General features: G+C 39.5%; 1 protein-coding gene across 1 annotated transcript; it reads left to right on the top strand.

The window, feature by feature from the left end:
• Positions 1 to 33,444: 33,444 nt before the first annotated feature.
• On the top strand, positions 33,445 to 133,093 carry LOC120789765 (protein unc-13 homolog C). Its single transcript, XM_040126743.1, has 35 exons — positions 33,445 to 36,064; positions 36,221 to 37,541; positions 40,329 to 40,458; positions 43,026 to 43,167; positions 46,614 to 46,636; positions 47,283 to 47,329; positions 48,401 to 48,479; positions 50,931 to 50,936; positions 51,126 to 51,197; positions 55,276 to 55,495; positions 56,751 to 56,978; positions 60,498 to 60,639; positions 62,460 to 62,629; positions 64,858 to 64,973; positions 65,285 to 65,448; positions 71,249 to 71,405; positions 71,891 to 71,959; positions 80,969 to 81,058; positions 82,162 to 82,290; positions 88,123 to 88,256; positions 90,624 to 90,709; positions 106,640 to 106,766; positions 108,255 to 108,351; positions 109,324 to 109,467; positions 109,702 to 109,779; positions 111,944 to 112,021; positions 115,983 to 116,071; positions 116,400 to 116,537; positions 118,073 to 118,196; positions 118,754 to 118,810; positions 120,967 to 121,047; positions 124,477 to 124,624; positions 128,255 to 128,347; positions 130,309 to 130,468; positions 131,423 to 133,093. The coding sequence occupies exons 1-35, from the start codon at positions 33,445 to 33,447 to the stop codon at positions 131,706 to 131,708; spliced, it is 7,845 nt and encodes a 2,614-aa protein (XP_039982677.1). The 3' UTR covers positions 131,709 to 133,093.
• Positions 133,094 to 144,179: the final 11,086 nt, after the last annotated feature.

Below are 144,179 nucleotides of genomic sequence, written 5' to 3'. Positions count from 1 at the left end.
AAAGTGCAGAGGCAACAGGAAACCAGAGCAATGATCTTCAAACCATTAATTCACGTTGTCCGATTGGAATATCCTTCCTGAAACAGAAGCACTATGCTTTGCCATCAGGGATTTAGAAGAAGCGTTTAGGAGGGTGAGGAGATGGGAAGTGGGGAAAAAAAAAAGAGGGAAGAGAATAGGGAGCCATAGTAGAGACTATCAGATTCTGAGGAGTGTGCTATCAGAGAAATTTTATCGCCCTCATGTTTTTGTCTTCTGTAAACAGTGTTTCTTATCTATATTCACCTTCTTCTCTACATCTGGAAAAAAGAGGTGCTTTTTTGCATTTTTATGAGCTGCATTATAAACCATAGTACATCCCTTTACGCGGCAGCTGTGTTACCTTTAACTGGATTATGCTGCTTTGTCGATCCATTGTTTTAAATTTATAGCAAAACTGAATCTCCCTTCTGTTTGTGTGACTCTGTTCTCTGTTTGTGTCTCTTTCTCTTTCCATTGCAATTTGTTTTGTTTCCTAAGTCTTTCTGCTGTGTCTTTGTGTCTTTGTGTGTGTGTGTGTGTCTTTGTGTGTGTGTGTGTGTGTGTGTGTGTGTCTTTGTGTGTGTGTGTGTGTGTGTGTGTGTGTGTTTGTGTGTGTGTGTGTGTGTGAGTGAGAGAGAGAGAGTGAGAGAGGCACCATGCGAATGTTGATGCTATAGAGTTGGGGAAACAAGATGTGGGCGAGTGTCAGCCAAGATTACATTTACTCAGGCACCCACACACCAGGAACTTCTGATGTAATCTAAATAGTCATATGGCCTAAGGATGAAGACTATAGTCATCTTCATCATTTTAATGATTTTATGATCATAATCTTCCCACCTCGATGCTGTGGCCCCTTCAGGTCTCTTCAGCAGTATGTAGTGACTCTTGACTGAAAAAAGTAGGTTTTGTTGACAGGCAAGAGCACCACTGAAATTTAATATCACATTTATGTGATATTAAATTTCGCTGTGCTGTGTCCTTGGCAAGCATTCCATGCCTCATTTGAAACTACAAATCTATTTAAATTTATGACATAAACACGGGGGGGGGCGGAGGTGAGCGATTCTCGACATCAGAGTGAAATCTAACATTAGTATCTCTGACTGTGTCTGTCCAGGCCAAACATCCTGTTTCACGTGGGAACATCAAACCATAGCATGAATCTAGTCATCTGACACCCTTTCATGAAAGCTTTTCATGAAATGATGTGTGTTAGTTAGAAGATTGGGATGTGTGGCTCACACACACAAATATGCCTATGCAAATGCATACATGCAGTTGTGTACATGCATATCCACCATGCACAGGTTGATAATAGATTTAACCGCCCACTGAGGAAAAAAACAAAACAAAAAATAATTGGTTAACAGAGCTAGCAGTGGCATTTATCTCCATGGAGGGTTTAAGCAAAGGTGAGAAAATACATTAGTATTGATTGCTATTCTAAAGAGTCAAAGCCACTTTAACTGCAGTCGTCTTTGTTTAATTCCAGTCTGTCCCTTTTCAGCAGTATGTGCTCTTTGTTGTGACCTCTAATAGGTGATGTCATCAGCCATCACAGCTAGTGATGGGAGGGCACTCCTCTGGGACAGCCCCTTCTCATTATTTGCAGTAAGAGAGGAACTAGGAATGTCCTCTCCCAGGGCCCTGATTACCCAGCTTCCTGCATTTGCAGAAGTAGCCAAGCCCAGGAGCAATGTAGCATCTCTATGTCTGTGTCTGTCTCTCTCTCACACAAACACACATCTACACAAACATTGTTATGTAAACCAACCACATGAATATCTTTGCTATCATGTCACATAAACATCCACTGCCCTGCTGAATCCACACACACACACAAAAACATTCTCATGCACACATGCATATTTGTCTCTGCGTATGCCTCTCTCACCACACACACAATCTGCCACTCGCATCCAAAACAAATTGACAAATGGTGTGCTTCAGCAGACAGCGTTTGCGCTTAGAAACAGAGTGAACCCCCTGCTGTCACCCACACAAACAAACAACACACACTCAGTGTGATTTGCTCAGCATTCAACACAGGAGGGGCAGCGCGCAGACAAATTGCCGTTTTTGCTAAAATATGTTGGTAGAGAGGGTGCTGAATATTAAAATTTGAGGTAAGAAATCACAAATGACTGATCAGTTGTGGTTTGGTAGCCCGTGATTTTCAGTCTGCAGCAGATCCGCTTGCAGATATGTTACGTTGTTTGACCTCAGTGAATGAGTTGCAATCCATCATTTGTTTAGATGACATCTGACTGCACTCACTCCCAGAGGGGACAAACGCAATAAATAACAGAATATATTGTTTTGTGCATTTACCAAGACATCAACAAGTCTGGAGTGGAAATTACTCCTTGGTTTATTTCACTTTCATAAGTGAATTCATTGGTTTGTTGTGAGTATCCAGGCATGCCAGAATTTCAAAGCAGACGAGGATAGGTTTTGCCCGTGGAGTTGTTGTCACAATGAGAATAACTGCATCGTGACCAGTATGACATGCAGTTCAGTCAAGGAACAAACGTATTAAAATTCACAAGGTTCGATGGTCAGTGCTGGTCTCGCAGACAACATGCTCAATGATGCTGAAGAAGCATCAACAAACGTGACAGTCAGTGGGCAAAGCTGAGCCACTGAACAAGAGCACTGCGTGTTTTATCACTTAGTACCACAAAGGAGGACTGAATGAATGGTTTGAATTCTTGGACTGTCTGGATGATTGTCTCAACAACTTCCAGTTAAATTCATCCTCTGTGAAAATAAAGTGCATTAAGCTTTTGCATTAACTAAATTGTTAGGCTAAAGATTTTTGTAATTTTTTTTTATAAAACTGTAGTACGGCTAATATTTTGCTTTCTACCAGTTTCTGACTTTTTCAGTTTGAAAAAAGCTGATAAGTCGTCCATAGAAACTATCACAACTGCTTTGTCAACAGTTCTCTTTAATGCCAAAAAAAAATAATCATTTGTAGAGTATGATGTCGGATGATGTATAAAGTATACATTTTGTCTCATCTGATCATATGTCATTATTTTCTCAATATACTGCACAAATGGCTGCTTGAGCTTCGTGTTACTTTCATTACAGCTTTTTATTCATAAATAATTGATTGAAATCATTTACAAAAAAGGTCATATTGTCTCTTGATATGTCTGATGTTGTATTATTGCAGTATTTTTGTGAATGAATGCACATTGTCAATGCATAGTAGCTCAACCATGCATAACACATATAAACCTGCTAACACTAATTTTTTCATGGGTCCAACAGTTACACATAGTTTCTCAAAGAAATAATATACGAACCTTGTATTTCCCGTTGGAAAAAGAATTGTGTTCTAATGATCCTACCGAGTTCATTCTCCACCTCATTATCTCTGTTTCTGGCTAATGAGTCTCTTTAATAAATGCAACATCAACTGTCTTCTTCCTTTTCACTGGGTTATGATAGCCACTAATGTTCTGATTGGGAAACGTAATGGTGTTGTTTATAATGTTTAAATTCATAAAATTACAATTCATGGTCTAACTAGGTCAGCCATATACAGTATGTCTCCATTTAGAAGAAAGGAATGCATGATTTAAAAATACAGCTATTTTACATACCCAAGGAGAAGGAAACAAGACCAAAAAAAAAAGAGACTGTGGAAACTTTTTCAGTCTGGGCAATTTATTTATTCAGTATCCCCATCTAATTCACACAAACAGATGGAGAACAAATTCTTGACGTGTGTCTTGGATTCAGCTAGTTTGGCTTGACACTTAGTACTGTGGGAGGCTTACTGACATTGCTTAGTTTGAATGCTGATTCTTTTCATCGAAACTAGACTCATATGTCAGACACTCTTTAACCCAGTCACTCTTCCGCCTCTTTTAAAACCTCTACAGGCCTTGTCTGCTCTAATTAAGAATCAACAAGCTTTCTGCAAGAGAGAATCCTTATGCTTATGTATGTGCCTGCATGCACGTTTATCAGATTGCAGAGTTTACAAGAGGTCTTAAGGCTATGTAAGGCAGACAGTAGCGGGTTACTGGTGGATGGCATTGGAAAATAAGGGCTGCCAGAACCTGAAACCAGCAGTAAAATGCCCCAGATGGAGTAATCTGTACAAATGCTAAAGCATGGATTATCCCCTCATATCTGAGACCCAGCGACCTTGCAAATATACAGTTACGGGGCTTACAAGATAGGATTTTAATATAATTCTTAAGACAACATGGCATTTGAGCCACCATACCTACAAATTGATTTAAACTATGCAAGCAAAGCACAAAAATTAGTACAATAAGAACAACATATGAAAAGTAAATCTTATTTTTAATTGTTATTTACTGTATAATTATAAAGGTTATAATTGCATTTATGGTCTTATAAAATCAATACTGTATCTCTTCTACATAAAGGAATAGCCTTAGTGCATTACTGAAACATTGACTGGAGAAACTTTGATATGGCAATCTAATGTACATGATCATACATCATCATCATACAAATATTTTACATATATGGAAAAGTATAACCCTTTTAAAAAAAAAAAACCTCATCTTCCTTGGTTATGATTCACATCTCTACTATTATAAAACTTATTATATTTAATGTTAATCCATCAGGTCACAACAAATGTTTAAATATTGTTTCATTATTTTGGTAACTAATATTTGACAAATAACCATTTTAGTGAAATTTGCTTAACAACTACATGACCCATGGCTATTCTTCAGGGCTGATAACTGGGAATATTTGGGGAGTTGACCTGAATTATCGGGTCAAAATGGCCAAAAATCATTAGATGCAAACACTGGAAAGAAAATAATGAGTGTCCAGTGGAGTGAGATTTCTAAATAAAGAGACCAGTATACAGACGGGTGACAAATTAAAGAACAAAACGAATGCAGATGCTTCCACACAGGTGCACTGCATGGTACAATTAAGAAATTAACATCCATTCATGCTTCGGGGCATGTATAAAAAAGCTGAGAAGGCCCTGTTGATTTTGATTTTGTATCAAGATGGCAAGAGGAAAAGATCGAAGTGACTTTGAAACAGGGTTCGTTATTGGGGCATGGATGGCAGGAGCTTCAGTCACAAAGACTGCTCAACTGGCTTGTGTTTCAGTGGGAACAGTGACTAAGTGACATCTGAGTTTAGATCTATAATAATATGGTCAGAAATTGTGGTCGACAGCACACATTTGATGACAGTGATGGTTTTGCATTAGTGCGATGTGAAAGGAAAAACAGAAGAGCAACTTTTCCTTAGGAGACTGAGGGCGACAGTGCAGGACGTGATCATCATGAATGCACATTTGAGAGTTCAGTGGCGCAAAAACCACAGACACTGGTCTATAGGAATGTGGAAAAAAGTGATATGGTCAGTCATCCTTCACCATATTCTCGACGAGAAGCACAGGTAGATAGAGGGTGTAAGGTGTAGTTTGGAAAAAGGGCCAGAGAGTGTGTGACATTGAGGCTGGTGACTGGAGCAGAGAGTTAGAATTTAGCAGCATAGCTGTGAATGTAGCAGTGCAATGTATGTGCAGTTTAGGCTATTTGTTAGTAATTTGTTAGTAACGTCAGTGCAGGACATGATCAGACTGTGTGAGCAAGAAAAGTCAGTTGACAATTACATAGAGAGGGACATTATAGTACGGCTGCAGTGCATAAACCCTTCATTACAAAGATGAATGCACACTTGAGAGTTCAGTAGCACAAAAACCAAAGGCACTGGTCTACAGGGATGTGGAAAAAAGTGATATGGTCAGTCATCCTTAACCATATTCTCGACGAGTGGGTGAGTGCATTTGTGGCGTACACCAAGAGAACGGTACAGGCCTGAATGCTTGACCCCGACAGTGAGGGGATCTGGTGGCTCCGTTATGCTGCATTTTGCTGGCATGGTTTGGGTCCACTCGTCCCCTTAGAGAGAAGAGTCACTACTAATCAATACAAAGTTGTTCTGAGTGATCACCTTTATCCTATGATGAAACGTTTTTATCCTGATGGGAGTGGTCTCCTCCAGGATGACAATGCCACCCATCCATAGGGAAAGAGGGTGATGTATGATGAGTATGAAAAAGATGTGAATCGTATGCTATTGCCTTTGCAGTTACCAAATCTCAACCCAATTAAACACCTATGGGAGATTTTGGTTCGGCATGTTAGACAGCGCTCTCCACTACCATCATTAAAACACCAAATGAGGGAACATCTTTTGGAAGAATGGTGTTTATCCCTCCAGTAGAGTTCAGAGACTTGGAGAGTCAATGCCAAGGAGCACTGAAGCTGTTCTGGGAGCACGTGGTGGCCCAACACCTTACTAAGACACTTGATGTTGGCTTTTACTTTAATTTGTCACCCACATTTATCTGTATGTTTCATAATGTCACTGACTTGCATGATTCTTCTCATGTCAGGCCAATTAAAATGAAAATATGAAGAGAGACCTTCAGCTAAAACAGCCTGCGGGAAAAAAGTAACACACGGTTTTGGCTGGATCATCTATTTATGGTACCAGTTAATATACTGTAGCTTTGTGGACATTCTCTCCCCTGGACTTAATGATAGCTGAGCTAATACAACCACCTCTAGAGCTGATCAGGGACATTGTGTCAGTGCAGAGCATTTTCAATCCACATTGAGCAAATTTGTATTAACATTAATGTCCACATATGGGGCAGCACTGATATTGTCTTGTCAAAAGCTGATGTTAATCAAAGTTAAGTTGAATCAGTCACTGACAAGTATAGAGGATTTATTTTTTAGTGAACCTGATGCACTGGTACAGTAAAGAGGTGGAAACTTCATAACACTGTCACTGACTGTCCAAGGTTCTCAATCAAATACCTTAATACCAGGGTATCAAGGAACTAGGCATTAAGGAATTTGATTGAGCACAGGTTCAAGGTCAGTGTACAGACAACAGTGCACACACGTTCATCGTATTCATATGATTTAGCATAGCATTTACCATATTAGACAGTGCAGAAAACATTTATCAGCTGGGTCTATTAGCCAAGGGCCATAGGAATGGATTCAATCAAGTTCTGATTAATAATACCAATTTTTGATTTTGCTTGATAATAAAGGCCAGTGTGATGATTGGAGGTAGGCTGCCATCTCCTGAATTCCTAAAGCAGTGGTCTAGAGTGTCTACACACACTAATCAAATGTCTTGGTATATCTGTTGACTCTATTCGCTGCAGTTGTCAAAGTGGTAGAGATTTTGAAAGATGGTCTGTGACCTTTGTTGTAGTCTTATATTTGACACCGCGGAGAACGAGGCAAACAGAAGCAACAAACAAACTTGGACTGAATAAAATGAAACAAAAAGTATCATGGACAGCAGAATGTAAGAGTACAATCCTTTTTTTTCTTCCAAATTGTGATTGAAGTACGTGTGACAAATTAAAACAAATTTCTTACCACCCACCTCGGGGATGATAGTTATGTACTTTATGCGTTGGTAAGTAGTTTAAAAGTTTTTTGTCGGAAAAATTTCAGGGGCAATTTGTCTGTTTTTTAGATAATGATTACAATTTTCTTTGTGTGAAAACAAGTTTGGTTGTGTCCTCATGTACTACTGGTTTTAATGAAAATGCAAAGAAGATCTCAAATGATTGATCATAATTTAGAGTGTCCCCTTTAGCTTTGCTCCTTCATAAAGTCTCAACAAGAGTGTGTTTGGAGTTAGAGCCTCAGCAGGTACCGTTTTTGTGATCTTACAACGTCAATGACATAAAGCGTCTTATTTTGTTCTGTTTCTGCAACAATACAAATAGTTTTAAGACAAGACTTACAATAAATATATGTTAACACATTCAATGACCTAGCTAATTGCTTTTTCCTCTTATGAGAAATGCTTTAGATCTCTGTTTATGTTCTCTGGCAAATAAAAGAGCTGCTCAATGGCATAATGATGAGAAGTGAACACATCTGACTTGTTAAAACCAGTCACCTTTAGCTAATGGTGAGTTAGAAAGGTGAAGGTAATGGGTAGGATGGAAAATTGGCTACTGTCAAGTTTAATCTAGAATAATTGGAAAAAATTTTAAGAGGTAAAATACTTTCTTCACTTAGTATTTCTACAGTAATTTTTCACTTGTAATTGGAATAATAAGCAAAAACAATTTTAGAAGGTAATGAAGGATCAGCAGAGCAATGCCCCTGGGGCTAGTGGACATTCACCAAACAGGAAGCTTAATATCCTGGTCGTCTGTGATTCTCCAACAGGCATTTTAGTACTAGAATACTTGCTGTGATGTGTTTGTGATTGCGTGTTTACAAAGCCTATGGAGGAAGTCCAGGGAAAGGCCATCTGTTACGATCTCACCTCGCCTTTCTCTCCCTTTCAACAACCCCTGTTGTTTACCCTCCCATGGCCTCCTCCTCTTTCTACCTCTAACCAGACTAACAAGAAAAACTGGTCAAATCAAAATCACAAGCTTTCCATATTGACTAACAGGGGATGAGGAGGACAAGATGTGGTCAGATTTCTGATGTGAAAACAAACTTTGGGTAAGACATCTGAACTTTGTAAAGTCTTGTTATATACTCTTTGGTTTGCATTCATGCTAATTCAAAGGCTACTGAATTTGTTGCTGTAGTCTTGAATGTATTTTTGCCAATTAATTTTAGCAGTTTTACAACTGCTCCACTGATCCCGTCCTCAAGACTAAAACAGCAAATCCAGTTGCCTTCGACTTAGAGTAGTTGTAGAAATCCTGTGACAGGGATGTGTATGCAGTGCATATGTTAAAGCTGCCCTGTTGAGAATGCAAAAGTCATGTTTGCATTCAGCGTTTCTTACTAAAACCCAATATGTGCATCCTGGAAATCCAATTTTTGGAATGTTAATATTGTGAGCATGTGTGTACTGGTATAATACAAACATACTGGGGACCTACTTGTAAAAACATTGCTCTGTAGCGCTACTGGTGGTCAAAACACTAAGTATCAGTTTATCCTTGACATAGCACAGTGATTTTCTGTACTTTCATACTATATGATACTGCATGCTAAAAATCTAAAAACTTAATAGATGCCTACACATCCTTTCACCTCCTAATCACCATACTAACAGGCTTCTGCTTCTCGAATGGTAGTGGCAAACTTCAACACTTCATGGATTACATCACATTTCCCATCATCACTGATACAGCAGTTTTTTGTCTTTCTTCTTCAGGTAAGAAGTTATATATATGCAAATATACATACAATAATTTCCTCTTAATGTAAATATGTGATTGACTGTGACAGTGTGCTAAGGCACTCCACTGGTTCTCAACCCACTGGTTCTCAAAGTACACACACACACACACACACACACACACACACACACACACACACACACACACACACACACACACACACACACACACACACACACACACACACACACACATAACGACCCACCCACACCCACACACTGTCCACCCCACCTTCCCAAATAACAAGCTAACTCACACTTCGTGCGTCTGGGATTCTATACATCAACTTATTTGTGCCTGTAATTACAGCCTGCAGTAAAACCTACCGGCCGAGAACTGTTCTGTAAATAACCACAGAAAATGCTGTATTGTCACAGCAGTGTCAGTGAAGAGATTAATAACAAAAGTACATACTCTAGAACTTCATTGTAATTGCTCTCAGGGGGGATTCGGCTTGGTGTACGTATGTGCATAAGTGTGTTTGTGAGAGAGAGATGGGAAAGACAGGCTATGAATACAGTGAGAGCAGCTGCAAGTAAATCAAAGCAGAGCCACATTGAGGCTCAAATGTGATTTGCCTGTTGTAGCAAGGGCCGGAATATTCTCCACCAACAGACATATGCACAGACCTTTACAGTTTCATTCTACCCGGGAACGATCCAGGAGGTTATACTATTAAACAACACATCATCTACAGTATGCTAGGTGTACTTGTACATGTTTGTTATGTGAGGTACAGTACAGTATGTGTCTCCATGTGCACTTCTGCATGCTTGCCTCACTGTGTGTCCTGACATGACTTCTACGCTTATACTTTACCGAAGAAATTTTTGCAAAGTCAGGTCATTTTGGGTTTAGATTGGGGCAAGTATTGCACATTGAGCATATGGTACAGATGTATAAGGTTAAAGTTACAGCACAGGCATGGATATCAGTGGAGGGATCTCACAATGACAAAAGTACAACTACTGTACAATATGTGTGTATTTAAGTTTGCACTCACTCCTAATGAATCCGGTCCAATGGGAGCAGCGATGTTTCCCAATGGCGGCTTCTCGCAGTGTGGATAGTACAGGTTAGAACGGCCTCTCTGCTGCAGATCTACAGCTCTCTGAAAACTGCTGCTGAACTCCTATGGAGGAATCACCAGAGAGCCCATCTAGCACAAACTGTAATTTTTGAGGAATGGTTGGGACCTTTTAAAACTGAATAGATGTCTCAGCTTTAAACTTGGTCTGCAGTGCAGCTGCAGTCACATTCATTTAAGCCATGTCCACACTAAAGTGGATATATATGATACTGCTGTTTGTTTGTTCATAGCTTTGTGTGTTCATAGGTTCCAGCATTTTTTACATGTTTGCCATCAACAATTAAATGCTAAAACAATGATACAAAGTTTACAAACATGGGTATGTCACTTGAGTTAGAATCTTTGCACTGTTTATACCAAGACTTAGGCTACTAATTTTTAGCCATGCTAGCCTATGGCACTAGGGATGGTGGTTCCATCACTTTGGTCCAGACTGAAATATCTCTACAACTAATTGATGGATTGTCATTAAATTTTGTAAAGATATTCATGGTCCCCAAAGACTCATTTGTAATAACTTTGACCCCCTGGCCTTCATCTTCAAAATATCAGTTTGTCCAGTACTTTGGCGTATCACCTATACCTGCAAAACTAATGACATTCCCATCAACCTTAGCTGTACATTCTCCTTAGTTATTGTCAGCAAACTCACATGCAAAACTAACGGCATGTCTATGCAAAAAGCATTTCAGCTGCGCTTTCCAGTCATCTGTCCTATACACATCTGACTGTACAGATATGCCTCTATTTTAAACCAGTCCAGCTGTCTACACAGGTCGCATGCCAGCTAGCGTTTCAATCATGCTATATGCTCATAACTGTGGCCTGAAGGGTATTTTTACACTTAAAGTCCATTTTATTCTGTTTTAGATATGTAACTGCAGTGATAGTGTATTGGGCTCTGATTGCTGCCATAACACAGGTCACCTACATCTCAGTGCTGGACCTGAACACATCCTGTGTAGAAACGTGGAGTACTGAAATTGCTGCTACTGCTCTGCTAATGTATTATTTAGAAGTCTTGTGCAGTTGAGCACGCTTCCCTACAGATTTGAGTCTGCTAGTTATACAATAATCAGCATGTTAGCATTGTCATTGTGAGAATGTTCTGATGCTCATGTCAGGGTTTAGCTCAAAGCACTGCTCTGCGGCTTCACCGACTCACAGGCATAGCTGTAGACTTGTTAATTAATGCTTGTTTGGTGTTTACAAAGAAAGTGAAAGGAACAGACTGCACTAGTAAGTCAAGATTCTCAAAAACTGATGATAAATCATGCATCAGTGTTTTTACATTTTTAGTTATTATTAAAAGATGTTACTATGTATATGGATCATCAACACTGACTTCCAGCTCCAGTGGTGTTTGAAGAGGTTTTTGGGTGAACAGTGTAGGAATTGTAGCCCTCCTGCTATTTTAGTACAATGATCCTAAACATACAGACAAGGAAACCAGGGAGTTTTGAAGCCACCTGACATCAGTCTGACTGAGCTTGTGTGTCACTTGCCGGCACTGACTACAGGCAAAAAGCTAAAAAACCAGCATTAAGTGAAGATGGTAGCAATACAGACCAGTCAGGGCATTGCCATCGACAGCATAGGCTTTGGGTAGTCATTGACTGTAAAAACTTTGAAATCCTGAAACTGGAAATAGGGGACTGTGGAGACAGAATTTCACCCTCAAATTCAAACTGAGAGTCAGAGCTTCTTATAGTAACTGTTTCATTTCAAATCCAATGTGCTGGAGTACAGAACCAAAACAATGAAACATGTCTAACTGTCCTAATACCTCTTGGCTGCACATTGTTTATAAGTATATACACTATAAAGTCAAGAGGAAGAGGACATTTCTTTTATTTTCTTTCCTTTGTGTATATCTAATTTTGAAATATCTCTGCATACATAATCCTTCAGTTTCTCTATCAAACTATATCAAATACATTTTCATGGCATTCATGACCTCCAAAAAAGGAAACAGGTGTGTTTCTCAAGGCTAGAACAAACCAAATTGATAGTAAGGGTCAATTTAAGCACTTGCCCCCAGTATTTTAGCTGATTTACTTGTGTTTCAAATCTGTGGTTTGCTATTTAATGAGTCCACCTCTCTAACCTTGCACCTGCTGTTATCCTTCACATCTTTTGGTTTCAGGCAAAACTCCTTATCATGGAAATGCTTTTCAACCACAAAAACATGTGAACGCCATTTGCTTACCAGCCAAATGTGATATGAGATGCCAAGTCTAAAACTACCATAGTTTTTGCGTTTTGTAAATGTTTAACCAAACTATATGTTGACTGCATCACAAACCCACACATCTCTCTTTGTTTCCCACTTTCTCCATCATCCCCTCTTTCTCTCCCGAGCAGGGTTGTTTAAGGGAGTACCATTCTAGCCAGTAATACTGACTGATGCCACATCAGGCAACGACAGGCGCTACGGGGGCCCCAGAACATTTTGTGGTGCTTTTATCTCCCAGCATGCTTTGTGCTGTTGGTATCTGGCATCTGCAGCCTGCTGTGGGACTAAACAGTAAACAGGAAGTGTTGTTCTGACACAGCCATGCTGCTAACGCTGTACTATCGAGAGCCTTTGCAACGCTCAGAGCTAATTTTAATGATAATCAGCTATGCTCTCTCATTGTTGAAGCATCAGGCATGCACACCTGAGCAACTCTGTGTTGTGTGTGTGTTTGTGTGAGTGAGTGTGAGAGAGAGAAAATGAGACATAGCTCCTTTTGCTGTCTGAATACTGGTATGTAATTATCTGACTTTTGGTTGCCTTATTGCCAGTGTTTTATGAAATGTCATTCCTGTTGACTTAGGTTTGATGGGTTTTTAACCGTGTGTTATGAGAGAGTGTTGGCATGTGTGTTAGTTACAGTATATTTATTTGTAGTTTCCTTGTTAGTTTCATACGATTCTTGTAGGAGCTAAGCAATTCTTGGTGAAATATTTCACCTTGTGGGTTATGATTGTGCACAGTGTCTGGTGATAATATATATGTGTGTGTGTGTGTGTGTGTGTGTGTGTGTGTGTGTGTGTGTGTGTGTGTGTGTGTGTGTGTGTGTGTGTGTGTCTGTGTGTGTGTGTTGTAGTGACTCAGCTGCAACTAAAAAGTGAGACAGGAATATAAAATCAACAGGTTGTCACCTCTGGGCTACTCTATGTTCTCTGATAATTGTGTTTATGTGAGTGTGAGACAGAAACACACATGGACAGAGAGAGGGGGAAAGAGAGAGATGGGCAGCCCCCTAGCTCAGGTTGAGGCTGAGTCATTCAGCAACATCACCACCCAGAGGTGAGGCTCAGTCACCCTTGCTGGTCACAGGTTTTCAAATTTTATGTTCTCGTCCCCTAGCCAAAGGGCCTATTCTCAAATTGAGTCTCAGGTCCTCATTTGTTAAGTCACATCAAGTCACACATGGAGCCTTGCCATCAAGTTAAATTTAACTAATGCTGTATTTACTGATGGTGATCTAAAACCCCCACATCAGGTTTACTGGACCTGTAAATACTACACTGCCAAGAAAGCTATCATTTCAATTAATAAATTATAGTATTAAATTGTATTTTTAAAAGCTTAGATATTTAGCCACAGACATCAGCCGGTGGGCTTACCTTAGCACCAGGACAGGACACAGGGAAACCAGGACAGCAGAACCTTTAGCTCTTTGTCACCACTCATCAGCATGATTACATGTCTTAAATGCAAGTAGCAGAGAATTTATATTGGAGAGCTTTCATTTAGAGAGTTTTACATGGTAAAAATATGGGAAACATCTCAACAGTCAAAACATCATACAACAATGTATCTTCATTTTTTTAAATAAGCCAACTGTGCCCATATCACTGCCAGAAGTCAGACTGTGGTAGTCACAGGTATCAAACAGCCCCTCAACCTGCTTCTCTATTTTAACAATTTAGAAAACAACTGCGAAGCCTCATGGAGTTAACATTTTGGATTACAGTCTGACAAATCCCCTCCAACTCCACACTGACGGCTGATTACAGTTAGGGTATAAACAGCTGCAGTAATTGAGACAATTTTGATGTGAGGCCATGTGAGCAGCAAGAATAATTATTGTAATCACAGCTGTGAAATATTCCACTCAAAAAAAAAGCAGGGGTTTCCGAGAAGCAGGACACTTTGTCGTATGCGGCCCGACATGCTGTTTTTCAAGGATAAGCTCTCAGCCCATTAGGGTTTTGAGTGTTGAGCCACGCTCACTGTCTCGAATCATCCTGGTTTACCTGCCAAACTCAACAGCAAAGATGATAATTAGCTTAGTGAAGCAGCACAAAGGTATCGTACTGTTGTTGAGTGGAGACCAATTGCTCCTGTGAATTCTGATGGTATATTCATAATTTAAACAGGAGGCTAGGAATTCTCATTTGCAGCATGTTGGGATTTCATTATCAAATGGCATATTTAACAAACCACATTATTTCATTATAAAACCCAAAGGCTTACATTGTGTTGCATCGTTTCCTTTTCTATAGGGAATGAGTTTATTTTACCAGTGGCATGTTGCACAGCATTACCATCATCATTATTGTTATTACTATCATTTTTAGTAGCTGTAGTAATGGCAGTAGTAGTTCAGTGTTTTCTTATATCCCAGTCACATCAAGGAAACCACATTACCCTGATGCATTTGAGTGTGTGTGTGTGTGTGTGTGTGTGTGTGTGTGTGTGTGTGTGTGTGTGTGTGTGTGTGTGTGTGTGTGTGTGTGTGTCTTAATTTGTGTCCCCCAAAACTGATATCATGTCAGTTTTACTTCAATGCTGTGACTAGCCTATAATCTTACATTTCCTTCAATTTTGTATGGTGTGATCTGATATAAAGTATTGTGGTCTAATGCCACATGTATGTCAAAATAAGGGTTTTGGGGAATGCAAACTCTGTCTGTTCAATGCTAACCCTGCAGTGATATTTACAAGATATACGTAGGATATTTTTTTCAGAATTCTTTATTAGCCATCTGACATTAAAGGTGCTATATGTAAGTTTTTTTGTTTAAAACAATAAAAAATTAAATAATATTATCACCAGAATGTCAAGAAATAACACTTACGATGTAATGTCAAAGATGTCTGTGTATTGTGGTGCAAGTATCTACTAGAGTTAGCATGCCAACCAGCAAGCCCTGGCCCAACTTGTAATACTATTTTGTACCTCAAGAGGTGATATGAGTCACTGTAGCATCCAGTCTGCCCTCAGTTCAGCATGAGGAGATGAAGATGTAGTGGTGCCCAGGGGGTGTATTCTAATCCCTTCTTGTAAAAGCAACAATGGCTGAAGCTTTTGGAAAGCGACCAATATCATCACCTCCACTTGCTCCAAGCAAGAAACCACGTTGGCTGGAAAAGAAAAGAAGTAATAGAAATAGAAGCAAAACAAGTGTTAAAATTGGTAAGTAAACTAGTGAAGTTTGATGCTGAACTTGCAACGCCTCTTCTAGACTGGTAAGTAAACAGCTGTTAATGCTGATGTTGGCTATGTTGCGATAGCAAATACTTACATATTGCCTCTTTAAAGTGCAAATGCAAGTACAGCAGCACATCTTCCTTTCGCAGTATATCAATAAACCATACTTACAAAAAATGAAAAATTTCTCCTTGGTTAACCGTGGTTAGGTGTAAATTCATAGATACAAACTATTTTGGATGTGAGTGTTTTGTACAGTACAACAAATAAGAATTATATTAAGCTCCTTCAGGTATGACCTGAATGCAGGATCAAAGTTAAACAAGTGAGTTGGCAGGACTAAATAAGCTCCAAGCTGACTGCTTTAGTGAAAATTGAATTATTCATTACATGATACTATGTATACAGAGATCATTTATGCCAGGGCTGATGCTTGAAAGTGTTAAGATGTGTTTTAACTTGTTTTTAGCTGCTGTAGGTCTAATGGGCGACATTTTCAACACTGTCAATGTAGAAGAAAAAAACAAACAAGATTGAGAATAACCACAATTATGTGTATATCACATCCCAATCCCAATAACACACAGAGACTCAGTAGTTTCCAATAAAACCAGAGAGAGATTTCTTCCATAAATTCTAGTATGAAAGATTACAGCCAATGTTTTGCAATTCTGATGCTAAACGGAAAGTTAAGTCAAGAGCTAACTCAGCGTTTGTTTTATTTTGTTGGGTGTACTCTGAAATGTAGGTGTGCTGTATTTTTTTACTGTTTCGTATTTAATTTAAAAAAACTGATATACTCTCTACCTGATTTGAGTTTAAGAGGTTAGTTGGTCTCTGATGTGTGTAAAAGGTGTCTGGCAGTGGAGGGTTTTTATCTGCAATGCAGCAGTTGGGTGCATTGAGGAGAGGACTCTGACTCTGCCAGGGATTTAAACACCCTCCGATTGATCTTTAGCATTTCTCTCAACGTCTTGTCATACCAAAGACCACCCTCTCAAACTGTAGGCCGAAATCCAAACACGTTGATGATTATTTGTGATAATGCATGACAAAAAAGAACAAACATGGGAGTGCAAGAAATCCATATTTGTTTCTTAAACTGAAAACTCTATCTTAACACAACTCATTTATCTACTTTGTCTTAACCTTGACACTCCAACACTCACTTGTATTAAAGGCCTATTCACGATATGTGTACTTAGTGATACCATAAACTGTGGTTTTTCACACTTTGAAACCTATTAACACTGAAGTCAGTCTAGAGCATAGTTATTTTTTTTCAGTTGAAATGAATAAATGCTTGCATGTGATTAGATACGAAGAGCGTGGTAAATTACTGTACTTGAGACACTGGGAAGAATATTATAGATAGAAGGCAAAAAGAACCTCTCTTAAATCTTTTGGGTTCTCCCATGAGCATTTTATGTTGTCTCACAAATCCCCTCAAGATATCCAGGGTTCCCCTGGGAAATATTTTTCCTTTGTTCTGCCAGAAGAACCAATAGGACTAAACCCTTCAAAATAAAAGAGCCATCTCTACAAATGTAAACTGACTAAAAACTTACATTTTGGACAAAAGCTGCACAAATTATACATCAAACCAACCCTGCTGGCCTGCACTTCATCCTCACACTATTTTTTAAATCTATTGTTAGGATGTTCTTTTTAACTTAATTCTCCAATCTACTTTTATTTTTCCTCTACATTACACGCTAGTTACCTGATGGGTCAGTGGCAGACATTTTGAGCTACGTCTCTAGTGTGGGACAGCAATGTCAGTCAGTAGATCCACCACTCAACCTGAAATATCTAACAGCTACTTTAACAACTATTTGATGGATTGCCATGGTATTTTGTGGAGACATGGCTCCCAGACAGCATATCCCAATGCTTTGGTTATCACCTTACTTTTATCCTGTGAAATATCTCAACATCAACTGGATGGATTACCACTAAATTTTGTACAGATATTCCTGGTTCCTAGCGGATGAACCCTTCACTACCATTAAGGTTGAACTTTTTCATGACATTTGGCACAGGCATTCATTTCCCCATCACAATGCCTTTAAATACTCTGGTGATCCCTTCCATTTAATACCATCATCAAGTCAAAATTTCAATTTTTCTGGTACTCATGACATAATACCTGCAAAATGAATGTCATTCCCATCAGCCTCAACTGTACTCTGTTTAATGTTATGTAGAAAATGTTAGCATGATAATATACTACACAGAGATGGTGAACAAGGAAAACATACCTGCTAAATTATAATCTACATATTAGTATCGTCTTTGTGAGCATGTTGACGTACTGACATTAACATTTAGCTCAAAGCACTACTGGGTGAAATACAGTACATCCTCACAGTGCCGCAAAGTAAACAAGTCTCTTAGTCTTGTTTTCTTGCTGAGAAATTGTAACAAATTGGAAAACAGTGATGACCATGGTCAACAAAACTGGGATTTTTTTTTTATATATTAAGAATCAAATGGACCTAACAATCTGAGTATCTTCACGTGATAATTTACGAGAGAACAACTTTCAGACTTCATCAGCACTGGACAGGTTACATGAATGGGTGCAAAGACTCTCTCATATCCTCCTCATCCTAATTCACAACCATTTTTCTTTATTGTTCTGTAGGCCCTCAGCAACAATATTAAACTCTCTCAGGTTCACCTGGTGCTAATATGATGAAACTACTTTCCTATAGTGCTGAAGGCAGCGTGAGTTGATGCCAGCTGTGTGTTGACAGCTGAGTGATCTGAATGTACTCCTTTTATGTGCTCTCTCTCTCTTCAACATTAATGAAAAGATATTTTCCTTCAAGCTGATCCTCATGTGCTAGATTTAATGCTACATCAGCCCACGGCTATCTCTTTATGCTTCAATGGCAGGATTTTACCCACTAAAGGGCTATATAAAGGCCATCTGCCTGTCTCATTAGTGCCAACTTTCCTGTGTTTCTGCCTCCAGAGGATAAAGGTCTGTCATGGTAGATGGTTGTGCCATATTTTTTGATTCTTCTGGGTTAAAATGAAAGCTCCGACTTTTGTACCATGACCTTTCTAAAACATACAATTCTTGTATATGCAAGAGTCACAGGCAAACAGCGGCTCAAGCATTTAGCATCACTTCTGCAGGTCAGAAACAGAAAACAAAGCAACACACACACACACACACACACACACACACACACACACACACACACACACACACACACACACACACACACACACACACACAAACACACACACACACAAATGCATACATTGACAAGGGTAACTAACTGGCTCTGTGTTTTCTGTAGAGCAGTGATCTTAGCCAACAGATTAGGAGGGGGTAGGTATCCCTTTATAGAAAAAGATATACAAGGGGCATAATATTCACAGGAGCTCTGCCAACAGAGAAGGGAACAGAAAACAAACAGTGTGACTAGAAAGCAAGTAAGTATGTAAACTGTATCTATGTAATGCATTCTAAACATCAATGCTTTATAGAAAAAGTCAAAAGACATTTCAGGACCATACCAACAACAACAAGTGCAATTCAAGTTGCTTTTCAAAACTTTACACCGATTCGACACCTCTGAGATTTTGATCAAAGCCGTTTCCAAGATAATGAGCAGTGAAGGGAAACACACAGTCACATCCAGCTTTCAGCCTCAACCCTGGAACAGCAAACGGTTCTTGCTCTGAGGACCTCACACTCTCCCAATGTTGAGAAGGCACAACAACTCTTTAAGATATGGAAGGGAAGTAATGTTAAATTCTGAAAACCAAATAATTGTAAAAAGGATTCAGAATGATTGTATTTCAAGGGAAACTATCATACACTGAAAAATCCAGAGTGCAGAGAATCAAAAATTGAGTTTTTAATGTATACCAATGCATAAGGTCTGTGCTGTGGTTCAGAGTAAATTACATTACATTACATTCACAAGGTGACTGCAATGAACTCCAATTATGGGCCATAATTTATTGCACTTATGCAGGGCAGGCTATAGGACACACTATGCATTCTAGCCTGTGAACAAATAGATTACATGTAAATATTTTTTGTGCCCTAAACCATACCAAACAAAACTCAAGGATAACCACATAAAAAAAATTAACAAACACTTGTTACTATGATTGTCTCGTGGATGTCAGTAGAGATGGGATTGGATCACTAATGGCAGATCCAGAGTCAGTTTTCCATAATACATTATTTACATGGTTAGTGTATGATGAATAATCAGACTGGTTTCAAATCAGCTCTGTACCATTTCACCTTTACAGAAATAAGTATGAAACTACGACATGTCAAAATTATTATTATTATTGATCACACAATATACAAAGAGCTAAATTACTGTTTAAAAAAAAAAAAAAAAAAAAACTCTGGAGGAGCCCATGTAATGTCAAAAGTAAAATTTTGAAATAGATCCTACAAGTGATGTGGCGCCAGTGAAGAGAAGCTAAACCTGCTGTAATACATAATGTACATCTTATTTTTAATAATGACTGACTGAAGCAGGTGAACCAAGTGTTAATGGTGTGATAGACGACTTTTTCCAATTCTGGACGGACAAGGAGGCAAGATTGAATCATTTCAACACATGAATCAAACTGTAAATGGGGTCAATTATAATGAATATATAGTGGGTGTAACATTTTTGCCAGTTAAGTTTGTGTGTTGCCAAAGCAGGACGATTATAAAAACGGCGTTCGTTTTGTCTGAGGCCTTCATTCTTTTATCTCACCAAGCCAGTCAGTATGGCTAAATGACAGATACAGTGTAGTTGTGTATCATCAGCATTACAATGATAAGGGAGCTCAAAAGAGCAAATTATGTGCCCTAAGGGGAGCATACACAGAACAAGATTGGACCAAGGATCGTCCCTGAGGTACAGAGGGGGAACTCACAAAGAATCACAATCATTTCTGGAGAGAGATATTTAAACCATGCATGTTCCTTTTATGTCTATATAGAGTACTTTTCAGCCTATCCAAGAGGATCAATACTGTCAAATGCAGCACTGATATTGAGCAGAAGCAGCATGAGGTCTGCCCAGAAAATGTCATGTATGACACAAAGGATGGTAGTTTCTGTTGAGTTAAATTTTGCAGAAACTGGATAGGAATTCATCAAAAATATTGCTTTTCCAGAATGTACAGGAACTGCACAGATGCTATTTTATCTACAATTTTTGGACAGGAATGGTAGTATGGACGTAGGTCTATAATGCTGAGGGACTGCGGGATCTAATTTTTTTTTTTCAATAAAAAAGGTGCATAATATACATATGTGCTCAAATGTATATGCTTGCTCAAAACAGTTGGAGCTCTTCACATGTAGGCTGGGGCTGATTGTGTCAGTAACTCCAAACAGATGGCAGTACAATGTAAAACTGGCTAGAAGATGTATTCACATGTGAAATATCTAAAATGTGAGTTGAATTAACAATTTTCCTGCACAATAGGAAAATATGCTTCCTGAATGTAGGTTACACAGTGGCAGTTTTTTTTTTTATATTGGAAGCCAGCGATTTTATTTTAATGTTAAAAAATACTATGGTCATGGATTGATTGATGCCTAAAAGCCTATTAGATTTTTGAAGAAGAATCCAGGATTATTTTGGTCATTTGCAATAAGTACACAGAAATAAGCAGGCCACACATCCTTAACTTTATGGTTGTACAAAGCCAGGAGCTATTTGAGAAACAACAGATGCACCTCTAGTTTGTTTTTCCTCTATCAGCACTTGGCATGTCTGAATTTGTGTTTGAAACTGTGCTGTGGTATTTTCATGGAGAAGGATTGACAACTGGAACAGACCTCGTTTTTAACGGCACACTGGAGTTTTAAGACTGAGAAGCAATGCTCATTAAATCTGCTTACCAGGTCATTAGGGTGTACAGAGGTTGTTGTGGGTTGCTGTTTGCCAAATCAGAATATTTTGCTCAAAAGTTCTGGGTAGATTCACTATAAATGAGAGTCAATATTCAGTTTATTTCCCTGTTGCCAGTTGAATCAACAGTAAAGACAAAACAAAACTACAAATTCTGAGTGATCATGGTCAGAGACAGAACCAGAGAGAGAAATGGATGATATTTGTTGCACAAGCTTGGGAAGGCGAGGGGCTGGAGAGAGGAGAGTGTTGGATGGAGGTGGAGAGGACCACATGAGTCTTGGCTAACTGTCCCGAGGCAGCTGAAGGTACACAAAGCATGGGTCTCTGTTTCCAGAAAGGGCAAAAAGTGGGAGGATTAAATACAAAAGAGAGAGAAGGGATGGTGTATGGAAGTGCATTGGGGAGATGGTGGAATGGGAAAGGGGTGAATCAAACAATGTGGTATTATGCACTGTTGTTTTTTTGTTTTTTGTTGTTGTTTTTTTTTAACATTACATTGCCATTTTTGTTGTTACGCATTAACTGTGAAAGACAGCACTAGGCTAGATGTTACATAATTTAAATACTCCATAATATTTTCCAGACACATTGGGCTCACTGGGCTCATTTGCCCCAGTCTTCGATCACATCGGACTTGAATTGAACCATGTCAAATGCTAAAATAAATCAGCAATTGTTCTGCCATCTTTGGCTGAACACACGTGTACTGCAGTAATTGGAGGAGTTCATTTGGGTCGGATTGGCTCAGAAACAGCTGAAGTTCCAGGGTGCAGTTACTCTTATCACCAGCAGGGGGCGAGCAGGAGCCATACACAGCTTCCTCCAACCCCTTCCCCTCCTCCTCCAGCCCCCACTGCCTTCGCACGCGCTTGCGCACACAACCACACACACCTCTCTACATCTTCCTACCTTTCTCTCATGTGAGGGGGGGGGGTGATTCCGCTAGAAGGCCAGACAATTAGTGGCTGTTGGAGGAAAGCATGACACACATCTCAGCTGAGCGAGGAGAGCAAGACTGACAGAGGGAGGCAGACTCACGCACACGGGAGCAGAGCTGAGAGATGGAGATAGTGAGAGATGGGTCTTATTTAAATGCTTAATCATCACCAGGGCTGGGGGAGTCGTTGAAATGATGTGGACTATCATGTGACACTCTACCTCGAATGCTTTCACTTCAATGTGTCCGTCTTCATTTGTCCCTGTCAACCGGAAATTAAAGTCTCAATTAGCGAAATGTCACACAAAGACAAATTAAAGCAACTGGCTAAAATTGCCTCGCCTCCATTGCCTTACTATTTTGACATGGGGTTATGTGTATGTATGTGTAAGTGTGTATATTTATATATATATATATATATATATATATATATATATATATATATATATATATATATATATATATATATATATATATATATATATATATAGTGTGTGTGTGTGTGTGTGTGTGTGTGTGTGTGTGTGTGTTCCAAATAACTAATTTTTTTCACAGCTGTGAAATTCAGCCACGTGCATTTTTCACGACGCCGATGGTGTTTTAATGCACAAGAGTACATCAATGACTAATCTGCGCGAATGAGCATTCACGTATGACGAAATTCCCGGTGAGAGACGTAATTTGATGATGTGTGAGTGTGTGTGGAGCTCTGTTGTGTGTGATACAGATGGGAATGGTCCTATGTAGAGACAGGAGGTTGGCTCGCACCATAAAGTGTGCGAGTCGTGTGTGCTTGACAGAAAGATGACAGTGCGCTGCTCGTGCCCCTCAGGCATGCCCATAAACCCGTGCGCGCGCGCGCTACTGCTTCTGTCCGCGCTTGCACGTGCATATGCACGACCCCTGACGAAAATTTAAAGCAATACGACTGTAGCCTTACATTTTAACTTCGGCGTGTCTGTGGTTTCCAAGGTTTATTGACCTATTACTTCACCGTGTTTCCATTGGAATGTGTAGTTTCTGTAGATCGTACAGTTATATGGCCAGCAGAATCCACACACACTAACACACACACACACACACATTATTTTATCCATTTCAACCTTTCCCCCTTTCCTCCTTGCTTCCCTCTCTCTAAACGCATCTCGCGCAAGCCTCTGTGTGTGTGTGTGTATGTGTGTCTGTGGGCTCAATTCTCTCAGGCCGGCTCAGTGAGTGTGTGTAGAGAGAGAGAGAGAGAGAGAGAGAGAGAGAGAGAGACTTTTGCACAGAGGAGGGACAGACATTCTCCAGCCGGGTAGCAGAGTCTCCGTCTGGGCAGTCAGGAACAGCCGCAGCGCTGTCTGCCCATCAGCACCACTACCACCACCACCCGTCTGCAGCCCATTTTGGACTAGACACCCCGTGCTGTCACACTGTCTACGAGAAGGGGGTGTGTGGCCGTGTGTGTGTGTGTGTGAGTGTGCCAGTTGTGGAGCAAATAAAACCCAGCTTGCGGCATTAAAAGGCAGCATCTTCGGTTCCCCCATAACGCGAACAGGGGAGCGCAGCAGAGGACCGAGCGAGAGGGGTACAGAAGGTGGCATGGAGGAGAGGTGTGTGCGTGTCTCTTCGTGGAGAAATGGCTGTGGGATCTGGTGTCTGACGGACGCGGAGAGATGCTCTGAGCTGTGGCATTAGCAGGCAGCTGCACACCGAGCCGCTCTCTCCCCTCCCTCCCCTCCCCAGCATCGCTGGTCTCCCCGCACCGACCATTCGCTGAAACCGGGAAATCGGCTTCACAAGGCTCGCCGAAGTCACTACCGCTGGCGTCTTGCAGGGGGCTTTGACACAACCAGGTATGTGCAGCGGCGTAGCCTCATTTGGGCGCTGGATGCGTGCTTGCATGGTGTGGAGATGTTGACTGACTTCATCCTTAAATCTTCTTGTTGCTCTCCTCCCCTCCCTGCGTGGCCCTCTCAGTGGATTAATGAAACGTTATTTGAGAATGATGCAGATAGATGGCATCAGTTATCGATGTATCTGAGGTGGAAAATACAAAAAATGTGAGGTCTTGATGTTATTTAACCGTTTTGTTGTGGATTCTAATATCCCGATCTGATACAAACACTGTCGATCCCACAATTGTCCCATTGCTCTCATTCTCACCTTTCCGCATGTTGTTGTGCATAACGCACAACACGAACGCGTGCGAGCATTGCTGCTGTTTCGCACTGAGCAATGCCACGAGACGGAGTCTCGTCAGGCCAGCCAAAGAAATGGGAATATTTTTGATTTATGAGGGGAGACAATCTATTGTGATGTTGGCTGGTTTCCTAAGGCTGCAGGCAGATATTTCACTGTTGGGAAATACACAGGTTAGGAGAAGGGAGGCAGAATGTCGCTGAGGATGGGCGTGAGGGCAATATGATCTGAGGATGCACACACCCTCACAGCTCATCCCCCACTGGTGTGTTTCGCTTTTCTCTCAGAGCAGCAAATGCATGCCTAAAAACAACCACGCAAGTAGGCATGCATAGCGCACATGTGTGTGCACGCAGGGCTGCACACACACACACACACACACACACACACACACAGAAGCACGGGCATGCACACACCCACATGTACACTAATCCACACTGGGCAGTAATCCAAAATCATGTGCTCTGGAGACATGACGTAACACATGAGCATCTCTCATCTATATGCATCAGTTCCTGAAGGTTTTGCACAAAATATTCCTGTCTCAGTCAGAATGATGAGAGGATGAACAGCACATCACAGCATGTAGTATAATTACTTGCAGCATAATAACCTCAATTTGGCGTACTTGCGTTTTCATCAGGAGAAAAGATCAGATTGTACTATTGTGAGAAATAGGTTAGCGTGCCTCCAACTGACACTCATTTTCATTTAAGGAGAGTGGCAGAGATTATATGACTTGGAGCATTTTGGAGTGCTCTGCTAATCAGATGCATTAGGAAAAAGGGGTGGAAAAAGGTCCCTGGACATTTAATGCAGGGCCTGGGGTAGCGGTGCCACAGAGCATAGGGAGTGGGTGTGGTTGAGGTGCTCCCCTTTTCTCTGGAGGTTTCTCTAGTGTGACTCACAGAGGAGGGGCTTTATCTCAGGACCACAGGAATCCCCAGGTTTTGTTTTGTCACAGTAGCTGGTAACTAATATCTGGCACCGTTTATTTGACCAAGCATATCGATCAACAAGTTATTTTATAACGTGCTACGCATGTAGCTGGTGAGTAAATTGCACACTAAAGACAGCTCCATTGGTGCACTTGGAGATTCAGTGCCTTGCTCAAAGGTACATAGCCTGTTAATTGTAAAGGGCAGAACAAGCAGCTTATGGGGGCAGGAAAAAAAATCCTACATATTCAAATGCATTTCACAGGCCTATGGAACATAACATTACTTCAACATGTCATGTTTATATCGAAAACCAAATTATCTTATGTACACTACTGGTCTAAAGTTTTAGCATACCTCAATTTTTCCAATTGTTATTTAAATTTACATTATTCGATGTCTCTGTGTTTCTGAAATTAAAGCATAGAACAACTAATCAAGTGGCGATTTTAAAAATACAGGGAAAAGGAATCATTTCTTTTTAACCTAATTTTATCTAAATTTCTGACTCATCCAGCAGCTGAACACACTCATGACAATCTTTCCACAATGGAAATTAAATTTTAGTCAGAAAGTTAGTCGCAACACCTTTGCAGAAATTCCCACGAATGTGTCACGCTGGTAGGTTGCTTTGCTTTCACCTTCCGTCCAGTTCATCCCAAATCGGCTCTATGGGGTTTAAGTCTGGAGTCTGTGCCGGTCTTCCGTCATGTGAAGCCACAGTCCAGTTGTTTTCTTCTAATGTTTTGGGTCATTATCGTGCCGTTGGATGAACCCCCGACCAACCAGTCTGTCTTCCTTTGTTACTTTTCTTGTTCAGACCATTCTGATGGTGACATACAGTTCTACTTCCTGCAGCACAGTATGGTCCTAATAGTGCATCAGAGGGTTTAGTAACACAGTTTGTTCCAAAACTGCCTTTGAACAGACAGAGGGTTTGCAAGTAATCAACAAAAGTTGTGGCACCTGTAGGAACTGTTTGCATTAACTCTCAAGGCTTCGTTTGCTTCCATCGCTGCAGGTAAACTGCAAGTTAACTGATTTCTTCACCCCTGAAAAAGGCCTGTTTTCCATGAAATGTACATGATTTTTCAGTTTTTGGTGGCCTAAATTTTTTTTTTCCCCTTGGGAAGTTTACTGCTGACCTTTGTACCATTTAAGGTTATTCACTGGACATAAACTGCTTCAATTTAAAAAAAATAATAATAATAAAAAGATGGGGGTGTTCTAAAACTGTTGACCATGGTGTACCATGACATATGATGTAATAACACAATAATGGCTACCTACTGAAGGGACTGTATGCTCCAGAGAATGCCTTATTTTACAGTGGGTAGAAGGTGTGTGTATGTGTGAGCACATGCTACTTACAAAAATTAACTGTTTATGACTCATCCTATTATTAAAACCAATAGCTACTGTCCACATATATCTACTTAAGTGCTACAGAATGAGTTCTATTACAATGCTTATATTATGCTACAAGCTGCAGTTAGGGTGAACAATGGCGCAGATACTGTACATCTAGATAACCAAACATGTAATCTCCTTCTCACATGTGCTTTTCATGATAGCTCTGAATAAATGGTACCATTTCATCTGTGGTCAATTTACTGCTGAGTCTGCAAGCAGAGCCATGTCTTTGCAGATTCTGTGGTCAAATTGATAACATGTGCAAGTGGGATATGGTGATTTAGTTATCTGTCATCCTTTTTCTCCTAATTCTTGCATCATTACGCTCTAATGGGATGATACAGGTGGTACCTTGTGGGCATTATCAAGTCATTTCCTTACCAATTGTAGTTTTGGAAGAGGGTGAATGCTTCATTTGTCCAACCTTAACATGCAGATGTCAGGATGCTGCCTCTGTAAAGAGAAAGGCAGCTCCCTAATTGGTAATCAACACTCATTAAACACTAGTACTCTTTTAGTGTGATTTGTTTGGACAGTGTACAGCACAGTGCTTTACACAAGTGACGTTACACTGTGTGCTACAGTAAACAGTGACACACTGTATTCCAGACACCATCAGACATGATTTGGGATATAGCTTAATTTAGTATATTAAGTATGTTACAAAATTGCATCACAAAAGCATTGAAATAATTGGTCAATATTAACCAGCACTCGTTATTAAGTGTATTTTGTGTGGAGCGTTTTATGATAATGGTCAATAACTGAGTCATTCAATTCAAGCTTTAAAAAACATTAATGTTAAATATATTTTCTAAAAATCGAATATCAGTTTTACAAATCGTATATTATGAACTGAAAGGGTAGTATGTAAAATGTTATGCAAAAACTACTTCGCTGAAGCCACATATATTTTCATGCAATGATGAACATAACCATGAATAGAAAAACGAATCTGGATTTATAACTAAGTGGACTATGAACTCTACAGAACTTTGAAAGTCCCCATTTTTGGCACTAGAAGCCTTTTGGGTCTCAAAGTTTTTTGGATTGGCATTTCAAGTAAAATGATTTTTATAAATGCAACACTTGGGCCATGTGCACATTGTGGTTTCAACCCATTACAGTCCTGTCTGAAATTACTGGCACCCCTTTCTTAGTAGAGAATTTAGAATATCTTCAAACATAATGCAAATTAACCAATTTTGTATAATCAGAATATTTAATATGCTTTCATATAGTGAAATAAAAAATGCAGACATAAAATGTATGCATGATAAAATTATTGGCACCCTTTTGATGAATTTAAACTAGTTCCCTCAAACATAATTAAAAAAAAAAAAAAAAAAAAAAAAAAAGAAAAGGAAAAGTCACCTGCTCTAAATTTTCAGTTTTCACATGACTTGAATTAACCAATGAAGGATGTTTTTACTGCATTAGAAAGAAACGGGCTGATTGTTTCCAGTTTCTTTTTCCACAATGACGAAGACAAGTGAGCTGTCGGAGAGCATCAGAAATGCTATTATCAGAAAACATAACAGTTCCAAAGGCTACAAGGCCATAGCCAAAGATCTTGAAATCCCTGTTTCAACAGGGATGTTATCAAGAAGATTCACAGTCCTAAAACTGTTAAGACGCTTCCTGGAGCCGTACCAGCCCGTACCTTACGCTGCACACTAAACCAAGTAGCGCTCCATGGGCCTGAGCCAAGGAGGACACCACTATTGAAAGAAAGGCACAAAAAGGCAAGAATAATGTTTGCAAAAACTTTCATAGATAAGCCGAAGTCTCTCTGGGATAATGTTCTATGGACAGATCAAACCAAATTAGAGCTCTTTGGTCTCTGGCGTACACTTTGTGTTTGTATTATTTCACTATTAAACAAGTTTTGTTTTTTTTATTTATTGTTTATTTTATATTTGTTTTGTTTTTTTTACTGTTGACATTTAATTAAAATATTTTGATTATACAAAATTTGTTAATTTGCATTTATTTCTGAATATTGAGAATATATTCTCAATTTTGTACTTAAAATTCAGGGGTGCCAATAATTTCATCCAGGACTGTACTTCAAAAATGATATTCATAAAAAGTCCAAAATATTCCTCCTGATCAGACAATGTCCTTTGAAGACCGGTTCCACAAAGATCTGCTGTCAACAAACCAAACCAAGTAGACACAATTTTTTAAGTTTTTATTTTTGACTATTAATGATGTAATATGCATCTTTTTCCTTTTTTTAAACTACACCTAAGCTGGGCTCAAAGCCAAAGTTCATTCTGTTTAAGCTGCAGTATGCTGAATCTTTTCCAATATTATGTTAATACTTTTTGCTTCCTTTTTTCATTTTTCCAGCCAATTTCTGTACCTGGAACTTGAAACTCTCTTGAATAGTCTAATAGATCATTTGGTAATGTTACAGTATTGTTGAAAGCCACATCTGGTCAGCTTCCAGCACTCTAACGCTGACAACCACAGAGCAAAATATCTTCAGACTGTACCTACACTCACCCAGAGACAGTGTCCCCATGCATATATTACATGCACGTCTGCAGCCTCTGCAAAAGGCAGCAAAAGTTTGTCATCCAGACAAAAGGAGCAGCCAAATGTGGGGAAGACTCAGCATTGCTGACCCATTGGGCCTGTATCAGAGCCAAGCAAGAACTGCTATCATTTCAATAGCCATGACAAACCAGCTCCCTGGTTCAGAACAACGTTACAATGTCTTACAAAAAGGTCAACGCCAAACTCTAAGCTCCATATAATATTGAACAAGACGGTAGAGTTTTTTGCCAAACTTGATCTTAGTCTTTTTTGTAGCCAAAAGGAGCAAATGATTATCATCCACCATAGTACACCAACATTTTCGCAACCAACTGATTTAGTTTCTATAATCTGCTATTGGTGTCACCCAACTCATTTATAATTTAGTCACATCTTACTTATATTACTATTTCAGTTAGATTTTGCTAATTTTAATTCATTATATCCACATCAAAAATTTCATCTAGCACTTATTTAATGCCCACATTTCATTCTGCTCCTTATATTGTGTTATTCAACGGGTTAAACAAAAAAAAAAAAAATTATATTAACTTAATAAGCAGATGTTTTTGTTATTACTTTTTACAAGCTACTGTATAAGAAATCACCGAATAGGAAAAGAACTCACTAATTTCAGATTGACTGATAATACGTAAAGACTTGTTTTCCAATTATAAAATGGTGCCTCTCACAATTGTATAATATTATTTTCCCTGCACTAGATATTTTTGAATAACTCATCATGCCAAAACAACATATAGTCACAGCGCTTATCAATCAGCAAAGCAATGAGCCTGACAAATTGTTGCTCTTTTAATTAAACCAGCATAACAGCATGACTTGTGTTTCCTGAAAAAAGGTGTTTTTTGACTTTGCTCTCCTCTGGTATAAAGCATCGTCAACAGTATTAAAATCCAGGACTCTTACATCTGATTTAACTGCCAACAGTGACCCTGCTAGGTCATTTGTTTCTTAATTCATTCTTATGGCCCAAGACAACTGTAGTCCACTCACACAGGTGTTTTCACCAGTATACTGCCTGATTAGACTCTGGCCTACATTCACTTATTTAACAGCATAGCTCCATCCGACTTCTCCCTGAGCAGAGGTCTAATCAGGCAGAGTGACTGGAGACACTTGTGTGAGGACCTTTAATTTGTCCCTCCTTAAAAAAAACAAAAGCTATACCTCACAGAAAGCTTATTCCATCTTCAAGGGCAGTAGTTGTTTTATAGTAGGAGTCCACCAGGCAGCCCATATTTCAGCAGTGTTTTTTTGTGACATCCATACTATTGGAGACTTTCTGAGCTTGCATTACCCATGAGCACTGGCTCAATCAGCATGGTTCAAAACCCATACTTGAACCTTATGGTATCCAATATTCTCTGCAAATCATAGGAGTGGCAGCAGTACTTCATTAGCAGAGAAGCTGTTATCAGTATTTTTCTTTTATACCAGTGATGTTTTCCTCAAAGTCAGAACCTTTCTCAAAATGAATAAATGAGTGTGTTTCCATCCACCAGTGTTCCAGTAACGCTGGAAACTAAAAAAATAAATACAATTGAAATATCTCCAAGAAGTTTTTACTTCCTGCTCCACTGAATAGATAATACAGAATATAGAAAAGAGGCAGCAGACATTAAACTAAAGATATGTGTGGACCAATGAAGAGACTGTATCGTTCCTCAAATTAATACATGAAAAAAAACAAATGCAATATTTCCATCCTGTTTTTCCACATGGTTTTCCATTGTTTGATGTTTAACTGCCATTCGTTGAATTACATCATCTTGTTGCACACTCTTCTTCTGCAATGGCTGAATGGCACGCAACTGGAGAATGAATGTCACTAGCCGTTTATCTTGGTGTGGCCAACTCCTAATATTATACTTTAATACTGAAAATATTGGTAGAATGTAACTTTTAGAATAAGAATGGTAAGAGTGTAAGTTTCCCCAACACCATGCACCAACAGATGCAACAAAGCTAACACAAGGGTGAGGGAGATTTCAATTACAGTCTGTCCATGCCCACAAAAATGGTTTAAAACAACAACATAAGTGAAAACACCTGTGTGGGAGTGTAGGGGCTTTATACATTTAACTGAATTGCAAGCTAAATCAGGATTTTTTCATGTATTGTGATACCATACTATATCATTGACAAAAAAAAGCTGCAGCTCATCTTTTCAGATTTGTACTTTTGCGAAAAGACCTTTAACTATTACATACAGTAAAAAAGTGTTTTCTTTGAACAAACATTCCAGCCTCTGGCCTCCCTCGAACCTTATCCTGTGAAGTTAACAAATAGTCAAACTGGTGGATTCATTCCATCACATGGTGCTGGCAGTAACAAATCTATGCTGGCAACCTACTCTTAAACTGTGTTTGCTAATGTCTGGTCCTTCTTCAAAACCCAGCAATAAAAGCTAACTGATGCTGTGTTTCACAGCTCATTTGAAATGAGCATGTCTCTGTGGTCATGAGACTGTAGACACATCAAGCTCTAAACCCCAGAACTAATGTGGAGCAGCTGTCAGATCCTCTGCACAACAAACATCTCTTTGAGACTCAGTTGGTCAGTTCCACTCTATAGAAAACACACACTTCTCAGAAACACTTCAAGCTTTTGAAGGTTTAATATACACAGCATGACTTAAGAGGTCCCTGGCCTGTTTTCCATAGGCCTAAGGTGGCTTTTTTGTCCTCTTTATAAATATATAGTCTGCTGCACATGTGCACATATGACACCTGAATGGTTCCTGCAGCAATGGTACTAAAGCATTGCAATTAATCAAATTGGGACATTAAATGTAAGACAACATAGGTAATTAACGTCGTCATTTTAATTAGTGAAAACATCCGCATCATTCTATTTATAATCAATATATGGAAAATGTAAACAAAAAACAAAAACAAACACAAACAAAAAACAGATTGTCCGATTATGATTTTAGAAAATGCATGTGTTGAAAATTAAATATTGTCCTACTGTATTAAGACAAAATATCAGGTTATTTAGCTTCAGCATTTATCATTAAGCTAGATTTTATCTATTATAAAAACCCTGTTGAAGTACGATCATCTTTTAGTTTTGCACTCCCTGTTTCCCATATGCACTCTGACAAGAGTATTGTAGAACTGAGACAATTAGAAGAATTGGCTATCTCCTGCTGTAGAAGCTGGATACATCAATGTAGCTAGTGGGTCTTTTGACCTTGACTTACACATACACATACACAAATGCACACACAGTCATATATACATGCAAATGATTATACACTTTAAGCACCCCCACATCCCCCAATGCATGCAGATCACTGTTAATGATACATAAAATTAAATAATAAAACTGAAAAATTGTTATGTGTTTGAATGTTCAGATGGAGATCTGTTTTTTCACCATGTGAATCGTCAGTTTCTTTTGTGTTTCATTTATGCATGTTAAAGATTTAAAAGATTGCATTTACTGAGACAGTGGGCAAAGTAATATATCAGTATAGGTTCTTCCTGCTTGTGTTTAAGTGTGATCTGACAATCTGTAACAAAATCAATATTCTTTTTTGTCTTTCAGAGAGATGTTTCTTTTCTGGAGGAAGGCCATTGGATTTAAAAGTATTCGTGACTCTCTACATGGACTGTGGTTTTAGTGATTGTGAACTGAGCTCCACTATCAGCAAAGGTTGATTTTGCTCAGCTCACCACTGCTGTGTTCTCAGCCAATTTCTTCTTTTTTTCACTCGATGAGAAAAAACATTCCACAGGATTGCCATCCATGGTTTCTGCCCTAATCAAGACTATATCATCCTACATTGAAAAGATTTGCAAAGGAATGTTTACAAAGAAATTGGCAAACCCAATAAAGAAGAAAGAGAGAAGCGAAAATAAAGAGCCTAAATTGACCACTGATTTGCAAGCACACAATCTAACTCTCTCTACTACACTGAAGACTACAGTGAAAAAGATTTCCAAATGCTCTTCGGCACGTAACATATCGCTTGAAGAAGACGACGGAAAGAACGACTGCTCATCTCTTTCACCCACTTTCAGTTATCGTGTAGCTATAGCAAATGGACTCCCAAAAAACTCTCTTTTTTTGAATAATAATGAAACCATCTTTCCTGAGGTTCTTTCGATTGATAGTAGTTATTCTGACTCCTTAAGTGAGACAAAACCTGTCCGGAGACTGGATGAGCATAAATCACACACTATGCCAGTAAGACGGAACAGGAAGAGCCTCATCAGTTTGGCTCCTTCTGATGGCAGTTCTGAGGGTGAGCGAGTGGAACGCTCCAGTCTACATACACTTAGACTGGGTGCTCTACGCAAATTAAGAAAATGGAAAAAGAGTCAGGAGTGTGTCTCCTCAGACTCTGAGGTGAGCAACTGGAGGAAAACCCTGGGCATCCGAAGCAAGTCCTTGGATCGTGCTGGACGGCAGCAAAAGAGTTCAACCCTGGAGCCTGGCTCCTCCTCCACAGGTTGCATCAGTCAGACCCAGGATGTCATGGAGATGATCTTTAAGGAGCTTCAAGGGATCAGCCAGATAGAGACCGAACTGTCTGAGCTACGCGGCCATGTAAATGCCCTAAAAAGCTCCATTGATGAGATCTCCAGTAGTGTGGAAGTCGTTCAGAGTGAGATTGAGCAGCTTCGCTCAGGATTTGTCCAGTCTAGAAGGGAAACACGTGATATCCATGACTACATAAAACAAATTAGCCAACAGGCCAATAATTCAACCTTGCGGTTCCTTAATGTACCTGAAGAAAGGTCAGAGAAAACAGAGGGTCTAATATATAAAATACTAAAAGACAAAATGGGTTTCCTTGATGCCCATAAAACAATAAAAATTGAGCTTGCTCATAGGTTAGGTCAACAAAGAGAATGTTCTAATGCAAAACCCCGCCCTATTATTGTCATTTTTGCAACAACCCAAGATCGGGATTTAGTTCTGAAAAAATGCTATAAACTTAAAGGAACTGGAATTACAGTCTCTACTGACAGCTTAACTCATGATGGAAAGGAGAGAAAAGACAAAACAATGTCTTCCTCACAAACCTATGAAAGCATGGATCTAAAGGTCTCAGGAAAAGATAAAGTAGTGGAGAGTGATGACTGGGACTCAATGGACAGTGATAAAGAATTAGATGAATTAAGCAGAAATAAATATGCAATGGTGATCTCAAAGCCTGTTCACAAGAGTAAATCAGAGAAGAGGCGATCCCATGATCATAGCCGGTCAGGAGAAGAAGCAAGCTACTCAGGTGCAGTTCACTATGCTGATGACTCCTACTATGACCCAGACAAGCATGCCAAGGCTTACTACTCTGATTTGACCCCTGGTTGGTTGTCCCAGAGTGACTATTCCACCCCTAAACTCAGCCGCTCTGAGTCTGACTGCTCAAAGCTTTGCCAGTCATACTCAGAAGACTTTTCAGAGAGCCAGTACTTTACACGGGCTAATGGCTGCTCCCTGTTGTCCTCCTCAGATCAGGAACTGTGGCAGAGAAAACAAGAAGACATGGCCTCCTCCTGGTATGCTAGCCCTAGTCACCCACTCAGCCATGAAAATCAAACCTATGAACACAACGAGGTTGAGACAACAGAAACTATTGACAGTGGGGTCAGCAATGGACTTGTCTGCATGTCTGGGGACAGAAGCCACTACAGTGGCTCCCAGCTCTCTCTGCAAGGTGATCTATCACCCTGGAAAGACTGGCATCATTTGGAGCAGGGTGCTGACTCTGGCTTGGATGCCTCCATAGAGGTCAGCAGTCCATTTGACCCATCGACCATTCCTGGTTTTCCAGAGAACATCACTAAATGTCAGGAGGTTGATTTACAATTTGAAGGAGATGAAGAATTCATGATGCTTGACAGAGAATCTTCTCTACCACCTATAACCACCCACATCATTCCTCTAATCACAGAGCGGGAGTCTGGTATTAAGACATCTGCTCGGCAGTCTAAAGAGGGATGTAAAGTGATCACAAAAGAAAGCACAAAAGTATCATCTAAAGATGCCCCTAAAATTCCTGCTAAAGTGACACATAAACAAACTAAATTGGCTCCTAAAGAAGAAACCACCAAAATACTGCCAAAAGAAAGTCCCAAGTTAACTGCTAAGGTTTCACCTAAAGTGACCTCTAAAGCAGCTCCTAAAGAGTCATCTAAAGAGATTCAGAAATCAGCAGCTAAAGAATCTTCTCAAGCCCTCCCTAAAGACAGTCCTAAACTAACACCTAAAGATGTCACAAAGCCCACCGTTAAAGAGGTATCTAAAGTGACATCTAAGGTAACTTCTAGTGAGGCTGCCAAAGTCACTCCTAAAGTGGCCCCAAAAGATAGCCCGATAACGACTCCTAAGGAAAGTCCCAAAGAGTCCCCTAAAGACGGTCCTAAAATAACCCCAATTGAAATCCCTGTCTCAACCCCTAAAGAGTCCCCCAAAGATTCCCCTAAAGAATCCCCTAAATTTATTGCTAAAGAGCCCCTACCAGTTGCATCTAAAGAAGGTCTGAAAGTTGCTGCTAAAGAGGTTACCAAAGAAGCTGCAAAACTACCCCCAAAAGAAGCCCCAAAAGAGATGACAAAAGTTGCATCTAAGGACACTGGTAAAATACCCACTAAAGAGGTATCTAACATTCCACCTAAAGAAGCCCCGAAGGTAGCTCCTAAAGAGAGTCCTAAGGTGCCCCCAAAAGACACCCCTAAAGCAACCCCAACAGAAGCTGCTAAAGTAGCACCAAAAGTAGCCTCTAAAGATGCTCCTAAGGAAACCCCCAAAGCAGTTCCTAAAGACAAATTCCCTGAACTGGATGTCAATCATAGTTTTCACCAGACCCAGAATAAGTCTACATCTATGTACCGCAGTCAAAGTGAGATTCGAACGGAAAAGGTTGAGGAGGTTCCCAAGTCTTGGAGTAGTAGGCTCAGCATAGATCTCAGTGAGAAGTCCTTTGGTTTTGGCTTTGGCTCTACACTGCAGAGGGCTAAGTCAGCTCTGGAGGTTGTTTGGAAGTCTGGCTCTCAGACTACCCCTGCTCCTCCTGAGGAGCCAACCAACTCCTCTTCATCATTTATGGGACGATTCCGCACCCTGTCCACCTCCACCGCAAATAACTCTAGTACTACAATAGACTCAGATGTCTACACAGAGCCTGTCTTCTACAAGTCGGAGGAAGAGAAAACAGGTGCAGAAGCAGAAGCTGGTGAACAACCAGTTGACAATGAGACCCACTATGTTGAAGTGATGGAGCAGGTACTAGCTACCTTGGAGAACAGAACTAATGCTAATGATACAGAGGAGACAAATGAGCCTGCACATGAGTGTGAGACTTCTCAGGGCTATGATGTGTCTGATGACATTGAGGCATCTCAAGATAATGTCTCTCAAGATTTTGAGGCTTCAAAAGATTTTGAAGCTAAAGAAGACTATGAGGCAGGTAAAGAGGCACGTGTTCTGGAGTATGATTGCAGTTTGGATGAGCAGTATGATGAAGAGTACAGTGAGGAATATGAAACCCAGCTCACTGAGGACACTGCTGAATATGAAGCAATGGTGGAGTATGTAGATGTAGAAGAACCAGATGAGACTGAGGACAATGATGTGACAGAGGAGATGGAAGAGGGTGATGAGGAATTAGAGGAGGTAGATGAGATAATAGAGGAGGCCAATGAGGTGTCTGAAAAAGTGGAACGTCAGCAGGAGGATGAAAACAAAAATGTTCCAGAGGAGAAGCCCACAGAGGCCCCACCGAAGAAGCGTGTTCGACCCACATTCAAGGAAGCAGCACTCAGGGCCTATAGGAAACAGATGGCTGAACTGGAGCAGCAGATCCTGGCAGGGGGTATGACTCTGCACTCCTTTTTGTTTGTCATTGTGTCATTTTGATTTCATACTGTTTTATAAAGCGTTACATTGTCAATAAATGACAAGAAATACCTGTGTTTTTCAATAGCATACATAAATAACAGTAAATACTCTGAACAAAGCACCTGTGACCTAAAGATTTATATAATCAGTTTTGTGTTACAACACTTTAACTAAAAATTGTGAATACTTTACAAAAATAGCCAACATCTCTGCAACAAATCATTTGAAAACTCCATGTTGGTGCATTCAAATTTGCTCTCTGAGATTTGTCAGAGGAGACAAACAAGTAAAAACGGACATCAGGGAAAGGGCAATCTGAATTTACAATGTCATGCGTTGCACTAAGAAGGTACAGCAGTCAACTCTTCACAGTTGACTGCTGTACTTAAAGTTGACAGGAGCATCCTTGAACACAGCGACAAAGAATCTGCTAAATTGCTGCAGCTGTACTACCACACATGATAAGCAACATTGGCAAAAAAATAAAAAGATAATAGTAATAAATCAATAACAAGAAAAAGAAGAAGGAAAATGTTGAGTGTGGTCAATTTCCTATGCTTAATAGATTTCATGTTTTCTGAGTTGACTTTCATGCCATACTGAAATAAATATTAACCGAAGGCTGCCTATAAGGACAAAAATTAAATCCATAACTTTACAGTGTGATTTTGAAAATGGTGAAAGTAATGTAGAGAATACATAATTTTTAGTTAATGACCTAAAACATACAAAAATATTGGTATGGTTTGTTAATTTTAAACATTCAGTAGATCGTTGGTGTTGTTAGTGGAAGTCTGAAACTTAGTGTAAAATTTTCATTTATGTGGCAGAGACAAGCCCAAGACTTGAAACTTGGTGGTTTAATATTGTTGGATTTATGGGAACTTCACATTTTGATCCACTGGAAGGATGACTCTTTGAGTGAATGATTTATCTTTCGTTGAAAAACTGAAGGTGGATAGCAGTGTTGTTGTTTTGTGGCATTGCCCTTGTATTTGTATTCCTATGGTACAGCTTTAGATTCTTTGTAGCAGATTGTGGCTCAAGGGGTAAGACTGTCAAACATGTTTTCCAGAGGTTTGTCATTTATCATCAAAATTTAATACACCTAAAAAGCTACAGTGTGTCTAGATTCCAAAACTACTATCAGTTCTTCGCAATGAATATAAACATGACTACAGTCTATTATTCGGTGTCATTGCAGTGTCAGACAGCTAAAGCAAGTGTGAACATGAAGTCTGTACATACTGACTTTCCACCCAGAATGTTTTGTATGTCAAGGATTTTTATTAGCATGTTTTAAGTTTGAGATATTTTATTGTAGCAAACTATTAGGCTGTGCTCTCATTTGTTTTTTTGTATCATACTTTTCCTTCACTGCAGAAATTTTTTGAATTAAAATACTGTATTAGGGATGGCTCAAGGCTTACTTAAAAAAAGGATGAGATTTAAAAACAAATGGTTGAGACTGATTCATTGAAGGAAAAGTAGTCTTTCAACCGGAATGAAAAGATAGACTAGGGAATTTCCACTTTTACTTAAAATGAAAAAGCTGTTGACCTACATATGTAGCTGCAACTGTGGTACTCATGGTGAGGTAGGCACTGTAGTTCGGGGAACACAGGCTACACCCGAAGACTTTAAGTCTGTGAGACAGATGATCAGGTACAATATTTGGGCCGATATTTTTTTTTTTTTTTTTAACATTACACATAACAAGCATGGTTATTAAAGAATTGCAAAAGATATGAACTCAGCAGGACATTTTACAGTTGAAAAACACAAAACATGTCAGCACTCTCTTTTGGATAATTTACATGATGGCAACATAAATCTAAATCATCTAAAGCACATCTTTGGCATTTCTGAACTTCATTTTACTGCTATTAACCATGACAAAGCTTTTGTTGGACTACCAGCCGAGAAGAGTCAAGAATTGATCGGACTGACCAATTGACTGATTCACTTACTTCTCGTTGAATTGTGTATGTGCCAAGTGAGGCATGGAGTAGACTTTGGGCATATGACTCCAATTGGAAATGTGTGATCAATTGTCCTTACTGAAATGGCTTTTGGATCTTTTCTTCTTCGTTCTACATGTCAGTTAGTGGCTTTGTTTACAGTATTTCCTGGTTTTCTGATCATCTATGTCTGAGTTCAAATGTCATAGCAACTGATAGCCTTCACTTTAGCCAACAGTGCAAAGACATTTTGAGACGGGTGAAACAGCTTGAGATGAGTAGAAGAAATGTGAGGGAGGAGCAAAAGCTAATGTTTGTTTACATAATCTGGTATTTAGTAATTTTGTTTCTGTCTATAACTAACTATCCCTTTCTTATTTATTGTACAAATAAAATGATATATCTGGCTGTTGTAATTAATTTTCAAAGTTTGTGCCAGTGTTGGTGATAAGAGTCCATTGTACATATTGGAGCTAACCATGACGTTTCCACTGTTTCCACTGTCATCTAAAATACTCTTGATGGTCAATTCTATGTGGCATCAAAGAACAGTCAGCCCAGTTTTAAGTAATCCTCGAAATTTGCATTACTGTCACCCACATAAACATTTATGCAGTCTCTTTCACTTGCTCGAGTTGATGGCAACACATCCAGTATGCATTTTCGTGACATTGGGGGCTTTTGTTTAAAATTCATTGTACCACTGATGGAGAAATAGTCAAAGATGGAAGCACACACATGCATACTCTACACTCCCCTTCATTAGCTTTATGCCTTCATCTGTTGTAGCTGATGTGTGCTCACCATGCGCGTGCTCTGAAGCATGCTGGTTGGTCTGGGTGGGAGCTGTGAAGGGAGTCTCAGCAGTACTGCCACTCCTGCCAGGCCTGTCTTCAACTGGCTACAGCAGCGTCTGTATTCAGATGCTAATTCACACTCCCAAGGGCATTCTGTAACCAGGTCAGCCTTGCTTGGAATATTTATAGAGGTCTGCTGCTAGTGAAGTTTGCTGCTTGCTCCTGGGGGAGCAAAGGAGGTAGACCCTCTTTATTCTTAGTGCACCATTTCCAGAGAAAGTGTGGATATGAAAAATGCAGATGCAGGGAATGAGAAGTCTCTGTTGTTGTTTTTGGTGACACCATCCAATTCAAAACATGGACTGAATCAACATCACTGTTTTCATCTGACTGTTGTAAACAGGGAAATCCATTTGTCCACAGTTTACGCTCACAACTTGGAGTAGCTATGACTCTAGTTTGCAATACATTACTACTGGGTTTCAGATTGGACACTTAAAGACTGTACTCCTTCTCTGATTACAGTGCTGTCAAACTATTCTCACCATCATTATCATCATGCTTGTACTTTTCCCCGTAAACTTGCACTAGAATAATTCCTTAATAGGCCACAGTTTTGCCTTTATCTGCACGATTCAAATCTTAGTGTAAAAAAACAAAACAAGCATATTTCTTTGATTAGATGAGGTCAAATAACCCCTTTTACCCCAATACTGTATTCCTGGTTCATGCCTACAGGGATTCTATTTTTTCCCTTAAATTTAACTCAATAAACTCTCTGATATCAGCCTGCCAAAGCCTCAAACTTTTGTCATAGTTGAAAAAATAGGAGTCGAGGGGAACTGTGAGAGCTATTATTGCACATCAACTGTAGTTGATGTGTTTTTGTTCATCAGTGAACAGATTGGTAGCACAGGCACTCGGGATGTTCATATCTCTCTCAGAGCTTCCACATTTCATTAAGTCGAAGCCTGGAGGGCTGCAACCTCTCACTACGCACATTTCCCTTTTCTCTTATATTTTTTTCTGTCCCAAATTTGTTTTCCTGAGAGTAATCTGTGATATTATTAAAGATGCCGCTTTTAATTGGCTAACATATGATAACATGAAATGTTTTGGTTTGACCTCCATCTGTATATTTCCTTGCACCCTAATGTGAGTGGAACTTTATGTTGTAAAACACAAAAGGAAATATCCTGATTCCACTGCCATCTGGCATGTATCAAGTTGTGCAAATTTTGTAAATCCTAACAATACTTATAAAACAGGTGCAAGCTATGAATACCCTCCAGAATTATAATTAACCAGACCTGGTCAAAACCTAGTATATGGCTGGACTGCAAAATTGAAGACGTTGAAAACTGTTCTGGAACCGCTCTAAACAATTAATTCCAATGGAAAGTAGCTAAAGCCTGCTTGAAAAGTCGCTGAATGTTGCTACATGACGTAAAATGCTAATTAGCATATTAATGATGTCATTGCATCTTATTTGCATTCTGCCTAGTGTCAGCTGGCTTCAGCCCGTCATCTGTTTGCTTCTCTCCAATCTCTGTGCTCACATATACAGTAATTTAATAAAGCTGAATTCCAAATAAAGCTGTTCTTATTTACATTTTTATCTGTTTCTGTGTCAGACCGTGGAACAAGCATGAAACAGTGACGGAAACGCTGCCCCATTAAGACCGTATGTTAACCAGTAGTCACTTCCAAGCCATTTCCAAGCTGCTGCAATCCTGATTTTATAACCACAACTTCATCTGACAAAAATCACCATAGACTTAAGTTCAAGACAACGGCTGTGCTGTGATTTCAGCTGTATTAACTTGTAAAATGATCACTCAGAGAGAAAGTTAGAAGCTCATTCATTTCTGTGTCAGCTGTCGTGTGGTCATTTGAATGAGACGCATAGAGAAGTGTGCCTGCAGAGGGGAAAGCCCAACCTTGCACTCGCAAGGCAATACTGGCGATGCTCATCTACAGAAAGTTGCTAAGGTTTATTCAAAAAGTCGGTAGATTTTCTGGTAGGTGATTTAAAAAAAAAAAAAAAAAAGTCACTTAAGGGGTCTGAAAAGTTGGTAAATCTAGTGACAAAAGGTGCTAAGTTGGCAACACAGCATGTAAACTCCTCTCTGATGACATATTAGAAACTGTATGTGACAATTTGAGAGCGCAACGGCCAATGGGGAAAATCCAATGCCAAACAATGGTGTAACTTTATCAGTCAATAAGTCAGTTTGTTGATGTTTGTAAATTTGGCCTAGCCTTCGCAGTTTAGCGAAAAAAAATAATAAATAAAAATAATGGTGCATGCTCTGAAAATCAAGCAGAGCAAATAAATAAATAAATACACAAACAAGTATATGAACACATAATTATAGGAAATAATTTCCAGTTGTTCAGAGGACGAACCAAACAACACATGACAATATAGTGAACAGAAACACATATTGTTTATCAGTCTCAAGCACTGTTGAATTAGACCAAAAATTATAAGTCAATACATAATAGAATAATACAAATAAAAGGCATAGCTTTTGAGAAATGTTCCTTGTGGATGTTAAATTTTGTCCATGTCTTCCACACAGACTGTAGCTGATTCACAGTGTGTCACCCGTTTTCAGAATAGTGTAAAGTTAAGGAAGTACCGTACAGTTAGGATGCGGACTTTATCAAACATTTCAGGAGGTGGGCTTGTTTGCTGTCTGATCTCCCCCAGAGTTAGGTGGAGGCTCTCGAGCACGGACATACCCCTGAAATCTCTCTGCGTCCAACGGAGTCACTGGGCCGAAACAGGCTAGCTTGCCGCAGGCAGGTGGTTTGCTTCTGCCAACGAAGGGGAACAGACCGTCCGGTAGCTAAAAGAGGTTGTGTTTTTTAACATGTTATGTGGTCATAGCAGCCCGTATTGGTAGCAGGTCACGTGGGTATTACCTGGGTTTTGTTTAGCGCCCGAGGGCGTGCGAGCCCGGCTGCTTCGCTGTGAGGAGGGGACTGAACTGGGTTAGCCGTCGACAGTCGAAGAATAGCTGGGCTGTAGTTTATGGACTCGCGGCTCCTTAAACCACTCTTGTTTGAAAAAAAAAAAAAAAAAATGTCTACACAAGTTAAACACCGAAGATGACAAGTGTGGATATGGACAGTTTTTAAGAGGCAACTTCGGCGGAGCGGGGCTAACGACAAGTATCGTAACTAACGATAATGAGTTATACGTCTTTCTCACGGTAGACATTTTGTCTTGAAAAGCAAAGGTGTAACTCATCACATCAATGATGTGTCTGTCCTATTTGTGTGTATCAGAAGGCTTAGACATTGAGCCAGCGTGCACAATATCATATTCCTGGGTCTGAAGTAGCTAAAAGGAGTCCAGCTGTTTAAAAACACTATGAATTGTGACCCGTGCTTTTTCTGCCATGGCATGTCAAAATGCCTGCTATGAAAAAAAAAAGTGATTCTGTGATTTCTGTGAATGAGTACAGAGTCATTTGTTACATAATCGGGTATTTGATTACATTATGAAGTAGCAAGGATCTGCCCAAGGTGCAATGAAGACACATCAGCCCAGAAATTACTTTTTGTCAAGTTTGGGCAAACAAAATAATTTCTTTGAGGTCAGGAAACTACTGTTCTCAAATAAACCAATAGTAGTTGTTGTTGGAAGTAGAAGAAGCCCTGGCTCCAGTTAGAAGTGTTGGATCCCAGTTGTACAGCACCACATGAACTCAAATTTCTGTCCTGACACCAAATGGAAATATGGGCCATTTGTACTGTTCTAACACACCCAAATTAATCTGGTTAAGGAAGTCTTCTTTCTTCCTGCCCACGCAAAACTAGAAATATGAAATACTGTATGTCATTAAAAACATTAGCATATTATTGTTCAACTCAAGAAATGAAGTAAACCGTGACTCCACTTAGACTTGAAACTTGGTGTAAGAGTTGAGACTTGAGGTTTTTTCTGTTCCTGTGATCTTTGATATAGTTCTAGTGTGGCTTGTATGGTAAGATTGACTTGCAAAGTTGAGACGGTCTCTCTTGTGGTGGCCAGCAGTTGGCTTGTCAGTGCAACTTTTTTGTATCTGGATGGGTTCACTGTAAGGTCTGCAGCCTATGCTTGGTCTTGACCCTGTGGTCTCTCTCCACTTTCATGCTGCAATAGTTAGTGATTCCACTTCTACACATGCCTGGTCCTCTCTCCTGAATAAACTTTGTGCCCGATGGGTGGAACTTGTGCTAGCAAAACTAATTAAGCTGTGTTCTGAGTTGTGTTCTGGTCTGGTGTGTCCTATTAGAAAAATTGCAGTGAAAATAAAAAACCTAAAGCTGTGACTAAAGCTATATACAGTATGTTACTACTGTATACAGACTCAGGTTTCAAGCCCATACTGAAATGACAATATTTGACGTGGGCAATACGGACATACTGCAATTACAATCATTGCCCAACTCTTCTCCAGTATACAGTGCTTTAAGGTTAGGGTGACACATAACTGATGAAGTCCAGATAGTAGAAGATATTTGGGAATAAAACATGGTATATTGGAGAAAAGTTGTGCAATGTGTTTAATTTTGATGGACTTGTATTGAAACTCTGGTCTGCCCCTCGGTCTACTCTACGTGTATATGTGTATGTTTGTAGGTCTCTGTGAAAATGTGCGCTCGGCTGTGTCCGCATAAGAACACATGCTCGCTTGTGTGTTGGAGCTGGGGCCAGTTCTAGTTTTACTATCAGCCACGTGCAGGCTTTTCTGCTCCAATGAGCTCTGATCTATGTACAGTGTAACCATGTGTGTCGGCACTGAAATTCAGGATTTACTGCTGCCGTTGCCACCTCAACACTTTTGCCCGCACACACGCAGAGGTTTTCTACCAATCAATTATATTTTTGTTCCAGAGACTTAAGGCACCTGTGAAATAAGGTTTATATCAGTACCCTGTAGCTTATCTTTGTTTTCTTTATGTAGTGACTTGCTGGTGGAGGAGATGGCTCTATCTTTTATGGCCGTACTGAAAGTAGCTTAGCTTATTGCTGTCCATGGTACCCACTCGGAGCTTAGCTCCTCTTTGATTGCAGTGTCTCTGCGTGTGTGCAGCTTTTAATGTCACCTCATCCAGCGACAATATACTGTCACAGTTGTATCAAAAATGTAGTGTCTTTACAAACATTTACTTTTTAAAGAATTTATACAATCTAATTGTCTGGGGTATTCTCAGTCGTCCAGGTTATGGTATTTCTAAGTGCTATACAAAGACAAATGGTCTGGCTTAAGATTCTTGAAGACGTTTCACCTCTCATCCGGAGGCTTCTTCCGTTCTAACATACTGGTGGGGAGTCCCAGGCATTTAGAACTGAAGAAGCCTTTTGGATGAAAGATATACAACCTAATTGTTTTCATGTTGAATAGAATGCACTTTTAATGTTTTGGATATATCAGTGCTTCCACAATGACCACTCGTCATGAAAAGATATGCACTTGTGGTGAACTGTAATGGCTGTATAAACCACTCTGGGTAATAGCATCCACCAAATAGTCTGTACTGTGTTCTCAATCAATATGCAGGTTCAGAGTTATTTCTTTTGGTCAACTTTAAACTAAACAGACAAAACAAAGTTGAATGGATTCTGGCAAAATTAAAGAAAGAACCAATTTACACTGCCTTATGCTTCAATAGTGTTAAAATGACTGCATGTCACCAATAAACAGTGTATCGTGTCGTTTTAATCAAATTAGCAATTTGAACTTTCTCTTGTGAACAGCTGTTTTCTGTTTGTAAAACATTAGCTCATGATAATGCTGCCATTTATCACCCATGGATCAATAGCACAGTAATTACACCTCCACAGTCTTGCCTATTTAAAGGGCTTGCCATCTCGTAGTTCATCTCTAAAATGGCAATATGATACCGACCACTTATGTTTACCTGATGTCCTATCTCTCCATAGCTTTGAGTGTTAACACAGGTAATGTTATCGATCAAAGGCATAATTTTTTTAATTTGTGCTGCATCGATTTAAAATATTCTATGTTCATGGAATGATCTTCATATTTAAAACTTTAGCTAAGAGCCTTTTGTTGCATACATATCTTTCTATGGTTTTATTGTATACGGTATTCCTCTGTTTGTAGCCATTCTCCCTGAGGCACATGTTGACTCTGTCTCCATTTCTGGAGTAAATTATTTGGAAAAACCAAATTGTGTCATCAGGCAGTAATAGTAGATTAGTGCCCTATATGTCCTAACTAAGTTTGTTTATTTTCTAGTGAGCAGCTCATTTTTAACTCTCCACCCTCCTGTCACTTTCTCCTTCCAGACACCAATGCTTTGGATACTCAGGTTTTAAGCCATTGTTTACCAGTTAGACACTTGTGATTTCATTTCATTGCATGTGCATGTGACTGTGCGTGTGTTTGTTTATGGGTCTTTGTGTTTCTGTGGTATGTGGTGTGATGGTGTGTTTGTGTTGCATCTACCTGTGTGTATCTGTGAGTGTTTGTATGTTTTTCTGTAGATAAATTGAAGTAATATCTGTAGGTAAGAAAGAGAATGCAGCATGTGCCTTTGAGCCATCTTGCTGTCACTTTGTGTGGGTTATCCCTTTATTTCTCTCTTTTCGGAAAGTGATTTGTGTTTCAAACTGGACATTTTGGTCGGTGAGGAGGGAGTATTACACAATAGGCAAATCTAGCCTGAAGCACCAAGAGCAGTAAAACTCTGTCTTGAGCCCACAAATTACACTGATGTGGAATAATTCGGTCTTTTGCCTGTGGTGCTTCCCTCCCTTCTCCCTGTGCTGTACTCCTCCTTGTCTATTATTTATGATATCCTCAATCGACCTCCAAATGTACTGTTTTTTCCCAAGTACATTTCGTTATATTATATATTTCCTTTGTTTTAATGTAAGGGCTGAGTACTTTGTGTTTAGTTGTGTGCGCTTACCTTGTATTTCTTGTCTTAAATTTTGTGTCTTTTCTCTCTGCAGCCTTGCAGTGTTTTGGATCCTAAAGTGCTCGGCTTGCAGTCTGGAGGGTGAGTGGTGGCTCGCATCCTGATCTGATCAGTTCACAATGACACAAATCTGAGCCTCTGTGCTGTTTTGTAATCCCAGCCCATGCTGAGGCACATGTAGCAGAAATGCTACAAACTGATTCTCTGGCATGCAGCCCCAGTTAAGGTATCAAGCTCCCTATTTTGTGACAAACCATAGAGAAAAGATGGATATACAATGTGCCTGATGCATTCACAACATCTGTAAAGTAATGTATCCCCTTGTCTTCACATATCTGATTGATTTCTTATTAAGAAATAGTCATGAATGCTTAATTATGAAATTGTACGAGAAAGATGAGTGATCTGAAAACAGTGATGAAGCCAACTGTTCTCATATGGCATGAGAGAACTCATATTTACCCCAGCTCATGCCATGTCTGTGCAGCCATCTGCAGCATGCATTGTGCATAGAGGCTGCAAGAGGCAGGGGCCGTGGGGTGAGGCAAGGGCCTGCGCAGCGCGTCACATTGTGTATCTGTAGGGTCATACCACTGATGTCGCTGAGAGGGCTGACAGAAGAGCTTGAGGAGCTTTATCTGTGTAGAGGCATTGGGGCCTTGATGTCATGTTGAGGTCATTAGGGAGGCTTTGAGTGACATCTGAGGTGATGCCACTGAGAGCCTCACGGGAAAGGAGCAAGACTGATGGAGAAGGCAGTGAAGAAGCTTATGGAGTGTGCCAATGGAGTTGGAAGATGGAGAGAGCAAGAGAGCCAGAACTGCATTGTTGTGGAGACTGAAAAAAAATTCATCTATAATATGTATCAGTGATAGCATGTCTGCAGCAATACCCTGTACAAATTGAGGTAACATGGAAGAGGGGGAGTCTATGGGAAAAACAGAGGGTGAGAGGGATTACAAGGAGCTCCAGTGTAGATGGTCAGCACAATGCGAGGTGAAGAGGAAGGGTTGAGACAGGTTAGGTGGGAGGCATGATCCATGGTGTTTGCCAGCTGTGTAAATCAAGACTCCCCCATTCACTGTAGTAGTGTCTCCTCCAGCATGGCATTATTATGATATTTATACACCTTAAATCTGTCTGCTTCTCCAGGGCTGGCAGTATTCTTTATGGTATTGACAGCATGCCAGATTTACGCCGCAAGAGGACAGTGCCTCTTGTCCGAGACCTGGTGAGTCATCTGCGTCAACAAGGTTATGTGTGATTTATGTCAAATCTATCGGAGTGACCCCACATTATGCCACACTGGTGGAATCCTGTCCTGTGAGTATGTACCCCTGCTGAAGACAATAATAACTTAACTAGCAACGTGATAATGTAATAGTGCCTTAGAATGTTAGTTTTTTCTCATTATAATATCCTTAGGACTTAAAAAGTAACCTTAATATTCCTCGAGCTTAAGTGTCTGTGACAATACTAGTTATTAAAACACAACTTGGTGTGGGGGTTTTTGAATTTAGTTACAGGTTTGTTAAAGCACATGATGGGGATGATTGAATATACTTACCTCACATATGTAGACCTGCTATGCAAAATTAACTAGATTTTAAAAAGTCACATAAACTTTAATTGTGATTTTTCAAAAAAAGCCAGTAAGGCGTTGATTGGTGATAAAAGCAACCACTTAAAACTAGCAGTTTAGTGTAGAGTACTGCCTTGTGGGAATGTTAAATGTAACCTTAGCCATAACTCTATGGCTTGATTAATTAGCCTAGAGAGGGTGTTTAAGACATTGCATCATAGTGATGTTCCCCCATTTGTTTTTATTGCAACATAATGCGTAATAACATATCCCACAGAGAGGCCTGTTGCAGTGCAGTCCACTTAAGCACTGTGCCACATGGTTAGTCTTTCTGAAAGACAACAGGCTGTTGTGATGCCAGTAGTGTTCATGTCTGGTTACAACTGTCCATTATGCTCTGCGTAGTATCTGTCTGTCTTGTGTATGTTCGTTTCTCATCTTCATGTATTTTAGCCAAAACAATGGAAATATTAATCACACTCCTATTAAAATAACTCTTTTAAAATCAACCTGTTTAATACATTTTACCCTTTAAAGATGTAGAATTTCTTGTGAAATAATACAAATAGCATTTTATCCAAGTGATAATACAGCTTGATGTCATACACATAGATGCTGATGAATGTTTATATCACAGTGAACAACATGAGTTGATGCTGTATTTGTCCATATCTCTCATGAAATTAATAACCAACAATGTCTTGGTAAGTATGGGTTGTCGTTTTTAATTTTTAATTTTTTTGGATTTTGCGTGTATATTTGCCATTCCTACATAGACCCATAACAGCTATGGGTGATATTTTTCAGTGAGTTGTCAGATTTCACCCTTGCCGATGCTTTGCCATTTTTCTTCCTTTTTTCTGTTGCACGGCAGGTGTCGAAAAAAAATTTATTTAACTTGAAATGTTGACAACTCAACCCAAAAATATATTCAAGAGACTTCATTGACTTCTGATTTAACTGTGTGAGGCTTTTAAATCATGTAAAAGTGACACTGATCTAGCCTTTTACACTTGGGATGAAGTCACTAGTCAGCAAACTAATTGGTCCCCTTTCATGCCTCTCCTTTGTCAATGTCCCACATTTGCTGTGTGATTGCTTCAGGGCAGCAACAGCGTTTGATTGGACCGGACAGCAGGATTCCCCCATATTATGGCGGGATGCAAAAACATAAACAAAAACAAAAAAAAAGAAAGTTGAAAATCAATTCACAAAGCACTGAACGCTATATTGTAGCTGAAGAGATAACATCTAGACAGAGGGTCATATTGTATTGCCTGCAGCAACCTCAGCAGTGCTGGTGCATGTTGATAAACTTACATCAACACTCACAGTTCATGTAGAGGTCACGTTCCCTCCTACATTCTCCATGGCTTCCATGGATCTTTACCATAGCTGGGCTGTAAAGACAAGAGGGTCGTGGTAAAGACTGATCCAATATTGTCAGCTGTCCATGTCTGCATTTCTCTGTTACGTAACTTCCTCCAGTATGGGATACATGTTTATCAATTTCTGGTCACCCAAACTTAATGGATATTATTATAAGAGCTAATTTATATGTGTTACCTGTTTGTGTTTGTGAGAGTGCCTTGTGTGGGTGTGCACTACTTAGTGTTTGAGCAGGTTTGTGAATGTCTGAGCAGATGCGTGTGTTTTTTAACTGTGTGTGTGTGAGTGCAAGTTAGTGTTGTGTAGTACAGCTGGCTTCAACCATACATGAGTGTGTGTGTCGTGTGTTTCTTTGTGTCAAAATAATGTGCAGAGCAGACAGCAGAAAATATGATCAAAGCTTCATCCAACAGAGAAGTGAATATAAATGCCAAGCATGACTGCAGTTTAGAATCTTACAGTGCATGAGTGGATAAAGAATCATGCAACGGCTGTATAACCTCTCTTGATGAATAGTTGAATCTTTCTAGAGCTCTGTGCCCTTACCGGCAGTCCTGCATGGCAGTTTAGACACCTATGTGCTCAGTATGGATAATAAATACCACAAATGCCTCTGCTGTTTGTGCTTTCAGCATTCACCCTCCCGCTCCTTGTCTAATTCAGTTTCTTTATTTCTTTCATTCTCTATTCATGGCCTCCTGGAAATCACAGGCTTTGGTAAGCTGACTTTCTATGTGCACATTGATCAGCCATTCACAAGCCACTGAATTCCATATACAGTGGATGTGTCTTCTCTCTGCCTCTATGTTTAAATTAATTGAGATACTGCGTTAAATTGCAAAAAGGTAAAACGGGTAGGTGAATTTATCCCTTTTCATCATCCCTCTTTTCTTCTTCTTCTCTCAGACCCTCACTGCTCGAAAGGCAGGCATCTCGTTCGCTCTGGTGAACCGGTCCACCCTGAATAATGAGGACCTGGTGAGTACTAACATGCCCACATTGCCTGCATGAAAATCAGTTACTGGCTATTGTGGAGTCTTAGTGGGTAATGAAGGGTTCTTCAGGGACATGGGATGCTGGACCCATGCTCTCATTATTTTTTAGGGCGGTGTTTGGAAAAGAGGGGGCTGGAACTCTGACAGATTTTTATAGCTGTGCTTTTTGCTGCAGCCATTGTACTTCAGGGCCCGGGATCACATTGCCAGGAACCACGGGTTCCAAAATGAAAATGAGATGGACTGCATTAGTTACTGGCCTTATTTCTTTTGATGTACATAGAGCATGCCATCACCTGTCTTTCTGCCTGTCTCTCTGTCCATAATACATACTGCAGTTTATTGAAATGGTCTCTGTGGCCAGCTATTCACTCTTTCTGCTGTGGTCCTCCTGTTAGATAATTTGGCTTGATTTCAGAAATGAAGAGATGGTCCCATCATTTCATTTAGACAATGTCCTGCGGTTAATGATATGCACTATGCCTTGAGAGAGGCAGAACTACAGAGAAAAGGCAGAATGTTTTAGTCGATGGTGAGAGACACTTTTGTGTTGACCTCCAAAGCTGGCTCTGCATTAATTGATTGCAATTCTTCCCTCCCAGAAGGAAAACAGCGGAGGAGGCAAACAGTAGGTGAAAGCAGTTTCTCATCAAGACAAACAAGCAGACGATTTCCCATCCATTTAACATGGGGCTGCCTAGGCCTACAAGATTACTGGATTCAAATGTGCTCTGTGCATCATGCACAAATATTTCATCTTTTCAAACAAGAGACGTGGCCTTCAATTTGTGCACACTGATTTGTGTGCGTGTGCATATCACGCATCTATTTCAAACACTTGACTAGGTCCTCATGGTACACATGCCCAGTTGCCCTAAAGTGAGAGGGTTTTCATTGCTTACTAATAGCAATGGGTTTGATTAAAGGGGCTTTAGGGGATGAACAGCTCATGTCCCAGATGAGGGAGAAATGACATGATAGATGCAGTGTGTTAACTGGTGAATAAAGGGAGCTGATTCTTAGGTTGCAGTGGTAAGTGAGGCTTGAATTTTAGGGTTAGATGTTCTGAAGTTCTGATTAGGAGTAAAGAAGGTAGAGTTTAATAATTGGTGGCTGCGGGGAGCTGAGTTCTGAGCAAATGTAGATAGTGCAGTCTTTGTAAGTAGGACGAGCAGATGTCAGAGTTTTATCTGCTACATTAAGTCCAGGAGAGTGATTCCCTGTGAGGCCTGTGAGAGTACTCAGTAAATGACCATATGCAGTTTAAGAGTGTAGAGGAATCAAGGGAAGAGGAAAGGAGTGTGAGAAAAGGAGGGAACTGAGCAACGAATAAGAGAAAATTAGAGGAGAGAGTGACTTGTCACCATGACCTTCTGGCCCTAATGTCACTGATCAGGCAGCCATGTTGAACAATCCCCCCTCTGGTCTATGGAGAGATGTTTGAATCTATTAAGAGTGCTTCCTTCTTGCATCCTCTTTCTGTCTCATCTCTGCCCCACCTTAGCTTCCATCAGCACTCATCTGTTTTTTTCCCTCTTTCAACTTAATACTTTTTTAATTTGATTAAAATGTCGTACTCTGTCATTGCTGATGTATAGACCTCTTTCTCAGTGGTATTCTCTTTCTGCGTCAATGTATCTGCTTTTTAGAGCAGAAAGGAACATTATGTATGGGCTGGCTCACGACCCGTGTGTCCACTCAGTGATCTGAGCTGCATGTGATCTGAGCCCCAGAGACTTTCAACTGTGACTGTCAACATAAACTGGGGCCATGCTTACCTGCTGAGACACAGGCAGGGACTAACTTGTCCAAAGGAAGAAGGAAGCCACGATCTGACATAGGTCAAGAAGTATCTGGAAGTAAAATTTGATTTGTTGCTATAAGTCACTTCAGATATCATCAGGCTTGATATCAGCAGCTTGCCTATGATTTCCATCTAAGTAATTTTGGATAGTATTTTGAATCTTGCAAGACAGAACAGCATATTAGATTGAGTTTAAAATACTTGCGATTTTCTAAATTTGACACCTGGGTCATGTGGTTTGAAAAAAAAAAAACACATGGATTCTTTGTTATGGCTGAAACTGAACAGTAGTTCATGGAAAAGCTCAGAGGGTTAGAAGGTTAGAACAGGATGAGGAGGCTGGAAATGTCAATGCAGTGGCTGACAAGGACAATAGGTGGTGAGACTGGAAAGGAGGAGGAGAGATTAGATTCTTCTCTGTCGTGTTGCTCTCAGGCAGAGGCTGCGGCTGTCAATCAATTCCAGCAGTGTCTTGCACAAAATCACCAGGGTTACCTCACAGTGTAACACATGAGACTCACACATGCAGCACCCTTCCCAGATCTGCTGCACAGTGTTCAAGCGGTGTCAGGATTGAGAGTGAGGAGACAGAGAGAGGGAGGGAAATTTCAAAAGACAGAAATAGACTATGGCAGTGAAATGAGTAGTAAAATACTACTCATGCAACACTTAAAATTAGTTCTACACTTAACATGCTTAGTACCATTTAAATTGTTTAATTGGCTGGTAAAAGAAAAGCTAGAAAAATAGATATTTACCAGTCAAATCAATTTAATGATAAAAGCAGAGACTGAGAGGGTCTCTGCAATTTCCCACATTACTGACATTTTGGCTCACTCATCTCCTGCAGGCTGTGTCAGAATTAGGTGGTCCAGTATTAATTTTGGTGAGGGGAAGGTTTCTGCTTGTGGCCCTGGTCAAGCTCTTGGGTAAGTTATGGATAAATCTCAGGGATCTGCTTTATCTCTTCGTCCTCAGATTAAAAGGGAAAACTCTCTGTCTCCCTCTGTGTTTCATTAAAGGTCCTCCCAGGTTTAGCAGCCTCTCTGTTGCGTCAGCGAAGTCTCACAATGTTAGATAGCCTTGTTGTCCTGTCATCTGATGTCATTCAATCATCCCTGCAAGTGTGTGTATTTGTGTCTTTATGTGTGTCTGAGTGGGCAGTACTGAAGTCTTGGTAAAAGTGTGGCGTCACTGTTCAGGTGTTAAAGCTCATTGTCAACACACTGGGGGCTGACAGCAGGAGGAAGGGTGGAGGAGAAGGGACAAGTAGTGAAGCGCAGTTGAAGTGGAGTGCAAGTACCTCTTGAAGATTTATTTAGCCGCCATACATCTCCTTCTCTTTCTCTGTCACTTTCTCTCGCTTGCGCGCTCTCTCTCTCTCTCTCTCTCTCTCTCAATCTGGATAATGCTCACTTTAAGAAACCTTATTTACAGCATCCATTGATTCTGCCTTCAAGAATTGGCAAGTCCTGGCCCTTTTTCCAGTCCTTCTGGAGGGAAGGGCTGCTGAAGTAAAGCATTCAATTTGAAGAGGCTTATGTTACACAGCAATCAGTCTAGACAGGCCTCTAGTAGAATTCAGTATTTCGTATGAATGAGGTTTTGTCAGTAAGCTACTCACTGTGAACAAAGCCAGGGGGCTAAGGATGTGTTAATCTAAGCTTAATGAGATGTAAGTCTGATTTACTCTCATACAGCTGACCTCTACATTGATGATAAGGTAGTCAGAAAAGGATCAGCAAAGCCTCGAACATGTTATCTCTTGGAATCTGCAATCTGTTAGATCCCTTTCTCTATGAAAAGAAGCTTGAAAAATGCTCCAGTAGTGATGAATGATAGGTGCAGTTTAGCAAAGTTATGTAATTGCCAAGATTTAGGCAGAAGTTTATCATAAGTAGCATCCAGCTCACATTGCAGATCATTTAAATTAAGCCTACTGAGGCCATGTTTCTGTGAAACTTCTAAACTTTACCTAAGAGTTTGTTATTATATCTGGCCATAGTGGTCCCTCAGCAAGTGGAAAAGTATTCCTGTTTTCTCAGTACTGATGTCAACATGCAACCTACTGAATATTTCTGAAAAGCAATTTAAGGACAAAGTTCTTTTGTTTTATTAACTTGTGATGTTGTTATGAAATCTAATTCTCTCCAGTTCATGTTACCATGGGAGTTTAACATCAGCCGTACCTTCTTTTCCATCATTGTCTTTATACCCCAGTAATCACAGTTTCTCAATGCTTTCTTTTTCTTTTCAGAAACTACATGTCTTCAAGAAGACTCTCCAGGCTTTGATCTACCCGATTTCATCCACAACACCCCATAACTTCGAGGTGTGGACAGCGACTGCACCCACCTACTGCCATGAGTGTGAGGGGCTGCTGTGGGGTATTGCCCGTCAGGGCATGCGCTGCTCAGAGTGTGGCGTTAAATGCCATGAGAAGTGCCAGGACCTGCTCAATGCAGATTGTTTACAAAGTAAGGATGTAGATTAATTTGTACATTAACATACTGACAGACACTAGCTTAGCTGCCTTTTTTTTTTTTTTTTAATTTTTTTTTTTATACACCCTGTAGTGATGTATTGTTCACAAACACTTGAAACTCAAATGTATGTGCTCACAAACATGCGTGGTGTGTGTGTGTGTGTGTGTGTGTGTGTGTGTGTGTGTGTGTGTGTGTGTGTGTGTGTGTGTGTGTGAGATAGCAAGTATGATTTGTGGCATAAACAACATTTTATAGAAAAATAATTCAAAATAAGCTAAATTGATTTTTGTATTAATTTTCATGATTTCACAGTCTGATGTTATGATTAATTATTTTTAAATAATTACTTGATAAATACGGTTTGTCTGGGAATCTGTTAGGTACACACAGTGCTAGTGTGGTACTTCAAATGTAATATTTTTGGTGTAGTTTTTTCTTCCTTGAAGAACACTATGCTGTACTATACTGTACAGCCTACAGTACACATGAATGCTGTTATGAGGATGTGCGTGATACAGTTTACATATCCAATTATACTCATTGCTACAAGTGACACGGTGCATTTACTCTGCTCAGTCAAACACTTGCACTCATTACAGTCTCCAATCAGCTTTTTCAATCATGCACACCCCTGTTGTTGCAGTGTAGGATAATAGGAACAATGTGACATGCAGGCTTCAGGATGATACTCACGGCAATCCTCACAAACGTTAAGGGGATTAGCTACACCCTGGATGTTACAAAAGTCAGCGTTTTATAACAGTGTTTAAAGTTCAAACTGCGATTCATCTTTATCGCGTTTAAATCTCCACACTTAAAAGCACTGCAGATACATGATACTGATACAGATATAGAGAATTAACCTTCACATACGCCTCTTTTGTCTTACAGATACGGTCACATAAATAAAGACACACATACATACCAACATTATTGTATGATTTCTCATCTTACAAACACAGTCATAGTATGTAGAGTCATAATGACACACATTAGATCTGATTAGATGCTGGATGCTTTAACACTGTATTGTACACACTTCACCCACAAGCGGAGGTGAAGTATTTAAGAAAAAATAAAGTGAGCTAACTTTAGTTATTTAAAAAAATTAAATTATAAAAATTTGATTAATACATATGATGGATTCCCTGGCACTGGGATGTATCACCACTTTTATTCAGATCCCTGAGTATTAAACATGCAGACTGGAGAGCCTCAACACTCTGTCACCCTTTGCTTGTCTCAGGGGCTGTGGAGAAGAGCTCCAAGCACGGGGCGGAGGACAAGACCCAGAATATCATCATGGCTATGAAGGAGCGCATGAAGATAAGGGAAAAGAACTGTCCTGAAGTGTTCGAAGTGATCCAGGAGATGTTCCACATCTCCAAAGAGGACTTCACCAGCCACCTGAAGACAGCCAAGCAGGCTGTGCTCGATGGGACCTCCAAGTGGTCTGCCAAAATCAGCATCACAGGTTAGCCTGGTCCCTTTGATTATATCAGAAAGTTTCTTCAACCCATTTTAATTAAGAATCATGCCATTGTAGAATCAGTCAATTATGTTATGACTTTGTTTTTATTAGCTTTAGTCACACATTAATCAGCAAGCCAAACAGTGAAAAATGCTTTGCAACCAGTAATGCCCTGAACCTCAGGTGAACCTTGACCTTTGGACCGAGACCTTTAACCCTTTACTCAATCCTCCAACGCCAAATCAACAAAACTATCATTAGAAGTCAAGCCCATCTCAAATGACAAACACTGTTATTTTAATTAGTATTTACTTATTAACCTCAAGATCTTGGTCATTAACCTCTGATATGGAACCACAAACAGCAATGCACATTTAATTAGAAATAGAAATACAAATAGATTAGTTAGTTTGGGCAGAAGTAATTTGTTGGCAATGCAGTGAAAGTTACTACTGCATCGCTTTTCTGCTGGCAGTAATTGATGATTTTTTTGGTTGTCATATAGAGTTTTAAATCAGGACACAAATTATTACACTCATTTACAATCTACTCGACTCATACAACAAGGCAATAACCTATCTTTACAAACACATGAATTTTAAATAGGAGCTCAGTCTGTGACATGTGGTTGTAATAAAAAACATCATACAAGTTGAGCAGTGGGACAGCTTATCAGGTTGCAACAATGCTTGCTAGATGTTAAATGGTGGCCCAGTAAATTCAGAGCTTTTGAGAGGCTACAATAAAGAGGCTATGATGACTTATTATTATAGTTGAAGAGTACTTGCTCCAGCTGACAGAGATCTTTATGTCTTTTTTACAGCTCACAAGCATGCTAGTCGGTCATGCAGATCCGCTGATAAAACTTTGTACAGTCTAGTTTGGAAGTGAACCTGCCAGAGCTGAACCTTAAGTTCTCTCTGTGACGCTAATCAAAATGTCATACCCCTGAGTGCGGTTTGACAGTACAGTATTTCACAGCACAATCACAAGGAAAGTGATTTGTTTTTTTATTAAAACATGTTCTGATTATGCTTATATTTTGCTTTTTTTTAGGGGAACTATTAGTTCTTTTGGTTACATAGTGGTTAAGTGCATTTAACAACTCAGGCTAAACATTTTCGCTTTTCAGTGTCCTAAAAGGAAAATCAATAAGAATCAATGTTCTTCCTTTTCTTCCGTAACATCTTAGTGAAAGGGAATAAAATTGAATGTACATATTTAAGTCTATTTTTTGTTTTATTTTTCATACCCTCTATGATTACATAACCTCTGTTTTTTATTTCTATTCCTGTTTTATTTTTCTTGCTGCCACACAAACTTATTTTCTATTGTTCACATTAGTATCATCAGCATGTATTAGAAAACCATTAACATAAAAATCAATATTTTATATTAGAAAACCAGTAACCTTAGGAAAAAAAAAAATATATATACCTTATATATGTGTGTGTGAGTGCGTGTGTGTATGTTCTATCATATCACGTAATCAAGAATTTATAGTTTTGTTCCATTTTATAGTTAACTGGCTACTCAAACGCAGTCAGAAACTTATATCTGTGACCTCAAACATGGACTCCAATCCATCTCTGTGGTAACAGCTCATTTATTGCCCACTATTTCTTGCAGTGTCAATACACCATAGAGAAACAGAAAAAGAGACCGGGAGAGGAAAAGAGTGAAAGAAGAAAAAGTAGAAAGAGATGAACACAGGAGTAAGAGAGATGGGAGAAAGAACCAGGGTTGCTTTGGTAAATTTCCCAGGGTCTTATTGAACACCCCATTTTAGACTGTAGTTACTGAGTTGTTATTTATATGTCATTCATTAGATAAACATCAACTGACATTAGCTCTGACAGAGACCAGGTGATGTTGCATATCTGATGAATGCGCACACTACAATGCCTGGCAGTAAATATGAACCTTCAGATCAGACAAACTATATTCAGCTATTTTAAAATCTCTGCTAATCACTAATTCTGCCTGGATAAAATCCACCCTGATGCCAGTGTACTAATTGGGAAAGCGTGCATACAGCCTCATCTGTTCAGTGACCATTCTTCACACTATGACAATACCTCATCTGTCTATGCTTCTGGGTTTGCCCTCTTTGTTACTTTGCTCTTCACTAATCAAAACAAATTTTTCACTTTTCTCCAATTACATTCAATAAAGGATCAAATGGATTTGAATTTGATTGGTAGATTAAGCACTGGGTTAAAACCCCCAAACCCCCAACTCTGCTCCCACTTTACTTAAAGTGGGGGTATGCTCAACACTAACCCATACTTTAAGATGAGGCGAAAATCCAGCCTTCATACAGAGTGGTAAGAGGTGATAATTGCTCAAATAGGGATAATGTCTCACACTTTTCAATCTTCCCTCAAAGGGATTAATGGTAATGCTCGTTTGTACACAGGAAATTTGACAGAGGTAGTTATTGGAAGAATGAACAAACAGCATGAGAGAGAAGTTTAGACCCTGCTTACTTTCTCACCACTGCGCACATAGCCAATTACTGCAAGAAGTAGATATGACTGATGGAGTATTCGTTTTGGAAAGTTAGAAAAAAAATGTTGGATGCAGAATACCTGGTTTCTGCATTAAAAGGTGTGGGGGAAGGCGCTTCAGACACTGCTGGATGATCAGACAAGCACTTAGTTTGAAGCATAGTGACCCCTTTTTACATATGTCTCAGACCCCTCCTTTACTACAGGAGGCATTTGAATTTTAGTACTCCTGGAGCAAGCAGGCCACGGCTCCTGAAACCTCTATATCCTGCCTACCAACTCCTGTCAGCATTGAGCTGAGGGATATATATGTACCCTGAATTATTTACACTGTCACTTATGCATATTTAATGCCCCAGTGTCCTTTTTCCCTTTTATGGCGCTGTGAAATACTAATGTCTCTCCTTCATTGCACCTTCCTCTCTGCGTGTGGAAGTAAGATTCTGAATCATTGATCTTTCTTTGAGGCCAAGTCTTAGCTCAGCATGGACATTTTGTAGCTGTGGGCACAGACACAGGATTGGAATCTACCTATGGCCTGGATGTAGGAATAGATACATCATAGATATACTGGGCACATACAAAAAAAGATGAATAATGGCTGTTGTCATTGAACCAAAGAGCTGCTTTATTGCCTCAGCTTTTGGCAAGTTTACAAAGTTGTTGTAGGCAATGGAGGCAGTGACAGGGCCTTGATTTTTAAATTGGCACCAAAGAATCAAATAAATAAAATTCGGGCAACTGACGCCCTAAAATAAAATATAGAGGTAGATTCATGACTGGGATTGAGAGACTTCTGTAAAACCTCAGCCACAAGCCCAGTGCTTCTGGTTTTTGACTTTCAAAATAATATACCCTTGAGAACTGAGTGTTTTAGATCAGTTATGTTATAATTAAGTTTGGAACAAGTAACCTTACATATATGATATCAAATTTTCTAAACCTTGTCAGATATGTTGCTTGTGGTGCTCATATGACTTGTCATTCTTTTCCAACCCTGTCTTGTCTCCAGTCATGAGCGCACAGGGCTTACAGGCCAAGGATAAAACTGGTTCCAGCGACCCTTACGTCACTGTCCAGGTGGGCAAGACCAAACGAAGGACGAAGACCATCTTTGGCAACCTCAATCCAGTCTGGGATGAGAAGTTCTACTTGTGAGTGCTTTTTATTGATTTATTTGACCTTTATCTGACCAGATTATCCCAACCAAAATTAAGAATGATCTGTTTAAGGGAATCTTAAAGCATTAGTAAATACATTCCGTTTTATTTTTTATTTATTTTTTTTTTTGTAATTGCAGACTCAATAGCTTGTGAAATCAATATCAATTATGACATGTTACACACCAGCTGCACTGCAGAGATTTTGGAGATCCAGACTCTGCTAAACACAGCTGTACGATGGCATTCATCAGTGTGGACAACACAGGTCTTAACCCCGTTGTTTCATCAACAAAATAAATCCCTCAGTGTTTTAGTGCTTTAGAGGCACTTGTCATTCTATATGACTTCATTGTGTTGACCAGGGTTCTGTCTCTTTGTTTTTTAGCACAGGTTATTCTCCCTGTTCAGTATAAGTATGCAATTACCATAGGATTTTCGCCACTCAGTCTACTGGTTACTTCTCTGCCTCTGCCTAATTTTTTTGTTTATGTTCTTAATTTTTACCCCACACAGGGGCATATAAAACTGTTGGGCACTTATGAATCAGTTGGTAGATTATGCAAATCTGCAAATCTAACAGGAAGCAGATTGTAAAGAGTGATTGTAAGCCAGTTTCTAGAAAATTAAAGAAAATTTCTTTTCTTTTAAACTGTAATTCTCTGTCTGTAAATGGGGGAAGGATCAGGGAGGGTTGGTCATGTTGACTTTTAACCAAAGAGAGAGCAGCTAATGGCATTTTTTGATTTATGCAAGCACCAGGTTTTCCAGCATCATTCCTCTGGAGCTTTATGTCTATAGTTCTAACACATATCCATGTAAGAATTTTTTTTATAAAATGTTAAAGTCTTTTTTAAAGTATAAATATTAAAGAGTACTATATTGTATGCATGTGCCTTACTTTACCTTCTCAAAATTTCAGTCTTGAATTTATGTGTCCTTTGCCATTTACAGACAAGGCTCCACACCTGTAATGAGAGGCTAGTGGTGGCTATAATAAAACTCTTTTCAATTACTTCAGGGATGTAGATTAATAGAGTGATACATTACTGTTTGCTTGGCAGAGAGCAAAGTCCCGGACTAGTGTAGCAACAGCAGCCAGTGCTTACCCGGTAGGGGGATTAGTTAAAAAAATACTGCAGATACTGTTTCTCTGGCTGTTGCACCCAAGATGTCATTAGAACAAAATGTAATCTGTTGGTTTTAATTCCAGAGCCGAACAGTCTGACCCCATCTGAAGCTAAGTGCTTTGGCCACCTCTGCTCTATTTAGCAGTGTCATTATTGTGAAATGTCTGCCAGCTGCACTAATGCAAGAAGGACCAAAGAGATGGACATAAAGCTTTCACAAATAAAAAATCCTTGACATGAATGCTAAACAGTCATTCTTGTGAAACATTCAGCTCTTTCCTGATGATCTTAGCATGCATTGGGAGAAAATAAAAACATAAAGATGCACAGTAAAGATCATGCAATGTCTTGGGGTAATTCTTCCTTCCAGGCAGAGAGCCCTTCTCCACAATCACATTATAGGCATGCACGCTCACTCATACCCATCCATGTGTGGACACAAATACAAATACATTCTCTCACTGGAATCCAGGCCAGAAATGTTCTCCGTATGTTACTTAGAAAAGGGTCAGGAAATGTTTTTCTCTGAAATCATATATATGCTTGAGCTGTGCATTTGATTGTCCATACTGCTCCACTGAGTACCTCAACCCGATTAGCTGTCAATGAATATGCTGCTGTTTGTGTTGCTGTTCATGATGTTGGGATTGTTTTGACCTAGCATAATCATCTTGAAACTTACAGTGAATGTCACAACGCCACTGACCGCATCAAGGTGCGTGTGTGGGACGAAGACGATGACATCAAATCACGGGTGAAGCAGCACTTCAAGCGCGAGTCAGATGATTTCCTAGGCCAGACCATCATCGAGGTTCGCACTCTCAGTGGAGAGATGGATGTTTGGTACAATCTAGGTATGTTACCCATTTTAGCTCAGTGTCTTTTTAAAAAAAATGATGAAATGATGGTGGTAGGTATTATGTCACTTATTCAGATTAAATGATGACTCTTGGTTAAAAAAAAAAAAAAAAAAAAAGCTTTTGAAATAAGAAGCCTTGCAACCTATCTGTTATTATCAGTGCTAGTGATGGTTTGAAATTTTTTGATACTAATGCCTATATAATCAACGATAGATATGTTTGCTACTGCTACAAAACAAAAAAAAGGTTTAATACCTTACTTTGAGGAATATAAAAACATGTTTCTACAAACAATGTTTTTAAATAAAAACTGTCTAAGATGGGAAAATTATAATTTGTAGTAGATTATTAAAGGAGCGCTCCACGAATTTTACAAATGAAGGTTTTATTTACTTATAATTCTTTTAGTCATCATTCACTTAGCCGATGAAAACAGTTGTGTAATCACTTCCATGCCTCTGGAGCAGCTTTGTCAAGTCTGAGAAAATAAACATGATTATGTCATAGTGATGTCATAAGGGTTATCTCAGCAGGGGATAGCAGACTTTAAATTTGTGACAGAAATCCTACGTTACAAACCTGGTTGTGGAGTTTGAAAGTTGTGGATGTTTACCAGGCTATTGAGTTGCATAATGGCAAATATAGGATCCTACATTTTCTAAGATTGACTCATAGTGACCAGACATTAAAGTCCAACTTACAGTACAACAGTTATTGATAGTCAGCGTTCTAGACCCATTTAAGGTCAGTACAAAAAAATATTGCAAAATATTTAAAAAGGAGTGTATCAAATATTGAGCTTCATGAACATATACACTTTCCCTTAAACTATTGTTTTGTCCTCCTCTACACATTTCCATTACACTTTCACCAGTGACAGGATATGAGGATGAATGCTTGGTCATATTAAGTGTGGTCCAGAGACCTGTGGTTTAGTTTGGGTACTGATTCTGTTGATGCAGTCTTTCACTGCTTCCAGTGTCATATATCACTGGTTTCACCATGCTGCATGAGGTTGAATGGCAGCATAATGGGAACTTCCACTTCTGTTGAAGTATAATGACTGGCGGGTGCTGTCTTTGTTTGCCTCTTTAGCTAAAAGGAAGCAATTTGTGGTAATAGTGACCCCTGCCCACTGCTGCTGCTCTGTGCCTTTTTAAATGTCCACAATGAATGTCTAAACACGCCCTTGCTGGTATGAGTGTCCACCCCTCCAGCTGCTCTCCTCTCTAAGCCTCTTCAGCTCCTCTTCATTCTGGGCTTTTGCGTTTACAGCGCTAGTCTCTGTCGCTTTGTCACGTTATTATTTTTCACTTGTCTGTTTCTTGACCAACTGACAGTAGAGGAACATTTCGCTCATTGGACACAGAAGAGATTAACTGTATATGAGAGCATAGAGGGGGGCCATTTAAAGTCTGTAACAAACCCTTGCAGCTGTGAAGTCATTAGCTCTGAGACCTGTCAGCAGTGTGTATACCTGCATCTGTGTGTTTGTGTCTTTGTGGCTGTATGTCTATGTGTACATACGTGTGTTGATATTTGCATACAGAGAACAAACTCCCCAAACCACATCTAGTGATATTGTTATTGCAATTTTCTTCTTGCACATTGAGAAACTGCATGGTTGTGATGTGCATAGATATGATGTCATGCCATTAATGTTTTGTCTTTCAGATGATGTCATTGATGTCTTTTGTTTTTAATCTTTTAGTGTTTTATATGTCATGCTGTTATGCTGTGGTCAAGGACAGATTTATATTGAGGTGGAAAATATTGTTTTTTATTGAATTGTACATACTTTCACTGAGTGGGGTCACTTCTTATGTGCTTGAGCTTTTCATTTTTACTGAATGTTGTAAAACGTTTAGAAAATCCTTTACTTGTTCCACCCTCTGCTATCAGCTATATGAACATTTTGAACTCCAACCTAGTGAGGCACAATTTAGAAAGCTGCACAGAGAAATAACTAGAAATCTAGTCTAGTCTTCCTACTGCATAGTAACTGTACTGCATCATCCAGGATAAAAAGAAATCAGAAGTGCCAATCTATGTTTTGGAAACAGGATTTTAGAGTTTGAAAATTGATTAAATAATGTTACTTTAACATTGTATTATTATTTTGTGGATTTAACGTTAGCCAGCATGTGCCTACCGAAGACACCGAAGATATGGCTTAAAACAATTTCCAGTTATGACTATTTCAGCTTGGTTGTGTTTTACAGATAAGAGGACAGACAAATCTGCTGTATCTGGTGCCATTAGACTCAAGATCAGCGTGGAGATGAAAGGGGAGGAGAACGTGGTTCCTCCTCACGGCCAGTACACCTGTTTACATGAGGTAACCATCACAAGATGATTCACAGCTAAGCAAAATTAGTTCTCACTTAACTCCAGCCATCACCGTTGGGGACATAAGCATTAAGTTTGCAAAGACAGTTACTGAAGAAATCATAAATTGTTGTGATTACACAGGGAAGCAAACTAACAGGATGATAGATACTGCACTATAAAAACAGATGTCTCCAGCTTTGATAAAGGTCCTCATTTGCTAGCATACATCGCACATAGAAGCTTCTCTCTTATTACTCGTTGTGGCACTGTGCTCCATCACCATAACCTGTTCCATCTTATCTCTCACGCCCCTCACAGAACCTGTTCCACTGCCTGACTGAGGTGAAGAACAGCGGGGTAGTGAAGATCCCGCAGGTGAAAGGGGACGAGGCGTGGAAGGTCTACTTTGACGACGTTTCGCAGGAGATAGTGGATGAGTTCGCCATGAGATATGGAGTGGAGTCCATCTATCAGGCTATGACGTTAGTACCACCCTGATCTATGGCCTTTTACCTCGCCAATCTGTCATTGTCTCATTCGGCAGAGTGGAGGAGAGAAGGAGATGAGAGAAGGAGAGCAGAAGGAGAAGAGGAGTAGTAAAGGTGTCTCCTCAGCAGAATGATAGTTTGGAGGAATATCGAGATCCTAAGTATGATGGATTAATTGCTGGTCTGCTGGAAAAAAACTCCTAACCTGTCTTGGTCACATTGATCATGGACACGCATAAACAGTCTTATTTCCACCATTCTCTTTCTCTCAGAACGTCTGTGACCCTGTCCATCCACAAATGTGTCTCTCTCTTTTCCCCTTGTTTCCCTCACACACATACACATTACCTTGGGGCACCAGAAATACTAGTTGGTTAAACTAATTATTAATATTTTATTAATATATAACGCCAGTTAACTGTTGAATCTACAATTTTACGTAATCGAAGCCCTGGCAGACTGCAGCCCCCCTCACCTCAAGCTAGTGCCCGGATGATGTAAACAAGCAAGGCGGAGAGTGGGACGGAAGCGATCTTGTAAAAATAGCACAGTTTGGCAGTATTTTGATATAGAAAATGAAAATAAGGTTGTATGTAGGTTGTGTCAGAATAAACTGGCATATAACCACTTGAGTGGAATAGTGCATAACCAAGTTCAGCACAGGCATGTGGATTACTGGAAGGTAAGAGGGCTGCTGGTGCTAGCACTGCTGACATTAGCCACACCAGACAAACCAATATGACATGCAGTGTTTCCCATCAATAACCTATATTGTGGTGGTCGACCAGTGTAATTTGTCATGCCACAGTTTCATAATGAACTGAAAATATTTTCACACTTCTCATAATAACATAAAAGATCTTTAATGTTTTTAATGCGTTGTTGCTTCATTGCGTGTGTTGGTTACTACTTTGGCTTTTTTCTTGTCTTTATACACCAGACATTGCCCTCAAATTTACTAAGTCCTGTGCACCTAATTTCAGATAAAGTGTTTCCCATAACTAAGATTTTTTAATGCAGCCCACTTGAATGCATGGAGTTTGGAAAGTGTGATATGATTGGAAAGTCACAATAATGCATTTACAGTATCTGACCATTGCACAAAGAGCATTCAGGAAGTTCCGGCTGGGTGGTCATTTGACTTCAACTTTAAAATGATGTTCACTAAGCTGATGAAGAGCTGTTGTAGCTGCACTCTTGAATAGACATTTTTAAAATGTATTTGGCTGCTGCTACTTGGGAGTCATTAGAGACATCATCCATCTGCTCCGGTCTGAGCTTCCATTGGGGTCACCTCCTTCTCTTTCAGTAGTTTGTCACTGGTTGCAGTGGCTTTTTTATATGCTATATTTTCTAGTGTGCATCTTAGTATGTTGTTATTTTATGCCTTGCAGCAACTACAACTATTTTGGACAGATTCAAAACCAGAAAATTACAGACTTCCATGTTTGGTAATCCTCTCAAGAAGATGCTTGAGATCTTGACAACCCTCTTCTTAACCAGGTATCATCCTATCTGAAAAAGACACATGGGAAGCAAAAAAAGCACCTCCTTTGACAAGCTAGCAGTTTGCCATTTTTGCTGGAGAACCAATCCACGTTAAATGCGCGATAATTTTAACTAGCAGTTTGGTTTATAAGAATTTCTTGCGGCAAGTTGGCATCGAGGCGTTCATTGGCATCCAGTTTTTCTTCGAAGGGCAGACTTTCAATTCAGTATTGTAGAAGATAATTCACTTTGTTCATGGTGAATGCAGCTGCTCTATTCTTAAAGAGAAATATTAACTTCTGGCATCTAGGAGCAAATGATGACGACAGTACTTGGCAAATAGACAATCAAATTGCAATGGGGCAATAAGCAGTCAGTTTCACTTGGCATCAAGTTTGTGCGATCCACTTTCATTGCCAAAGGCTTTGGGCATGTGTATTGTTGTTTTCCCACACTCAGGGCAATTCATATTGCAAGCATGGGGCTATCATCACATAGTGGTCTCTCCGGCCAAGCGCAATTTAAACACCATTTTAAAATTATTGTCTGTTCTATCTGGATTTTTTTCACTAATAATCATTGCCCCCTCCTATGGGAAATTGATAAGCTGACATTAGGGACCATCTCCAAAGTGAATGCAAAATGGCTAAGAGAGCTTTTAATATTTTTGCTATTGGCTTTCTCGTTTTTGTCATATACACCTCAGACTAGCCTTACATTAATCCGGACCTCCACCATTATACAGTATTCAACAAAACTGAGTACACCCCTGGTCAGTATCACCAAAATGTTAAGTAATTACAAATCCTGACCATTTAATATAGTTTTATTTGTTTTTAGCCAAAGCCCAAGAAGAATGAACCAAATTAATCTGAAAAACAGAGATGGTTTGACTAATTAAACTATAATGCCTTCATTAGTAAGAATCTTTCCAGTCTATTTTGATGACAAATTTGAGATACCAGAAATCTGTGGAAAGATGTTCTGCCATTCTTGACAGATGATTCTTTTCAGCTGCTCTTGGCTGTTGCATTAGACACAACCCAGGCCAAATCTGAGAAAGAAGTGGTTCACAGGTCCTTTTATGTCCTTGTTCATGCAATTAGCCTTTGTTGCAATGATAACAGGTAGGAGGTTGTGCTTTCAATATAATCTATTAAATATGAATAAGATCAAATACAGAAGGTTGTATACTGTAAAAACATGCAATATGTTCAAATCAAAAGATACAGATATTCAATTGCATTTCATTAATTCACTGAGTAAGAATGAGTTAATGAGTATCTCTCTTACCATCACTGCATTGTGATTTCAGACTGAGCAGCTGTTTGAAAGTCTCAAAAAATTGTTACAAAAATATAGCAATATAAAATAATCTTGCAGTGTTGTGAGAGCAAACATGTCATTGAGCAATATTAATAGCCATTGTGTCCACATAAGAAAAGGTTACAACTGTTACAATAACAACACAAATATAGCATAAGTGTTGTTGACATCTTTGATCATTTTGGTGCTGCAAACTGGTGTGGAGTTGCCAGGTGACAGACTGTTGTTTCAGTGTGTCAGGGTATGAGGGCAGCATATGAGGGATTGCAGGGTTATTTAAGTGCAGACAGGTGAAGCAGTAAGTGGCCTTATTACCAGCTTTCTCAGGTGGAGTTGCTGCTTCAGGCTTGAACCTTGTTTAAGCTTGGTGTTTCTCATTTCTTCGCTTATTATGCTTCATCAGGAATTTATGAAAGGCCCTACCTTTCCGTTTTCTTCATCATAGAACCTTGACTCCCAGTCACTCCTAACATGATGGCTGCATAAATCAAAGCAGCTGCGAAGGCACATTCACCCTCCTGTGCGCCCCCCCACTCAAAAACAACCCAACATACCCCTCTCTTGTGTTTGTTTTTCTTTTTCTCACTCTATCACCCCCCCCCCCCCCCCCCCCCACACACACACACACACACACACACACACACACACACACACACACACACACACACCTCCCACCCCCCACCCCTCTTTTTCTCTGTCTCTGTTTCTCATCATCGTTTTTCTCATTTCTCACAGCTATCTGAAACCATGAAAGAATATTGGAGTGAGTGCCTATAGTATGTCTCATCCGCTGGTATAAAAACCAAGGCAGAGTAACGATAGGAGAAGCAAAGTCTCCGTCTTCAAAATTGGCTCAGGAGATCCAGCTCTAAAAGCACCATGGGAATTCAGCGGATGCCATCATCACTCTCTTTGCATCACTCTCTTTGCTCGCCTATCCCCAAGTGCTCCTGGGTAATTTGGAGGCTGAAAGCAAAGTAATTAAATAGGCCTCCCAATGAGAGCATGTTTGTGTTTCTATTTGTGTGCGTGAGTGTGTGTGTGTGTGTGTGCGCGCGCCCGCATGGGACTGCACTTAGGAGGGGGAGTAAATCAGTAGTCATTACTCCTCATAACTCCCTTTTTCTAACACTTTGGCTTTATCAAGCAGTGACTCACTGACCATGATGTACTTAGTTTCAAAATCTTTGTACTCCGAGCTTAACATCCAGCTTCATGATACTTGTGGTCACCTGCTACCTTTGATATACAAAAATATTCATGAAAAAACATGTTAATTACATGACTTTTCCCTAGTATTAGATGGATAATTCAAAAACGAATACCAGTTTACATAATATAATAATATTTAATATAAATATCCTTCTTTTTATCTTTTGAAGTGAAACCTAAAGGTAATAGACAACTCATTACATTATAATGAAATCTGTTCTTCCATAGGTTTAAGAATGAGCATTAAACAAATGCTATATTTATAGAGCCCAGCCTACTTTTCTCGCTTTAATATCTCAGGCATCTTTACTATAAAAAGCATCTAGTGCATCCAGATGTTTGGTTGCTATGTGTCATGCCAGAGGCTGAGAAGGAAGCCCTTGTGTATATCACTGTCTGCTGCATTAAAGTAAATATAGAGATTATTGTACATATACAGTTTTTATATGTGGCATACTATCAAGAATAACATGATCCTTTCATGTGCTGTAAGAATGAGGATTGAGTTGGCAGCCTGTCTCAAAGTTCACTATGGGTGCTAGTGAATTATAATTTAGAGGGCATTCAACATGGCTTATGACACAGTGGTATGAGGTGTTACAACGAGCATATGCCTTTCACTCAGGCAGAGTCCCCTGCTTACTCCGGGCCTCTCAGGCTCCAGCACTTAATTACTGCTGGGTAGTGCTGTTCTGTGTGTGTGTGTGTGTGTGTGTGTGTGTGTGTGTGTGTGTGTGTGTGTGTGTGTGTGTGTGTGTGCGTGTGCGTGTGTGTGTGCGCGTGTGTGTGTGTGGAGCGAGAGAGAGAAATCCAAAGTGGCAATGCATATGCCTTTCTCATTGTGTGTAGTTTAAAGTTCAGGGAGGTGAAAAGACGAAAGGAAATAAGATTTCTTTAAACAGAAGACATCAAGTTTGCAACAGTAAAAGACCCCTGCTTCAATCCCTCCTCTGGAAAAGATGACTTGAGTAAATTTAGCACACTTCTGAGTACTGGGATCTTGTTTGTGCTGGGTTGACATGTGGATTCACCTCAGTAGAAAACACTTAACAGTAAATTGGCAAGTGCACATACTGTGTTTGAGTTTGTCTCAGTGGTATTTGTTAAAGAATGAAACAAACAAGTGAGTTAAATGGTACACAGCAAAATTTACATTTCTCTCTTCTGCTCCTCTAGATATGATTATGTTTCAGCTCCCAAAGGGACCCTTGATTTACTGTCAGACTTACTTGCTCCATCTATTACTTTGCAGCCTTATGGTGTTTAATAGTATAGGTTATACAGCTTTGGTTTATGACATCTTTTGCTATAGATACACACTGAAGACACTTTTTTACTACATAAACTACAGTGAACTTCTTATGCACTAACCCTTCCACCAGAAGTAATTGTTTGGAACATTAAAAATATGGTCTCTCGTCAGCAGTCAAAAGGTGCAAATAATGAACAAATACTGCTGTATGTCTGTTCACTTTTTGTTTTTTACTGTTGTGATTACTGCAGTGCAAATTAACGGGTACATATATAGAATATGGCATTCTTTTTTTCAGCACTGTGTAACTTATGGATTTTGATCATTTCTTATTGACTTCCTGATCATTTTCTGTCTATTTCAGTTGTCTAGGTGATGTTGGATCTGTTATTGTCTTAGTTTTTTCATGTATTTTTCTTTTGAAACTTGGTGAAGAAATTATGTTTGTTGCCCCAAAATGGCTACAGCACTGCCCTTTATGCTACATAGAGTAATAGCTATTATTTTTCTCTGCAGGCATTTCTCCTGTCTGTCCGCCAAATACATGTGTCCTGGTGTACCAGCAGTGATGAGCAACCTGCTCGCTAATATCAATGCCTACTTCGCCCACACCACCACCACCACCACAACCACTGCCTCCGCTTCTGACCGATTTGCTGCCTCTAACTTTGGAGTAAGTGCACCTATTCCTGTCTTATAGTCTGACATCCACAGACACTAAAGCGGGGATATATAGTAATACAATGCTAAATAAAAATCCAGGTTACCTATGGTCTCCAGTTAGACTTAAATAACATCTTTTGCTGTCTTACATTCTGTCTAATATATATTTTGACACCAATACTTTTTGCCATCATTCTCAGAGTTATTCGACCAAAACAAGTTGTAAACCTGATATCAACAAAATCTCAGAGGCTGCCAGCACTTTCTGATAGAACTTTTAATAAGCTAATGTTATGAGGCATCAAATAATAGTTCCAGGCAGAAAGCCGAGTCTGGCAGCTAAATAGCTAAATCACAAAAATTTGTTCCAGGAAGTAAAAATGAATCACTGCAGGCAAAGCAATGCTATGGTCCATGCAGTGTCATAAATTTTTAGCCACAATGCTTTGGGTGTGGTGACACTCTGACTGAATTAATGAATTCTTATCCTGACAGAGGGAGAAATTTGTCAAATTACTGGATCAGCTGCATAACTCACTGAGGATTGATCTCTCTAAATATCGGGTATGTATGAACGTTTTGTATGTGGTGTGTTTACTGAGATCATGTTCATGTTTGCTTGTGTGACTTCTGTCGGTTCAAAATAAGGATTTTTTCTACAGCTTTTATTTTAAAGCTTATCTCATTTCCATATTAATATTATCTAATGGGACTGCATTCTCTCTGGACATTAAAATATGTCTCTATTTTACACATTGCAGGGGCAGTTTTTCTTTCTGTGAAAATGCATGTTGCCATTTAGTATGCTCTTTTGATAAAAGTGTTTCCTTTTAAGCCAACTGCCATGTGTTTAATATGATATAGGCTATTAGGTTGATTCAACTCTGTTTACAACACACTGTGTGCTATCTATAGCTGGTGTGGAGCAACAATCCATTTACACTTTGCCGTGACAAATGTGTGTCTGTCGCCCTCCAAACGTGGCTATTGACTAGATCCTCCTCTGTCTTGGATACAGTTAAATATGTATTTTATCGATGTGATGATGTCATACCAAGAATGACACTTGGTAATGTCAAATGTGCTACACTCATGTTAACAACATTAAGTATATGCATACAGTATATGGCTTTGAAGACTATGTGTTTTAAGCTGTGATAATGAAGGAAGAGTTGTGAAAGTACTGTATGTTTAGAAAAAGCTGAAATTACAGATAGATACATATAGTATAAGATAGACACAGAGGCAGAAAGATGTAGTACCATGCGTTGTTTTTCAGCATAAAACAAAAAAATGAATGAATGAAATTTGGTTTAAAAGGAATTGAATAATAAATGACCGAAGTGCTTTTGCAGTCTTCAGAAGACTATAGCCAGTGATGTAGTCATGCACATAAATATTGATAATCAGCCCGCGGTGTCAAAAGGACCATTGGCATCTGAAAAAATAGTGGTCCTCGTGGTCCAATAAGTAGACCCTGTAGTGAGTGTCTAGCACTCTGTCTGCCATGATAGTTCATTGATTCATGGATTTAGGGGTACTGTATACCTTGTAAACATCTATAAACTGGTCTATTTTCCTCCACATTTCTTTATGTAGGCTATAGCATCTATAGAATCATTTGATGTTGGCTATTACTAATATTAAAAACAAAGAACATTTTGTTTTGGAAGAGCTTGTGACAACTATATGTATGTTTTATTTAACTTAAGAGAAACATTTAATAATTTGGTTGTTAAGCTGCTGTATCCAAAGCCAGAGGCTTCATTATTATCATATCACTAACTGCTAGCTACATGTATACTGTACTGCAGCAAAAACCAAGGTATTGTACAGAGCGGAGAGAGGGCGGATGAGGAAAAAACTTCATAAGCTTCTGCTCCATTGAGGAAAAATAGCCAGTAGGAATAGCCAATACGTAATCGATGGGTTACTTATCAATATGCAAAATTTAAAAGATATATATGATATGGTATATGACAATAAATATGCTTAGTTACCTGTATATGTTACAGTCATTTTTGAAGCCTTAGTTAGTGACAGTGTTGAACTGGACCACATTATGAGATAGCATAATGCTTCATGGTCATTTGTTTTGTGATTTCCAGTGGATGGTGAGCATAAGGAAACACTGGCAAGCTTGATTGGGCTGCTGTATATAGAGAATTTTCTGGTTGACCTGTTATAGCCATACTAAGTATGTGTTTGAGGTAAACTGCCAACTGTCACTGTTTGATGCCTTAGTAGGCCACATGCGGTCCGTGTCCATGAATCTCTTTTTGTTGTACCATTTGGCACAGTCTTGCATGACATGTTGTCTTCTGCTTTTTCTTTTTGTCGTCTTTTCGGCGTTAGATACTGTATACTGTACCTGCTTGTTTGGGTGGTAAACTATAATCAAATACTAGAATTATGTTTAGCATAAAATGACATATGGAGCAAACTAAGATAAAATATACCTAAATTAAATTTAAAATTAGAATGAACAAAAGTACATGAATCGTTTTTGTGCCACCCTCACCCCTGCACATCTTGTCAAATAACCCTAATGAAGAGGGAATTGATTTAAAAGTCAAAAAAATTGTTAACCTACCCTCACCCAAAATATATGATAAAATGTGCCAATCAAATAAATGGTTTTAACAACCCCAAAAATGTTAAAATGAAGAAACTGGCATCTTACAGCCAGAAATTCATCCTTTATTGCCAGCAATCTGCCACTCTCAGGCCACTAAGGGTGCGGCTGTATTTTACTCAGGCAGATTGAAATCCTGACACACAGCACATAATCTTCCAGAACAATCCCAAAAGAGGGTAATCCTGTTAGACACCACACACCAGCACACACACTCACACAAACACAGTCACACACTCATTTGCCTGACCCTTTATACACACATGCATTGTACATGCAGGAACATAATACAAACGTGCGCGGAGCTGTGTATATTCAAACTGGCTTTTATCACACCCTCACTCCCTCTTTCTCGCTCACACATACCAATACACACAGAGACACAAACAAAACCACATCTCTCACAAACACTCTCCCACAAGTGCAGACATGCACACTGCTGTTTGGCTGCAACTGCTCACTGACTCACACAGGGATATGCACCTGAGCAGCCAAAGACATACACATCTGCACACTTCTCCCCAGCTGGTGGCTGAAAGATGACCCTCTCACCTTTTTAGTGTCACACAAAAGGTAGCGTGTTGTTGAGTGGGTGATTGCTTTAGTTACTGTCACTGCTTGCCATGTGAGGTCACATGTGATTACAGAGACACACCCTGATTGCAAGCAAATCCTGCTTTCTGCCTACAAAGGAAAAAAATAGAAGATGAGAGAAGGAATAGCAAGTAAATAGTGAGAAAGAGTAAGGACTTGAGGGAGACAGTTGGTGAAGTTGCAAATAGGGGGGATAAAGAGAATTTGAAAAGAGAGGGAGTGAAAGGAGAAGGGATTTGGACAAAAAGGGAGAGAGTTGGGGAAGAAGGGATGGATTTGCAAAGCGAGGAGAGGAAAAACAAATATAAATTGTAGGGAGGCATAGTGGGTGGGCGACAGAGAAGGAGAGAGGGTTAGGTGAGGGAGAGATGGCCTCTTTTATTTTCAGATGGCCTGGCTGTCTGGCGATAACACATTCACTGAGACCAGTCAGAGAATATCACATTGGCTTCACCTGCCAGCACCGCCCTGCTGCTCTCTTGTCAAGCCTGCCACAGACCAGTGCATCATGCACACACGCACACACATATCCTTGTTTTACTATATTTGTGGGGACCCGCCATTGACATAATGCATTCCCTAGCCCCTTACCCTAACCTTAACCATCACAAATAAATGCCTAACCTTAACCCTGACCTAAACTTGATTTCTCACCTTAACCAAGTCAAACCAAGTGTTAATGGCTCAAACAGCCATTTGAAGGTGTGGGGGTCCAGTGGTTTCCGGACCTCTCAAATATAGTAAAACAAGAACACACACACACACACACAGTATATACTCTCATTTTCATTCTCTTACTCTCTGAAGCTGCCCAACAGAGCCTGCCACTCTTAGACAGTAATATGAGTCAGATCCAGCTCCTTCACCATATGGATTTCCATATAATGACATTCTGAGGGAGATTGAGTTTGCTTTAGTAAAACAGAGGGCTTGAATCAGCAGAGAGGGAGCAGGGGTGCATCTGTCACTCACATTTTGCTACATATGCGTTTCTTCCCTTTAAACTTTATACTAACAACCCTGATACACAGTGACACCTTGTATAGACAGTCTGTCCCAGCTAACATTTTCAGCTTTCTCTGGGTCGGACATAAAATCTAAGTATTCAGAGCACACTGCTGGGCAGCTGGCTTAGTTTGATATAAAGTGATTTTTGTTCAGTAAGCACCCCAGGGAATTGTGTGCTATTCTCTTAAAATGAAACTCTGCAAAATTACAGTGGGCATTTAGAGAAAAGGTAACTTAATGCAACAGCTCGTTTGTTGCTTTGTGTGGTACAGAAGATGTTGCTGCCTTTTACACTGAAAAGAACATATAGTGAATTAGTTGTTCCAAACTGTACCTGTTGCTCTCTACAGCAAGTTAGATCACATTGAGCTGTTAATAACGCTAAACAAAACTGTGGTAATGTCCACAAATGTTCTCTATAGCGCAGTCCACTATAGAAAAATACATCCAGCCTCTGTCATCCCCACATGGCAGACAGATATCAATTCTAGTTTCTGGACAAAGAATATGTTTAGAGAACAAAGCTACATCAGCGTTGTTACAAGTGTTTTGGATAAATTGCAAAGCAAAACTTGCATAATCCAGAGCTAACCCTTTGAAATTTTTGACAGGCAATGTGAAAATCCAAGCACAGGAGACAAGCTTGTATCGCCTTTCAAAGAGTGTAGAAGATGAGACATCTCTGTGCCAACTCTGAAGGACAAAAGCAGAAACTGGGGCAAAGCATTCAATGTTACAAATGTGTAGGGCTCTTCTCCTCAACCAACAATAGAGAAGCACTGATATTCATTCTTTATAACCATACACGTACACCGATCAGCAGCAACATTAAAGCTGGTAACTAGCGAGGATAGTGACCTAAGCCTTATGTTTTAGGTTTAGAGGATTTCTTTTCTTTTTCCACACAAACAGACACATAATCTGTGAAATATGCTTTCGCTCAGGATGGTCAGAGTGCAGGTTGACTGGTGCAATGTTCCCATGGCATTTTGAGGTCCAGTGCATGACTGCTTTTAATCTCTTTTAACACATGATTACCTGCACTCGCTCCAATTGTTGCCTGGTGTTTTTAGCCATTATGCAGACTCTGTAATCTGCTCAGAGCATAATAGACAGTTACAACAGTCATCCAAACTGATTTTAGCTTTCAACCCAATGTTACATCACATGAAGAGACATAATACTCTAAGTGTTAAATTTTAAAATACCGCAATAATGATACACTGTAACTTGTTTTGGTTTGGCCGATGGATGATGCCATACACCCACAATGTCATCGTCCATCGCAATGTTTCACTGTATATGCCAATTTGGTAGACAGCACCCAACCCTAACTGTAACTAAAGTGCATACAGAAATTTTTCAGACCCCTTCAAGTTTTTCACATTTTGCTATGTTTCAGACCCATCTTAAAATTGATTCATTCATTTTTTTTTTTTTTTTTTTTCCCCCCCCTCTACTGTGTCAATTTTTTTTCAATTTGACACAGTTTTCCACAGTGACAAAGTAAAAGCAGGATTTTTGTAATGTTTTGTAAATTTATTCAAAACAAAAAACTGAAATATCCCATTTACATACACATTTACATTCACCTTTGACACCAATGACAGCCTGAAGTCTTTATGGGAATAATCCTACAATCTTGGCACACCTTTCGTTAACTCTCACCCAGGTTAGATTTTGAGCGTTGTTGCACATTTTTGTGTCTCTACAGAGATGCTCTATAGGGTTCAGGTCTGGACTATGGCCCCACCGATTCAAGACTTTCACAGAGTTTTCCTGAAGCCACTTATGCGTTTTCTTGGCAGTATGATTCAGGTCGTTGCCTTTTTGAAATGTAAACGTTCTCCTCAACCTGAAATCTTGAGCACTCTGGAAAATATTTTCACTCAGGATTGCTCTATATTTTTTCATCCATCCATTTCTGCATTTATTTATCTCTATCCTGTCTAGTCTCCCAGTCCCTGTCACAGAAAAACATCCCCACAGCATGATGCTGCCAACACTGCGTTTGGCTGTAGGAACGGTATCAATGAGGTGATGCTCAGTGCCTGGATTCCTCGAGAAATGCTTTTGGGAATTGTGACCAAATTGTTCATTCTTCATTTCATCAGACCAGAGGATCTTGCTACTCATGGTCTGAGAGTTGTACGGGTGCCTTTTGGCAATCTCTTAGCAGGCTGTCATGTGCCTTTCCATCTGGCTACTTTACCATAAAGGTCTCATCCGCAGAGTGCTGCATCGATGGTTGTCCTTTCATTAGGTTCTCTCAATCTAATTCATCTCCGCTTTTACGCAGTGTGGCCAGATGGCCATAGCTAAGAAGAATGTTGATGGTTCCAAATGTCTCACATTTTAGAATGATGGAGGCTACCATGCTCTAGGGACACTTTTCAATGCTGCAGACATTTTCTTGTCTCCTTCCCCAAATCTGTGCCTTGACACAATCCTGTCTTGCAGGTCTTGTGGGCAATTCTCTCTACCTCATGGCTTGGTTATTATTCAAAAATACACCATCAACTGTGAAACAAGTTTGCGCCTTGCCTACTTATGTCCAAACAATTCAATTAATAACAAGTAAGAACAAGTAGACTCCAATCAAGTTGTATAAACATCTCAAGGACCACTGATAGAAGTACAGTAGGATGCACCAGAGCTCTTTTGCCATCCTAATTGTAAATGAGATATTTCAGTCTTTTATTTTGAGTAAATTTACAAAACAGTCACTGCTTTGGAGCTTTGCACTCAATGTAGGCAGTGGACCAACAAAATATTCAATGAAGACTACAACAAAGACAAAGAACCAAAAGCTCATCAGCATCACTCACTCTTCATCCCATCTCATAATGGACTTTCTGTCATCTTTGGAAGACAGTGCTTATGTTGTCTCTGCTTTTGGCTCAGAGATGGATGCTTTGTTTTTTTAGTATGCTTGCCTGCTTCCGGGCAGTAAATTCGTTTCATTTTCAGTTGTTTTCTTGCTGATGAAGTTGGAGTTTCTTATTTCTGGTTTTTGTGTATTCAGACATAGTGGCTGTTAGAGCTAGAAACAGCTCTCTACACCATTGTTACTGCCTTTGCTCTCAACTAACCTTGAGAGCAGTGTTTCTACAGAGAAGGAGGTATCTGTGCATTGGTATTAACATCCCCATTTTTTAAGTTAGGCCCTGGATGAATCAGCACTAGAGAGAGGCTGGAATACAGTTCCTTTACCCGTTCACAAGTACATGCTGTTTTTAAACTGTTTAAACATCCCAAAGTTAATAATGAATGCACTGTTGTGAATCCTTACCATCTGCAATCAAAACAGGCTGTCAAATACCAAATTAGATTGGTAGCTGTTCATAACATTTGGTATGTCGACATTTGGTTTTTGTGAGGAAACCACCTACCTCCTTTGCAGCAACCATGAGTGTTAGTGAGCACTTGACTTTACTCCACTTCAATCACCATAATTGGACAGACAGATTAGTTTTTTATGTAAGAGGATCCACTAATTAACAGATTTAAAATGCTACACTGTGAAGTATTTTTTCCATTTAAATGTATGGAATATGATGTAGGTTTATTGTGTTTGCAGTTTGAATGAAACATTTAATTTCAAAACCAAACAATGGATCAGACCTCAACTAACACTGGAAGGAAGACAGGCAGTAGTGGAAATTTGACATTTTTGTGTGTTATTTCAGCTCTTGCTACAGTGCTTTTCTTCTCGGAGATAAAGGTGTCAGTGCTTCTATTAGAAAAGCAAGAAAACTCAGATTAGTTCGGCATTACTTCAGGAATGCAGTCACTTTAGTGGATTAGCCACCTTTATTTTTCAGAATTATTTTTAGCAACAAAATCACATGCAGTCTTAATTGGTTTCAGTCTATAAAATTTGCAATTCTCACTCCCTAAATAAACAGATAGAACACATTTTGAACCTTTTAATAAATGTTCCAACACAGTGATTTCAGGAGGTGTACAGATAGCAACATTCAAGGTTGCAGTGGAAGCTATAATGTCCACATTTCAAAGGGACTGATAGTTTCTCTTGTGTCTGAAGGCTACACATATGTGAGGTTATTGTAAGAGAAATGTCAGTGTTAGCAGAGAGAGAAAGGGTAGTGACTGCTGGCATTTATGGGCTCCCTGCTGTGAATGAGACAGGTGGTGGTACAGTAGCTGCAAGAAAATTCTTTTCTTTCCCTGAAATTGACAGATTTATATTAAAAGGAGTCTGCTAGGGACCGAGAGAGACAGGATTCTCAGGCTTCTTAAATCACATTTTAAAATTTAAACTGAATACAATCTTTCATCTAGAAACAAATGATGAAATACTCAAACAACTATATTGTTCATATAAAAGAAAGTGATGCAAACTTTTTCCTTTTGTCTCAGGCAAAAAAAAAAAAAACCCACTCTGATTGATTTTTCTTTTTTTTTTATCCCATCAGCAGCCAAATATAGTGTAACTGGTCCACTTTTGCGGGCTTCTATAAGATGTGTGTCAAGCTTGTTTGCCTGGAGGATGTTTGGTTTATTTTTATTGGGGACTACACTTTCACCTCTAAACTACACTTTCCTATTAATCATGTCGTGTCTACAGAAATATCTTGTAAGCTCTCAGTAGACAGCTGATTGTGTGTGAGGCATTAGCAGGCCATCCGCATATTTTTCCACTCTGTTGTTTAGCTTTGAGAGCTGGTTACAGGTCTGTGTTGAACAATTATTCTTGAAAATTACAATGTCTGCTAAGTGTTTTTTTGATTCTTCTTTGAAAACGGGTCATCTTGAATCATTTCTCAGGCCAGTAAAAACCTCTATGCAGCTCACATCCAAAAGATGTCAGGCAAGTTTTCCCTCTGCTGACGGGCCTTGATTTCAGATAGACCTCTTCTACACTTGTGCTGTCAAGCCTACAGGTTGCTGTAAAGATCTGGCTTCCCTGAATCTCTGGTTTGCATTTATTTACAAGGTAGAGGATGGATAGAAAACAAGCAAAATTTTATTAGAGCACTGAAAGAGTAGGAGAAGTAGGATAATGTACAGGGCAGTGATGCTTTTCCTCAGGGCTGTCAGGGCTTTATATGCTCCCCGTCACGGTGCTCTGCACTGCCTGATGACTTCATGGCCCTGAAAGAGAGGTTTTCATCAGCAGAGACCTCCCTTGTCCACTAAACGATTAGACAGACAGTCATTTTGTTATGATTGCTGGGCATTGCTCTGTAATCAATTTCAATGTTTTGGCCTAACCAATGTGATCTGGTGGGTGGGTGTTTAATGTTAAAAGGCTGCTTTCAACAAGATGTCCTCTCTCCTCATGTTATTTTCCTATCTCTCTTTTGCTCCAGGATAATTTTCCTGCAGGAAACCCAGAGCGACTCCAAGATCTGAAGTCAACTGTTGATCTGCTGACCAGCATCACCTTCTTCAGGATGAAGGTAGCTTGTGTGTGTGTGTGTTTGTGTGCGTGTGAGGGAGAGAGAGAGTATCTAGGTTGTATGGGCAGGGAAAAATTTGAAGTTCGATAGGGGAACATGACACTCGATTTAAGAGAAATTGGAAGAAACATAAACGTTGCAGTAAATGATGATAGAGCACAACAATAAGTAACCTTTGTAGAGCTCTAAAATAAGTGCCAGTCATAACCTTTTATTGCTGTGCCCTTGACTGAATGACTGAGACACCTTCAGTACATGGTCATGGCTTATAAAATCTGCCAAAATTCAATTATAAACATAAACTCAGATTGATTTTAGACACATTTCATATATGTATAGGTACATAATTCCTGAAAACCTGTCCCTGACCATTCAAAACCAAATGATATATTGTTGCAAAATTTTTTGACTATATGCTTACGCATTGGGGTTGTGTTTGTGTAATGTGTATTGGCCTGCATGCTACAGTAATCCTCTATGTTTTAAAATGCTTCAAGCTCTGTCTTGTTTCTTCTCACTCCCTGAGTATGCCGACTCGTCTCCCGCTACATGAAAAGCTTGATTGTATTCAGCTCTTTTGGCGGGAGTGGGGGTGTTATGCTGGAGCACTGAGGCATAGCTAAGATGGCAGCTGTGAGCAAAGGAATGAAAAACTGTCACTTTGGGTTACCAAAGCTTTCACTCTGTGCCATGGCCATGTTGGGCTTTACTGTGTATACGTACTGCTGCTCACACACAGGAGCTACAGTTAATGTTCAGTATATAATGTATACTGAACATGCACCTACATGCCAGTCTGGCCAAATGTCAAGTATGTTATACATTATAGATAAGTAAATAAGAGAAGTAGGTAGCTCTCTTCTCCACAAGGAAATTATTTCAAACATGTAATATGATATCATTACATCATCATACAACTGATGGTACTATACATAGACATGCATTTAAGATAAAGTAACTGCCATTGATTTGGGTTCCTAACATCATGTACAGTTTTTGAATGATTGTCATATATTATAAACTGCTGTCAGACCTAGGAGAACATCTAACCCTGAAAACATACATTTGAATCATGAATGTACTATATATTTCTGTCTGTCAAGGTACAAGAGCTCCAGAGTCCACCAAGAGCCAGTATGGTGGTGAAGGACTGCGTGAAAGCTTGCCTGGACTCCACGTACAAATACATTTTTGATAACTGTCACGAACTATACAATCAACTCCTCGACCAGGTAAACAGCTTCCACATTCCAGTTGGGTAGTACCTCCTATCAGTTTTTTCAGTTCATAAAAGTTTGACTTGTGTTACTCAGGTAAACATAAAGACTCTACAACACTACGCCAGGCACAAAGCTAACAGCGGCAAAATTCTTTAGATCTCTATATTTTTCACATTACATATTGCAAATGAAGATGTGCATACACTGAACATTGTGCTACTTCAGCATTTACAGGGTTTTTTCATGGGCTTGGGTCAGTCTGCTATCAGCTGCGCCCTGATTATGTGCGTTTCCATTACAGCCTCAGAGCAGGAGTTAGCTGTGCTGCTTTACTGTGGTTTTTTTAGGCAGCAGGGCCTGCAATGGCCAACCCGTGATGTCTCCTCCCTGCCTGTACAGCTATGTGGCTGTGCCAGTGACTAGAGAGAAAGTTTTGTTTTTAAAATTAGTTTATTACTGAGTTAGCATAGCTTCATTCTTCAGTAAAAACAGGTCAACTCAACTAGATATGGACATATTCTGTATTATTTGGTGTGTAGATCAGTTTTAAATATTGCAGGGAAGAATAGTAGAACCAGAAACAGCCACAGTGAGCTAAAAAGGGCTGCAGCTGACAGGGTCCTACTGTAGTTTGTGAGTAGACACCTGCAACACCTTACATTGTGCAGCGGAAAAACTCACACTATACCAGCCATCATTTGTACATCGTACAACAAATCCCATCCATTAGCTATACCACTTATCCTTTGAAGGTCGCAAGGGGGGGGGGCTTCTACAACAAATGTTGCTGAATATTAATGCAAATAGATAAATAATTTTAGAAATGCATTTGTTTGCCCCTGTTTTAGTGGTGTATGGGGTTTGTCTGCCACCTGTTCAGCCTTAGTTTTCCTTTTCTTCTTTCATTATGGATTTTTGTTTTTATGGCTTCCCTGGGCTTGAAAGCCATAACCCAGCCAACTATTGGCCCAACCAGAGCAAGCAAACAGTCAAAAAAATCAAACAAACAAAAATAATGATTAAGACAATTTCTAACAAGAGGATTTGTATTTTTATGGATAATATGCACAGGAAAATGGCAAGCAGACTAAAAAAATCTAGGCTAGTGTGTTAATTGTTACTTTAAAGTTTCTTTGGTGATACTTTCTACATTACTGAATCTTGATTTGATGAGTAAAGACAGTGTGAGCAAGAGCTGCCGAACTTTACTGAGAACAACTCACAACATACCTGCTCTGCAGATTTATGAGATCACATTTTATCTACAAACTAACAACTTAACATTTGGTAATGAGCCAGGCAGATAGGCAGCACAAACTAGATAATTGATGCTAAATGGAGTTTTAATTAACTTACTGTCTGCATCATTGCAAAAAGTAAGCTGTTTTGGTTGGTGATGTAGTTGCTTAAATTCATTTAGAAGAATACCTGAAAATTTGCCTTTTAATTAAAGGCTGTCCTTAATATAGTTATAACTTCAGGGACACTCTTAATTAATTTGTCAGAAACTAAAGGTAAAAATTGACAGAACCTGGAATCCCCTTTCTCCTTTCCTCATGTGTTTATATGGTATCACCTCATAAATCTGACATCATACTTTCTCTTTCAGCTTTAGTGTGCCTTGTGTGGATGTATGACAATGCCAGTAAAAATGTCAACCATGTCTATTGCAAACTTTGCATGAAGGAATTCAACTTTCTGAGAAATAGAGAGCATCATGCAGGATTTACCTGATGCAAATCACCATCCCTGCTGCTTTTTTTTTTGGCTCTCAACTGTCTTGATGGATATTGTATGAGCACAAAAATAAGTTTCAACGTGGATGATATATTTAAACCTTTATCACTAGCATGTCATGAGAAGCTGGAGGCATGTCCTCAAATTTAGAACTCACAGACTCGTTATTATTACTAAGTTCAAGGAACAGAGCATCACCCAGTCCGCAATTCTGGTTTGCTACTTTGAACACATGAAGATTTCCATGTGTTAGTATACTTGCTTTGGCCTTGCCTGAGTAAATAATCAAAAAAGGCAGCTCCACCTGATTATTTCAAGGCTTACTTCCCAAACAGAACGGCCTCCACACCACAGCAGATAATGTCTTTTTAGGCCATAATAGGGTGAAATCCGCTCAAAAGTAAATGAATAATAAGCTTCCTTTGTTTAAACAGCCTGAGGGTTGTAAGCAATTACCAAACCGGAGAGATAGACGCTCTCACTAATTACATTTTCGTCCACCACAGTTTCACAGTAGACAGCCTCTCCATCAGCGTTTCCTCCAAGGCAGAAGAAAAAGACATCAGCTTCACCCCAAAGCAAACTTCACTCTGGATATGAATTATTGTGTTCACATACACTAGGTAGCCTTTGACTCAGAGGATAGAACACATTTCAGACCTCATATCTCTAGTTGCTAACAATGACTGAGTGTGGTGACAGAACAGCTGACAAGATGGCCAGGAAGGCAGTGAAATATTCCAGCCACAGACAAGCATCTTGCATAACATAACAACAAAGCTCTCTGCCTCGGCCTGGGCATAAAATGATTTAGGGGGATGGGTGGGGGGAATCTGGCGTATCAGTTTCTTAAATCCTGGCAGGAGAGGGAGGATTTTGGAAAGAAAGAAGGAGAAAGGGAGAGAGATCAAAGGAATCATCGAAAAGGGCAAAAGGGAAAACAACTGTAGTTTTCTTCTGGCTCATCCAGTGTGAAGGAATGTGGAGTGGCAGTGATAGTGCAGAGGCCAGAAATGCCCAGTAACATGCACATTTATCTATGAAAAAATTTACATATAAAAGCACACATGCATATGCAATATGCAAATATTAATGCATAAGTAGACGCAATCTGGTTTTGAAGAGGGGGGTTGGTAATCGCTGACAGGTAGGAATCCACTGTGCCTGTTTTTTTGAATTGCCACAGAGGAGCTAGAAATCAACTCCACTTGTTCTTGAGCAAGCGATTCTAAGTGTTTTGATAAGTATCTCTCTCGCTGACATTATCTCACATTTACCAACAATACCCAAGTGGTTAATTTAACTGTGTGTGAAGATGTTGTTTTTTCAGATGTGTCTTTTGATTTTTCCATACATGCAATATGTACACATACAACGTATTTTGACTGCACCTTAAAATTTATTGCAGCAGCCTCAGTTCTACCCACAGCTCTTTCTCTTGGGAATTTGATCACATTCTCCGAGAACATCCTTCAATCACAGACTCTGTAATTTGTGTCACATTGTGAGAATTGATGAGGAGCAAGTCGTATGCTAATGCAAATGCTTTCTCCCACACAGGGACTGAAAGTGCCAACCAATAAACATAAACTACTGGCTTCCCTCTAGAGGAGAGATACGGCACTATGAATATTTCTGCCAGTCCCCGCCATCACTCTGTGCACTGGAAGTTGTGGAACAATAGTGTGCTGTTAGTTCAGTACAGTATTCACCTCCTAGTACCACTGAGAGTCAAGCCCATTGGTGTGTTTTTGACTGTAAAAAAAAACAGCAGGCTACTTAATCACCTTTAACAATGTGTTTGCACCTACTTGAGGTGAATGCAGATAAGCAAAGGGAGTCTACACAATGTTTTAGCAAGATGCATACTGCATCCAATTTAGTAGGGATGACACAACCTTCAGTGTCCTTCATATATGCATACAGTTATGCATGCACACACACACACACACACACACACACAAAGATACATGCACAGACAGGTTTTGCATAGCTGACTCACCTCCTGCAGAGACATTTGTTTCATTATTCATGCCTCCAATTTAACAGAAATTTACCTGGCTGCATATCTCCCCCTGATGGCGCAGGCCTCTCATACCAGGCTTTTCTCTTTGAAGTATGCATCACTATTATAATTTGGTAAACTATGAGTTAGGGGCCAAAGTGGATTTCAGGCCTATTTCTTGCAGTATATCTTTCATCCAAACTCATAAATTGCTCATTTTCTTTTCACACATAATCACTTGTTAATCTCTTAATATTATGAATGCCATACTTGATGTACCGAGCAAATCTGTCTTTGGGGTTACTTAACTTAATTTATGATCACGCTGAGCAGTGCTGTTTCACTTCTCAGCCATTCTTCAGCAGTCGTAGTAGCACATACTGTAGATGATTTACTCTTTTGGATACATGGTAACCCAGGTGCAGTCATGCGTCCAGCTTAAACTACCCACTACCCAAGCTCAGACTGCTTCCCTCTTACCTCCATATTGGAACCCAGTTTATCGTGTCTTACTACATAGCAAACATACTGATAATGCAAATTAGAAAAACATGAGCTTTTGATCAATATGATGCCTGAGACAGAACCTCTTTTGGAAGGCATTAAAGATGTACACCATGTCTTGGAAGAGTAGTAATCTTTCCTTCATGGCAATGGCACACAATATGATAGTGTTTTGAAGCCCTTTTGCAAATGATTAAAGTAGTGAACCCAAGGTTGATATGATCAGCTGGTGCAGAATCAGCCATAAGCCCTATCTTTGTTACTTGTTCTTATGAGATTAAATTCTATGGTTCCTCCGTCGGCTGTGTCTGCAGGACATGCATTAGCGTTACATGCTCTGCATTACCAGATATTTAAACCAAGAATCAATATCATCAGACACAAGTTGATTATTATAAAACTTGATTAGATTCTAAGGATTATACTGAGGATAAGTGGAATCATGTTGCATTTTCATTTCCTCAGCACTTCCTACAACATCTCCTCTGTGTGCTGCACCTAAGTTAAATAATTCAACCTGAATTATTCAGCCACTCATTTGACCAAGTTTCGTTTTTAACACAATTTTCTGTTAATCAGAAATACATTTTGCTTCAGTCAGCATTACATACACAAATGAGAAAATGTGTATTACACCTTCCTTTTGGAAGGGTGTCCTAGCAGTCCACAGTCATTATTATTATAATTGTCAATGTCAGTGTGCATAAAAGTGTGGGTGTGTTTGCATGTAATCATGTCTGTGTATGATAAAGATCTGTCAGTATGGCTGAGTTTGTTCCAGTATGTACACTTGCTCGTTCTCTGTGGTACTTGTTCTTGGCAGAGTAAAAGACTGTGACTGTCACTTGCTGACTGGAGATCAGTGTGGTCACACTTAGTGTGGGGTCAACAGATGGTAGAGTCAGTGAGTGGTTTTAGATTCATCACCTTTCGCCCCAGGACAACAGCAGAGACAGCAACACTCGCACAAACACGCATCTACATTAACACATTACTGAATAGTGGTAATGTTTATAAAAAAACTTTGAAGGTTGTAATTCTTAAGATTTCTGTCCTAACTGATTTTGCAACATCTGTCATTACTAGTGGTAAGTGCCATTTAAAACTACAGTCCCAGAAATCTGGGGGCAGCGAACACTCATTGAGCAGCTATGAACATACAGTTACTCTTTTTCCAGTGCAACCAAACAAACTCACATTGTTTTGATAAAAGGTCCATTGATAATCTGCCTTTTCCCATCATTCGATGAGAAACCATGATCTTCACACTTCAAACTGTGAACATGTGCCACTAGTGGAACTTTCGGTTCCTCACTTCTTATTTAGTTCAGTTTTAATAAATTGCAAGTATACTATCAATTGCATAGAAATATCATGCAAGATAAGAATCTTACATGCAATACAGAGCATATAAATGCACTGATAAGTTGTTAAGTGCAACATCCGTCTTTGTTTGGCTTTCTCTTTCCGATCCCAGGCAAATTTTCTTTTTTGCGAAATCTCGTAATTTATTATTTCTTCTCATTGTATAGACTGCCTCACCATCAGCACACTCAAACTTTCCTCTCACTCTGACCATCTTATTTCCTCCTCCGTAGAGCCGGAAGCAGGACATTCCCCGTGAGGAGCAGGGTCCATCGATAAAGAACCTGGACTTCTGGCCAAAACTCATCACTCTCATGGTGTCTGTAATCGATGAGGACCGGACGGCTTACACTCCAGTCATCAACCAGTATGTGCTTGTTTATTATACCGTACATTCTTGTACCAAGAAATCAGATCAAATACATCGAACTGCGCTTAATTAGTTGCTATGCCAACTTGTGTGATAAGCAGTTTAATATTCTCCTTAAAAATACATTGTTGAAAAAAGTGTAAACATTATAATATTTTCATGTAACTCTAATTTGCCAATGTATCTACCGTTTAAATAGTTCAAAGCTAAAAAATAAAGCCCATCCACTAACATAGTGATAGAAGCTAAGTTTTCACTCAGATTTTGGTGAGTGTTTTGGTATGGAAGTATTGTTAAAAAAAAAAAAAAAAGGTAAATAGCTGATACTGTAAGGAACTGTTTGAGGCTTTAATATGCCTCATGCTGATTAAATTATTTACTTAGTTGTTCATTGTTTAGATTTTTTTTTTAAATTGTATTTATTTATTTTTTTATTTGGATTAATAAAGGCCAGTTTGGGCTTCATTATTCATGACACAGGATTAAATAGATCAGGGAGAGAAATCCTTCTTAAATAAACACCTTATATGAATTAATCTTAAGATAATTTTGTTTATCATTTTTTAAGAGATGGTAATGGAGGAAAAAACTAATCCACCAGCTCCTGTAAATTTGAAAATTGGTTTTACTAATTGTGGAGACATGAATGAGCACAGTGTTGCACAGGAAGGCTGTGTGCAGCCAGAGAAGCCAGCTGTGAAAAATACCTTGTTTGTATGGTGATTCATAGTATGGATGGATAAAAGGAGAACACAGTGTTGCTGAATTACATAATAGATGAGATTTGTTTGTAGAAAAAAAGGGATAGGGGGCTGGTTGTGGTGGTGGTGCTGAAAAAGGTACAAAGTGTTTGCTTATGTGTCCGTCAGATGAGCTGGTAAATCAAATCAAATAAATCATAAAACATGAAGAAAATAAAGTGGAGCTTGCCTTAGAAGAAATAAGATGAAGCCCATTTTTCTTTCTGTCTCACTCATACATATCCTCTCACATCTTTGCCTCCCCCTTTTTTCTTTTCTCTTTCCTCTTGCAATGCTTAATAAGACTCTGTTTATGCCCTTAGCCTTCTCTCCTACACTGTCTAATGATAGATTTGCAATATTCATGTCCATTTCCTCCACATTCCCCTGGTCAAGTTCCAAAGTGACAACAACTCCAATGCTTTTTCACAATAAACCCAGGAATGGACTTGTTGCCTTTTAAATAATGGGAGCTTTTGGCAGAGGAAAAAAAAATGTGAGTCTGTTGCTCTGTGCTGACAATAGTCACATGGGAGTCTAGCCCAGAAATTTTCAAGCCAACAGACTGATCTAGAGAATTTTATTTTATGATTGGAAATATAAAATTGGATGCTGCAGTTGTTTTTAAAAGTGCAAAGGATAAGAAGCTTTAGAGATTATTTCCAGAAACTCTGCAGATTGTAAACCACATAACATCATTATTTCACCAAACAGAAGTAGATTATAAACCATCTACAGGCATGAACAGTAGCTGCAAATGTTACATTCATTTTTGCCATGAAAGGTTTTCATTGTCTGCCTCGGCTGCAGTACACAATTTGGGTGCATGAAGAAAAACCGAGGTGGAGAGAGAAATTCTGAGAGCGACTGCGATGAAAGAGGATGCAAATGTTTCTGGGATTGTTTTTTTGTTTGTTGTTTTTTTTTTTCACCTGTTGCCACTGTGAGAACAAATCCACCTTTTAGTTTCAGTGTTTGCTCCTTTGCTCCACAAAAGGATGCACCAAAGTTGGGGAGGGAAGAAGGAAGTGTTTGTGTGTATAATATGTGTGTGTTTGTGCACCCTTGGGCATTGGTTTTCACAGGAGTGTCCTGGCTGAGCAGATGATAACTGCTTCAATAGAAATCGGCAGACAGATGTGTTTGTTGTTGGAAAACACGGCGGCCTCCAGCAAAAGCAAACCATTTCCGGATAAATGGAATTTTCTCAGACCAGGGCCCAGTCATCTATAAATGTCCTCCCATCACTGTCTGAAGATACAGATAATTAAACCATTGACATCTCACATTCAAGCTTTGACTGGAAATCTATAGGCATTCAAAATAGCAGAGTACTTGCCAAATAGGTTGCCAGTCTTTGGCTCTCCCCTTTGCTTTGTTATTTCCTCCTGCAGTTTTCTCATCTTAAAGCCCCATCCATGCATCTCCCATTCCGCCCCAATTCAACCAGGTTTGGAAATGACAGGGGATTATTAGATTATTAGATTCACCAACCATGTCTTCTTGTGCACATCTGTTAAGTCGTTTGTTAAAGATTCAGGCTGGGCCATGCCAGCAGGCCACTCAGTCGAGTGTTACGTTATACGGAAATGAGTCTGATTGGAATCCGTTTCAATTCCACCAGGTTTCCACAGGAGCTGAATGTGGGCAAGATCAGCGCTGAGATCACGTGGAACCTCTTTGCCCAGGATATGAAGTATGCAATGGAAGGTGAGTAATGTTGCTTATCAGACAATTATCTCCTGCTTGAGGGCGTGTGTGTGTGTGTTTGTGTAACAGAGTGAATGAGAAATTATATAAATTGATTGATTGATTGCAAAGAATGATAGGTAACACTTTACAGTAAGGTGTACTCCATTCTAATTTGATGCTCTCTCCTTCCTCTGTAACTATACAGGGATAGGTTTAAAGTGTTACTGTGTTATACCTCTGTGTGTCTGAGCACTGTTTATTGGCTGGTGTCACAGTTTTGTTTATCGGCTGTGTCTGGCTTTGGTCAGCTTTACTGCCTATCTAGATTACACTTCCCTGATTTCACCTTATTGACCACTATAGAGAAACTGGAGCCTCTTGTTTTTAAGATAAACAATTGATCAGTGGCACTATCAATAACAGATGGGTTGCCCAGGTTTGTGTGTTGGTGTGCAGCTGTGTATGTGTGAATTTTTCTGTATTTTTGTAATTGTGCGGTGCAAGTGTTTTCACCAGTAATATAAGATGAAGTAATAATTTTACCCTAACCCAAAGTATAGACATTTTATTTTTCAATTATTCATGGAGCATTTAAGGGTTCAAGTGATTTACAATTCAGTATTCGAGTTAGACATGTAGGGGTGAAGGCACAGTTGTGGATCAAGGATCAAGGAAACATGCAGCAGATACAGGTACAGCGAAAATTCCAATAGACCCAGCCAACCCTGTATGCTGATAAAATAATTGTCCATTTTAATAAATACACAGTAAAAGAATTCTTTAAAAAAAATTGAAATATAAGGGATATTAAATGAGAGGTATTAAAAAGTAGCAGATTACTTTAATTAATGAAGTATAAAATTATGTTAATACACAATAAAAACAACTAAAAGAAGTCCTTCCATAAACCAGCATGTGTAACCAGACAACCATGCAGCAAAAGCAGACAGTTGTGGGCAGAATGCCCATTTGAGCCCGTTTGGCTTGGGAGAAGAAACTCCTTCTCATCCTCTCAGCTTTTGCAGTGAGGGAGGGGATACGTCTGCCAGTAGGTAGTCCCCGGAACAGACACGAGGTAGTCCTTTTTTTCGGAGAGAGATTAGAATGTTGTGATTCCTTAATAATCCAGTCTGGAGGTAGGGCAGCGTTGATCCAGCGATGCGCTCTGTGCACCTTATCACACTGTGCAACGCCTTCTTGTCCTGGGAAGAGCATTTACCAAACCAGGCTGTGATACATTGACTTAATCATGGCAGTGTAGAAAGTTAGAGTGTAGAGGAGATTTTGAATTTGCTCAGCTGCCTTATATGGTACAGGCGCTTCCTTGCTTTCTTCACCAATGTAGAGTGGTGTGTTGACGAGTCAGCACCTCTCAGTTGTACACGCCCAGATACTTGTAACTGCTCACAGTCTTCACTATGGTATGTGCTGTGTCCTCTGCCTTTCCCTTCTGAAGTCTACCAGCATCTCCTTTTTTTTTTTGGAGACATTCAGGTCCAGGTTGTTATCCTTACACCACAATGTCAGCCCCTCCACCTCACTCCTGTAGGCTGCCCCGTTTTTATCCTTAAATAAACAACTTTTTGATCAGCACATTTCACAATGGTGTTGGAGCTGTGGGTGGCTGTACAGGGAGAAGAACAAGGTACTAAACCCACAACCTTGAGAGGCACCGATGCAGAGGGGGCGTGTGTCTCTGACTTCAAAACATTTCTAGTGGGCAGCTTGTTGAAGCATGACCTTCAGCAGGCAGTAGGTAGGTAGTAGTGAGTCAAAAAGTTTGAAACTTATTCCCAGAATTTGCCATAATTAGAGATACACAATAGCCATTACAACGTTCGCATGATGCTCACTTTCTGTCACTGTTATTGCCGAATAAACACAGTACTGAACTTACTATATTACAGTGTAAAGGCATAAAAAAGGAATTTGCACCATATAAAGGAAGTGATTTACCATCTGTAAAGTAGCATGAACCAAAATAATCAGTTTCCTCCGCGACCACTAAATACTCAAGAGTGTAAATCAGTCATTCCACAGCAGCCATGTAGTGCCTAATTTAAATATAAAATATGCCCAAGCTGTAATTCACATTTAGTATTCTTGTAATCTTCATAGTTTAGACTAGATTTTGTGAACATGAGTTAGTCTTTTTTTCAAAGACAGCAAAGACTCACAGTGATCAAGCAGTATGTCTCAGATGTGGTCTGCTGGCAGGAAGACAGATGTTCACTGATATAACGTGGGTTTTGACTTCAGTCCCCACCCCCTCTTTCCCATCTCGCTCCCCAAAAGGCAACAGAAGCCTCCGGGAGGTTATTGAATTAGCTGTTTTTTTTTAGTTTTTTTTTTTAGGTTGGAGGCTTCTGGATCACACCCCACAGGATATCACGATTAATGGCGGGGGGGTGCAATGCAGAGGGGAATTAATGCACCTGGGGTTGTGAATGAATGTTAAAATGGCTGTGTGTGTGTGTGTGTGTGTGTGTGTGTGTGTGTGTGTGTGTGTGTGTGTGTGTGTGTGTGTGTGTGTGTGTGTGTGTGTGTGTGTGTGTGTGTGTGTGTGTGTGTGTGTGTGTGTGTGTGAGAGAGAGAATTGAAGAAGCCTTTCAGATGAGAGGTGAAACATCTTCAAGAACTTGTAGTAAAGTCCAGTTGCTTTGCATAGCACTTACTGTGTGTGTGTGTGTGTGTGTTTGCACTTAAGGACTCAGCAGCCACCACTATATCTCTATACAGCAATGAGGCTTTTTGAGCTTTGTTACCCAGATGTCATGCAGTATGACACAGCACACACTTCATCTCCCTTGTCTGAGCACTTCATGTCAAAGTCAAACTTTGTATGGACAAAATGCTTGTTGAGTAGGACACAGTGTTGTATCAGAGTTATTATAGTTTTGAAATTTTAATGAGTTTTTATGAGTTTTTTTATGAATGCATAAGTAGTTTTATTATTATTATGAAGAAAATCTTGATTAAGAGAAGCTGAAAAAGGTAGGAAGATGGACTGCGTAACATCAAATATGACTTACAAAACCGTTGTTCATTAAAGGTCCCATATTGTGCAAAGCCATTTTATTCTTGTAGATCATGAACCATTAACACTGCTCGACCCACTGCATCCAGAGCTAAATATAAAGTGAAACTTGAAATAGTCTGCATTAAAAGCCAGGGGGATGGTGCAGAAAAACAACCCACCAAATCAGTTTTAAAACAAGATGTGAATCTCTAGGAACAAGTTAAATGTTTCATTTTTTTAAACCTTTTTAAGAAAAGGTTTAAAAAAACAAGATTCTTGGACTGAGTGAGCTTCTTGTCAAAGATACACTCCTTGAAAACATTAATATTAAGTCAAAATTAAAATTCCATAAATCCCAATTTCCATCATTTTAGGCAATAGGGTGAAAGTTTGTGAGAGCAGAGGGGAGGATGACTGAGGTCATTTGTGAGGAACACACTCAGCTGGAGACGAAGCTGCTAAAGTAACGTACACACGCAAAAGCTTACACACACAAGAACACACTAACAGGCAGGCATACCACTGCCACCACATATCTTTAGTCGTAGCCCGATTTCTCAGACCAGATGATAGTAGCGCACGCATACAGAAAATGTGCCTGTGTCCTTCCAGGCTGGATGCAAGATAGAATTATCTCTTCAGGGCATAGGGCACTGGTGAAGCGTTTTTATTTAACAAATAAAACACTGGGTTAGGCAAGCTGTAGATGCAGTGGTATCGAAGCTGAAACCGTCAGGTTTGAGGATGCCAGCAAACCAATTTCTCAGAGACCTCAGCAGCAATTTAGCGACAGACTTCAGAACAACAGTGCTGGGAAGTGTGCATCCAGATTTAAAAGGCATGGCACAAAATGAGACAAGTACTGGCTGTCATTCTGTAGCTGGTTAGTGTACACAGCAAAAGACTCAAACAATTGAGCAGTGGTAAGAGAGGCTGGGTGATCAGAGAGGGTCCCAAGATTGGACATGCTCTTTAGACTTTGTGTAAGAGAAAAAACAGAGAGGCACCAAAGGAGCCTATTGGTCAAGTCAGTTGTATTTATTTAACGCCAAATCATTACAGACAATATCTCAAGGCACTTTTCATATAGGGCAGGGCTAAACTGTACTCTCTACAATATTATTTGTGATTTATCCTCATCTACACAGCCTATACTGTACCTGCTGCTTTCTCGTTACCGAACCATCTTGAGTTGCCACGGCAACCGGGTGTCAGGTGAAGACAAAGCAAACTCCAGTGTCTTGTTATACTCACACAATCATATAGGAAGCATATAGATTCTGTACATGCAATATGATTTTTTTATGTGAAATAGTTTAAAATGTGATCTGCCCTTTGCCAGAAAACTATACAGAATGTGTATTGAGTATTCATTTATATACAGTGGCATGAAAACATCTGGGCACCCCTGGTCAGAATTTCTGATACTGTGAATACTTTAGTGGGTAGAAGATGAACTGATTTCCAAAACGCATAAAGTTAAAAGTGAAATCTTCTTTCCAACATTTTAAGCAAGATTAGAGTATTATTTTTTGGAAGGAAAAGGAAAGGAACACCATACAAAAGTTTGGGCACCCCAAGAGATTTGAGATCTCAGATAACTGTTACCAAGGTCTCAGACCTTAATTAGCTTGTTAGGGCTGTGGATTGTTCACAGTCATCATTGACAAAGGCCAGGTGATGCATATTTCAAAGCTTTATATATACTCTGACTCCTCAAAAATTTGTCCCAACAATCAGCAGCCATGTGCTCCTCTAAGCAGCTGCCTAGCACTCTGAATATGAACTTCATGGAAGAGTCATCAGAAGAAAACCCTTTGCTGGGTCCTCGCCACAAAATTCAGCGACACAAGTTTGCAAAGGAACATCCAGACAAACCTGATGCATTTTGGAAACAAGTCCAATGTTGAAATAGAACTTTTTGGAAAAAAAGGCTGCAGAATTTAATGAAAAGAACACCTCTCCATCTTTTAAGCACGGAGATAGATCGATCATGCTTTGGGCTTGTTATGCAGCCAGTGGCACGGGGAACATTTTACTGGTAGAGGGAAGAATGGATTCAACTAAATACCTACAAATTCTGGGAGCAAACATCACACTGTCTGTTATAAAGACAAAAAAAGGAGAAAAAAAAAACTGAAGATGAAATGAGGATGGCTTCTACAACAGGATAATGATCCTACACACACCTCAAAATCCTCAATGGACGACCTCAAGAGGGGCAAGATGAAGATTTTGCCACAGCCGTCACAGTCCCATTACTTAGACGTCATCACAAATCTGTGGATAGACCTGAAAAGAGCAGTGCATGCAAGACGGCCCAAGAATCTCACAGAACTAGAAGCCTTTTGCAAGGAAGAATGGGCGAAAATCCCCCAAACAAGAACTGAGACTCTTAGCTGGCTACAAAAAGCGTTTACAAGCTGCGATACTTACTAAGTACAGACCATGCAGGGTGCCCAAACCTTTGTTTCAGGCCCTTTTCCTTTTTTGTTATTTTGAAACTGTAAAAGATAGAAATAAAAAAGTAATCTTGCATAAAATATTTAAGAAATGTTTATATTTAAGAAATCTTTAACATCATGCCTTTTGTAAATCAGGTCATCTTTACCAACTTAACTATTCACAGTAACAGAAATTTTGACCGGTGGTGCCCAAACTTTTGAATGCCACTGTAAATTTACCCGTGCATGAGATTTTAATGAGACAGTTGTAGATTCATAGGTGTGTGTGCACACATGGATGTGCATTTCTGTGGTGAGGCAATGAGCAGCTGTAAAACAGCATGTCTGGATTATGTCTCATGCTAAGATGTATATGAAATCACCAGCCTAAGATTTTTTTTAAATTCCACGTGTATAACTTTTAACACTCATCATATTCCTCCAAAATTAACAGTGATACCTTGGTGGAGTATTTACTGAAAACTAATCAAGCAGCAGTCAAGACTATCAGTACCCTCTGTCTCACACTAGTGGTATTGTTGAAGTTATATATTCTCAGACTTCCCCTGCCCTCAGTCATAAATAGGATGTTGCTACTTGTTAACCCATTGCCTTCCTGTGCCCTAAAGAGAAAAAGGACTCTGAAAATTATTCCTCCAGCAACCTTGTTTCATCATCTGGCAACGCAGTATTTTCTGAAACTGTGTCTGGAAGAATAGTAACATCTTTATGGTATGTTTTCTGTTGTAACACAAACCAGCATATTTTGCACATAATCAAATTCAGTGGCATAATGTGAAACTAAGTGTAGAGGATTGTAGTAATCCAGCAATCTGGTTTGACTAAATTATACCAGTCCAAACTGTTAACACTTGCTCTGATAATAAAGAAGAAAATTAATTGAATACCAGTTAATTGCGTTTGATAAAAGACAAATTGTTAGTTCTTTAGCTGTCGACACAAATAAAGCCCGAGCTGGAAATTTGCATTTGTTTTACTATGAATGTTTTTATTACAAATATGAGCAATGCATCTGCACTCCAAAAAATTCAACAGTGGAACTCTCTTCTGTAGCACATGTTAAAGAGCAGATCTTAAAATTACGATGGTAATTTTCCACAAGTCTTGAGAATAGTATGAATTTAGTCTGATCAACTTTTGACGGTAAAGGATGTAACATGTTTTTTAAAATCCAGAGACAGAAAGAAATGTTGCGTATATATTCAACATGTTATTATATTCAGTAAATAGTTGCAGAATAGTGTGTCATCAGCATAAAGCTACACATTGTTATAAGTTAGAGGCAAAATTAACTTAAATTATGTGACTTTTAAAAAAAAAAATTATTATTATTATTATTTTTAGACAATTGAAAGTTGTCTTGAAGGCAATCCTTAGGGGACAAATTTTATCAATTTGAAGAGCAACAATTGAACACTGCCTACTTGTGAACGTGTTTATTCAGGGAGTGATTAAACTGCTAAAATCTAAACAAAACTACATTACTCCACTACAGGTTTATTATTTTCAAGTGATTACAAGTCTTTTATGCTGATTAATGCCACTATACAAAACAGCATAGTTTCATTATAGTATAATACCTATTTAGACCATTTGTCTTTCCGCTGTGTGAAGAATATTATATCAAAGATAAGGACAGAGAGAGCAGTTGTAGCTCTGTGTTTGTAGGTGTGCATATCTGAATCAGGGCAGCTGGGCATGTGACCACCAAGGGTGTTACTGACTGCTGTCACAGCAGGTTTTGGCAGTGTGTGTTTGTGTGTATGTGTGTCTGATTTGCCTGAGGGTGTCCGTGTTACGAGAGGAGACAAGAATCATGGATGCACTCAGTCACATATACGGTCTTTCTGGCTTCTTGAGCCTGAGCCCTCTCCCCCTGCTTTGCCTCCCCTTGCCTCATCTTGTCAGTACATCACTCCCGCCCACAGCAACACGTGCCAGGAGGAGGACATAACTGTCATGTTCCTCAAAGGAGCACTTCATATGAATTATTGCTGATTTCTTGTTGGTTCTACTGGCTGTCTGAGTTCTAAGTTTGGTTTGGTGGAGACCGGGAAGAAGTTAAATGAAGCAGAGTTTGACAGCTCATAAAGCACATGACAGTGTGTTGCAAACATGCGCACTGTATACCACATGATATGTTTTACTGTATAATCTATAAAACAACATAAAAAACAGATTGTTACAGTTGAAATATGGCAACTTTACATGAAGCAGCAGAGCCCACTTTATGTTAGATCCTGTGTGTTACTCACATTTAATATCCTTAGTATGTGAGATTTGTGTATATAAAAAGCTCGGATGTATCACACATAGAATTGAATATCTGACTATTCTGCCTATTAAACATTATATGCATTGCTTATGTGTAACCAGTGTATTTACATGTCATTTGGATGATAAAATGATTCTGTGTGAGTCACACTACATTTTATCAAAATACACCTCATGGCTAAATGGACCTGCTAAAATTATAATTTGTGGTAATTTACCATAGTAAAAAAAATTCAATTATATCAGATTGTATATTACATACATTACATGTTTAATTTTCACCTTAAATCAGTTAGAGATTGGGTGTCATGAATGTTCAAATTGTTCCATGCTGCATTGGACGACAACAGGCCCCCTTAAAGAAAGAAAGAAAGAAAGAAAGAAAGAAGTGCAACTCATAAAATCCTCTATAAAGAATTGATAGCACTGACCCGCAGAGTAATGCTTACTGTGTAAGCTAACAGTACCCAAATGAAGGCTCACTGAGTTTGAGTTAAAAACACATAATTATGTTTACTGCTTTAATATAACAGCTTTATATTGTAAAAAGAGTGTCTCTCTTGTGAGGAAGGATAGCCAGATGCATTTAAGTGGCACACGTGTGTCTTCGTGAGAGGTCTAGCAAAAAAAAAAAAACACACACACTTGAGTTATTGGGGAAAAAATGTGTGTCTACAGACACAGACTCTACCTTGCATCCATTTAGTAAGAAAAGTACTTATGAAGCATTCTGAGTCTTCTGAGTCTGTAATTCCCTAGTGTGACCTTGCCTGTCTCCACCAACATACTGACAAACACATGTTAGCTGTGTGTGTGTGTGTGTGTGTGTGTGTGCGTGCGTGTATGTGTGTGTGTGTGTGTGTGTGTGCGTGCGTGCGTGCGTGCGTGCGTGCGTGCGCGCGTGTGCATGCGTGTGTGTGTGTGTTTTGAGATAGTCAATAGAAAAGCTGTGGAAAAATGCACAAATTGGTTCTACACTATATGTGTATGCAAGGTCACATATGTAACGTATGCATGCTGTACACACATGCACCCTGCTGTGTGTATGTGCACATCCCTTCATACGTGCATGTACAGTAATGAGAAAGACAATGGTGAGGTGGTAGAGGGTAGGGGTACTTTGTAGGTCCAATTTGTAGCTTTTCTTTCTCATTCAAACAAATAGAAGTAACTCAGAGTGACCTGTTTACATAAGAAGGCACAGAGAACTGGTGGGCAGCTGACAGAGACACCCTGAAGGAGGCGGGCCAGAATGTCCTGCTTTGTTGTTCTGTGTTTCTCAGTTTGTGTTTGTCTGTGCATTTGTGCAACCGCGCATTTGTGCAAGCATTCAGTTGTGCAAGTAAGTAAGAAAGAAAGAATGAATGAGAATAAAAGAGGAATATGTGTGTTTGTGTCTGTGTGCACGCATGTGCATTACTTAATGAAGTCTTTGATGCATCCTCTGCTTCCTGCTTGGAGGCATTTGGTGCCAGTGCTGGTGCAGAAATGGATGCTGCTAATTTTAGCATCTCTGTGCAGATCTCTGAATGTGTGAGAGGGAGGGGGGGGGGGGTGTTGGAGGAAAGATGAGATAAGAGACAGAGAAAAGGAGAAGAAGTGATGTGAGAGTGAATGACTAACTCATTCCCTCATTCACTTATTCAATAGTGCCTACAAGGTAAACACTCCAAAGGGTACTCCTTAGTTGTAATGAAGGTTTTCACACACAATCATTATCATCATTTTCCATGTTCAGTGACCGACAGGGTCACGTTATTTAAATGATTGATTTTTCAGAAGCAAGGGTAAAGCCATTACACTTATAATTTAGACTGAAAGAAATATCAGCAGATCTCTTGTGTCACCTGAATCAAAACAGCTCCTTGATAAAAGGTTAATATCAATAATTTCAACAAAAAGGACACAGCCCATTAACTCGTCTTCAGCCTGCTGGAACAGCTTCACTCACCAGAATATTTTAATTGAATTTCAATTAATGTACCTCAGCAGTGGGAGTTTAGTTTCCACAGGAAGACGTTGTTGGGCTGAGGCATAGCTATAGGTTACGTTTTGCAGTGTGATTTTAATAAGCTAAGCTAGTCTGTTCTCCAGCTGTTCGTCTCTAATGCCTCTTTGCAGTTTTTCAGCATAGCACTGCACACTTCTGATTCTGATCTCCTGTACCTCAGTTAACAACTTATGGGTTTTATAAATTGATAGAATTTATAAAGCACTGAGGCCCCGCTTAAGTCTTGCAAGTGGTGCATTCATTTCAAACATAAAGATCTCATAAATGCTTAATAGATTCTCTCCATCATTCAATGCACAGATCCACCTTGAGGGAGGGTCCTGTAAATGCCCTCTTGTTTTAATAAAGTTGATAAAAATAAATGTATTTACAAGTGGATGTACAGATTTAAGTTTCACAAAAGATTTAAAAAATGTTACATTTCGCAGTGAAATATGTAAAAAAAAAAATAGATATATATATATATCTATATATATATAGATATAGATATATATAGATATATATATAGATATAGATATATATATCTATATATAGCTATATTACACTGCAGTGGTGATTCACTATAATGAACCAGAGTGGACTCTTACATAAGTGAGTCATAATTTTGGTTGTGTCCTAATGCATTATATATTTGAGTCACATCAACAGGAGTTAGTGTCTCTGTGGGCTCTGGTGTTTTAGCAGAGCTGTGTCAGTAGGTCCTGTGATATAGCTTAGGAAGCCCTTTGACAGAACTGGGTCAGAAGCCAAGATGAAGGAATTACGTAACAAAGAAAACTATACTGGCCTTGGCTGTCATTCTGGTCCTCCAGTCTTTTGTCTCGAACAAATCTGTCTAACCTCATGCTCCTATAGATATATTCACTGAATGGTAATTGGAGGATGGAAATGCTGTGGTGAACTGCTGCAGTTTATCACAATATCCATGGCATTTAAATCAATGAGGAGGAGAGGGAGTTTGTCTGTCCCTGTGGGCTGATACAGACAAGATGACATCCTCACCAGGGACCTTGAGCCCACTCCTCCCCCGGGACAGCCCATGCTGTTTACCACAAGCAGGGCACAAATGCGCACACACATCCAACAGTGTATGAATGCACAGATGCGCACACACAAGTACATACACACCCACATGCATACCCAGATATGAAGGCCCTATTACAATTGCTTGATTGCAAAGCTAGATCATGTGCGTACAGACAATTAGAAAGCATTCAGGCACAGTTGTTACTTTTGTGTATGTATGTGCTATTTGCAAAACCACAGTTGAAGTGGAATATAAATAGGATGGGTTTGGTGATTAATTATTATCTTCTCAGCCACACGGCCTGTAATGAAAATGTCTCACCAAATGAAGAAGAGAGACTAGTCTTGCTTCTCCAAGCATACTGCTGTTGTCCAGGAGGTGGAGAGTGGCTTGGAGCAAATGTACGGTGCCAAAGGTCATGATTGTGAAAACAGAAAATTACCCATTATAATGCGATTTGGAAGAAAGGGAGAGTTGAAGAAATGAAAAAAAAGATGAAGCAGAAGCTGTCCCTAGACTCATCATTATCTAATTTAACCAAACCAATGAGGAAACCAGTGATGTAGAGAGAAGAGAGGTTTGTCCAGTACATCCAGGATGTTACTGGCACCTACAGTACATCTGTGGTTTGCAACACATAAGACCAGGAAAACACTGTCCAGTTTGTTGTTGGTTACTTTATGACAGCCTGGTGTTGGTCCCACACATCCCTCCTTGGATGGAACACATATTAGGCCTGCCACCTCTGTCAAATGAATTAAAGAGTAGGTTTTCATATAGCCTACAGGCAGTTGTGGATGAGAGATGCTGCTAAGAATTAATCAATAATGTGAACTTTACAAATTTTGTCTCACTGTCATTCTTGCTGTAATCACAGCAACTTGCATTTTATGGTCAAAATATGTCTTCTAGTTGAAAAATGTGTCATCAAGGTGTTCTTAACATATTCTACATATTAACAGAGCAGTAAAAATAGACTTGTTCATTGGCAGTCTATTTTCATTGGACAGTCAAAGTTCCAGTTTTTACAAAAATTCAAGCACCTCGCCTTGTGTTATCTCAGTTGCAGGCAGCTGCTTTATTGTTGTGCCTCTCCTCAAACCTTTGCATCGTTCACAGTGCGCAGGGCAGGGCACACACAAGTCATACAAATAGATAAGACGTTTTTCAAGGTCAGTGAAATAACATTGTAGTGCAGCTTGCTCCAGTCTTTGCGATGCCACAAGAAAAGCACACATTCAAACATGCACGCACGTACAAAGTATGTGAAAGGTTTTTTTGTTGTTGTGTTTTTCAGTGTGACACTACAAGGAGGCCTCAGTAGGCTGGATTTGCATAAACAGCATGAATAAATATAAACTGACTCACCTTTCAAAATGACAGATTACCCATTTGAAAAAATCTGACACCCAGACTCTCAAAATAATTACTCATGGAAGTGAAATTTATCAATGAATGATAAATTAAACATATTGAGTTTGAACAGTCTGTAGCTAAATTTTTGAAGAGGCCTTGACTCTTTTTTAAAACCAAACAACAGTCTGTCAACGCCAACATTTTTAGCTAGAATTCTTAGATATAAAAAAATTCAAAACCATTACCTGAAAAAAAGTGACTCAGTCTGATGTTTGACAATGTTTGAATGTTTTATTGCAGGATTTTTAAAACACTGCTCCCTGCGGCTTCATTTCCCTCAGATTCTCCCCTCTTTTCAAACAATCACATTGGGCCCAGTGAGTGGAATATTATGTCTTGTTGCTTTCATTCAGAGTGTGCAGAGAAGCATATTCTGTTCCTCTGTTCTTCTGTTTTCCAGAGAGAGGATATGAGCTTTATGACTCCTAAACTAAAAACTTTTGAAAGACAAAAGCTTTTCAGGTACTTAACGCTCTTCTAACCTCTGACAGATAATGCTGTCTTCTTACCACAGATTTTGAAGCTTGAAAGAAAAATGTTATTTGAGAATAATTGGGTGAACCATTCCATTCAGTAAATGAAATGCAGCTACAAGTCACAGACCTTTGTGTGTTGGAGAAGATGTGTATTTAATAGCCAATACACCAGTAATGTTGATCAAAGACAATTTTCCTGATCCTCATGCTTTTCCAGGAAATTTGGTTTGGAAATTGAATATGAATACCAGTCTAGTACAATCTCTGTATGAAAAAAAAGACTTGATGCTTTTTTAAATTCCGATTTACCAAACTTGTTGCTCTCTCTTTCGTCATGTGCATATCTTACTGATATTTTTGTACATAAAGAAGGGCTTTATGTGAACATTGAAATTATTTAATCAAGCAGTAATGTATTACTTTTGGAAACATCAATAAAAGAAAGGGCAGTAAAAACTTTTGGGCAGTACAAACTTACATAATAACACTGATTATATACAGGTATGCATATACTACATGTCTTTGAGTGAATATAATGAAGACACACACACTCTGCAAACAAAGATATAGCAAGCTAACAGCACCTGGCTGGCAGCACCAAACAAAACACCTGCTGAATTCTACTTTTCTGTGATTCCCAGCTGACCTCCATCTGCTCCCTTTAGGTGAACATGTGTCTGTGAGTGTGTGACAGTGAGTGTGTGCAGTCAGAGCTTAGGGCAGACAGGTTGACAAACTGTGATTGTGTGTATAAGTGTGTGCATGTGTGTGTCCACCCTGTATGTGTATAAGCTGCCTTGCAGTGCTAGCTCAGTTATTAAAGTGGCACTGCCACAGTCGATCCCTCTGTTCAGATTACAAAGCCTGTGCTGCAGAATAATTACAGGTCTTCTTTAGTCTCAACTCAGTATTCACAATGTATAAATCACCTGCTCCTTCTCTGAAACAAACTGACTAGATGAATCCAGTTGAAACCTTGCGTTCCTTAGCAATCTCAGTCATCAAAACCACTTTGACCATGAAGGTTAGGTGTAGATGAAAACAGTAATCCCAGTCATTTTCTAGTGTTCAGCTCCAAAAGAAAATAACTAAGGTGCTGGGATCATTGCAGCTTTTGCAGGACAAAACCCACCTCATATTTACCTTCACTTCCACTATTTCTGCCATAATGAAAAGTAACATTAGAGACTTTTTCTCAGGAGAAACACTATCAAACCTTTCAATGAAACGTGTTGGGCGCGTTTTTTCCATCCAGTTAGAGAATGCAGTCCCTCATATGAGTAAAGCTTAAAGCTTTGAGACACTGATATTTTTGCAAAACTACATTGTTTTTACTAATTTTAAGTTTTCTGTTAAATGCAGTCTAACATCAAGTTCAAAAGCAGGTTTGACATGAGCTGCAGTAAACAGTAAACAACAGACGGAGCATATATTTTCCATTCTGAGGAGTAAAATATTGCATTGAACATTTGAATATGTTATCATACAGGTAAATATGTTAATTAAACATATGTAAATGTTTTCCTTGGAGCTTAGAGAGGAGTGTGGGGTGGCAGGCATTGCACTATTCATCAAGGTAAGCACCCAGGTTCTTATCAGGATTAAGGCATGGCAGCTAGGATGCAATGCGTTGGAATTAAACATTTCTTTGATGTTGTGTGGATGTATGTACTGTATCTTATATCTGCAAAAGACTATGTGAATGTGTGTGTCTTTATTTCAGCTTTACTATTTGGAGACACCTGCTATAAAATTAAAAATAATTCTATAATGCATCTTTCAATTCCCTGCTTTTTTAGCCCTGTTTAGGATCTAGTGTCTGGTGTCAAGATTATATATATATATAGCCAGATATGGTCTAGATATATCCGCGATGGATTACAGTTCATACCTGGCAATAGAAACTGTCTCAAATATGTTTCGGATGACCATTTATGATCAGATGCGGTTTCCCCGCTCCCATCACATTTTATCTGTGGAAAACCACAATAGCTGCTAAACTAAAAAACAGATGTCTGCACAGTGCCACGAAGAAAAGGTTTACATGGCTATTTATATACTGGATAAAAAGTACACAAAAAACTCAAAATAAGAAAGAAAAGCCTGGACACAAAGTGAAACAAAACAGTGAAGAGTCACAGAGAGAGGCTAAGAGAGAGACACAAACACACACAGGAGGAGGGGTGGGGCGAGCGAGTGAGAGCATAGTGATTTGCCTACGGGTAAGGACTGAGTTTGGGAGGTTTGTCATGCAGTACATATGCAGCTTTTTTTAGGTGATTATAGAGTGCAATTGCAGCAAACAATCAACGCAACCATTTTTCTGAAGAAGACAGTCCCAAACTAAGCCTTTGCTCTTCTCCTTTCTTAGTGTTTACTCTAGTTTGTATGCAATGTCAGCTTGCCCACTTGTCTTTGGTCTATTCTCTGTCTTATCTGTGTTGGAATGATGGTTTCCTCTATTTTTATTTCAGTGATAGAACAAATGCTCCAAAATATTTCATCATCATCTCTGTATCTCCTGCTTCTTCTTAGTGTCATTGTATCATCTGTAGTATTGTAGACAATTTAGTTTATCCATCTTTGCTCGTGCAGAAAAGTTTTCTTCTCATTGGTCTTTCTCTCTTGCTTTTCTCATGCTGTTTCTGCTTCATTGGTTTCCTCTCTTTTCCCTCATCTCTTCTTTCTTCACTCCCTCTCTTGCACCATCACCATCCATTTGTCCTCCAGGGGATCCCATGGAAATGTTTAATTGTTCTGAAATGTCTACAGTGAGCTGGACAAAATGACTCAGCACCCATGTCTGCTGACATGAAAGTCTAATCCATTTTAGCTTCAGTTTGTATGCAGTCATTCAAGGGCTTTCTTTCTTTTGAAGAGATCTAGGGGCATTCACAATCTCGATTTTATTTTCTCAATCTTCGATAGATCTAGGCTGTACATAATTGAGCCCATTAAGATATCAGATTAAAAGTAGCCTCTGCAACCAAGGTACATTCTATGCTTATTAAGATATTTGCACATTTCAGGAAGAAGCTGTTTAAAGAAGCAGAAGAAACAGAGCACATGCCACATAATTTACTATTTCATAGAGCAAAAGTTTGATACTACAGTGCTGACTATCTGTTCAGTCCAAAGGTGTTCCTACTTTTGAGACTCGTTATTATTAAAATTTAGGTCTCTCTGAATAAGAATTGTGATCTCAGTGGATACCGTAAATGCTAACATGCATGCTTCTCGTATTATAATCTGCATTACAGAGCACGACAAGCACCGCCTATGCAAAAGTACCGAATACATGAATCTTCACTTCAAAGTCAAATGGTTCCATAATGAGTACGTCCGTGACCTGCCAGCCTTCAAGGATGTTCCTCCTGAGTATTCTCTGTAAGTGTCCTCTCATTTTCACACACACACGTACATGCAGAAATGCACAAACATGTATTCACACATATTTTACAGTTGCAAATGCATAATAAAAGATGAGCGGACTGCTTGTAACACCCCAGTTAACAAACAGGGCAACAGGAATATAAGAGGAAAAGATTGACTGACTCAGATCAGAGAGACATGTTGCAAAGAAAAAGTCAAATGTCAAATGGTTCAATTGCTTTAGGGTGTAATTTTATTGCCCTTTTAACAAATTAAGTTTGAAGACAGTGTTTCACAATTACAAATTTCACTGATAATTTCTGCCACTAATTATTATTTCACCACATAAGTAATTGAGGGTTTCATTGGCAACACAAATTTTTTTATTGAAATAAAGAAGGCTAATAGATAATATTTACATGCTTTAAATAAGGCACAAAGACAAAACTAAGGGTCCAGAGATTTATCTCTGTGGAACTTCACAGGTGGTGGTGGTGTTTTGTAGCTTGAGGAAATCAGCAGTTAAAGTCATTTTAAATAGATTTTAAATCACATTTCAGTATTGCACTTAAATCCTAAAAGGAGAAAGATTCTGCAATGGTCAACAATGTGAATGTGACGATGGTGGCTCAGATCAGTTTCCAGTTGAGTCTGAATCTGTACAACTGTCATGTTTGGATAATCTGTGCTGGCAGTTTGTTCCAACAAACCTTTAAACAAGATGATCATAATCTGCTTTGTATGATGAAACAAATTTTTAGTGTGAAAGCATGTCTTTGTTGGTCTTTGCACGTATCTGTTTTCCATTGTGCATGCATAATCGTGTAGCAAAGCAGGAATAGCTGCAATATAAACACGTGCAATGCAAGCATGCCCTCTCCCATCCAGTCTATCAGAGTAATGACTTGCCCTCCCCGTCTCCAACACTGTCACTCAAACAGCATCTCTAGCGGGATTGAATCTCCTACAGGCATACACATCATACAAACACACGCGCTCACACACCCAGTCTTTCTCTTTCGTCTGCCTGTCTCTCTACTCTTTCTCTGTCGCCACACCCACCTTATTTATTGGCTTTCCCTCCTGTAGCAGATGCCCTTAGCGTGAGTACAAAGCAGTTTTGGGGCGGACATCCGTTGCTCTGAGGAAAAGCTCAGGCACTATCAAAGAGAGAAGAACAGCATTGCTATTCCTCTAACAAATGTACTTCCTTAACCAACTCATCCGTCCTGGCCTGTCCTGTCCTCTCCTGTCCTCTGCTGTCCTCTGTCTGAGCCTCGCAGTCTAATCTGTCCACAAAATGTAACCGGATATTAGTGCCTGCATGCATTGCAGCCTTGGCCAAAAACACAATGGTTCCCCTATCATTTTTGAATAACTAATATGCCTTGGTCACTGATTTGTTCTCATACAGTAGACCCACACTCATCTGGCAGTCCAGACAGATGTAATGATCCAACTGTGATTTGACCCCTTAAATGATAGAAGGCTTTTCTTTTTTAGGTGGTTCGAACCATTTGTCATTCAGTGGCTTGATGAGAACGAGGACGTTGCCATGGATTTCCTGAATGGTGCACTGGAAAGGGACAAGAAAGATGGAGTGAGTACAGCATTAAATTATTCCTCTATATGTAGCTTTATATTTAACCAACGAAGCCACGTAAAAACTGCTTTCTTATTCACGCTCTGCTAAGACTGAATTTACCTATTGAGAAACAGGGTATGGGGGATGAAGGAAATTTCACACAGTCAGAACCACTCCTTGGCAGAGACATCCCAAGGCAGGAATATGAATGAAATTTCTATTAAAAATAAATGAATAACAGGAACCAAAACATGGTTTTTAGGGCAGCAAAAGGCACAGAAGGATATTAGGCAATAATGAGAGGAAATGTGTCAAAGCTTCACAAAACAAGTTACGCACAGAAATTATTGCAAGATATTGATGCACCTTCACACGTGTTTGTATGCAAGTATGTTCATTTTTAATTAGCATAAGGGAAGTATATTTTTCATGACATCTCTTGCAGCTAATCACGTAGAGAAGCACTTATCAAAAGCTTTTGAAACATTGGATTATAACATTAGTTTTTGATGAAAAACTAAAAACAAAACATTTTTGAGATTTTAAACTGAATAGTGAAAGCAATTTTAATCTACGCATTTTGCCCTTTATAATGTCAGTAGTATTAAATGTTGGAATTGATATACTTTCAAGAGATAAATACACATACCACTAAGTTTCAGTTTCTTATTAGTGCATCTCAGCAGTTATTGAGCACTCACACATAAAAGTTTAACTGTAGATGTCTGTGCTACACTAGCGTCATCAGCAGTAACTGATCTAGATTCCTGCTCTGTGAGTGATGTAGTTATAGAGCAATTGGTAAATTAATGAAATGTTCTATTCAGCGTCCTAAATAACGTCACACTATTAAAGAGGTGCTTAATGGTCCTAAGATCTGAGATTCTACAGCTGTCTTTCTCTTTCCTCCTTCCCCTCTCTTTCTCCCAACCCCTCCATCACTCTCTGTACCATGTTGTCCCTGTCTCTCACTCTTTTTTGCTACAGTTTCAGCAAACCTCGGAGCACGCCCTCTTTTCTTGTTCGGTGGTGGATGTGTTTACTCAACTAAACCAGAGTTTTGAGATTATCAAGAAGTTGGAGTGTCCGAACCCACAGGCTCTGGCTCACTTCATGTGCCGCTTTGCAAAGGTCAGTCTCTTTGGAAAGCTCCCAGCGAACCCTGAATAGTCCTGCTGGGATTAATAACTCACAGTTAAAGACTTTGCCATTGATCTAAGGAGACTCTTTGGTATATTTATTCTGGTTTATATTACGTTGTTATTAGTTTGTGACTGACTAAAGTTTTTCACTGACATTCAGAGATTCAATAATAGAACAGCAAACAAACTGTAATTATAAAACTGTCTCTCTCCCTCCCTACAGACTATCAACAAAGTTCTTCTGCAATATGCTGCAATCATATCCAAGGACTTTTCCTTGTATTTGAATAAGGAGAACGTGGTAAGTGCCCACTCAAAGTCTGCAAATGTTAATAGCAAAGATTATATCAAGTTTTTTGGTGCAAATGCAGATGTGGCTAGTCAAATGATGGTGTTTCCATGATTACTGTGTCTCACAACAGTTGGCATGGAGACCATGTGGAAAATACTGCAGTCCAGTTTTCTCTGTTCTGAGCCCGGCCCTGTCTTCTGTAATTCTCTTTACAGTCTCTATTAACTGAGATATAATTATTAATTTCACAGCCCATAGTTGATGTGGCAAAGTCATTTGTATTTTCTGGGCTCTCTGTCCATTGTTTAATGTGATGGATGACCAAACGCAGAGCCTTGTGAGTGGCCTAATTATCCACACTGGTCTTTTAAGTTGAAGTGAGAGATAACACACAGGGTACTAGAGGAAGAGGCAGATGTTTCTTTACAGTGTTGACAGGCTCATTGCAGTTGTCCCAGAGAAAACAGGAAATGTCCCTTTTCGAGAAAGGACTGTAGAGACAGTTGATGGACAAAAGGAAGTAAGAGGCAAATGGAGTCATACAGTGGTTGGATTGCAGCAAATTAAACTTAAACCCCTAATTTGTTAGACTGTCACATATACAATACATTACAATACCAATGGCAGCACACTATTGCACCGATCAACACACCAAGATGTGCATCAAAGCACCAACAAAGGCAAGGAAGAAGACCGCATGCTAGTCAACATGGATGTAAACAATACTGAATTTAAATACTCACAAAATTGCATTTGATACTCACAAAAAAAATTAATGAGGAAGGAAATGTACTTGACATATTTATTAGACTAGAGATTAGATTAGATACACACACTGTGTTTTGATGAGTAGCACTGAATGAAAACATAACTTTTGGTTTATTTACATTAAAAAAAAAACTCTGCGGGTTACCTTTAAATCAAATTAATGACTGCTTGTGCGTCCATGGTCACAGTGTAGACATGATTTGCTAAAAGTTTGATTGTTCACTTTGTTCAAGGATTTTGGATATTGAATATTTTTACCTGAAGTGCTAAAAGTATCCAGTATTTTACAAAGAAAGGAAAACATTGGACAAATGTCAGATTAAGAAATGTAGTTTTACTTTGTGACCCCTCAGATTTATCCTAGGATCCCTTGGACTGAGCCCAGGTGGGGAATCACTGATATCAACATTAACATTAACATAACATTGTGCTGATATGAATACATGTCCTGATGTAAATGATATTTGCAGAGAAAATTGTGACCTTAGAGTTATCCTATTTAAACTGCATTACCCCACTAAATACTGCAAATCAATGAATAGATAGACATAATATAACCCCTGTGAAATACCTTTTTTTCCCCTTTGGTATTTGTAGTCTTGACTGATATTACAGCAGACCCTGGCATTTAACTGATATAGTAGATAATAATATACCCAATGCAAACGATAGTGGTCCAAACCCTTTATTCTATATTGTTCACCCTCTCTCAAGTTAGACATATGTAGCTGTGGAAAATCTCAATTGCTTTCATTCAGATTTAGAATATCAAATCACTCTCATACAAATATGCTCATATATCTAGTAGAGAGCAAGTCATTATGTGCTGCCAAAGAGGCACTATTGGCTGCTTTGTGGATTGAAAGACAGCAATCATCCTTCTCCAGTGGGGCGCAGAATTATCATTTTAGTGCTATACATTAACACTACAATCATTTTTGGGTGTTGTATTTTTGTCATTTTGTTTTTGGGGAAGATAATGTTCATAATATGTGACTGACTGAAAATGACTCTCAGTCTCCATAAAAAGCAGTGTGATTAATGTCTGTCATCTGTGAAACTTGTTGTGGCACGGAGAATCGATGATGCCTGACATATTCAGTGCAGACATTTCTCTCCCTGTTGTATTATGTGTTGTGTTTCCCTGCTGACTGTCAATGTCGTGAAGAAACCTTGCATCTTTGTATAGATGAGGTGTCAGGAAATCAAAATGGATGGATTTTACTGTTGTTACCCTTGTGATTTTTCTGACATTTTGCAGTGTGTTTTCAATTACATTGGCTAGTCTCAAGCTGTTACAGCATAGTGTCAATGGCTGTAAGAATAGGAAATTTAATGTACCAGGTAATTCAGGATGTTAACAACATCAAAGATATATTTGATATTTTTTCTGATACTTTTACAGCCCTGCATCCTCCTCAACAATATTCAGCAGCTCCGTGTCCAATTGGAGAAGATGTTTGAGTCCATGGGAGGCAAACAGGTGTGTGCCTACCTGTGTGTATCTGTCTGCTATGTCTGTGTCCAAGTTTGAGGCAATGTGTGTTTGTGTGTGTATATTTATATAATATATATATGTATATATATATATATATATATTTTTATATATATATATATCAAATATTGATATATATATATATATATATATATATATATATTTTTTATATATATATATTTAAAAAATATATATATATATTATACATATATTATACATATATATATATTATACATATATTATACATATATATATATATTATACATATATTGGCATGTAATATATAAATTATTATAATGCAACGCTATGATGTGCCTCCTTACAATGTAAGCCACCAGGTTAGCTGAAGAACAGCATCATTCCCAAAGCTTAAAAGGATTCACTGTCTTGCTAAAGGACACTTCAGCAGGATTGATGCAAGTTAATATGGAGGTTTACACCTCCATCCCCAGATCAGCGCTCTGTTGAGAAATAAATGCAGTGTCATGATTATGTAAATGATCGTTTCAGATGACATTTATAAGCGAAAGAGTATTGACCCCAACAGTGATGTCCTCAGTTATGTATTCACCCATCAAATAGACTAATCTGACATGAAGTTCAGTTTGCTAATATCACCTTTCTGACTTCTGCTACAGTTCCTCAGTAACTTCCTTTGTACCCTACACTATCTCCCCATCTGTAATCCCCTTGTGTTGCCTTAACATTTTTTGTAAATATTGAGTTAAACCCTATGAACCTGTGTGGTGGGTTTGAAGCACCGTTGAATATTTTCCCTGTCGACCTGTCAGTCTGTCAGTCTAACCTGAGAAGCAGCCGCCACAGCTTCTTATGACTAAACTCACACGTTTCTCTGCAGTATCTAACGTCTGTCTTGCCTTGCGTTTTGTCTCCTGTCGTTGTGTCTTCTGTTTCCCCCCATTTCCTTTTTGTGCTCTCTCTCTCTGTCTCCAGGAGGAGGGGGTTGTGTCCTTCTGTAAGGTGTGTGCAATAGGACTCGTCAACACCCCTTCCCACCATTTACCGAATGATACGAAAAAGCACGCCCCCTCCCCCCTGTGCCTCCCCACCACCCCTCACGCTCCTATGCTTCTCACCCCACCCCCTCCAGCAGCATGTGCCACAGAGCATACGGAATCTGAATTACCCATCACCCCTCTGGACAGGCTGCTCAAGCTCACCATCCCCGGCGCTCTGGGGATAGTGGCTCAACCCACCCAATCCCATCGTTATTTTTAGCCTGCTTTTTTTTTTTTTTTTTTTTTTTTGTCTACCACTTCTCTATCCATGGCTAATTTAGAGGTGTGATATTTATTTTGATCTGTTGTTACCCCTTCTTTTTCCACAACACAAAGAGTGGAGTCGGAGGTTCACCAGGTTGCTGGCTGTGGTTTTGATCATCTCTATCCGTTCCCCAGGCTGCAGCCGCATACTGCATCAGATAGGGTCTTTCGGACTGTATTTAGTGAGCTTCTCAAAAACTTACAAATCTCTTGAGCCGTGCCCTCAGCTAAGGTGCTGCTACCTCCTCACAGTTAGCAGATGTAGACTTGGATCGCTCCCAGGTCAATATTGTCTGAAGAATAATGACATGAGAAGTGTTTACATCCTTTCCAAAAGTCAAGTTGTGAATATTCACTGCTCATTGTCAATCAGGTATATCTTTGAGACCATCTAAAGTAATTTCTCATGATGATAATTATGCAAACAAAGTGTATTTCTGGTGAAAGTTTTCCATTAGATTCCTCTCTGCACACTAGCCTATTCATTACAGAAACGTTTCCTATCAGCAGTTAACTCCCAGAGAGCCAATGTAATTACCAAGAGCTGTTATCATAGCATTACCAATAACAGAGATTAGCAGTAATCTCATACAGTGCCCACATTTATGGAATCATCACAGACTGATCTCCCCAGACTGATAACAGGCTTTATTTTGGGTGTCATCCTGTTTGCTAGTATATTTTTCTCACTTTAGTGACGGTGGTTTATTAAACCTTTATTTACCTGGCACTGTTAAGGACAATCTATGTTTCGGAATAACAACCTGCCAGTGAATAGATATTGTACTGTTTAAACAGGCAAAGGGAAGCAAAGCTGAGCTACAGTTGATAGGCTGTCAGCCAGGGGGAGAGAGATTGTACACTCTGGAGGACTCTGGATGCCAGTCAGTGTCGAGTGAAAGTAGCTACCATGGTGAAGCCAGGTGCTCCATTGATCCTAAAACTGGTGTTTCCTTTGTGTAAAGTTGAATTACCATAATGAAAAATGTTGTCAATCAATAAGCGCAATAAATGTGTTAAAATTTCTTTAGGTGTTGAAAGACATTAGACATGGGATCTAATCATAGTACCCCATATAAATTTATACAAATAACATTCACTATTTGATTCTCGACATTATATCAAATTTCCAGGCTAATCCAAGATCTTATCTTTAACCGGACATTTCAGATGATGTCTAATTCAATCTACAAGGACACAGACATATAATTGTATGAAAGTACATTTGAATAACCGCCTTTCTGAAAGGATTGCAGTCAGGTAGACATTTTACTGGAGCGTTAGGAACCACGCGGACTCAGAATGGAATTTTCTCCTCTCAGGAGATGCCGTTTGAATTTCGTTTGCCAGCCTTCCCATCAAGATACAGTGTTCTTGAAAAAAAACTAAGAATCTCAAATTCAGAGACTGCCAGGCTGCAGATTAGAGCCCAGTCTAAAACTTTCCCTGGGCCAGGGGGAACTGATAAAAGACCACGGCCTACAGTATTCTTCTGCTATCACTTGAAAAGATGCTATCCATTATTCAAACAGTAAAATAACATCTCTAACAACTATAGGCAAATTTGTCTGTGACCGAAAAAATCTTGCATGCTGCAATCACTTCCATTGAAGTGACAGCAGTCTGAACACATGCGCATGTGAACACACACTTAGAAATCTGTTTCGTTCAGGCTGCAGATAGAGGCATGTCAGCAGAAAAACAATATAAAACGTTTAGTTTACACATCCGCTTCCCAGCTGAGCCATCCGCCATTAAAATGTGAGATGTACGGCTCCATGGCTAAGCTTATCGGATCTAATGTGACGATCTGTCATGCATGTGGTGCGGTGCCTGGCCTCAAACATCCATCTCAGGCACTGTGCCTCAGCGACTCGTGTTCTTCACCTCCATCCAAAACATCAATATTTGTACATTTGTACATGGCAAACGTAGTTATTAAGCACTGAGACAAACAGATGCACTCATACATGGAGATACTGACACAAATACACACACGCACACGCACACACACACACAACACTGCACAAATATCCAATATCCACCCATGCATTTTCTTAGATTGTGCCCACAACCACAGATGAACACAAACATGAACACATCTGCACATCCATCACATGCACATGCATATTTATGGCACTGCAGAAACCCAACGCATACCATGCATGGGCACATAAATGCTGTGAATACATTTTCAAATTTTCTTCCTGTAAATAAAACGTCAGTCAAAGCATTGAAATCTGTATATAGATACAAGACTTTATGTATATTTGACTGTAAGCTTTATGCCATGAGAAATGACTGGCAGACAGCATACACTTTTTACTGTAAGATGTGTAATAGTGCACAAAAATGTTCCCTTTTGAGAGACCAATAGCTGGATGCTTCTTTGCTGACACCATGTCTCATGACTCGGCAAACAGTCATCATTGCAGCGCTCGGAGGTGAGCCGTCCATTTGTATTCAGAACGTTGCTCGGCACAGATGGCAGGCAGAAAGAGTGGGAGGCCACCAACGAGGCAGGTTACTCTCCTCTGTAGCTGTTGCCTTCCCTCCTAACACCCCCACCCCAGTTTAGGCATCCTCCAGAGATACAGAGTTCTAGTCAGTGTGGACTAGTGGCATGGAGTGTAACGATGTGGTAACTGTCTGTCTTTCACTGACAGCTGGATGCAGAGGCCAGTGATCTGCTAAAGGAGCTGCAGAATAAACTCAACACGGTGCTGGATGAGCTCAGCGGAGTGTTCGGCTCCAGGTGAGAGTGTGTGTGTGTGTATGTGTGTGTCTTTGTGTGTCTTTGTGTCTCTGTATTGGATCATTTTCATTAAGTTTAATGTCTTAATTCGTTTCTTGTTTCATCAAAAGAATTGTACTACAAGACTGCTTAGTTATTGACAGATGAATTCCAGATATAATTGACTTGAGCGCTTGCAAGTTGCTGAACAATTCAGCTTAAACATAAGACACCTCTGCACTTAACACATTTTCAATAATCTAATAGAACCTGCAGGAGTAAGCGGCAGCCTAAAATGCGCACCCATCAACAAAGGACTGAAAGGATTGTTGTGTTTTCTATCACCCAGTTTCAAACCTGTCATCGAGGACTGTGTGAAGCAGATGAACCAGGAGCTGGTCCAGATGAAAGGTTTGGCCAAAGGCAGCAACGCTGCAATGGATGCAGAGACTGTCCTCCGGCCTCTTATGGACCTTCTGGATAAAAAGTGAGTATCAACTGAATGCAAGAACAGAGTTTAATCTCTGACATGTAAGGTAGTTTTGTCCAATAAGCGCCGCCCCCTCTCTAACAAACTAATTGAAAGTAATTAATCCAAGTATAGGCATGTATAAGCTTCACGATTCGTTTCCATCAACTTTGAGAGTTTTGTCCTGAGGATATCTGAGTAGTTTGAAAGGTCAGTGTCTATTTCAGTATTATATGGACACATCAGAATCTAAGGTTAGCTTGATCAACAGAAACATATAAAATGTTATGAAAAATTCAAATTACAGAAGCCTCTACCCACTTGTGTATGCCCAGTCTTCTTGGAACCAAGCACCATATACGTGTAATACCCAAGTACCAGTTTACAGATTTTTTATGAGGATTTTTATAGATCTGCAAGTTTATGTCGACAGCAGGACTTCCCTTGCAGTACATTGTAAAGCTATAGGGATCAATTATTACCAAGTTATAGCACACCAGAAAGTTTTTGTGAGTTTTCAGACCAAAAAAAGCCCTGTGTTAAAACAATGCAAGGAGCTGCTGTGGTGCTGGTGTGTTTTTATTAGGATTCAGGGATTCCAGTGTGAGTAGTAGATCCAAAACACTGCACAGTTGTTCAAAATACTATGAAGCAGTATTTTAACTCTGGAAAGGTATCCTATCATGGTGACAATTATTTTAGCTTTTGCCACCAAAATCACAAAGTGAACAGTAGAAACACAGCATCCACATTGCAAAGTAATGGGGGGGGGGTTGCTTTTTGGTTTTTTAAAATGCTGGGGCCCACTGTGTCGGCACCCTTGCTGTGTCAACACAGTGATCCCATGTAAATAAGGAGGGTACTGCCTTTTTTCACACAATGCTAATATCTGTTTGAATGCAGCCTTACTGACATGTGCATTGGATGAAAAAACCTTCACCGTGAAGAAACCGAAGAATCCTGCTCACTGTCGATCACTTTATTAATCATGTTTCATCCTCAGACATGATGATGGTTTAGGTCAATGTTAATAATTATATTTTCATTTCTAATTCTAGTTTAGACCATTTAAGGTCCTCCAAATATGTGACTGAAATAAATACAACAGCATAATAATCACTGCGAGTTTTTGGGAAAAAATAAAAAAGAGGCCTCCATTATCATTGAATGTCTATTAATTCAACCTAGGGTCCATATTTACTTCTGAGGCATTCTTGAAAGAACCATAGCGATGAAATGGTTCAGCAAAGCTCTGGGAATTGCTCTCAACCATTTGTCAAAGCAACATTAAGGCCAATGGGGTATTACAGGGAATCCTCTTAATGATATGGAAATACTAAATCCTTCCTCCTGCCTCTGAGTCCTTGCACAATAGGGTGAGATTAAAGAATAAAGCTGCTGCATTTATTCTATGAATCACAGGTGTTTTTCTTTACTTAATCATATTATTTGTGAATATGTCCTCACTTGGAGGCCTCAGCCATGTTGGCTCAGTTTTAGACACGTGCTTCGAGTGTTGACCTGATAAATGCCCTTCTTTGGCCGCTTTGCAGTTTGATGTTATTTGCCAAGATTTGTGAGAAGACAGTGCTGAAACGAGTCCTCAAAGAGCTATGGAAAATTGTGCTGAACACCATCGAAAGAACAATTGTTCTGCCTCCGCTGAGTGACCAGAGTGTGAGTTTGATCAATTATCTGTCTCATTCCTTTTTGTGTTACTCTTTTCATCTCTCAGGCCTTCCCTCCACCCCCATCCTCTCGTCCACCTGTCTCTCTCTCATTTCCTCCATCTGTTCAGCTCGCCTATGTTCCCTCATAACACAAAAATTACTGTACAGGAGATGAAACAACATGGCAACTCCAAATCTTCACACACACACACACAGTTTTTTTTATACGGTTAATCCCTCTGTAAGAGCCAGGCTGACATTTTTCATCTCGGGAATATCTCTTTTCCAGTTTTTTGTTGTTGACTGTGGGAACATGCAAGTTTTGGTGCCATCATGTTAAGCAGTTTTTCAAAAATGTTCCTCTCTTTGCCACTTGAAGGTTCCAGAATAACCAGTGCACCTATAAAACACATTGCAGTAATGAAACTTTGCCCTTTCATCTTGTGTTTTTTAGTTTGCTCATATAATCATTTTACTTTCATATTCATCCATTGAGTATTTGCAACTTCATTGGCCTTCTGTATTTTGCCATAACCCAAAAAATATCTGCCTCTCCAACAGCAGGGAGCTCAGATGATCTTCAGTGCTGCCAAGGACTTGGGACAGCTGTCCAAACTGAAGGTAATTTTCGAATGAGTCCAAGAAGGATGTCACATATCTCACCACACAAACCCTATACCATCTGAACCCTATAATGTCTGATTACAAAGCGATTTTTCACACTTTAGCTGGGGTGTTGTCATCTCAGTAAACATACATTCAGATTTCTAATGGTGCTGAACATGTTTTATGTATCATAAAAGTATATCAGAATCATGAGGAACCCAGAGGCTATTAATCCATATTTAAACATATTCCTATTACAAATGAGAAAATGTATGACACATTTACAGTCATTTTGTATCTGCCAGATATGGATAGATGGCTAATGTCATTTGGTAGCATGGTAGTGTAAGCTACTATAGGCTTTGGAATTGTACAGTATAGTTTAGTGCAATACAACCAGGCTGGCGTCTAATTGCCGATGTGACCAGAGGATGTTTAATCCCTGGAGCTCTGTGTAGTGAGGCGTTGGAATGGATCAGTGGTTACACTGTGGTTTTACTAACAACTGTGGTATGACAGTACCTCAGAGACGTATTTTAGCTCTGAGTCATGGGCGTTGCAAACTGAATGCGTTTTTATCTGTTGGTGTATTTATTCTCATATTTGTGTTTTGTGTCGGATTACCTTTGAGGTAACATCTGGGTACTGCCTATCAATACACAGATGGCTGTGTGTCTCCCTCCTAAAGCATTCAAGTGGTTTATTATCCTCTTGTTATTGTTGATTATGACTGATAATCCTCAACTCACTGTACTGAATTTGTTTTTGGTTTTTTTGGTTTTTTTATTTCGTGTAGTTGAGTATGTGTAGACTGTGATTTTTTTTTTTTTTTTAAACCTCAAGTTAATTGTGCTACTTGCTTTGTTGTTTGGTTACAATCAGTTACATCCTTATTCAATTAACTTATTATTTTTAATGCATAGCTGTAACAATATCAACAAGTGGCTATCATGCAAAATTAATACCCGCCAAATTATTATTCCAGTGCTGTGACCTTTGACCCATGTAATGGAACGGAGTCATGAACAGCAGAAGAGTTATTCAGGTTGCTTTATTGTTCTCTGTAACAAATGATGCTGTGTTCGGGTCCGCTTTGACACTCATGTCCTTTGACTTCACAAATTTCGTGGTCATTTTCCAGGCAGCATTTTTCTGCCTAAGCAAATGTGTTACTGGGGAGGATTTGTAGGGTTTTATCTGATGTCCCTCCTAAATTTGGCAGGAAAATAATAATTTCTCTAAAATAATTCACCATTTTGGATTTATGAGTAGTAATCTAAAAAATCAAAAGAACATTTCTATTTGAGTGAAATTCTGTGAGAGATTGTAAAAAAAAAAAAAAAAAAAAAAAATCAACAGATAACAAGCACAGTGTCCATACATCTGGACCAGGGGGTTTTCATTAGGAAGAAGTATTCACTCATGCCTGCAGCCTTTAGTGAATCTGGGGCTCACCATGACATTGTTTTCACACATTGGGGAGAGTTCTGGATCTGAGTCAATACAAATCAAGTGGGTCCGGTGCAATTTTGGCATCCAAAACAGACTAGTTCTTATGATGTTGATTAAAGCGTTTTTCATCTCACACCGGTGCTCTAAAATCTGTTTAAAGCTCACTTGGGTTCGATTAAATCTATATCATATTCTGAATATACAAGAAATAAAGGTGTATTTCATCTGAAACCTATTATTTGAGAGGGTTGTGCACTTTTACAGTACTGCACAGTGTACAAGTCTCTTCCATTGTGGTTGTGGTGCCTGAATCTTAGTAACCAACACCAAGCTCAGACACATGAAACGGTGGACATTGGGACAAATGTTTGTAGCTGTGTTTGCATTGGTGATTTAGTTTCTTCAAAGCCCTTTTTCATAAGATGTTAATATCATTTTTTTTTATGCCTTATAAGGGAAAAACCTGCGAAGAAGTTATATGCTGTAATCAGTTCACAAATCAGGAAAACTCCAATTAGAATGGACAGAAACATTTTTTATGATGGAAAGATGTAATCATCTCGGTTTTCTAAACAGTAAATGGTCAATCTCAAGTATCATGGCCTACCTAAGGTCATAACCATTATGCTAAAGGAACATCTCAAAATTCGGTGTTCGGCTGTGACTTGTGTTGCTGCTTCCAGCTGTAAAGTGTTTGACCTGATCCGTTATTCATCCAGGAGCATGTAATTCGAGAGGAAGCCAGAAGTCTGACTCCACGCCAGTGTGCAGCCATGGACCTTGTGCTTCCCACCATCAAGGTGAGTTTTATGTCAATTATACTGTTGGTTGTACAGCGAGAGACACTTATGTGGATAAACTTAAAAGTATTTGATAAATCCAGGACAGTGTAAACATATGTGGAGCCTGGAATTCTGTGGCTTATGTCATGTGCTTGGGACATCATGGGCTGAAGTGTCATTGTCCCCCATTATTCTTTTCTCTTCCTCATCGCCACTGTAAATAGGCTAGTATGTATGTAACCAAGGTAAGTGTAAAAGCCTGAAGTAATGTGGACTGGGAGAGTAGAGAGTAGTAATGTTTATTTCCAGATATTCAGGTGCTGGGAAAGGTGCACTCACAGTATATCTGAAACAGAAAAAAAACATAGTCTCATGTAAGTATGTGTTTTTTCAGTTTGTTTGATGGTTCGATTTTTTTAAATGGAGAAATATTATTCCACACTGTCACCTCACAAATGCAAAAGATATTCGTAACGGGCTGGCTCCTTGCTGTTCCTCGATGAGACACAATGTAGTTGCAAGATGATGCGCCCCAATTACAGTGCTTTAAGCATGCTACAAAAAAATACCATAATAGTTTTAACAAATGATAGATTGCCAGTTTAGACCCATTTGAGAAATTTGTAATTAATATCCAAAAACATGAAAGGTTGCCCAAAGCCTCTCGGCTAAAGAAAGTGTGAAATACCACATATGACTGTTTGTTGTGAAGGGATATGAGACAATTTCATGACGAAGCCTCAGTTCTACAGGGACAAGAGGAGAGTTATGGTGGGTTGCCACAGGGAGAACACTGCATCATAAAGAGCCTAGAAAACTAATTGATTCTACTGCCTCCAAGGAAACTACCTTCAGGTTTAGATTAGTCACGTAACTGGAACTATTTTCATCAGTACTCCAATGAGAACAGGCAATTAACACAGTTGAGTAATGCTATAGGAGAGTTGGCTGATCAGAGCAAGAAATGCTATGTAAAAGGTTGCTTGCGTCATATTTGTCCTATTGCAGACACAATATTTAAATCTGTAATCTCAAAGAGACAAAAAAATTGGTGCAGTGTGTTATAAATATTGACTACTACAAATATACAGTATATATATTATTGACTACTAGTATTATTGTAATACAAAATAAACCACTTCTGCTTGGATTGATAACTAAACTCCAATGTATGGAGGCTTTTATTAGACTTTAATCGATGTAACCCAAAGAAGACAATCCACAAATGTGTACCATGATCCACAAATATTTCACTATCGACAAACCTCTATTTTTTTTTATTTATGTTGTATAAAATCATATCCACAAAAATACAAATTGATCTGCAAATACTCATACCAGTAACTTACACTGCACAAAGATGCATAACCCGTTTCACGTGTACAAATGTATCCACAAATCGCTAAATATCACTTTACATATTTTTTTCCGGTGAAACTATTTACATTTGTAAAACCTATAGTATGTCATTTTCATTTGAAATTAAAATAGGTGTTTGCAGAGTAAGTTATGCGTATTTTCCAATCGTTCCTTATTTTTGGTTACAACTATTAAAGTCCAATAAACAGTTGCATACAAATGCAGTATACTGCATCTACTTGAATATTCAAACATGAGTGCATTTAGTTATTATCCCGCTGAAAATAGACTGAACTTTGAACCCATGAAAACTAATGGATGGGATAATGGGTAAATGTACTGGCCCACAGAGGAATCCATATGAAACAAAGAAGGCATGCAGTCCATTTAACAGATCCCCAATAATGCACTGTTTGTTCCTTTCCCTGACCTGTGAGGGATAGTTGTAGAAAGGCAGCTGTTTCATCTTTCTCACAAAATTTAGATTTGATGTACTACATAAATTTGTATATATATGAATGGACTTCATGTGTAATGTATTTCAGAATACATGCCATGTTTTTTGTTTTGTTTTTTCAAGAATGTATTAAAAAATATAAAACCCATATCACCTGTTTTTCCTATAGCCAGATATAGGTATTACGTAAATGGAGAACATATGGGATTGATTACTTGTTCGTATACACAAGATGCGAACCCCTGGTAAGACTTGAGGAGAGAGAAGAAGAGAAGAACAAAGTAAAGACTGAAAGAAAGTAAAAAGAATGTAAATGAGGAACGAAGACAGAAAGGAAAGAAAAAAAGGGCAGATATAAGAAAGAACAGGTGGAAAGTACCAAAGGAAAGAGGATAAAAGACAAGAAAGAAGAAATGGAGGAAGGATGAAATCGTGTCAGGTAACTTTGCCAGAGACAGGGTGATATTTTGAGCATGCAAGTATTTTGAGCATACTGAATGCCTTGAATTCTTCCTGTGTTATGTTGGGAAATCCTGAGGAGGGACAGCCTAGACCATTATAATATTTAAAAAAGAAACTTGGTACTTCTTTTAGGCTCTCAGAATGTCACTTTAATTAATCCAGTGTGGAGTTGGTTATATTTTAGAGAAGGTACATCATCATTACTTGTAATCTTAGTCTTGGTTGCCATGCTCATTTGTGTCAGAAAGCATAAACTTGTACAAATTAAATATATTTATCTGTAATTATTTTTAAGAGAAGTTTTGGCTTGGGAAGTTTCCTTGTGAGCATGTGCTGTTTCATTTTCTTTCTCTTGATAAACTCAACCCATGACTCACCCCCTGCATGTCAGATTATGTGTAGTTCACGAGAAGCACATTTCAGTCAAACTTTGTGACTCATAAATCGTTGGTGAGGCAGCAAACTGTCTCCTACTGTGTTGAGTTGCTGCCAAGCACTGACCTGACACCTTTCAATAGGGGGCAGCGTTCCATGCCTGATGAAGGTGGTGTGTGTACAATATGTGGACTCTATCGCTATCTACTGTATTTATTTATTTATTTATTTTTATGTCCAGTATCTCTAAGGATATGAGATTAGTGTGTATCAGCTTTATAACTTAGATCACAACAACAGACCCTCCACCAACTTTGCAAACACCCTAAAATATACTGCTTTGTCCCTGGAATGATCATGTGTTACAGAGGAAAGCTGGCAGAAAACGTACCAAGCAAAGAATAAAAGATACAAAGGGGTTAGAATTGTGTCTCCAAGTACTTTATATTCACCGTCACTTCTTTTCAGCAGCACCTACTAAGATCTGTCCATGACCACCTTCCCACCTTCCACGTGTGGGAGTGTTTGACAAGAAAGCAAAGCCGTGTTTGTCCTCAGCTATCAAATGTCTTAAAAGCACAAATGTGCTTAACCATTCAAGCATTGATTTCAGATTTTAATTGATGGTAATTAGATACAAAAGTGGCTATTACTACTGTCCCTTGTCTGATCTCACTCTGTGTTTGCTTCTCCTTATAAAATGCATACTGTCCATGTAATGCTTGGCTATTTCTCAGCCAACAGTAACCTGGTATCATGTAAACTCATATGAACTTTTTTTTTTTTTTCCCCAGCAATACTTCCATGCTGGAGGAAACGGGTTGAAGAAAACCTTCCTCGAAAAGAGCCCTGACATGAAGTCCCTCAAATATGCTCTCAGCCTTTACACTCAACCTACAGATGCCTTGATCAAGAAATATATATGCACCCAAACCTCTCAAGGTAAGGAGGCTTTAGTTTTAACAAAGGCTGGGCTCCAGCAAGTTTCATTTCAGGGAGTAGGATTACTTCAGCATTCAAATACTGAAAAATGTCTTGCTTAAGAGCTGTTTTCTGTCCATAAAAAGTATCTTACATGGGTAGGTTCAGACTAAAAGAAATCTGCCATAAAAACAAGAATTGCTGAAAAAATGATGCAAAAAGATGCTTAGATGGTGAAAGGGTCCACATTGGTGCGAAAAAAGCACAGATTCTGGATGCTATTGTTCAGCAGCACATTAGCAGTAGCACAACCTAAGACTCCAGTTACTAAACATATCCTAATTAAACTTGATAAACTCAGATAGTAAAAGGGTTTAGTCACATTTGTTACTGCTGTTGTTCACAGTTTACACATCTCAGGTCTGCAGCCTTCCACTACTATTATCATATCCTTTTTAAGTAATAAATGAAAAGGAAAACATTATTACATCCAGATCACTTGCAGCTGCTATTGCTCTTTAGAATTGATTTAAAATAATTTGACTCCAGTCCCTGCTTGTTTAACCTCAACAACGTGTCGTTTTCTAATCAGTCTTAGCTCCATTTTCATTACAGAATCTATGTGCAGAGGATCTCTCTGTGTTACTTTATTTTCTTAAGGCTTATATGTGCAATGGACATCACAGTAATTGCATTTATCTTCTCACTGTATAAGTCATTTGTCTCTTGCACTGTAAATAATTTAAAAAAAAACAAATAAGCAAAATTATCTTTGGCCTGTTCACCCCAAACCCTGAAGGGCTTGAACGCTCCCATGGTCTTTGGCTTTCTCCATCTCTCTCTCATCAGAAGCACATAAAAACAGTCATGATAAATTTATGATGAATATGTAGTATAAATCTATGAAGTCCCTCTTGTACTCTCTCTCTCTCCTCCTCCTCTCTGTCATCACTGACCCACTTTTATGTCTTGTTGTCTCATTCATCTGTCTCTATATGGAACTTTTTCCCTGTCTCTCTCTGTAACAAGCTTGAAATACCTTCAGGTGTCCGGAGAGATTGGAGAGGAAATTCAGCCCAGTGGGGCATTGAAGCTTTAAGCTCCTGGTTGCCTCAGTGTGTTCAGCCTTGCAGAACGCCGCATAGGCAGGCGGCAGGAAACAGAATGGCAATGGGAAAAAGCCAGTCAGCCAGGCGGTCAGTGGACTGCCGCTCTCACTGACTGGCAGATGGGCATAGACGCTTTGTGTTTTGCTGTGTGCTATTTTGAGATTTCTCAGTGTTTCTCCTCTTCCTCCCACTCTAAATCTCTCATCCTACCCCCCCCCCCCCCCGAGTTCACAACATGTTGTCGCTCTTTATCTGAGGTGGTCTAATGTGATGTCTATAAGTGGAGGTAGTGAGGTGGTTGATATGCATTAGGTCAGTAAACAGTGTGGGGATGTGCTGATGCTTGATGTAGCACAGTGGACGCTGTTTCATTAATCACCAAGCCGTGTGCTCTGACAGCAACCCTTTCAGACCAAGGCATGCACTGGTTTATTCCTTCCAAGTGTGCACTTGGATGCATATGTGTCTCTTGTTTGTTAGGGAGCAGGCTGAGGTTGTAGACCTGTTTTATGCCTCAATGAAATTACAGTACTAACAAAAATAAACACGTCTTTCTTCAAACAGTAGTTTCATGTGAACATCTCACAGCTTCTCGCTTATGAAGTGATCTTCTGTTGATTTATCACTTGGTTTAGCCTAAGGGTAACATCTTGGTTGTTCGAAACAGCAAAAGGGAGAAAAAGACTAGGTCAAAACCTAGTATATGGCTGGACCGCCCTTCATCTGTTTGCTTCTCTCCTAATGTCTGTACTCACATATACGGTAATTTTATACAGCTGAATTCCCATTATTATTATATTCCGTCAGACGACAGAATAAGTATGAAATAGTGACTGAAACACAGCCCATAACATGTAAGACTACATGTTAACCAACAGTCATTTCCAAGCCATGTCCAAGCTGCTGTTCTGCACTGTTAAAAAACGCTAGATTTGTCGTTAGGTGCTTTTGTGAAGAAAACTCGCTAAAGGGGTGTGAAAAGTCGGTAAATCTAGTGACAAAGGTGCTAAGTTGGCAAGACTGCCTTTGAACGCGCCCCTGATGATCCAATAGAAACTCTTTGCCCCTTCTTCATTTTGAAAGAGCAACAGCCAGTGTTATAACATCAGCACTCAGTCTTGCAGAATTCGGCAGACCAGTGGTTTAACTTTATCACTCACTCACTCAGTCATAGACATTTGTGTTTATAGGGCTTGCCCCTCCGCTGCGGTCCAGCCAAAAAATTTAATGAATTAAAGTGCATGCCTGCAAAAACTGATGCCTATAACTCACCTCTCTTATCTGTTAGTTCCTTTGTTTTCATTTTTCTCACTTTATCAGCTGACCCTCCTCACTGGCACCTTTGTTATATCTACTTCTTCTTTCTTTTATCTTCTTTATGTACCATTCATCTTATTCAGACTCTTTTCTCCAATGGCTTTCAAGCTTTCCTTCCAGGGTCTGCCGTATATATGACCGTGTCTCGTGTCTGACTTCCATCAAATAACATACAGAACAGTCCAGCTGATAGCTGATAGCTTTAATTTCCCTAAAAGTCCATGGCTTAACTGCGCAGCAGCAATCTTGTTCTGCCTCCCACAGCCTCTCAGGGCATCATTACAATAAATCACGAGGCTTGTTTCTTCATTACCAGCTATAATGGGCACTGCATGTTTGGCACATATTGATTAGCGATTGGATCAACACACCCGTTCATCAACTACACCGGCACTTGCCCTCCAATGTTTGTCCCAGGCTGGGTGAAATACAAGGCAGTTTTTAGGGGCAGCTGAAATGGACAGGACTCCCTGCATCTGGCAAAGTGAGACAAATGGTCAGCAATCAATTCTAATTCTTTCCTGGCAACAACATGTCCCACTGTGATTGAAACTGTAATGCTGACGTCACTGTGAAGGGTGTAATGTAATGAAGGGCTTTTCCACTCTTTTCCCCCTGTTCACTCTTGTCCCCTCTGTACCTCTTGTCTGATGCGATGTTTTAATTCCCACTCGGGATATCTGCATGCAGTCAAAGCCAGTGTTTGTTTGTATTTCTTTTGAGTTGAACTGTTAGATGATTTCATCGCGTAGAACATTATTTATGTAGTGCATCCCCTCACACCATCTGCCTCTTCCAAGGCCTTCAAACCAGGCAGATTATTTCATGTTTCTTGTTTCTTCTTCTTGTTGTTGTACTTGTTCAGCCTGAAGCTGAAGGAAACCCTGGCTGTTCTAGCTTACTGGGCTGACACAGCAGTGAAATCTACTCTACTCCCCTACTTTTTTTTTTTTTTTTTTTTTTAATAGGTTTAGTTTTTTAGCTTTGACACACAGAAAGCTGTTTATACACCACTTTTTGGATCAATTTCTGGCTACCTCATCTTCAAAAAAAACAGCTGTACCCACAGTTTTGGATTCTGTCCTTTCATCTACTCACTCTTTTTTTTCTGTTTCCTGATCTCTCTATTTCTCTGCCTGGCTTCCTCTCTGCCTCTTCTCCATCCTCTCTGATTTTCATTATGCGTCTTTCCAATTCTCCTGTTGCTGTTTTGGTGTGTGTCCAGGTCAGTCATCCAACGGATCGGTGGGGGAGGTGTCGATGCAAGTGAATCTCATCTCTCACCCTGGCACTGGAGAGCACAAAGTCAGCGTGAAGGGTGAGCTTTTTCCTATACTCAGACATGCTTTTCGTCATTTCTATGTATTCACACCTGCAAATTTTCAAAGACTCGTGATGGACACCTCGTGATAATCTCATTACTGCGATAGTGCTGCTGGGGCCACAGTCAGAAGCATTGTTGTATAGTCCTGGAGCTCATTTCACAGACAAAAAATGAGGAAATTAACATCTGACAGATGCTGATGACATAATTAAAGTAATTATACGGAAAACCAAAACCACAGCTGGAGTTGCACTGTAGGTTTCTGTTCTTGCTGAGGCTATAAAAAAGACGTGGCTGAGCCTGTCATTTATAAATTTGAATCATCTGTATTTTCATTGTCTTTATTTTTATCATAAAGCTAGCATAGCAGCATGGCTGTATGGATGGCTGGTCAGTCTATTGGTTTCCCCTCCAGTTTGGTCCAGGGTGAAATATCTCATCAAGTTTGCAAGATTGATTGCAATGAAATTTGTTTCAGACATTTCCTGTTCTAAGGAGGACGAATCCTAATGGCTTTGATGATTCCCTGACTTTTTCTCTATCACCACCATGAGGTTGACATTTGTCATTTTGCATGAAATGTCTCAGCAACTATTGGATGTATTGCCATGGCATTTGGTGTACATATTCATGTCTCCCTCAGGCTGAATTGGAATAACTTTGATGACCCTTTAACTTTTCAACTAGCGCCATCTGCAGGTCAAAATTTTATTTTGTCCAACAATTTTGTTTACCACCAAATTCCTGCAAAACTCTTGACATTCCCACCAGACCCAGTTGTACTTTGTGTTTAATGCCAATTAGCAGATGTTAGCATGCTAACATACAAAACTAAGGTGGCGAACATTATGCCTGCTTAGCATCAGCATATTAGTACACTCTCCCAGAGCCAATAGCATTGCTGTAGACTCTTACTTGTTTCAGACCATGGTCTATGTATGGTAAACTAAGTTCATTTACCAGATTTTTAATCAGTACACAGTACAAATGATTGCATTTACTTGTTCAGATTCTAACACCTTTGTGCACTTACAAATGCTTGTTTCATTCATTTTTAATTAATTAATTCAATTTTTTTTTAAAGTGCTCAGATTCTTGTGTAATTTCCTTGTTTAAATAGGCACTGCTGTCCAGTCCATTTCTATAATCACAAACTTGTTGATTTTAGCCTTTTCATTTTTAGTAACAAAAGTTGGACTCAGCCAAAAACATTACCGAAATAGCCGCAGTGATATCTGTTGCACCTCCCACAGCATCACCATATGCACTACCACTGGCAATCAGCTCTAAGTAGCCGTCAGCAGTAACATGACAGTGTGATTGCCAGTTAGGTTACTATGGCAATCATATATAAATGCTTCTATCAAAGGAAAAATCCATTATTACAGGATAAAGAGCGTCAGTTTAGCTTTTTGTGTATCTATTTTCGATATTTTTACATTTCTATTTCTACATTTCCCAGAATTACCTTTTTTAACCACCACAGAACAAAATATAAAAAAAAAAAAAAAGCACTCAACATTCAGCTTCCGTGGCTGCACCCTGCCATTGCATTATGGTCTCTCCAAGCCTCTGTGCCAATCAGTATCTCTGCCTCCTTCATGATGGATTTATTCCTGTACATTGTTTTAATGTCACGGCGAAATGGTGAGTCTGGAAAGAAATCCTTGCAGTGTGATTCATAGGCACAGACACCTTAAGATGTCTACGGTTTCATTAATGCTCCGGATAAGTGGAAATGTTTCTGCAATCAAACTCATTGTTGTTCTTATAGTATCCGAGCATAGTATGACATTTTCTACATTTAGCCAGTTATCTGTGGGAATAAGATAAATACACTTCCAAAAATAGAAAATGGGGCCAGGAATACACAGGTTTAAACAGCATTGGTGTTTGACTTGGATTTTTCTTATATCTATGATGTGACTGATTATTATTTCCTCTTCATTTCTCAGTGCTCGGAGTGAACAACCTCATCTGGCAGACCAACGCCATGTTCCGTCCATTTGTAGAGGTCAACGCCGTGGGACCACACCTGGCTGACAAGAAGCGAAAATTCAGCACCAAGACCAAGAATAATAATTGGTCACCAAAGTACAATGAAACATTCCAGTAGTGAGTAATCCTCCCTCCTTCCTGTTAGGTACAGAGGTGGAGAGAAGAGGGAGTGTTTGAAACCATGTACTTTAAGGTTAGGATTATTGTGCAGCATTTTATCTGGTTGTATTCAATCTAAAAAATAGTGCGCTACATTTTTTACCTTGTGCTGTCGCACCTTCAAACTAGTGTTCAGTATGCTATCTGCACAACCTATATACTGCATAATACCTGTAATTTCTTACTCTCGAAATCCCCTCAATTGTTCTAAGCATTGAATAGAAGGCAGTTGCTTTAACAGCAGTTTTGCTCTTTGCACTGACACGGTTGAAATAAGTCAAGAGACAGCTTGAGCAATCTATAAGCTTGTCCCCTCGTTTACACTGCAGTTCTCCGAGCCAAGCCAAGTAAAGTCACAGAGCTAAAGTGATCTTAGAAAGAATTAAAGCAAAACCGGCATGACCAGTGAAAGCCCACTGCCATCTGCATTTGAATTTTTAAAAAGCCATTAAGTTGCATGGCATAATTACAAAAACAGCCTTAAAAAAAAGCTGGCTCAGATTAATGACTCATTCTAATAGAAAAATTCATTTCACTCGCAAACATGATTGAATTGTCACATGATGGCCACACATACAGTAAGGAGGCCTTTCTCTGGGGAAATGTCTCCCAGTCAGACTCTTTTTACTGACACGTTATATCCAGCTACCAACAAAGCTGAATGCCAGTGTCCAAAAAGCAGCTGGTTTGCACTCAAGTGCAGTTCTGCAGAACAGGAAAGTATATCAAAGTCACTTTAGTATACTTTTAAGTGACGTACAACTTACTGGACAGCATCTGGACTGATGTGGTAAACCTTACACTGTACATTTTTACTATCCATGCCGGTTGTTTCAGAAGTAGTATTTCCAAATAGCAAATAACTTCTAATTTTGCATCACCTCTCTTATCTTCATGTGTCTTTTCTCCCAGTGTTCTGAGTAACGAACATGGACCAGAGGTCTACGAGCTGCATGTTTCAGTGAAGGACTACTGCTTTGCCCGCGAGGACCGCATCGTTGGCATGACAGTCATCCAGCTCCGAGAGCTGGCGGACAAGGGCAGCTGCTCCGCCTGCTACCCCCTGGTGAAAAGCATCTCCATGGACGAAACGGGCCTCACCATCATGAGGATACTCTCTCAAAGGACCAACGACGATGTGGCCAAAGAGTTTGTGCGTCTCAAGACAGACACACGCTCGGCGGAGGAAGTGTCATAATGTGCAGCAAAAATGCAGTATTTAAAAAGTTGTGTTGTCTTAAGTGAGCGATTAAAGAGAAAAAGAAGGAACAGGAGAAAGAGCAGTAGCAACAGTTGTTCTTTCAGGGATAGAGGCTGGAAACAGCAGAAGAATGAGATTGTCCAAAGAGAAGGGGGGGAGGCCCAAATGTGGCGAGGCAGCGAGAGAGAGAGAGAGAAAGAAAGAAAGAGAGAGAGAGTTGTGTTTGTTCGTTTGTTTTTGTGCATGTGCGTAAAACATCTGTTGGAATGTTCATTTTAAAACTACAGTATGTACAAGTGTTTACTTACCGTATGCTTACTATTAAGTACTATATTCTACGAGTTATGTTAACGAGACATGAAATACCTTTTGTACAACATTTAGTCTTTTTGAACAGAGATTTGTTCCAATAAAGTGCCAAACCAGTAAAGAAAAAAATAACAAAACCAACGTATATGAATTATGGTGAACTTAGTATGTTTGAAATTTGCTCGATTAATTTGTCCGGTGTAAGTCATTTTCTGACCGTGTGGCGTTTTGATTGTTGCAAAGTCTTTCGTTTTGCACCCTCGTTTTTTGGCTTCACGTTCTTCCACACAGCACTTTTGTGCATGTCCTCTTCTCGGTCATGTCTTTCCCATGAATCCACAGTGACCACCGAGCAGGGTCCTGTCCCCTTGCCTTCAAACTCTTTGTATTTTAAGTCGACCTGAAAATAGACCATGTTTTTTTAAATGGCGATGACTGCTATGTAAACCTTCATAGGTGTTTGTAATTTTATAACCATGACAACAATGACGACGGCCTCCAGTGCTAACAGTCTTAGCAGAAAGGATGGAACAGTTTTCTTTTACTTTGGCTTTTTGTTCTTTGTTTTCAGCCATCGGCTTCCAGCCTTTCTGAATGACCACTGTGAACATGAGCTTTGGAAGGCAAGCTTACATGACATTGCTGACAGTTTGATATTATTGTTTCATATTTTTCCGATAACTTTGTTCCTGATAAACTGCCAAAGTTATATAAAATATTTGTACAAAAGCAATCCATTACATGTATGAAGATATATATGTACATGTGATCTATTACTTTTTCAATGCTTACTATTTGATTGTTGATAGGGTGGTACTAAGATTTTATTTTTTTTATTTCCTGTGAAGCTGTTAACCAATATGAAAGTTGCACGTTACTTTACACATTAGTTATATCAGCTTCTGTCATTGGAATTATTTTTCTTCATAAAGGAAAGAGTCTAACATTTGGTAAATATGCAACATTCCTATGTATTGCACTGATGGCGAATTGTATGTCATGTAAATATATTTAGTGAGATATTGTACAAAAGTCTACTTTTCTTCAATGTGCATAAAGTATGTGCAAATGTGTCGAACCATCTGGGTCATTTTGAACAATTGTCCAGTAAGCTTCACTAGACTCTAGCTGACACTAGAGCACAAGTGTTTCTGAGGATTTTTATAGTTGAAGCATCAAGTTCAAGTGACTGAAATAGTTAGAACTAATCTGTCAAGTAATATTCACACAAACGCACGTATTGCACCTGGTTTCTTGCATTTTGTGCTGAGATCTAAAATATAAACATTTAAAAGAAATCATTTTCGGGGAACATTTGACAAGGTTTGGATGAAGGTCTGAGATGTTTAATCTGAAATAGCCTTAGTTGGGGTAGAAGAGGTGCATACATTATGACAGATGTGGTCAGTTGTGTCTAAAGTGGCTGTCTCGGTGCATATTTTAGGGTAGTAACCATTACAGCCACCGAAACGCAGAAATCATCTTGAGAGAGTACTCCATTGATTTGGGGGGTACTTCTCTAACACTGTCAGACTCGCGATGGACAGTTTCCAAAAAAAAAAGGAAAAAAGAATTGATGTTATGAATATTGTCTTTTTTTTATTCCCTGCATTATTCTTCCCTTGCCAAAACCTGCATTACCTACAATGCAACCCAACTGCCGACGGTTTGGTCTAAAATTCAGGTTTGGTATGTTAGTAGCGGCTAATGTATCCTCGAGTCACTAACCTCAAGCTGAGACAAGGAGCTGCAGAGGTCTGGTAAATTCACTCCACAAACTCCATTTTTTTTTTTTTTTTTTTTTTTTTTCTCTTCAAACTTGTCAGTTGGCCAAGGTATGCCATTTAAGGCAATTTATCAGACTTGGCACAGCTCCCTCTGGAGCCACAAAAGTCTTTATACAAGTGTTTCCCCATGTGCAGTAATATTCCCCAAGACCTGTAAACAGACTTTGATGTGTAAAAAGGATGCACTTTTCCTTTAAGTGTTACAAACATCCCCCAATCCACCACATAAAGCACATTTTGAACCATTAAACAAACGTTGTACCTTTGTCTTCCAGTTTTCTTGCAATTGACAATCAATGGCCAATCGTACGTATGAGATTGTACCTGAACACACACTGCCCCAGAGACAACCTTACTACAGACTCGCACTATAGCACGTTATGACGTTTTAACATGTAAAGAATAGCCGTAAGATTAAAAAATCATGAAAGGATTTTTGAAACTATAGAACTGACAGAAAAGGTAAATATTTTCAATGGTATTGGGTTTTAGACTGAGCGATTTCGTCCCACCTGCTGTACAGAGTTTTCCTAGCATTGTCTTCACAGTGCAATTTAGCCACAGATATCTGAGATTTTTTCCTTTTGAAGCTTATTCTTTGAGAAACCCCTGCAGATTCCTCCACAAGATACTGTAATCCTTTGTACTAAACATGAAAGCTTTGTCAAAGATTCTCTTTTTTTTATGATTTCATGGTGTCTGAGATGAGGGTTTTCAGATCAGTTATGCTCTACTTACTGTCCGTTGTTTGACAACCACAGGAAGAACTGCACATTTGTGGCAGGAAATAATCCCATGAAAACACGTCACCTGGCAAAACTTTAATGCCATGTTTTTGTCTTTTCTGTCTTAGTTCAGAGAGCTTTTAGTTTAAGAGTAGATGTGAGAATGTAGCCTAAGGCACAACAGTGGAAAGTCAAATTTAATGAGTTCAATGCAAGAAAGTATAACTGTATATGACACTAAAAAAATCACAATAACTTGTGCTTTAGACGTGACTGAAAAAACGACCGTTTATCAAAAGCTGATTGGTCCAGCCACAGGCCGTCCCTTGGTCAAGAGCCCACACAGTGTATCCAATCGCCTGGAACCAGCGTATAAGAGGGCCAGACACAGTAAGTCCAATTGTCAGTGTCACCCTGTTGCCTTTCAATATGTTGGTAGTCCAGCAGTATTGTAAAGGAACGAGGGCCAGAAAGAAAATGAGAGCTATCAAGAGGTCAACAGAAGAGAGAGCGATGAAGATATGGAGAAGCTACAGAGATACAGACAGTGAGGAACTTCAGAGGAAAGGACGGAATACATGGGAGATGCTTTTAGTCCTGAGTTATAATGCTTTTGGAGATCAATAAAATTCTTTCACACAGAGGTGGTGACACTGCCTACGTTCAAAAAGTAGCATGTTTCCCCACAGGGATTTCACTACTGATTGTTGATGATACATTTGCAGGGCCTATATATAACTGTATATATAGTGTTACTGCCGTGTAAATTCTATTTTTAACATCTTTATCAGACAACAGACAATTGTTTCCAGTCTTCATTGTGAGCGCAGCTAACCGTCCCCTGGCAGAAGCTTATGTAGCCCACAAATAAGAGAGCGGAATCCATCTTCTCATCAAACTCAAAACATAAATAGGTGTATGTCTTAAATGTCAAGAATATTCTTTTAAGGCATATTATTTCACAAATCCTAGTCATTTTGGTTCAAGGATAGCCTCCATCGACATCCATAAATCTTGGGAATTATATTGCAATAGCGCAATAATATTTGCATACAATGCAACATTAAACTTATACATATTTGCAAAACGATTTTGAATTTTGTCTGCTGCATCTATGGTTAAGGACTGGAGGGACAAAGGGGGAGGCGGTCCCACATTCCTAACTGATTGTTTTACAGGAAATTGCATTTTCTAAGAAAAACCTGAAATTGTGTCTAGAATTTTTTTAAATTTTCTATTATTTTCTTTCCCTGAGCCAATTACGCCAGTCACATCAGCTTTTTTCTTCACCACGTAGTCAGAGATTGTTGAAGCAGGAAGTTAAAAGAGGAAAACATACACCAAAGAGCAAAATGGAGCAAGGGGACGGAAACACAGTCACTCTCGCTCATGGACTGCCTCCCAGAAGAGAGGCAAACAGCGGAAAACACTAACCTGACTCATCCTACAGTAGCGCTGCCAAGATGCAAAATTACATCAACTTTGACTGCCCCAACCTTGACCTCTCATTTGCATATTGTCAACTCCTCCAGGAATTTTTAGTCATAATCCGCAGAACATTTCAGAGGACAAACTGATGGTGGACAAATCATGATCTCTGACAATCTATGGTAAATTGACGACCATGTTTTTAATCCAACGGTTTTATCCGGGTTTTTGTGTGTGTGTGTGTGTGTGTGTGTGTGTGTGTGTGTGTGTGTGTGTGTGTGTGTGTGTGTGTGTGTTCACAAGACAATCAGCCAACCTGGACATCTTATTTCTCTTTGGATTAAATTACTAAAATAAAGCCTAGATGAATTCCCATGGGCAACTAATTGACAGGCAGATGAAACAGCAGTTAGGATCAACAAGATTACAACAACATTATCCAGAATGTTCTGTTTGAGTAACAGCCCAACAGACATGAAGCAACCGGTCCGGACACTTCTGTGTCCTTACAATCGGACGGCTGTTTTTTCTTCAGGAGACGATTGATGGAGCTCACCTCAGGGGAAGGATTACACACTCACAGCAGGTCCAAGATCCTACCTGGTGGATCCAAACCTTTAGGGACATTGTACGTCTTTAAAGTTGACATATAAGATATAAACTTGATTAATATCATGTAACACAATCCAACATGATCTAAGAAACCTGATCCAGTTCTGTACAATATATAATAGTTTAATCAAATATTAGAATTAAACAATTAGAATACAATGAAACAAACTGCAATACTCTATTAAAACACTAATGAAAATATTAGGCAATGTTATACAATATGGGTTAGACATAATACCTATTCTACTGCATTTGACAGCAACAGAGTAAAAGTAAAGCAGGTAAGTTCTGCGAGGGGAAACAGTCATGAAATACACGACCTTCAGCAAGAAACATTCAAATATCCATCAGTCTAGCTTGCATCAGTGCAAAAACTATGAGTGTTACGGTGTTTATCCATTTCAATACTTTCCAATGTTTCAGACATTTTACGAGCTTCAGAGTAAACAAGACCTAAAAGGCCCAGAGGACCCCACATAGGGCTCTTCATTTATTCCAGGAAATAGACCTTTTTCAGGCAGGAATTTTGACTTGTCCGACGCAGGCTCGGCTAATAACATTTATAATGGCTGCATCTCGCTCAGGTGTTCCAGAGCAAAGGCTTGCTGTGCCTGGTGCGTCACTGGCCCACTTAAATGAAAGGGAGCCGCCCTAACAGGTGCAACAAATGGGGGTCCGGTGGATGACAAACAAGCCCTCTCTGGACTCCCGATGAATTCACCTGCAGAAAACCTACAGGTGTAGATTATAATCACAGGAATTACCTTTAAACCAAGTAAGTCATGTTTAACTTTTTTTTTTTTCTTACGTTTTATTTATTTTTTTCCTCAGAAGCTGAGGCCACTCACACACTGTCCAGTCTAAGTGTGACAAGTCGTCCAGGTCTCTGCCCCACTTCATTTCCCAAAAGCTTCCCCCTTCCCTCTCCATCACTGCTGCCTGCTGCTTCTCCTTTTCTCCTCTCACTGCTCTAATAAATCATCAGGACCATGCGCCTGGAAATGTGTGTGTGCGTGTGTGCACGTACATTTATGTGTATCATATACAGTATGTGCTGTAAGAAAAATAACACCGTGTGACCTGCGTTGTGATACATTGTGATACATTGTTCCTGTGTTGTGTGACCATGAACTATATATATAGTATGTGCTTAAGTATGTGTTTTGTGTGTGTCCTGTGGGTGCACACTTGCCCCGGCCTCTCTCCCCAACCAATCTGGCTGAGTGTAATTACAGCTCTATGTGTCTCTGTGGGGATGGGGAGCCTGCTCCTCCTCCTGCCATTAAACAGAGGGAAGGTGGGTCTACAGCCACAACGGGGAAGAAGGAGCCGGCCACTGAAGCACAGAGGTGGACGCTACACTTGTTGAGCACTAAGTAACGCCCAACCAGAACGGCACAGGGTGGGATCTTATGGTCATTAGCCACAGCCCGGGGTTTCAGCAGTGACCTCTGTAATGGCGTGCGGGACAACAGCCCAGGCGTTTTGACCCTGATAGATGGGATGTTGAACTGAACCGTGAGACGGAGCAGCCAACCGTTGGCGTGCAGTTGGCGCAAACAATGCTGTAATTGCTTCTGCCGGTTGACAGTTTTATAACAAACACACATGACGACAAGGGAGGGGGGAACCTAATTTATTTCCCTCTGCGATACAGTCATCTGGGTGTAGTTTTCAGTTGACTGCGCACAGTTTCAATTTTGCAGCTTTTGATTAAAAGGAAGTGCCTGCCTCTAGAATCTGGTCAACAGATCGCTCATTGGCATGTATATCACTTTGTTTTGACAAATCATGACATTTTAAAGCCTGGAGCTGTCCTACCTCTATCAAGCACTTTCAGAAATTCGGGGGCTGTGGAAAACAGCTCAACTGGGGCCCCGAAAGAGTAAACCTCTACAATCTCGTGTTTGTTCCCAAGCTGCAGGGCCCCTTGAATCATTTACAGTATGTACTTTGAATGAAGCTTTACTGATCAAGTAAATAAATTCTCCAAGGGCGTCTCCTTGTTCTTGTCTCCTTTTTTTCTTTCCATGCATTGTCTCTGCCTGACAAATCGCTGGAGTTGGAATGAAATGTATGTTTCTGCCTCTGTCTGCATTGGGCCACTGATACACAGGAGAACACTTCAGCGGCATTATTCATATTCACCCGCATGATTTCAAAGGGGGAACAAAGGACACGGCCAGCGCAGCAAAGCACCCATCCCGCTCCGGCTTTACCTTGTGGGAGTCCAGAGAGAGGCTCTCAGAAAACACCAACTACGCAGCACGGCATACCTTTTTATCTTACTGCTGCAGTCAGTGAATGCGGCTCTCATTTTAATCTTAGGGAAAGTAAATGCTCTCAATTTTATTCCCGGTAAGAATGGAATATCTCATGAAACGCCAAAGAAACCCATCTTCAGGGTCAGGGATGTCTTCACTTTGGGAATTTTAAGACCTTCTCAGTGGTACGTGCTTAGGAGCAATAACACAACATACAGCTCAAGGACTCACATTATTTGATACAGCGGTCAAAGATAGTTAGCCATGGATGGCGGGGGGGGGGCGTTTCCGGCTGTTCTGGTGATGGAGCTCATCGCTCCCTGGTAACACAGCCGTCTGTCTAACTGTAAAGCCAACCTGCCAGCCCCCCAATTACTGTGGACAGTAATCTATGAGCAACAATGCTTTGAGGGCGGCGAGAGCTCGGTGCACTGCAGGTAGTAGGTCTGAGAGAGGGAGGGACCGAGGGAGGAGAGTCCTCCAGCAAGGCCATCTGTTCATGTGTAATTGCAGCTTTGGGCCTCAGTTGGGGTCGCTCTCTGCTCCGTCTGAATCCAGGGCCCCCTGACCAACCTATGATCTGGCTGTGAGGTAAATGCTCGCTCTATCTCCTGCACCGCCGCTAACATGGTTACAAGTCAGGAGTGTTAATTACCTCTCTAGCGACTGGGTTTGAGCATGAGCTAAATCTGAACAGAAACATTTTTTAAACAGCAGACAGTGGTCTATAATTTAAGACGAGCGATGATTTTCTTTCCAAGTTGGTTTATGGGCTATTTTACGTGACAATTTTTATGACAAATAGCTTATTTGCAGTTGTTTATCGGTATTGTCTGTCAAAGCTAAGGTAGCGTCAGGGACAACTGTCCCATAATCTTTTTTAAGGCCACGTAAAATTCTGCGTAGCATGAGGGCTGACCGACATGTTAAATGTAAATCACGTGGCTTGTATGCATGTGCTGCCTGGCAAACCCACCACCAGTGTGACACAGCTTCATAGCATGGAACCTAACCTTACTGTATATGCAGGCTCTCAGCCGCGGCTGTTGCAGTGACAGTTTTGCTATCAATGTTAATCACTGGAACAGCGCAAACATTCACACTTCATACAAATGTTGCGTGCGAGTCGGTTTTCTGCTCATTTGACGTATGGTTTGATGGCTTTGATTTTTTTTTTTTTTTTTGCATGTCTATATTTGTGTACAGGGTTAAGTGTATATTTATATACGCATGAGTACATCTGTGTGTGTGTGTGTGTGTGTGTGCAGCATGACATTTGGGGTTCGGGCAGGTTGTCAGACTTGCAAATATCAGCAGTGACAGTTTAAGACGCACGACTTCCTTGTGGCTGAATCTCCCTCTCTGACCATCAATAACCGGGCAGGGACGCACTGCCCAGGTGGAAGGCGGCTGTGTCTCAGTTTCAACATTAGGTCCCCACAGTCTGCCACTGGTTCGGCCCAGGCTGCAGAGGAGAGAGATAGAGGAAAGCCCTGTGGCAGATGGTCAGAGCGAGGGGTTTCATTGCTCTCTACCAAACTGCTTAAGTGTCTGTGGTCCTCTAAACGGACATGTGTCAGTACAGCGTCCCAAGCCGCTCATTCTAAACTCTACAACAGCTCTATTTCACAAATGTCAACATTAGAGCAGGAAAAAAAGAAATGATTGCACTATTACATAATGTCAGTTCCGTTTGCAACATTTTTGGTACAAAATTTTGTACCGACTTTTCCTCTAGCGCCCCCATGAGATTGACATCTGTGATTTTAAGTGAAATGTCTGGACGACTGTTGGAATGATTGCCATAAAATCTGATTAAAATTATATTACATTATTATTGTTCAGAATACACGGTCACTGTAGAGATTATGAATTCAAAGAAAGAGACAGTAGATGAAAATAGATTAATACGGTCAATGAACACACTGTATGTACAACACATGCTGTATGTAATATATACAACATGTAGGCAGCACAGTGAACAGCTCACTCTCTCTTGCTTCTCTCCATTTGCTCACCTCTCTGGTTCAGTTCACAGGACTGCCTCATGAAGCAAGATCTTTAAGAAAACTATGATCTGAATAAACCCTGGCACCTCTTGATGGTCGTTCATTTTCATGTCAGGTATGTCACCATGGTAACTTAGGCTGCTCAAATGGCCTACTCCACAGTAGATTATCTTCAGGCTATTAGACCCAGATGAATAGCAGCATAAATCCAAGCTAATCAACTCTCTGGTCGGCTTGGGTACATATGAAACGTTGATTCAATATATCAACCACCATGCAATAATCGTTTTCTATGATTTACTGGCCATTTATTCACAGCGGCTACTGCAACACCAACTGTAAATAGCTGGGAGTACATTAGTTGACCATACCTCTAAAAATGATTTGACTTTTACTGAATGCTGTGCACTGAAATTCATATTATTTCCAAGACTGATGCAATAGATTGCACCCAGATTCCCAGACACCACAGCCCTGGGGAGCCTGAGGCCAACTTGTGGACATAAAATAATGTCAGTCCAAATATGATAGCACACTATTGTATCAATGGGAAGTACCTCTGCTGTGTCATAATGCCTGGGTAGCAACACACCTATTTACTTGTGCCTTTACACTATCTGATTGTCTCACCGATAATCCTCACTAGGCCTTGACCATAACAGTATTACCTTTCACTGTTAATAATGTTTGTATTGCACTTGTATAGGATTACTCTCGTGAGAAAGACATAGAATCTAATCCATGCTTTTCCCAAACTTTTCCTTTTACTTAGTTTTATATTCTATAGGTTTTTAATTTCATATTTCCTTCTGAATAATTTTATTTTTGATGCAGTAATGACATCATATTTATTTTTTGTGAAGCAGCAGCCAAACACATCCTCACATGTCACTGCTTACAAATTACAAATTTGTTAAGCCAGCAATTGCCAAGATACCGTAACTACACTGAACTGTAGTTACGGTATCTTGGCCAAGCCTTCGGTTTCCTAAAATACTGAATTTATAAATAGTTGACTGCAACATTAATAATTATTATTTGGATTATTATCTCACTGAGCTTTAAAAAAAATGCCAAGCCAGATGTGAAGTATGGCAAAGCATTTGGACCTTGGAATTTAGAAATACATCAAATATCCATCTTTTTGCGACAAACATCTGTTAATTTGTTAAATGTGGGACAGATGGAAAAGGAAGAAGAAAAAAAAAATCATGTCCTCTATTAGAAAGCCATTCTGTGTATACACCAATATGAGGGTGTCCCAGCCAGACAGCCTTATGATTTAGGGGTCACAACTCATTGAGTTGATCCACATTACATTATCTAAAGAATGAGGATGGGTTGCATTTACCTGCGTTGAAAGACTTGGTGATTTGTGGTACACTGTTGTTCAGGCTCATCCATAGGCTTAAATGGATGTCTGGATCATTAATCTCTATAAGGAGAGGAGATGGTGCAGGTATACAGGCCATGTTAAGGAGATTCCCTCCTCGGATGATGCATCATCACCAGCAGCCTGACTCTTTGTGCACTTATCTTTGTTTCCACATCTGACAAGATCTCTTAAAACCCACAGAGCCTTAGAAAGCCAGAGAGAGTCTAAGGTGTGGTAGGAACAACACAAAAGTCACACTCTGGCTGACTAACTTTTGTGAATACAGATGACAACTGCCATGATCGTAGGTTTTTATTGCATACCTGGTGAGTGATATCTCCAAGAGGAAGGCAGGGAAATTGTCCTGAAGTGATTATAGGATTGTCTTTTTGCCACCTCAAATTGTGATCTCGTGACCAGGCTGCCGCCTTGCTGCATGGAATTATGCAGCCAAATCACAACTCAAGAAAGATCAGGCTGTTACGCAGGGGGATAACGGAAGAGTAAACCAGAAACCATGAAAACCAGGTTAACAGTATCTGAGTCAGGTGCCGTCGGTGGAATACTTTCACATTCTGAGTTAGAAATATGCTTATAATTAGTGTTCTTGCTGAGAGTTATATGAGAAGATTAATACAACTCTAATGTCTGTGCGGGAAATATGAAGGTACAGAAAGCAGCCGGTTAGGTTAGCTTAGCATGTAGACTGGAAACATGGGGAACACAACCCCTCGTAAAACCAAATATGTTGTTTATACACTTTTTTGTATGGATTAAACAAATTAGATCAAATGTGTTAAACAGTGAGATATAGAGGTGCCGATTGGTGGCTTTTGTTTACCTTTTGATAGGGCCTGGCGAGCTTTTTCCCCCTGTTTAAAGTCTTTGTGTCAGCTGCTGGTGGTAGCCTCACATTTAGCGTAATTTGACAAGAAGTCAAATAAGCGAGTTTCCAAAAATGTCCAACTATTTCTTCAAGAATAAAGTCGTCTTTAAGGTAATGCACACAACCATACAAAGATAAAACGTTTGATATGCTTGTATAATGGATTTGCTAAATTCCAAGGCTAATACATCTTTACTTAAGAAACACCTGTTTCTTTACAGAGTTCTTCTTCTGTTTCTCTTTTACTGATCTCCCTTTTACCAGTTCTTTCAGCTTGGAAGGCATACAGAATTCAGTTTTAGGAACTGACTTGACTGACTTATCGAAGGAGGCGAACAATTGAGATAATGAAGAGTTTTAGCAAGTTACACCTTGAGCACAGGAGAAATTGACTCTGGCTAATTCAGGAATAATAGAATTTAAGTCACTAACTACCTCTTTTCAAATTTGAGCTGTGAAGACTAATAATTATAGTGATGTTCCATGACTTCACACTAGAATAACCTTCAATTTCTAAATCACCAAAATCACAGGCAGTGAAAAAGGAGTCATTTAAACGTCAGGGTTTGTTGATTATTCCTAGGTTAAATGTATAAGGAAAAAGAGATAGAATGGTTGAGTAGAGCTGGGATCAATTTGTGGTTTTAAGCAAACAGAGAGGGTAGAGAGATGTGATAGCATCCAGTGGGGAGAGTGTGACATATCCAGTTTAAGAGATGAGAGTTCAACTCACGATGGAAGATAAATGGAAAAATAGGGAGTGACCTGGCTGTTCTGAATTGTACACAGAAAGGTTAGAGGATGGACTTTCCAAACACAAGTCCACATTTTCATCTGTGTAGTTTTAATTTACTGGAGACAAAGCATTAGCAAAAAATGTCCTTATATTACAGATAAAACAGCAGTTTATCAGAACAAGGCAATTAAGGGCTATGTTAGCTGTAATATGCAGACAAATAACTAGTTGTTCAGTCCAAAGTGCTAAGGTAGACTCCTTTTCACATTATTTTAATTTTTCAGTGTAACTGCTATGTAATTGCCAGTTATTGAGAATCTTTCAGGAGTGTCTGAAA

This window comes from Xiphias gladius, chromosome 1 (genome assembly GCF_016859285.1).
Source record: "Xiphias gladius isolate SHS-SW01 ecotype Sanya breed wild chromosome 1, ASM1685928v1, whole genome shotgun sequence".
Lineage (NCBI taxonomy): Eukaryota > Metazoa > Chordata > Actinopteri > Istiophoriformes > Xiphiidae > Xiphias > Xiphias gladius.
The sequence above is the reverse complement of the archived record's forward strand: the minus strand, read 5'-3'. Positions and strand labels throughout refer to the sequence as shown.

Coding starts and splice junctions, on each gene's coding strand:
- LOC120789765 (XM_040126743.1), top strand. CDS start 33,445: ATGGTTTCTGCCCTAATCAAGACTATATCATCCTACATTGAAAAGATT. Junction 88,257..90,623: donor TACACTCCAGTCATCAACCA/GTATGTGCTTGT, acceptor CAATTCCACCAG/GTTTCCACAGGAGCTGAATG. Junction 116,072..116,399: donor AGCGGAGTGTTCGGCTCCAG/GTGAGAGTGTGT, acceptor TCTATCACCCAG/TTTCAAACCTGTCATCGAGG.